General features: G+C 51.1%; 3 protein-coding genes and 2 long non-coding RNA genes across 9 annotated transcripts; 2 read left to right on the top strand and 3 right to left on the bottom strand.

The window, feature by feature from the left end:
- Positions 1-2529: 2529 nt before the first annotated feature.
- ZNF436 (zinc finger protein 436) lies at positions 2530-11594 on the bottom strand. 2 transcript variants are annotated; one of them, XM_008520747.2, is made up of 4 exons: positions 10937-11594; positions 9533-9625; positions 8606-8732; positions 2530-6381 (listed from the first exon to the last, which is right to left on the bottom strand). In XM_008520747.2, the coding sequence occupies exons 2-4, from the start codon at positions 9563-9565 to the stop codon at positions 5129-5131; spliced, it is 1413 nt and encodes a 470-aa protein (XP_008518969.1). In that variant the 5' UTR covers positions 9566-9625; positions 10937-11594; the 3' UTR covers positions 2530-5128. The 2 variants fall into 2 exon arrangements, with proteins under 2 accessions (XP_008518969.1, XP_008518971.1); XM_008520749.2 differs by lacking the exon at positions 9533-9625 and having other exon boundaries at positions 10937-11537.
- A 7703-nt stretch (positions 11595-19297) lies between these two features.
- Positions 19298-51547, bottom strand: TCEA3 (transcription elongation factor A3). Its single transcript, XM_070598278.1, has 11 exons — positions 51188-51547; positions 46229-46291; positions 45328-45433; positions 44715-44856; positions 40009-40071; positions 32219-32382; positions 32014-32069; positions 28957-29112; positions 23681-23827; positions 21933-22004; positions 19298-19410 (listed from the first exon to the last, which is right to left on the bottom strand). The coding sequence occupies exons 1-11, from the start codon at positions 51254-51256 to the stop codon at positions 19402-19404; spliced, it is 1047 nt and encodes a 348-aa protein (XP_070454379.1). The 5' UTR covers positions 51257-51547; the 3' UTR covers positions 19298-19401.
- On the top strand, positions 49260-52121 carry LOC139080045 (uncharacterized). The gene is made up of 3 exons (XR_011534175.1): positions 49260-49369; positions 49934-49975; positions 51998-52121. It is a non-coding gene; the product is annotated as an uncharacterized lncRNA (long non-coding RNA).
- A 2164-nt stretch (positions 52122-54285) lies between these two features.
- ASAP3 (ArfGAP with SH3 domain, ankyrin repeat and PH domain 3) lies at positions 54286-98742 on the bottom strand. Of its 3 annotated transcripts, XM_070598203.1 has the most exons (27): positions 98692-98742; positions 98322-98477; positions 76024-76096; positions 75788-75933; positions 73440-73514; positions 72266-72315; positions 66309-66420; positions 65993-66078; positions 65476-65551; positions 65209-65295; positions 64922-65031; positions 63957-64026; positions 63572-63659; positions 62364-62412; positions 62043-62233; positions 61825-61958; positions 61467-61561; positions 61059-61236; positions 60027-60112; positions 59753-59868; positions 59103-59170; positions 58904-59011; positions 58315-58507; positions 57277-57502; positions 56628-56718; positions 56177-56239; positions 54286-55649 (listed from the first exon to the last, which is right to left on the bottom strand). In XM_070598203.1, the coding sequence occupies exons 2-26, from the start codon at positions 98448-98450 to the stop codon at positions 56219-56221; spliced, it is 2658 nt and encodes an 885-aa protein (XP_070454304.1). In that variant the 5' UTR covers positions 98451-98477; positions 98692-98742; the 3' UTR covers positions 54286-55649; positions 56177-56218. The 3 variants fall into 3 exon arrangements, with proteins under 3 accessions (XP_070454304.1, XP_070454297.1, XP_070454305.1); XM_070598196.1 differs by lacking the exon at positions 98692-98742 and having other exon boundaries at positions 98322-98572; XM_070598204.1 differs by lacking the exons at positions 98322-98477; positions 98692-98742 and adding an exon at positions 87386-87698.
- On the top strand, positions 73641-89713 carry LOC103551298 (uncharacterized). 2 transcript variants are annotated; one of them, XR_011534157.1, is made up of 5 exons: positions 73668-74082; positions 77086-77253; positions 84521-84720; positions 87058-87157; positions 88366-88683. It is a non-coding gene; the product is annotated as an uncharacterized lncRNA (long non-coding RNA). The 2 variants fall into 2 exon arrangements; XR_544978.2 differs by lacking the exon at positions 77086-77253 and having other exon boundaries at positions 73641-74082; positions 88366-89713.
- Positions 98743-117715: the final 18973 nt, after the last annotated feature.

Here is a 117715-nt window from a genome sequence, read left to right as displayed (position 1 = left end):
AAGTACAGGAGCTGTGAGGGTGTCTTTATCCCAGCTTCACCTGGGGCGGGGGTGGGGGCAGTGTCTTAGATGGGTCACATTGACTCTGGGAGCCTTCTTCCTCTTGCATAAGGCCCCACAGATACACAATGACAGAATTTCTACAGTTCTTTTATGAGTAGCTTGTGTGGTGACAAATAAGAAATGAATTCACCAGCCCTGCTGAAGAGAATGAAGTTTATACATATCCTTCTCTCATTTATCCAAGAAATATGTGTTGCTTGCCTACTCTAAGTCAAATTGTGCCAAGGGTTGAAGATACAAGGGTGAGCAAGACACAGTGACTTCTTCAAGGATAACAAAGTCTAATGGAGGAGATGAAAAAGGAAACAAGCAATTACAAAACAGGGATAAAGCACTTTAATTGGGCTGAACCCAAGGAACCCTGAAAAGGAACACCTGACCCACTCTTGTGGGATCGGGAAAGCTTTCTTAGAACAGGTTAGGTATGAGACCTGAAGGAAGAGCAGGAGTTGACCAGAAGAGTGGAGAGACATGCAGCCTGGAGAGTGCTGCAGGTGCAGAGAACTGAAGCCGAGGAGGGCAGCAGAGGCCAGATGACGACCTCCTCATGAATCACAGTGAAGCAGTTTCACCGTGTGCTGCTGGCAATGGGAAGCATGAGAAGGTTTGACACAGAAGAGCAGCACAAAGGGATTTGCCCTTCAGAAAGATCATTCTAGCTGCGGCAAGGGAGAACAGACCAAAAGGAGTTGAAAATAGAACCGAGGAGATTCCTTAGGAGGTTGTTTCACGAGCCGAGGTGTGGCTTGCTGATGGCCTGAATAATTGCAGCTAATGTTTTGAGCCTCATTAACTCATTTAATCTTTGCAAATCGGTGAGGCAGATACAATTATCCCCATTTTATGGATGGGAAATCCAAGGAACAGAAAAGCAAAGTAACTTGCCCAAAGTCTCAGGGTAAGTGATGGTAATAGAAAGAGAGCTAAGCAGATTGGAGAAATATTTAGGAGGTGGTATGATCATGACTGAATCACTAATTATTCAATTAATTTTCATTATTTTTACTTATATTGTTGATTTTGGGAGCTTGGCCAAAGGAGCAGTTGTTGTCCAGTACGATAGGCAATTTTCTAGCTTGGATACCTAGGCAATGACGGAGTTAGGAAATGCAGGAGAAGCAGGCGGGCAGTAGTGGAAAAAAGTGGTCAGGTCAATTCAGCGTGGGGTTGGATTTCAAGGTGCCTGGGGGTAATTTCCAAGTGGAGACGTTCACAAGGCAGCTGGAGGGGATGGTGTGAAACTCAAAGTGAGATTCTGATGTCATCGGCCTCAATCTCTCCCAGAAGGAAACACAAAACCACTTTTGGAGAAGCTGAAAATGACACAAGCATTCAGGAAAACAGATAATACAACAGGATTAGCTACAAAACAATTTTAGGTCATTACAGGGTAGTTTTCTTCTATTAATTTTACTCCCCAATTGTTTTCCACTAACGACCTTTTATCTTGAAGTCTCCTGTAGATAAGAGGCCAAGCCTGCTACTCCTCGGCAGAGATGGGCATCTAACCAAGGCTTCAAAGAGTCCCTTTCTCCCAGGGCACAGGAACTCCTTTTCGAACAACACTAACTTTTGAAACACTAGGGAACCATTTAACAAATTATCATTTCACTGCGCTCAGTGGTGTCCTAATGGCCTGGAAGCACAGCGCTACCAACTGTTAGCCTCCTAGAGAACAGCTCACACAGAAGGAAACCTGCTACCCTTATAACAATGGCGAAATATTAACATATCAAATACCCTTAGAGGGGAGGCTGCAGGTGAATTTCTCCAGATGAACCAGCATTTTCCTTGAACTTTCCTTCTCAAGAAATAAAAAATGCTGAACATGTAGAAAGGAGAAAAAGAGTTTTAAAAAATGTTTTGATAATATCTTTTTCTTTTCCAAGTCTTGGCTATTGGGTTAATGAAATTTTTTCTTTGCTATTTGCATTTTTTCCCAATTTAAAGCTCTTTCACTACCCACCTCTGCCTAGACTGGCTCTCCATTTAAAAAAAGGGCTTCATAAGAGAAAATTACTTGTAAGTAATTTGAAAATTGTGGCCACACCCTGGTAGCACAGAATCAAATCACTGCCTTAGGCAGACTGTGCAATTATGTCATGAATAGAGAGCTTTTGACTGTTTCTAAGAGTATCTCTGTTCTGGGATCCCAATACCAGCTCCGTAGAAATTGTTTTAGTACTCTTAACAGATACTCAAAAGTAATCTCCTTAAAGCAACAAGGCCTCCTCTCATTTTTCTTCTTGGATGTGGTTGTTTTCTGTTGTCTTTTTTTTTCATTCTCCAAAGCCAATGAATCACCCATACCAAATATTTCCACATTGCTTTGCCTCCAGCCTAATATTCATAGGAAACTGTCCAGTTTTTGCATCTCCCCAAAATATGGCAATATCCAGAGAGCCCACTAATGTGTGAAGACACACTGTACTTCCAAATTTCCACAAGAACATCTGTACAAATGCATCCGTGTAAAGACAATTGTGCCCAATTTTAATGAATCTGATGAAAAGACATTTTATGAACCAGTGCTGGATTACTAAAATAATTCTCAGTTTTTTGATTTTAAAAATTATACTTTTAATTATAGAATATTATTAGAATAATACAGATGTAGATAGACACTAGGATAACTGTGACCAATACCATAAGGAAAACTGCTCTACATACTTACTTGTTCACTCACTCTCCACAACCATAGAAAACAGGCACAAAGTGTTCAGGGGATGTGCAGAAGCAGCAGCGACTTGGGAGCAGAAGGCATGCAAAAAGCATTAGCAAAGAGAGTCCAATGCCTGACTTCTACACAAAGTTCAGCACAGCAAATGGGCAGCAACTGGCAGAAAGAGAGGAGACTGAGCTGGTCTGGCCCTAGCCCTCTTAACTTCTCAGCTGGAGTGTAGATGTATGGAGAGATGGCTGGGGCATTTAGAAGCCAAAAGCAGCAGCAGGAACAGGCTAGGGTGGGGCAGGAGAGTAGGGAAGGAAAAGGGGATGAAATACAGTTGGGTCATGGAGACGGTGTCTCCCACGGCCACTCCAAAGCTCATGCCTGTAGTGGCATCCAGAAACAACAGGAGAACTCTGATATTCACTGCAACCATCAGCAACACTGATACGAGAAGACATATTTGAGTTTAGTCATCAAGAACATGTAAGTCACTCAACAATTAAAATAGGAATACCCACAGTCAGCTAGATTTTGTATAGAACAGAAAACATGCTCCCTGCCCAAGTTTGTCTTTAAATAGGAGTGGCAACATAAAGAAACCTCCTTGGTGGAGTGGTTTTTTATTTTGTTACTTTCGGGGTTGTGTTATTTGCAAGGGATGCAGTCCCACATAGCCGTGGGTCCTAATAACTCACTAGAGTACACCACCCAAGAGAGACCACTGGTTCCTTTAACACCAAGTACCAAAGAGCTATGGCAAAAGTATTCTTCAAATGTTACAACACTCACAATAAAGCACAGTAGAAATAACGTGGGGCACGCGCAAAAAAAAAAATCCTTACTCCAGTCCCATCTCCTGGGCATCAATTCTTTCCTTCTCCCATCTCCTTGGATGCTTGGATAACCATCAACATTTGGGATATTTCTTAATTTCTATTTGGGCTGTGATAAGGAAAACTGACACTACTGGGTTTAAATTGGTTCAACTCTTACTTTAACCACTTATATGTGTAGGCTGGAAGGATCGAAATACATTCCTATCTAGGTTTATTAAGTCCTTGTGACTAGGCCGAAGAGAAGATAATTCAGTTTGAGAACAGGACAATCAGCCTATTTGGTCATATCTCCCACAATCGACTGATACATATAAACAAGTGCTTAGTTCAGTACAAACACAGATCTTACAGGAGAGTGCACACTAGAGCACTACTGTTGAAATTTTTTTTCATAAAGAATGAAAACAAAGGACACTTCTCATATTGGAGTTACGTGTGTAGTTCTGTCACATGATCAACATCACCCAAGAACATGCTAATTCTGTGTGAATTCAGTTTCTGCTATTGGAAAAACCACAGGAACACACATTTTACTGTACATACACATGCCCTTACGCAAGCTAAGATAAACACTGGGATGTGGCCCTTATCAAATTCGAGAGTTAGCAGTATAGGGAGAATTGATCTTAAAGGGTAGAGGGGAAAGAACACAGAAATGGCCTGTGTTCCTTGGGAAGGGACTCTGTGCCTCCTTCCCTGAAGTGGTCAATTCCACTTACACTCCATCATCACTTATGGTCCTATCTTTCCTTGAAGATATTTTCCCTACAATGTTCCCTACAGTGATCCCCAAAGAAAATTAATAAATTATGATTAATGGCAATAACAGTGGACATCTCTTGCTAAAGTCACCACCGCTGATGAGTCCTTGGTCCCCAAACCTGTATCTCATTTTTTGTTTCAATCTGTATCTTCAGTTAGCTTTCACAAAGATGCAAGCTTTAAAAAAGTTAATTAGAAACAATGAGGAGAAAAGTTATGATCATTGCCTTCATTGTGCAGAAGAATCCTGCTCTCAGGAAGACAGGAAGATACAAACGCATGAGCAACTCAAGGAAACAGCCCTTTGAAGGGGAAGATGTGTGTACCAAACTACCATGGTGAGTGAATAGGTGTGGCAATTCAGGCCAAGTCTCTGGCTTCTTTTTCCAAAGCAGCTGTGACCACCCTATCACAGTCCAATATTTCCCCTAGCGTAGTTCTCTGGGCCAAGGATAGGAGAAAGAACTTTTAAAGATTTACTCCATTTCCAGGCCTGAGAATTTATCATCATTCATCTCCTGGTCTTCAGATTTCCAGTTACCCGTGGGGCTGATTTTGAGGAAGTAATTCGAGTGAATAAAAATCACTATTTTGGAGGAGCGGATAACATTCCCAAAGCTGTGGGTCAGAATTTCAAGTGGCTTGTCTTCTTTGACGTTTTAAACTGTGGCCCACAACAAGGAAACTCAGTATGGTAAAAGCAGCTCCAAGAGAGAGCTGTCTTGAGAGAGCTCTTTGATATCAATAAAATTGTACCTTCAAATGAATCATTTCTCAGTCATCATAATTACAGGACTTAGTCGGTGTGAACTCTCTTATGTTTAATAAGAGCTGAGCTCCGGCTGAAACTCTTCTCACATTCGGTACATTCATAAGGCTTCTCTCCTGTGTGAACCCTTTGATGAGTGATGAGGTTGGAGCTCTGGGTGAAACCTTTTCCACACTGCACACACTCATAGGGCTTCTCTCCTGTGTGGGTTCTCTGGTGTTTAATTAGATCTGACCTTTCACCAAAGCTTCGCCAACACTCATTGCACTCGTAGGGCTTCTCTCCAGTGTGAATCTTCTGGTGTGTGATGAGATGAGAGCTTCGGCTGAAGCTTTTCCCACAAGCATTACATTCATATGGCTTTTCCCCCGTGTGGGTTCTCTGGTGCTGAACCAAGTGTGAGATGCGGCTGAAATTCTCCCCACATTCATTACAGTGGTACGGCTTTTCTCCCGTGTGGGCTCTGCGATGGCGCACGAGGTCAGAGTTCTGACTGAAATTCTTCCCACACTCGTCACACTTGTAGGGCCTCTCCCCCGTGTGGACTCGATAGTGTTTGATGAGATCAGATCTCTCACTGAAGCCTCGCCCACATTCGTTACACTCGTAAGGCTTCTCGCCTGTGTGGGTCCTCTGGTGCTGAGCTAGGTGAGAGCTCCGGCTGAAGCTTTTCCCACACTCCTCACACTCATAGGGTTTCTCCCCACTGTGGGTCCTTTGGTGCTGGATTAGGTGAGACAGCCGGCAGAAACTTTTCCCACACTCGTTACATTTGTGGGGCTTTTCTCCAGTGTGGATTGTCTGATGCTGAATGAGGTGGGAGCTTCTTCCAAAACTTTTCCCACACTCATTACAGTCATAGGGCCTCTCCCCAGTGTGTGTTCTTTGATGCTGAATAAGGTGTGAACTCCGACTGAAGCCCTTTCCACATTCATAACACTTATAGGGTCTGTCTCCAGTGTGGGTTTTCTGATGTCGATTAAGGTCTGAGATCTGACTGAAAGCCTTTCCACAATGAGAACATATGTGATATCGGATGCCTGTGTGGACTTCTTTGTGGACAAGCAGATCGGTGACTTGTTGGAGAGGATAGCTTACCCACTCTTCTGCTGTTAGATCTCCCCATTGTCTTTCTGCTCTATCCCTGCTTTCAAAGGCCTCTTCACTTTCGGGATTTTCCTCAGTATTCTCAACAGGTCTTTCAGATGTGGTCCCAAATTCCACATCTTCACTAATCTCTTGTTTTGGATTCACTTCATTCTCACTCCTGATCTCAAAATCTGTAACAAAGGGTAAATAATAATACTGGTAAATACACACAAAAAATTACCTACTGTGTGCCAGGCACTGTGCTAAGTTCTTTACATGAATTACTTCAACCACCCTGAGAGTGAGGCATTATGATGATTTCCACTTTATGAATGAGAAATCCAAGACCCAAGGAGTGACTTGCAAAAGGTCATTTAGTGGTAATGGTGGAACTAGGATTCAAATCCAGGCAGGTCTAATAAAAGTTCATGCTCTGTATCATTACAGTTAAAATGGTTCTTTATGAAAATTGTATATCTTCCTGGTTTTGAAAGAAGAAGACAACCAGAGATAGAAAATAGAAGAGACTCTAAGTTAGAATCTCTAAAAGCCAAGAGCCTAGATATTTTTTGTGTGAATGCATGTGAGTGTATGTATATGTTCTTGTCAAGCCTTCATCATTACTATTATATGATATTTACTAAGAACCTACTGGGTTAGCACAGAGAAAAATGAATCTTTATCGATCTATACTAAGTCTTTTTTTTTTTTTTAAAGATTGGCACCTGAGCTAACAACTATTGCCAATCTTTTTTTTTTTCCCTGCTCTTTCTCCCCAAATCCCCCCAGTTCATAGTTGTATATTTTAGTTGTGAGTCCTTCCAGTTGTGGCATGTGGGACATCGCCTCAGCGTGGCCTGATGAGCGGTGTCATCTCCGTGCCCAGGATCCGAACCAGCAAAACCTGGGGCTGCCGAAGCAGAGCACATGAACCCAACCACTCAGCCAAGGGGCTGGCCCCTATACCAAGTCTTAGTTGACAGGTAAAGTGACTGCCAAATGTTACTTGCTACTTTCCAGTGGCTTTTTATTGAAAATAGAGGTGGCAAGGCTGGAGAAGGCAAAAAAGATACCTGGCTCAGAACATTCTTGGCATTGACTAAGTACAGTCTTTAAATGAAAATCAAAATACACAACCACTGTCTACAAGAGACTTTCTACCAGACACTGCATTTTACAAGCTGTGTTTCTTGGTACACTCTTCAGAAAGAGGTTACTAGGTATGCTGGGAGAAAAGGGTCCCTCTTCTTAGAAATTCACAATGCCTCATAACACATTAAAGAGTCTGAAGACTCTTGAAGTAAAGGAACTTTGTAAACATTATTTAACCCATTCCTGAATTTATCTGGGCAAGAAACTTTTTTTTCTCTTTTTTCTTTTTGGTGCTTCCATGCTTCCATCCTTCTAACAAATGCTCCTTGGGCTGGACCATACACATATAAATTCACATTTCTTTAAGAGTCTCATTTCTTGTTTTTGTTGGATTGAAGGGAATATTTGGGTTACAGACTGCAATAGATCTAGGTAGATAACTTCATTTCTAGTTGCTTTTCTAAAGGAAGGATCCAAGAAAGTTGGGACATCAGAGAGCGCTCAAGTTAAAAAGAAAATCCTTCACAGTCACCTTTTGTCCTGGAAAAGGCTATAGGAATAAAGATCTCAGAAAAAGGATTAGTCCTAATGAGTGACAGATGACCCAGTGAACATCCATGGTTGCTAACTTCTGTCAAGTCCTAACAGGAGATAAAGTGAGTCAAAGACTGTTCAGCTCAAGAAGTTAACTGTCTATTCTAGTTACACCCAGATGAAAGGATAGGCAAAAGACAAGTTTGCAGATGATCAAAAAAATTAGCTTCCCTCTCTAATAGAATTTGTGATCTCATTTAGTTCAAGATTCTCCTGGAACAACATCTGACACACTCAAAATGTATGATCAACTCTGAAACATCTCTAGACAAGTACCTACTCCACGTAAATAAAGGACCTCAGGCAAAGCTGGGGCTCTGAAGCCAAAACAAACACAAAGAGGTGGCTTTTGCCCTCCCATGAACCTGGGTCTGAACCCCCTCATCTTCTAGTAAAAGCGCTGTTTACAGGGGCATTTATATCCTGGCAAGCACCATTATGTCAGACCTGTTTGGTCAGTGATCTGTACAAACAGGCTGGAGAACGGCAAATGACTCAGGGCCCAAGAAATCTGAACGTTTCTAACATGTGCAGAAACATTCTTTCCTTTTAGACAACATGACCTTGATGTTTCCACACTCAAAGATTTGCCTGAGGACTCCACTCAGGCCAATATCCAAGTAAGTGCTTTAAAAAAATCAAACTACTAAGTTGTGTTGAAAGAACTAAGCCATTTTTGACACAGTCTCAAAAACGTGGGTTGAAGAAAGGTGGAGAATCTTTACTTACCTAAAGAGACAACGTTTCCATAATTCTCCTGCATAACATCCCTGTAAAGGTCCCTTTGTGTAGGGTCCAGAGGTCTCCACTCCTCCCGGGTGAGGTACATGGCCATGTCTTCAAATGTCACAGGTGCCTGAAATCACACAATGCTTCCTCATTACCTGGTATCTAGGAGGCTCGTACCAGCTTTTCTTCTTGAAATTAGACACATGGCTAGAAGTGTCGAGGAAGCAAAAGGTATTAAATCTGATCTGGGGAGTCCAAAGAAGAAATAAACAAGCAAAAAAGAGATGGGGTAAAGAAGGGAGCAATTTACAAGCTGACTGCTCTGGCCTCATAACCTGATATCCCTGCCCTACTCTGGAACCTTCTCCTCGTCATATATTTCTCAGAACACATTTAGCAGCTACATCACTCCATACCTTTACTCACAATGTTCCTCTTTACCTGGAATATCTTTCTCAGACTAGTGAAATCCTGCTATTCTTTAAGGCCCTGTTCCAGTACCAACTGTTCTTCAATGCCCCACATCCCTCTGCTTTGCTCCACTCCTCCCTTGGACCCCTCAGATAGAATTAATCACTCCCACTTCTTGGTTCCCACACCACCACAACTTTGCTCCATGGCAAATGTTGTTATCACGTTGTATCACGGCTTACTAGATGCGTCTGTCTCCCTACAGATTATAGCAGGCGGGGAAAGCCCGGGCCAGTTTCATCCATCTTTTGTCTCCCCATTATTTAAAGGCATACAGCAGGTGTTCAATAAATGTCTGTGGCTGTACTGGCCTGGTACTGGGTCCCTGGAGGCAGAATACCGAAGCGAGCGAATTACTAACTCCAGGGAATTTCCCATCGGGATTTGGAGAGCAAAGAAACGCCGGGACGAGATGGGTAAGCAGAGGCAGGGTCCGAGAAGCCACCCCCGGCTTACCTGGGACCCAGCCATGAGCAGGGTGGCTGCCATCTCGGGCTCAAGGATCCGCCTCCCGGGAGAGAGAGCAGGAAAAGCAGCTAGCAGACAGCGCTAGAGGAGGCGAAAAGCAGGGCGTGAGGCACAGAAAACAGGCCCTGCCCACTCCCCAGGGCTGGAGTTCTGGCCGCCAGGCGGGTGGGGAGGGCCCTGGACCCGGGCTGGGTCACTCTCCTCCCTGACCCTCGAGCGCGACCCGCCCTCTGTGTCTCCGCCACCATGGGGTGGAGGCAATGCCGGAGTTTACTGAGACAGCCCCCTGGCTCGGTCCCTCCCAGGCCCGGGGTCAAGCAGATGCTGTCTCAGGGAGGAGGCTCTCAACCCAGCCCACAGAACGCCTCCGCTCTTCAGAACGCCTCAGCTCGAGGCTGGGCCCTTTCCGGCAGCTGCGTCAGCCAATCAGCGAGCAAAGCTCGGAAAACGCTCTGCCAATTAGATGCCGAACACTAGGCCCGCCTCTTGTAGCACGGCTGAGCCCCTTTACCACGCTTGCGCCCGCCCCCATGGCCTGCCGGGAGTTGGAGTTCCGTACCGGCGTACAAAGGCCAGTCGGAGGCCAAAAGCCAAAGAGGGAAAAGAACAAAAGGGTGAAGAAAGCAGCGCGTCCTCCTAGCTAGGACAGAGTATCTGCTGCTTTCTTCTCTTGGAGACCACAGCCCGATTAAGCCAGGGCGGTTGCCCTGCTTCTCCTCTCCTCACTAGAAGCTTATCTTGAGTCGGACCTAAACTGCGACGTCGGGCCTAATTTAGGCGCTGGCCTGTGTTGGGTTCCGCTAGGATTAGCTCTCATTTGGCAGCCCAGGCCTGAGAGGAAAGCGGCAGCCGCCCACTCCCCAGGGGAGACTCAGCGGCCGCGCTGGAACTTTGAGCTCCGCCCATGCACTACATCTCCCGGCGGCGCCTGCGGCGTTGGCTCCCCGCTACGCAGACTACAACTCCCAGGAGGCCCCGCAAGGCCCGCTGCGAGCGAGTGCGGTCAGCGGCTGGGCCAGGCTGTGTCCGGGCTCCATCGCTGTTAACCCTATAGGCGCGTCCGACTGCGTCCTTCTAAAGAGGGCGCCCCTTGAGGAGTGGGCTGAGTTGCACCCAGCGTGGGGCAGGGGGAGGGGGGACCCTAAGGGCAATCAGAAGCGAGGGTGGGGGATAGGGCGCGTAAGGAGGAGCGCGCCAGCCCCTGCGCTGGGACGGGCTGTCCTTATCATCCCTGGAGGGGTTGTCTGCTAAAAGGGTTCTTGGTGGCCTCCCGCACCGCTGGGATAGTGCGCCTCTGAGGGCCTGAGCCGGGCGGGCCCTTGGGATGTTAGCAGTTCCTGACCGGCTGGAGGTAGGAAGCCGAAAACCCGAGTTGGGAACCAACAGACTTACCACCTGGCCCGCAAAAAATCCGCTGGATCAGCGGCTCCAAGATCCGAGAGGCCTCGAACAGATTCCAAATCCGCAGGCAGAGTTCTCTGAGACTTAAGGCGTTCGGAAAGGTTCTAGAGATCTCTGGCAGATCCCGGATAGACCTGCGGGTAGCTCTCCAATCCGTAGACTTGCAGGCAAAGCCCAGAGATCGTAGGCAGATCCCAAAGACTCGCAGATTCCCGAGAGCTCAGACTCTTAGGCAACTCAGAGAAACCACAGGCTCATAGGCAGATCCCTGAGAGCACAGCAGCTAGCCAAGAAACACCACCAGCAGCTAAGCTGCATTCAATTGGAGTTCCTCCGAACGGAAGGACTTGCAGCCTTTCCTCTCCCCAGCCAGGATGAGAAAATTAGACAATGGAAGCCGAGGACTGGGGAAAGCAGGCATTCTGCGTGGGGAAGAGCTCTGAGCTCGCTGTAGCCTTGGAGAGGGAAGTGATGGAAAAAGAATATAGCAGCTTATTAGGGACTCCCACCCTCTTCAAGTTATAAATATCCCCAGAACCTTGGCTACGTGCCCAGAAGCCTGTTGTCTCTTAACTGTACAGGAGACTTCTCTGCTTGGGCTGGGAAAGGGGCTTTTCTTTTGTTTTGCAGATACATCCACCCACTCAGTGACTTGAATTTTTTTTTATCGAACATGACTCCAGGCTATGCTTTTATTAGTTAGTGTCCTGTTCCCAGTGCCCAGTTATTTATGGTTAAATTACTCAAGTGTCTAAAAAGAACTAGGACCCTACCCAGCCATGAGGCAAACTCTCCCACTCCTCACGCCCAACTGTGAGGCTAGGAATTCTTTAGATAGCACAGAATTGTACCGTCCTACCCCATCTAAAATTGATGCGGGTACCACAAAAAATGGAATCGTAGAGGGTTCCCAAGAGGCAGTGTCCCTAATGGGGAGAGTGTGGGCAGCAAGGGCAGACAGACTTGGTTGGAATCTAGGCTGTGTATCCTTTGGAAAGCCATTTAACCTCTCCAGGCCCATTTCTTTTTCTGTAAAATGGGGTAACCATACCCAAGGCGATGGTGAGCACTAAGTGAGATGACTCAAAGCACTCCACACGGGGTAGGCACTCAGATAACTGTTATTATTATCAATCCTGCCTTTCGCAGCAGGGGAGACTTCCAGAGAGGCCTGTGGGTGTTTTCACTGGCTCTGAAAGGCTGGGAAGTCAGAGCGGCGCCATAGCTGTGAGGGTCTGCTGGTGACCTTTTCCTCACATAGTGCTTCGGCTGGAAATTCAGAGGGATCTGGGAGTTGGGCCAGTTTGGTGGGTTCAAGCGAATGGTGTTTTGAGCCGAGTAGAGCAGAGGTATTTGGGGCTGCCAGAGACCCAGCGAACTGAGGCTTCACGCTCAGGGAAATCTGGGACGAGGAGGAGGGGGATTGGTTCAGACTTCGGCTAAGTAATTGCAGGTTTCCAAGCGCGCCTAAGGTGAGGCGAGTGCCCCAGCCCGTCAGCCCAGCGGGCCTCCCTTTTCAGTCCTTCTCTGACAGATTGCTTTGTAAACTTTCTCGGGCCTTTTCTCCCCCTTGTTCCAGTGCTTTAAGCCCTCCTTTGTCCTCTCGCTGTTTCTTTTCTTCCTCAGGCCTGCCTGGGGGCAGGACGCCTCTCTAAGCCCAGCTTGGCTGCTTGCCTCCTTCTCTAAGTGCTTTTCTCTCTCTTCACCTGGGACCCTCCCGAGAGTGGAGGAGAAGAGAGGCAGAGAGTGGATGGGAAGCGGACTGCGTTTGGTGCCCCTGGCTGGGGGTGGGGGGAGGGTAGTAGGGAAGAGGCGGAGGAAAGACCGTGGGTGAGGGGCTTCCTGTTGCAGCCTTCAGCTGGACCCTGAGGGCTGGGGTCACTGGAGGAGGAGGTGGCTTCCTGCCCCATTGTTCAGGACTTCATAGTTTCTCAGGAATACTTATTGTGCATGAGTTTTCAATAACCAACTGGGAAAGCTGTATTTGTTCCTATCGTTCAGCAAACAGTGAGCACCTACTGAGTGCAGAGGCAGCAACACAGCCTATCACTGGGGAGAGGGGCCGGGAGAACCATTCGGCCATGGTCTCCAGTCTAGGCTTCTGACATCATCTCCAAATAGCGTTATATGTTATGTCGGATCTACTGACCAATTTGACCCAAGACCCTCCTTGCTGATGCGTGAACTTGTTTCTTATTAACCGACCACTGTGCCTGTGGAGCACTATAAATTATATTTTAATAAATCCTATAATTACCTTGTGAGCAGCACAATTATGTTGTAATTTTTGGTATTAGGAGCATTAATTTGTTCACATTGAAAAACATGCCTCAATGTTTGTGATCTTGCTTTGTCATCGCTTCATTTTCAAATATACCAGGAACATCAAAAAGATCGGAGTGACTCAGGCTTTTCACCCCTGCTAGGAGCAGAGATGAAGCCTCCTCACAGCACAGGGAGTTGGGGACATGGGGGACACACTGACTTGTGAACAGTCATTGCAGTCCAGCTGCTCTGCTATACGGGTGAGCTAGCTTGTCTACACCGAGCAGGGGGCGAGCTCAGCTGGGGGCAGGGGAGGAGGCTTCACCGAGGAGGTGACATCTGAGCTGACTTGCAAAGCCTGTAGGAGTCTTGGAGGTGGAGAACGGAGGGGAGGGAAAGCATTCCAGTCTTCAAGAACAGCATGTGCGAAGTCACGGAGGCGTGAAAGACAGAGCATGTTCCAGAATGGTCAGGATTGGGTATGACTAGAGGGAAGAGTGTGGGGGTGGAGTGGCAGGGGGAGGAAGCAGAGCAGGGACAGTCTCTTAGGTCCCCTTGCCTGCCTGCCTGTTTGTCTCTGCCTTGGGCTGTGGATCAGCAAAGCTGATGATGAGGTGCAGCTGGGGGGCGGCCTGGGGGCTGCCTGGTGTGAGCACAGCAGGCTGACTCTGCAGGAGGGGCAGGGAGCAGAGAGGACTGGGCCACTCTTTATGATCTCGTGCATTTCAGCTGGTTTTCTCCAGAGAGAATCAACATTTTCAAAAATGTAAACAGTTGCATTAAAAATGTACAACAAACTTAACTAGTATTGTCTAGCCTTCTAAAAGGCACCAAATAAGCCCATATTCTCTGAACGTGTTTACTGTGTCTCTATTCTGTACAAGACACTGTGCTGAGAGAGAGGACACCACGCCTCACAATGACTGCAAGGCCGTTGTGAGGATTAAATGTGAGAATGGCTGCAAAATGCATGGGCACAGAGGAGGGCCTTGGCACACAGCGGCCATCACCGTTATGGGGGAGGTAAAACGCATCACAGATGCTCTGTAAGGTGAAGCCATATTTCAGAGTGGCTCAGAGTACCAATGGGGGCCTGGTTTCAAGTCCAGATTCTGTCTCCTAGAAGCAAATTACTCTCTGAACCTTGGTTGTCTCCGTCTGTAAGAAGAGTTTAGCAATACAATTCATAGAGACAGAAAGTAGACTGGTGCTTGCCAGGGGCGGGGGAGGAGGACGGGGAGGTGTTTAATAGGTACAGAGGTTCAGTTTTGCAAGACGGAAGAGTTCTGGAGATTAGCCGCACAACAATGTGAATGTGCTTGACATTACTGAACTGTGTACACTTGAACATGGTTAAGATGGGGCCGGCCTGGTGGCATAGTGGTTAAGTTTGCATGCTCCACGTCGGCAGCACAGGTTTCACAGGTTTGGATCCCAGGCACAGACCTAGCACCACTCATCAAGCCATGCTGTGGTGGCATCCCACATAAAATAGAGGAAGATGGGCACAGATGTTAGCTCAGCGACAATCTTCCTCAAGCAAAAAGAAGATTGGCAACAGATGTTAGCTCAGGGCCAGTCTTCCTCACAAAAAAAGGAAAAAAAATGGTTACGATGTCAAATTTTATGTTTATTTTACCATGATTTTTTTAAAAAGATTATATTAATAGTATCCTAGTTCATGGGGTCTGAGGGTTAGTTGAGACAATATAAAGTACTCCCCTATACTCATAGTAATAACAATAGCTGATGTTTACTAATCAGGTACTTTGTGCCAGGCATGATTCCAATGAATTCTCACAACAACCCTTTGAGCTAGGTGCTGTCACCACCAGTTTACAGATGAAAAACGGAGGCATGGAGAAGTTACATAATGTGCCCAAGATGCCTAGCTAGTAAATGCTCAATAATTAGTAGCTATATTGGCACTATCACACAAAGAAGTCGTCATCGTTCTCATCATCATGGCAGAATGCAGTATAGTTATCAGTTTCACAGCACTGTGGGAGTTCTGAGAACTGTCTCTATGTCCAGGGGATCGGAGAAGACGTCATGGAAGACGTGCATCTGAGGTGAGCCTTGAAGAAGGGGTGAGATTTGGACCGAGGTCGGGGAGGGGGAATCAGAACAGGTGACCACAGTTGGGAAGGACCATCAGGTGTTCAAGAACAGGGCAGATACCATCCTTAGGCTGGAGTGAAGGGGCAGCGGGGTGGAAGACAAGCCACCAAAGACAGGCAGGAGGCAGAGGGAGGGGAGCTTTCAAAGCCGAGCCAAGGAGCTTGAAACTTATTTGACAGCTGCTGGACGTCCACTGAAGGTGCTCGGGGGGAAAGCAAAGAGCCCTGCAGGGCAGATGCATGAAAGGGAGGCAGTGCTCTGAGTTGGGAGACCAGTAGAAGGTCTTTGCAGCAGTTCAAGAAAAAAGAAAACCTGAAAGACAGTGTTGCTGGTAAGGGCAACAGAGAAAAGGGTTGGATGAGGGAAAGGCTGTAGAATTGGTAACTGATAAGGTGAAGACGGTAAGGGGAAAGGGTCAAAGATGGTTCTAAGTAATGAACTAGTTGGCAAATAAAAAAGAAGAGAGCATTTAATGTTTGTTTTTGTTTTTGTTTTTGAGGAAGATTAGCCCTGAGCTAACTACTGCCAGTCCTCCTCTTTTTGCTGAGGAAGCCTGGCCCTGAGCTAAGATCTGTGCCCATCTTCCTCTACTTTATATGTGGGATGCCTACCACAGCATGGCATGCCAAGCGGTGCCATGTCCACACCCGGGATCCGAACTGGTGAACCCCGGGCCGCCAAGAAGCAGAATGTGCGAACTTATCCGCTGTGCCACCGGGCCGGCCCCAAAGAGAGGATTTAAGAAAGAGAAGATGTGAGTTAAGTTTCAGATTCTTTGGATTGAGAGGGCCGGTGGGGTACTTAGAGGAGATATCCACATAGGCACTTGGTGATGAAAGTCTTGAGCTCAAGAAATCTCAGGGTGGGGGGCCAGCCCAGTGGCCTAGTGGTTAAGTTTGCCACACTCTGCTTCGGCGGCATGGGTTTGGTTGCTGGGTGCAGACCAACACTGCTCAGCGGTGGCCATGCTGTGGCGGCGACCCACATACAAGATAGAGGAAGAGGGCTGGCCCTGTGGCCGAGTGGTCAAGTTCATGCGCTCTGCTGCAGGCGGCCCAGTGTTTCGTCAGTTTGAATCCTGGGTGCGGACATGGCACTGCTCATCAAACCACACTGAGGCGGCATCCCACATGCAACAACTAGAAGGACTCACAACTAAGAATATACAACTATGTACCAGGGGACTTTGGAGAGAAAAAGGAAAAAAATAAAATCTTAAAAAAAAAAAAAGAGGAAGACTGGCACAGATTTTAGCTCAGGATGAATCTTCCTCAGCAAAAAAAGAAAAGAAAAGAAATCTCAGAGCTAAAGACAGATTTGGTAGTCTGAATGAGACTACTAGGACTTCTCATTCCATATGGTATTTTAGGTTCCTGTAACTTTTTGAAAACATCTTCTTCATTGGTCATAGGATCTTGAATGTACTTTTGTTTTCAAGGTCTTTTGGCCATGACATTCCTGGAGAGACGTTCTCTCCTCCATCCCAAGCAGGTTGCCTCTCTGTTTCACTTCACCTAACCTTGAGTTTTTCCTCCTGTAAGGTAGCACTCTCCCCTCCCCTGGGAAGCATTTCTGGGTGGCAAAAGTTGATGCTAGCTGCCTGGCGGCTCACACCCTCTTCCCCTTTGATATGAAGGAGGAGATGGGGTTAAACCGTGTGTTCCAGTCAACAGCGTATGCAAAGGCTCTGTGACACACAGCACACAGCGTGGCCAGCGTGGCTGGAGCACCAAGTGAGGGGGTGTGGCAGAGGCTAGCTCTGCAGGGCCTTGTAGGTCCCGCCAAGAGCAGTGGGAAAAAATGGAAGGTTTTAAATGGGGGTGGTAGAATGGGGTGGGGGGGGGGCGCTGTAACACGATCATATCGGCAATTTTGAAAAGTGTATTTTGGTCAGCGCAATGGAGAGCATGAATTGGAGTGGGTCCAAAGTGGACACAGGAAGACCAGTTGGAAGGGTCCTGACACCTGCTGATGAACACAGTCTGAGGCCTGTTCGCGCTTTTCCGTGTCCTTTGGTGAATGTAGATGTGCCCTGTATAGATGTGTGGACTGGAGCCAGCTTCTTCTTTTGCTGTTTACTCTGACTCATCTCCTTTGTAAACAGCGAGGTTGTTGAGGGCGGAGATTCAGTTTTGTACTTTTTCCTATGCTGTAAATCCCTATGACACTGGGAACACAAAGGATATTTAGACCGTGACTATTGAAAGTCACCCCAGGGTGCCACCTTTAAAAGGCCCCAAGGTAACGTTTATTGACATTATTATATGGCAGTGGTTGCTGTTTTGTTCTGCTTTTGTTTTCTAGACATTTGGATGGAGGATTAGATAGTGCAGAGAAAAATCTGGATATCTAAACCCTCCAAGTGTGGTCTGTGGACCAGCATCACTGGCATCTCCTGGGAGCTCGTTAGAAATGAAAAATCTCAGGCCCCGCCCCAGACCCACTGAATCAGAATCTGCATTTTAACACAATCCCCAGTGGATTCCCACCCCTATTAAAGCTTCAGAAGCACCTGGGTATCTAAGCAGGATTGCTCCATACTCCTGTGGTTAATATTCGTCCCTCAGGCGTTTATCACATCCCACCTGGTGTGGAAGCCTGTGCCTAGGATGTCTTCCCTGCCAGGCCGGGAATTCCTGGAAGGTAGGGGTTGAGCACTGTGTGTCGTGCTGGACCTCTGATGGCATTGAGCACACTGACGTGAGGCAGAGGACCTGGGTTTCAGTCCTGGTTTGCCATTTATGAGCTATGTGTGTTGTATCTTCTGTGAGAGGAATTTTTGTCCTTCCAAAGGACCCGCCCCAAATCTGACTGTTGAAGAGCTGAAGATGGTGGCAGATTTCTGCACACAGTTTCCTCGCCGGCTTCCTCTCTAGGAGGAGGCGTTGGAAGGCGGAAGGAGGAAGGCAATAACCAATTTCAGAGTGGATGATATCCGGGGCCTACAAGTAACTTGGGCTGAAGTTACCCCGAACAGCTGCCTTAAGGGTGAACCGAGGCAGATGGGTACCCCGCGGCCTTTGCACAATCACCCTGTGAGATAGGCACTAGGACCACTCCCATTTTTACAGGTGAAAAAAATGGCTTAGAGAGGTTAAGTGACGTGCCCAGGCTCCCAGGGGTGCACAGGCTCCTGTGCTTCAGCCATTTTAGGAAACAAAGAATCCAGAGGCTGCTGGAAGGCTGGGAAAGTCAGAGACAGAGACCCAGGACAGGCCCACCAGACCTGCTCCCAAGGCTTTTGCAGAAGGTTCCAGTTTTGCCTAAAGTTCCTATCAGCTCAAAATGCAAGTTTATGTCATCAGGGGAGAAGCACAACAAGGCCCTTTGTGCCCTGCAGGCTTCCTCTGCAGCTCAGGCCACAGATGGGGCCATAAGGAATGCGCTGCCAGCGCCTGGGCAGGTGCTGAGGCTCAGGACCTCCCAGGGGCCGTGGAACTCGGGGGCACCACTGTACTCATCACTCAGAAAGGCTCGGCTCAAGACGATCAGTTCCCTGCCAAAAGGGACCGCGTCTGAAGTCATCAGAGGCCCCCAAAGCCAGCTGGGAACAGGGAAGAGCACAGAGAGTTTGGGAAGAGATGAGGAGCAGGGAAGAAATCTTTCTACATGGCGTGGAAGTCATACCTGCCTGAGCCAAGCCGTGTGTCACCTGTTCTGCACCTGTGACTGCAGTGGGGTGGGGTGAGATCTGTGTGGCCTAGTAGTTTTCAATTCAGAGAAGACTGAGAGGTTCGGATGTGAGGGAAGGGACGCAAAGGTCTGCCAGGCCACTGTCAAAGATCACGACACCTCAGCTATGAGGCTCTGCAGTCTCTGAGTTGCTACAAGAGGTTTGTCAACACAGATTCTTAGCGTCATACCCCAACTAGGCTCCCCCATTTAACCCAGCATTATTAATATCTGATTATTAATTTGCAAAAGAATTCTCCCTCTGGTCCCTAATACCCCATGCAGAGTTCAGCATTTTTCTTCATTTTGATTTTTATTTTTTCTCCAGTTACAACGGCTTAGTGCTTTCTCTTTATTCTTCCTCACCTTGTTCACTGAAATCCTGGCTGGCGGTTCTGTCAGCAGAACTACAAAACCAAAAAGGCGACAACATTTTAGAACTTTCCCTGTATCACCCAAGGAGGCTAGGGGAAGGGCACAGGAAAAAGAAGGTAGAGTCTGGAGCCACACAGACTGGAGTCTAGGTCCCACCTCTGCCATTATTGGCTGTGTGACCTTGAGCAAATCACTCATCTGTAAGATGGGATCATAATGCTGGCCAGGGCAAGGAGATCTGGTAATAAATGAATGAAAATTCGGTGCTGGGCACGTGGTGGGCTCTCAGTTCATGGTCAAAAATATCACTGTGGGGGCCGGCCCGGTGGCGCAGCGGTTAAGTGTGCATGTTCCGCTTCGGCGGCCCAGGGTTCACCAGTTCGGATCCCGGGTGTGGACGTGGCACTGCTTGGCAAAAGCCATGCTGTGGTAGGCATCCCACATAGAAAGTAGAGGAAGATGGGCACGGATGTTAGCTCAGGGCCAGTCTTCCTCAGCAAGAAGAGGAGGATTGGCAGCAGATGTTAGCTCAGGGCTAATCTTCCTCAAAAAAAAAAAAAAAATTCACTGTCATTATTACTAATGACTTGGTGGACTTTAGACCTCCCAACGTGGCAATGGACGCTACCTGAAAATGTTGTCAGAAGCTGTGCAGCTGCCACCTCCAGTGGGCCCTGCCTCTCTCACTAATAGGAATCAGGGAGGAGGAGCTGGGTTGGGAACATGCAGACTGTCCTTGTGCCCCAATCACAAGAGCCACCATTTACTGAGCACTTCTAGGCTAGGCAGCATTAGTGTGTATTAACTCATTTCATCCTCGCAGTCACCTGATGAGACAGGCACTGTATCACTCCCATTTTCACTGGTAAAGAAGCAACTTAGGTTAAGTGACTTGCCCAAGCTCCCATAATACTAGTAGGTGACAAACTCAGAATAGTAAGAACAGTAGTTTCTACGTATATACGTGCTCAGGGCTTTTTTGTATAGTTGACAGGTTGTTCACTGCACAAGAGAGCCTGGCCAAAGGGGCAAGTTGAGGCTGAAACTTAGCCCCTGCTCTGTGTGCCAACCTCTGTACCCTGGTGCAAGGCGGTGTCTACCTGGAGGCTGGGAAACCTTTTTCTAATTTGACAAAGATGCCATATGAGCGATCAGAGGCCCCGTTAATGCTTTGTGTATATTGCCTGCTCTAATCCTCGAAACAGCTCTGTGGGCTAGATATTAATCCTCCCATTTTATAGATGAGGAAATCAGGTCTAGAGGGTTCAGATCACTTAGCTAAGTCACTCTGTAAGTGACAAAGTTAGGATTTGGACCTGATGCCAAAGTCCATGCTCCAAACCACTACATCACTATGCTGGCCCCATCTCTAAGTGCTCAATGAGTGAATAAAGGAAAAATACATAATCATCTGACTTTTACCTTAAAAAGTACGGCAGTTCTAATGAGGCCCCAGGTGTATCAAGGCTCTTAGTAAGGTTGTAAAAAACTCAGATTGATCAGGAATTTGGCGCACTGTCTTTCAAACTATAAAGTCCAAACTATGTGACTTTATGCTCGTTAAGTATTTCGGTAGCCCAGCGTCCTTGTGTGACAAGTGAGAGTAATACTGTAAGGAATGCTTCTCATAGATGTCTGCAAAGTGTGTGTGCATTTGTAATAATGTTCACGTCAACCACAGGGGAAAGGCATTATCACCGTTTTGCTCAGGGAGGTGAGTGACATGCTCCGGGTCACACAACGAACGAGTAGGGCAGAGCGGAGACATGAAACCAGGGCTCCTGACGCCCCGTCCCATGCTCAGTCTTGGGCTCCTTGCTAAGTACCTTGGAACTTTTGGAGCACCTGCAGCCTGCTTGGTGGCTCAGACATCACACGGTGCGTGCACATGCAGGCCAGATGGCACTGGCAACTGACAGTAATCACATGACCACACTCAGTTTTTTCAGAAGACGTGGCAGGAAGGAGCCCCCTGGGAGGAGTCTTTGCGTGGCTCCCATGCCTGAAAACAAAACCTCGGCCTTTGCAGGAGCTGGGGCAGCCTGGGTTACAGCCTTGGGTAATGTAAGGCTTTTCCAGAACTGGCTTGGGAGGGGAGGACGACCTGGGAGCATTTAGGGGCCACGCCCCTCTGATGGGGCTCAGCCTTCCTCCCATCCCAGTTGTGGCCAGGTTTAAAGGAAATATCATCTGTGAAAGTGCTTTGCAAAGGGGTGTGGTCCAGATGCCGAGTGCCGTTGTTTTTCTTCCCCTCTGTGGATCTCGGGCGGGCGGCTGATTGCATCTGTGCTCAAATGACAGACCTGCCCATCCTGTGATAAAATGTGGGCTGCTGCCCCCACCCTTGCTGGGTGCCTTCCAAAACAAAACACACACACATGCACTCTCTCCCCGCCTCCTCAACAGCAACCCACCACTCTCTCCAGCTCTGCAGACCCACTCTGCACAGGCTGGCGCAGCCCCCCATGTATGAGGCCCCTTCTGGGCCGTGGATATGCTCCTCCTTATGTGAGGCAGCATCTGTGAATGACAGGAGAGGGAGAAAGATACAGACCTTCCAGCGATTGCCACATTCATTGCATAAGACGAAGGTAGTCATGGGCTCATCAGCACTTCGTGTCTGCACCTGAGAGACAGAGAGAGCACGAGAATCGCTCATGATGTCACTCCCCTGCTCTAGGACCTGCCATGGCTCCCACTGTCTGTGGTAGTAGGTCCAAATCCCAGAGCTTGGCATTGTTATTCCCACCCCCTTTGGCAATACCCTTATCACTGAGAACTCCATCAGGTGTACTTTCCCCTCCTCTCACAGGTCCATCAGCGCACTTCCAGGATCTCACTGGCCCCGCCTGACCTTTGCATTCTCACTCTTGTTGATCCTCTGACCCATCTCTCTTCTCTTGCCTCAAGATTCATCTCCTGCAGGAGGTTCCTGACCCTGCTCTGAACACACCCTGTTGGATGTGCCTCACTGATCAGAACTTGTGAGCTGGAAACCCCCTTAGAGATCATCTAGTTTGTTTCTTATTTTGCAGCTGGAAGAATTGAGGCCCAGGGAGGAAAAGGGATCTGAAGATCATTGGGACTAGTTAACGTTACGTTTTCCAGTTTCTCATGCCCGTCACCAAACCATTCAGGTGCAGGAAACCCCTGGCACTTCCAGATTTAACCATGGCTGTTCTGATTTTCTACAGCCAACCCTGGATGGCCATGACATGTAGCGAGTTGTTACTTTGCTGACACACAGCCATGAGGGATGTCACCCGGGATTCCGTGGAGTGGGAGGGAGTCCCCCAGCTGAGTGAGCCCAGCGGTCAGACAGGAGGACACAGCTTAGCACAGCCTTGTCACTGGGGAGCAAGGACACCTGAGGAGGGGTAATATTGGGGTTTCTCTGTGCAGAGAAAACTCTGCTAATGGACAGTTTACTCCTGGTGGGAGACGATGTGCGGGAAACACATCACTCCACGTGAAAACGTGCTTGGAAGGGAGCAGGAGCTTGTGCAAACATCTCCAAATTCTGGAGTCAGAATTCTCCGAGGGCGTCCCCCTGAATGGCAAGGCTGACTGTATTTCTGCTGGAGCCGCACATCCCCACGGGCAAGGTGCTCTTCATAAATCTCGCTTCCCAGCAGATGGGGGAATGAATAGAGTTCCAGAAAGACTAGGCACTAATTAGAATTCAAGAATATTGGTGCCCCAAGGGCATAATGTGTGCACCTCAGAAACTGGAGTCAGTTCTCTGGTTTAAGCCTTTCAGAGAAGGGACCTCCACAGCCTTCTGTGCCTCCCTACTTTGAGGCAATACTCTTCACCCTTAGAACTGAGGCTAAATACCTCAGGCTTTACCGACCACGTTGGCTGTGCTGCAGGCAGAAAGGTCTGGATCTGCGTTTATTACAATCTCTGCCACTGACCATCCTTGACACCTTGGGCAAAGCTGCAAAGCCTGTCTCTTGTCTGGGCCTCAGCTTCCCAGTGTGTAAAATGTGGGAGCTTTTATATTGCTAGGTTCTCTTCCAACCTTCCGTGGCTCTATGGAGTTCTGCGCCCTGTTACTCTGGTTCCTCTTATTTTTGCTTCAGAGCAGGCCAGCACACCCTTGCCAAGCCTCATAGACACAAATCTGGGTGACCGTACGTGCAGGAGAACATATCCCACAAGCCACAGGGGCACCATGTTGGTGTATCAAGACGCGCCCTCTGTCTGAAGCCTGGCTGTTAGCCCTTCCTCCCCTCTGGCTCTTCCCTCAGCTCTCCCTGGGTCTCCGCATCCAGGCCCCCGTGGCCTCCTCCCTCATACCTGGTTATAGGTACAGTTCTTCTTCTTGCATTTGCTGCACTGGAAGAGGTCAGTGGTGGTGCCGCCTGTCTTGGCCATCTGGTGCTCACGGATGGCCTCCTGGGTCATGGCATTCCTCAACTCCCTCAGCTCATCACTGGCCATTTCCTGGAGAGAAACGAGTCTGCCCTTTAGGGCCAGGGAGCCCCATAACCCTTGCCCTACACCCAGTTTCTAGAGAGGCTGAACAGAGGAGTGGGGAATGTGTTAGATTGAGTACAAGGAGCTGGAGGGAGGACTGGCTATACAAGAGTTCCCCATTCCACCTCCAGGTGAAGGTCAAACCTGGGGGCTCTGACTTGGCCAAGCACGGCAGGGCGTGTACAGGAGAGCAGAAGGCAAACAGCTTCCACCCCAAGATCAACACTCTTGTGTATATTTGCTCAGATCTGGTGCCTGGCCTGCCTGCCAGGACCTGGGTGCCTGCCTGAACCTTCCTGCTTGAGCTGACTTCAATACTGACCACCAGATCTATGATGTTCCCCTATCCTTCCAGCCTGGACTTGACCCAGTGCCTGTCTGAGCTGTGATCACTGCCCAGTCCATTCTGCCTGGTGGGAACCTTGGTCTCAACTCTCCATGACACACTGCTGCTACCCCCAACCCAAGCAGGAGCTGAAGCTCCTGGGTTCGCAGAGCTCACGGCTCACCTGTGAAAGCATCAGAGAGTGTCTTTTTCCATAAGTTCCTACAGAACAGCCTCCTGTCTCCCCTCAGCTCACTGCAGACACTCAGTGTCTGTGTTATCCAGGTCCTTCCCTGCTTTATCCATCTTCCTGGCCATTTGACTCCCCTCAAACCTCTGCAAGAGGACAGCAGAGAGCTGGGACACTCAAAGTGGGGAGAGCTCTAGTTGGGGTTGGTTTGGGGGGAAGGAGGATGGCTAAGGTTAAAATGAGGATTTGGGCCGCTGGCCCCATGGCTGAGTGGTTAAGTTCGTGTGCTCCGCTGCAGGTGGCCCAGTGTTTCGTTGGTTCGAATCCTGGGCGCGGACTTGGCACTGCTCATCAAACCACGCTGAGGCAGCGTCCCACATGCCACAACTAGAAGGACCCACAATGAAGAATATACAACTATGTACCGGGGGGCTTTGGGGAGAAAAAAGGAAAAAATAAAATCTTTAAAAAAAAAAATGAGGATTTGGTACTGGCTAAACATTCTCATTGTTGCTATCTATCCTGACCCCTTAAACCATGGAGAACAGAGTTGGCACAAAGGATAAATGATTTTAGTGTGCTGACCACTGCGTTATAACCACTTGGGCTTCTTGATAAAAGGCAGATTCTTATGAATCTAAAACTCTAAAGGCAGGCCCAGGAATGTGCATTCTTACTAGTGCCCCCAAGTTATTCTGGCACACACTAACGTTTAAGTCCTACACGGGGCCGGCTCCGCACCCGAGTGGTTAACTTCCTGCGCTCCGATTGGCGGCCCAGGGTTTCTCCGGTTCGGATCCTGGGCGCGGACATGGCACCGCTCATCAAACCATGCTGAGGTGGTGTCCCACATGCCACAACTAGAAGGACCCACAACTAAAAATATACAGCTATGTACCGGGGGGCTTTGGGGAGAAAAAGGAAAAAATAAAATCTTAAAAAAAAAAAAAATCCTACTGTGTTAAATTCAAGGACGAGATCCTAACCAATGGCAGGGCTATATAGAAGGGCCAATCAAGGAGAGGCCACATAAACAAGCAGCTGACTTTAACTTGGGGGGACTTTCTAGAGCATAATGCATCCATTCATTGAAAATGTATCCGATGTCAATTTATTGCATGCCTTTAACTGCATTCGTGTGCTGGTAAACCAACTTTGGTTATAGGGGTACCTGATTTGTAGCATTTACCAATTTCCATGGTGTAAATACTCCAACCATGGCCAATTTCAAGGTACTGATGTGTTGTAACTGAATGCAGAGTTGGCAACAGCTACACAGACTCATCGCTCGAGCTGGCAGGAGCCGGCTGCAGCACACCCCGCCCTCTAAACCCTAAAGATCCAGACATAAAGATTTGGTTCCTCTTCCCGGTAATGCTAATCTGGCAGAGCAGCCAGGCATTTACACAAGATTGCAAGATAAAGTGCTAAAGCAAAAGTTTACAAAGTGCAGGGGGAGCCTAGAGTACCTGGCTAACTGCTTGGGGACAGGGAAGGCTCATGAAAGAAGCTGACACCTTCACTAGTCTTGAAAGATAAGCAGGACTTCCCAAGGGGGATGGCACATTCCAGACAAAGAGAATAGGAGACACAAAGGACCAGAGCAGGGCCGGCTCCTCCGTGGTGTAGTGGTTAAGTTCATACCCTCCGCTTCAGCGGCCCAGAGTTCACGGGTTCAGATCCTGGGCACAGACCTACACACCACTCATCAGCTATGCTGTGGCAGCGTCCCACAAACGAAATAGAGGAAGACTGGCACAGATGTTACCTCAGGGCCAAGCTTCTTCCACACACACACACACACACACACAAAAGATCGGAGGACAAGAATAACATATTTGGGGGTGGGTATTTGGGGTAGTTTCAAGGTGAGGAGTGTGGGAGACATGTGTGGGGTAGGATTGTGGAAAGAGAGTCTTGTGTGCCAGCTAAGAAACAGAGAACAGAAAAACCTACCCACTCACTCACCAGTTCATTTACCTATCTTGCCCTGCCTCCTCTGGAAGCAGGCAGTATTAAGACACATAAAGTAAGTGATGTAGAAAATGAGGAAAATAAGGGTAGGAGATGACACTGGCCTCACGTTGTATCCACGGTTAGAGAAGGGCCCCAAATGTGAATCTGATAAATATCTGTTGAGCACTTATGACATGCCAGGCACTGGTCTCAATGCGGGATGAACCGTGAACAGACAAAATCCTCTTCTTGCGGGGCTGACAGTGTGTCCACTCGACAGCTCTAAAGGAAATCTCAGAATCTGTGACATTCTTTGATACATCCAGGTAGAGAGGAAAAAAGAGAAGAATGAGGGAATGAGGTGGACGAGGAAAGAGACACAAGAAGGGAGCCAGGGGGACTGAGGATGCAGAGAGGGATGTCCACCCACACGGGCATCCGCCGTCCCATGCTCTCCTTGCTGGGGGCTCCCTGTCCTCTGAGCCACAGCACAGCAAGTAGCCCAAACCCAAGCTGTTATTTTTCTTATTGGAGGAAAAATGGTCCTACATTTCTTATAGAAACTTGCTGCCTGGGGTAAAAGATGACCCGAGGATGAAGGTCTCGGCATCCGTTGCCTGGGTTGCTGGGGAGGCCGGGTCCCTGAGGGCTGGCCCTGGCAGTCCCTGTGGAGGGCCTGGCAAGTTCCTGGCTTGCTCCCCTTGGCCTGGTCAGCCTCTTCTTGGGCCTGGGTTGGTCACTCAATTCTCTTGTCCTGTCCCAGTGAACAGTCCTCGGATGGGGCCTGACTTCGCCCACGTCTGGCTTTCGCAGTTGCTTTGCTGGGACTTCTGGGGCCTGTCTTTGTCCTAATCCAGACGCCCAGCTCCATTCCGACCTCTAGCTTCTGGGAATGTGCTGTGTTTGGCTCAAACCTCTGTCTACATCTTGCTCTTGCTTCTGCAGGGCCTGGTTTCCCAACGTCTCCGGAATTCCTTGTAAGACAGTCTCTTGATAGCATTGCCGTGACACACACACAAAGAGAAGCAGAGGGACCCCAGAGCCACAGAGTGGGGACAGAGAGAAGGAAACACAAGCCTGGGTTTCCGTAAAAGTCACAGCTTCACCATGCAGGGAAGGAGAATTCCCTGTAAGGCCAGGCTGCAATTTGTAACTCTGGGCATATAACACTAGTTGCCTAAAAATCAGATATTTTAAATTAAGCAGAAAGATAACCCGGGTCCACCTGTGCCAAGTTCCCCATTTTCTCCTAAAGCCAGGGCTCACTCTTGCTTCAGGTGTTTGAGGAAAGCAGTGAACTCTCTCCTCAGAAAAATGTACGTACATACCCTAGATAGCACACCCCCTACACACACTAAATACGCACACATCACACACACTAAACACCACACACACACATATCATACTCCCCCACCACACACACCACAGACACACAGAGGCCCAGCGTGGCCAGCAGTTACAGAGGGTCCCAGGCTCCCTGAGGCACACCCAGATCCCAGGACCCCCTGCGTTTGCCCTCTTTCCCGGGCCTCCAGGTGCGTGCGGGAACCCCTCCGTGAGCTCTGGCAGGAAAGGGCCACTTGCACCTGATGGCGTGCAAAAGGCGTTTTCAAGGTGTGCGCTCTCAAGTAAACAGCTCTGGGTTCAAACTCTCGTCGGCCACTTACTAATTGTGTGTGGCCTCAGTCTTCTCACCCATAAAATGGGGATAATTTTCCCCTTTCATAGCATGGTGCTGAAGGCTGCAGGCAACGGTCAGCAAATGAGCCTATCATGTACCAGTTCTGGGGAGGGCTCCACAGGTATTCACCTTCCAAACACGTCACACGTATTAACTCGTTCAATCCTTCGTGAGATAGCTATTATCATTCCCATTTTACAGATGAGAAACTGAGGCGCAGAGAGGTTAAGGAGCTTGTCTGAGATCACACAGCTAAGTGGCAGGGGCAGAATTCAAACTCAGGCAGTTTGGCACAGCCTCTGAGCTTCTAACCACTGCACTATACCTCCTCAAACGGGCTTGCTCCCTCTTCCTTCCCGTACTGTCCCCTTCGAGCTGGGTCAGTCCTTCCCTCCTGGAAGTTCCACGGTGGCTCCATCATGGCACCACCTCTGATTATACATCTTTGTAAACACGTGTGTCTCCCCCTCACCCTGTGCTCCACGGAGACAGGGACTCCTATCCTGGCTCGGCCACAGAACTGGGCGACAAGGCAGAAGAGAAAGGCAGATCACAAAGCAGGGGAGAGTGGGGCTCTGGGGCAGACAGCTTGTTTCCTGGTCTCGACATTTTCTAGCTGTGGGCAGGGGCAAACCAGCTCCCCCGTCTGAGCCTCTGTATTCCCATCTGTAAAGGGGGGATAATAAACATTTCTACCTCAGCTGGTGTGAAGATAGAACCGGCAATGTCCCTGTAGCACTCAGCCCAGTGCCCAATACAGATCGGCTGTGCTCACTCTCCAGATGGGCCAGAAGCCCGAGGGATGGGGAGTTGCGATGGTCTGGCTGAAAGAGCCCTCTGGCTTATCTGCACTGAGTCACAAGCCACTGGCTCTCAGACTGGGACAAAGCTGGAAGGGCCTGGCCTCTTGTCCGCCCATGCAGAGGTCATGCCCTGGCCCTCACCTCTGCCGTCATCTTGGCAATGAGCCCAGCGGAGATGGCCCCGCTGAGCACGTTCCGCCTCAGGCCGGGGTTCCTGGGGTCCTTGAGGTTGCTGATTCGGCTGCGTACGCGATTCCGGTACTTCATGTCTGTGCTCTTGAGCTCCTGATAGATATGTGACATGGTCAAGGGCCAGCCAGCCATGCGCAGAGGGGCAGAGAAGGATGGGGAGCCTCTCCCAGAAGCCCAAGGAGCCCCAGGGCCATCTATTCCTCTCCTTGGACTTGCACAGGGGCCGGGCACCTTTGTGACCTCTGATTCCCCAAGTGGGGAATCTCATTTGGACATTTGGGGTCAGCCATGTATCAGGGACAGGAAACAGCCTCCATGGTGAGCTCAGGTGGTAGCAAGCACTGTGGTGTCAGGGACCCCACGAATGGGCATCCTGGGTTTGTCTGTGCCTCTTGTGTGATCTCACATGGGTCACATGACCTCTTTGTGCCTCAGTTTCCTTATGTATAAAATATAGGGCTGTAATGAGGTTCAGTGAGCTAAGCCACATGATGCACGAGGGTGGTGTCTGGGACATATCAAGTGCTCAAAATCAAGGGCTGCTAAGATGATGACAATGAGGAAGATGACGACAATGACAAAGATGACCTCTAGTTTGGAAGGGCCTCTGGAGGTTATGAGTCCAGTCATCAGAAGAAAGCATAAGATTAGGAACCACATGTTTAAGGCTCTAAGAAGTATTGCAATAAAGAAATGGTTGAGTTTTGTTTAATCTGGTGTTCCCAATATATCAGAGCATAGAACCTGCCGCCCCGTTTCCCTACTACCTACTACCATCCCATGGAACCCACTTTGGGAATGGCTGGTCAGGTACTTCTCTCATTACCAGATGAGGAAGCTGAGGCTTAAAAAGGGTGCAGGCCCTCACTCAAGGTCACAGGGCAAATTCCCGGCAGAGACGGGGCTGGAAGCCAGATGCCCTCCTAACAGTAATGCTCTCTTCACTCCCCCAGCAGGAAGTCACCCCTGGCCACCAACCACAGTGAGTCCTCTGTGCAGACACTGCATCCCAGACAGGCCTCCCACCCCCGCCTCCCTTCTCCATCCTCTGGAGGAGCTCAGGGCACACAGCCGCGATTTCTTGGGCTCCTGAGCCAAACAGAATCAGGAAGACAAAGCCTTTGCTGGGAAAAACCATATTCGAGAAAGAGACTGCAGGGAATACAAAAACTGGAAATAGCTGACTGGCTAGAAGTGGTGGGAGGGAATACGGTGTTATTTATTTTTTCTGTTATTGTTGTTTTAACGTTTGTACAACAAAAATGTGAAAAGAAGGAATATGCCATAATGTATTTGAAAGTCAAAAAGTTTGTTTAAAAATCTGTATTTGGGATTCTGGGTGGCGTGTATCCGCTTGGCAGGTGGGGACAGGGGGCTGCAGTGCGTCCATCCGCCTCTTCCTGACTCTGTCTCCATTTCCTGAGATCACAGGGGAGGACTGGGCGGAGCGAGGACCCGGGGTCACCGACCCCTCAGAGGGGCGCATGCGAGCCCCACGGCTGCCGTGTTAGTCCAGGGTCGCTCCAAAGAGGACAGACCTTTTCTGGACACAGAGCATTCGAGCCCCCAAACTTACCCTCCCCGTGACCTCCCACCACGTCAGAACAAAGAGCGAAAGGGTTGATGCAGCTTTGATCTCCTCTCCTCCAGGGGAGGGGGAAGGAAGGAAGGCTGAGAGTGGACTGCGAGTGGAACTGAGCACCGGATCATCCACCTTTGTTTCATACTTGAAGGTGGAACGGACTCCTTGGAGGGACAACTGTTCTGGAGAAAACAAAGATGAAGCTCGTGATAGTTCTGACACCTTGTGCTCTGTGTTCCTGAATTAATTGGAAATTATGAAAATGTACCTGGTGAGGAGTTGGACAGCTCAAGACACGCTGGTTAATAATTTAATGACGGCGGAGGGAAACTCCCAGGAGATGTGCTGGAGGATATTAGGGTGAGCCTCAGGCAGGCAAGTTTGCTGTCTGCAGAGGGGGCCCCACCCCTCCCCAGCAGATCCAGTTGAGCTCCCCAGACAGAGCCCAGAGGCCTCCAAAGGGTCACTCACACCTTGCTGTGACATCAGACCCCCTCTCCCTTGGGGATTCTGTCCCCGTCCCTTCACGTCACTCTGACATGCAAAGCTTTGCCTCCGGTAAAAGAAATTCCATGCCTTCATCCAGTGGGCACTGTGCGGAGGGAGTATTTTCCCCAAGACAAAAATCTTTTGGTGCAATGGGCCCATATCACACAGGTGGTCACCCTCCCACCCCGCCGTCTATAAGGCCCCTTTCAGATAGTGGGAGAAGGGGGCACATGGAAAGAGCTCAGGGCACGGAATCCAAGGACCAAGGTTTCAGGCCAGCTCTGACAACCAGTGGTTCCTGAGCCTCAGTTTCCTCATCCGCAACATGGGAACACCAGCCCCTGCCTCACAGAGACTGTTGTGAGAGCTAACAGAGGTAGGAAGTGTCATTTGCCCATCACAGTGCCTGGTACATATTCAGGGGTCAAAAAGGGGAGCTGTTATCTTCAGAGGATGGAAGAGAGGGAAAGGCTGTGCAGGAGAAATGCTGTCCTCTCTGTCTGCTCTGACACTTGATGTCACAACCCAGGCACGTTGTGACACCGCCTGTCTGGCACAGCAGTTGGGCCTTCAGGTTCCGGAGTCACATTTTCTGGGTTCAGATGCCAACTCTGCCACTATTATTTGCTGTACGAGCTTTGGCAAGTGACTTAACCTCTCGGAGCCTCAGTTACCTCACCTGTACATCGGGGGACCTACGATGTGGGACCGTCTGCAACACTGAATGAGGCGCTGCTCGTAAAGAGCTGAGCTAGAGGCCGGCAGGTGCGAGACTTAATAAATGTTAGCTAGAATGCAGAATTCCGGTTCGGGGGCACAGCAGGGGGCCGGCCCCAGCCTCTCCCCTCCTCCCTCATTGTCCTGGGTCCCTGGCACCAGGGGGACTTGCTGCTGACAGCCCAGCACCCGCAGCCCCAGCACAACTCAAGGATATGATCTTCAATTTCTGATGCCATCTTGTCACAGTTGACTCCATAGTCCTTGTAATCATCTGAAAGAGATTCGGCAAACAGAGACATGACCTTGGCAGTGAAGCCTGCTTGTACCGGGCACTGCAGCACTCCCACTGCTGAGCAAGACCGCAGCTCCTCTGCCCTTGGGAAGCCCTTCCCTCCCCACCCCTGACCCAGGCCCTCTCACCCTCCGCCTTCAGGGCCGCTGAGAGCATCTCCACACACTTGTCCCGGACAGAATCCCCCGTGAGATAGCAAGGCGCCAGGAGGCAGACGGAGGGGGCAAAGGTGGGGCTCGAGGGGCTGCTGGGTGTTCTGGGGGTCTCCGCTTTTGATTTGCTGCTGTTTGATCTGAGGATGACAATCAGTAATGGTCATTTTGACATTAAGCGAATAAAGCATTTATTGAGCACCATTCTAGATGCTTCTATGGATGATCTCCTTTAAGCCTCATAACAAACCTGTGAGGTAGGTACTATTTGAGACACCTGACATGGATCATCTCATTTAATCCTCATAACAACCCCATGAGGTTGACACTATTCTTACCCTCATTTTAGAGTTGCGTTTTAAAGTGAATTTTAGAGAAAGATACATGTAAAATACTTTGACTCAGGTCACACCTCTGGAAACGAGTAGAAGCAGAAGTGAAACCCAGGTGGCTGAGCTGCGATACCAGGCCCTTAACCAACCACCACACCCTGCTGGTTATAGAACAGGGAAACGACGACGCCAGTAACCAGATGACAGTCCCTTCATCATGCACCGCGCTAGCTGCTCTCTCCCCAGGCTCTCCCTGAACCATTCATTTGCTCATTCAATAAATATTGATGGGCACCTGTTCTCCAGGTACTTTGCTAAAGACAAGGGAGAAAGCAGACAGGTGAGAAAAGCTCCCTCTCTCAAGGACGTCACAGTCTGGTGGGCAGTGAATTTATCACCATTCAAACGATTACCACCATTACGGAATGGGGAGCGGGCTCTTGCCATGTCCAGGCACTGTGCCACACTTCAGCAGCTTTTTCTAATTTAATCCTACAGCAGTTCTCGGAGGGAGAGGCTCTCCTTGTCCCCATTTCCAGCTGAGGGAACAGAGAGTTACACTGCTGAGATCTGCTTAAAGTTCCCCTGCTAAGATCCAAACCCAGGTCTGTCTGATTCCAACGCCTATGCTCTTAATTCCTATGAAACACTTCCTAAGAATAATCCCATTTTGGTTTTGGCTTAAAAAACCACAAATATACATATGCATAGATGCACAGATGACTGCAAGGATAACCACGTGTCTTGGCTTGGGCCGCCAGAACATAGACTTAAACAACAGAAACTTAGTTCTCATACTTCTAGACACTCACAGGTCCAAGATCAAGGTGGTGGGCAATTTGGTTTCTGGTGGGAGCTCTCTTCCGGGCTTGCAGACGGCCACGTTCTTGAGAGCAAGCGAGCTCTCAGGTGTCTCTTCTTCTAAGGACACTAATCCTATCAGATCAGGGCTCCACTCTTATGACCGCATTTAACCTTAATTTCTTCCATAAAGGCCCTGTCTCCAAATACAGTCACATTGGGGTTTGGGGCTGCAACACATGAACTTGCGGGGGGGGGGGGGGAGTCACAAACATTCGGACCACAACACCACGTTCATAATAATTCTCTCTCCAAGATGGGATTATAGGAGATTTAAATCTTTTTCTTTTGCTTATACATATTTTCTAAATCTTCTATGAAGAATATATCAACTTGTATAATGAGAAACTCTTTTCTTGTTTTTTGTTTTTTAACACTGACGAGCATGAGTGGTCATTCGGTGTTGATGGCTCAGACAGGCTTCCTGTCCTCCTGTTCTCAAGGAAGTGCCAGCAAAAGGTAGAAGCAACCCAAGTATCCATTGAGAGATGAATGGATAAACAAAACGTGGTATATAATACAGTGGAATATTATTCAGCCATTAAAAGGAATGAAATTCCGAAACATGCTACAACATGTATGGACTTTGAAGACATTATAAGTGAAATAAGCCAGATACAAAAGGACAAAAACTGTACAATTCTACTTATATGAAGTACGTACAGTAGTCAGATTCATAGACAGAAAGCAGAATGGCAGCTGCCAGGGGCTGGGGAGAGGGGAACGGAGTTAGTGTTTAATGGGGACAGAATTTCAGTTTGGATGATGAAGGACTTCTGGAGATGGGTGGTGGTGACCGTTGTACAACAATGTGAATGTCCTTAATACTACTCCTTAATACTACTGAACTGTGCACTTAAAAATGGCTAAAGTGGGTAAATTTTATGTTACATCTATTTTACCGCAATAGAAAAATCTATATAATAAGTGTAATGAATGAGAGCAGCCATCAAACCTGAAATATGCAATGACAACTAATCTGTTTTATATATTTGGTAAATCTTAATCCATTTGAAATGATAAAATATCTTTTTTCTCAGACTGAAAAAAAAAGATTAAAATGGAAAACTTTGTTATTTGTATTTGACCACAATAAAAAAAGTAAAAAAAAAAGAATGAAGTACTGATGCATGCAACCACAAAAAATCGGGTCAAGGCTCAGACTCCAACTGGCGGTGGTCCCTTTCAGGTCCTCATGAAGAGAGTGCTGGGCGATGTCACAAGAGGCGTCGTCCTCCCGCATCCCGAGGCGGCCCATGCCAACAAGCATCACGATGCCAGGGCTTAAGAAAGGTCAAACAGGTCACACACTACAGTGCAATTCAGTCCAAGAAATTCAGCAAGGGATGGGGAGTAGGAGTTGCGCACTAGAGGAGCGGGCATTCTTGGCAGAAATGCCTGGAAGCGTGGAAGTCCATGGTTTGTATGTGCAATGTTGGGGGGCTCAGGGCAGCTGGAGCGTGAGCGTGAGGGAGCTGGAGAGAGAGGATGTGGACAGACTCTGGGGCTTGTGAAGGATGGTAATAACAAAGGCCACCACTCACTGTTTGCTATGCGTTCCTCTCTCTAACCCTGAGACTCACACATGACTAGCCCCATTTTACAGATGAGGGGATGGAGCCCTGGGAAGTGAAGTGACTTTGTGAGAGTCTCACACCTCCCTCCCTTCCAGAGCTGCCTCTGCACTACTCTTGGGGACAGGGCCCAGTACTCAAGATGTCACTGCCTTCATCTCTTGGCTGTTCCCCAGTCTCATCTTTCAGTAACCCATCAGGATCTGCCAGCCAACCCTCATGCCTCCTAGGAAAAACCGACTCATCGGAGCTGAAGAAATGAGGGTCCTTCCTTCACTCCAGGGTCTTCCCACACTGAGCCCTCGTGGAAGGGCCCAAAAGGCTGACGCATTTCCTAACTCCAGGGGGCACCATTCGCATTGTCACCTGTGTACCCCTTGGAGTTGCACAGTGGACAACCTGGGCAGCCACACCAGGCAGCTCTGGAGCTATGGTTGTAGAGGACGCTGGGCTTCTGACAGTCTTTCAGCCCCAAGGAATTGTGTCTGAGAGTGAAGCTGACTGAAGAGCCCAGGCTTCTCAATGCTACAAACCTGAGGTTATAAGAGAATCCCATTCAACAGCCCCCCGAGCACCCCTCAGTGTGGATTCTGCCAGTGACCTCTTTGTCCTCCAACCCCTGCTGTTTCACCTGACCTTGGATGCCCTCTCTCACCACAGATACCCTTGGACTGCCGGGATTCTTGTGTTCTCTGGAGCTCTGAGGCTCCTCAAAGCTGTCTCAGTGCTGCCACGGGGGCGGGAGGGGGGCGGGGGTGGTCTGGGGAGGGAAGGCTCTCATAAGGTTGACATTTTGAATCCCCAAAAACTCATCCAGAGGGATTCCCTAGCTTTTATTTAATTGTTAATGCAGTTTGAACCTTACTGTTCTAGATGAACTTACCCTGGATTCTACCCAACCCTGACAACTGGGTGGCCTGGCAGCCAGGGCACAGGGACAGCGAAGCTGAGCTCCAACCAACTCTCCCTGGAGTCAGATTTCAGCGGGAGGGAAAGCTGGGGTGAGAGGCTGGGATGGTATAAACTCTGATCTAAGGGGCTGCCTGCGACCAGAACCAACGTCTCTGCACAGCCCGTCCCTGCCCCAGGCTCTCAGCCACAACAGCCACAACAGCCCAGAAGCTGCTCGCCCTGCATCCTCTTGCCCCCTTACCGTCAATTTCCTTTTCAAAAACTCACAGCTGATCCCAGCATTCTCCTGCTTCTGACCTGCTAATGGCTTCCAGCTGTTTTCAGCATAAACTCCAACTTCTCACATGGCCTTCCAGCCCCTGCACATCTGGCCCTGCCTCGCCCCTGACCTCATCTCACGCCAAGTCCCCTAGGGCAGGGTTCACTGAAGCCCCCTCCCCCTCGCTGCTCCTGTCTGTTCCTCAAACACCCCAGTCACTCCCGGCATAGTGCCTTTGTGCTGGCTGGTCCCTCCTCCCGGAAGGCTCGTTCTCCTCCAGATTCCCCTGTGACGGGTGCTTTCCTGCCAGGCAGGCCTCGGCTCCAATACCACATCCTCAGGGAGGCCTTCCCTGACCACCCGGCCAAGTGCACTGTTCCTGCTTGTAACTCTCTAGCACGTGACCTGATTTCTTTCATTCATAGCACTGATCCAAGTCTATAATTAACTTGTTTATGTGTTTATAAACATTGTCTGCCTCCATCTCCAGATTACAGCTTCCAGCGTATAGGGACCCCGTTGGCTTCCGGCACCTGCAACAGTTCTAGGTGGGCACCTGATGACTCCTCGTTGAATGAATGAATACAGGATGAGTTGAGGGAGCTGGCCACAAAGAGGTGAAAGGCACGTCCAGGGGGTCTAGGCAGAGCTGAATTGGGCAGGGGACAGGTCCTCTTTGGAAGACCAGTGGCTCCATTCCCTGAGTTTAAGAGAAGGATCTCCCTCTGAGCCAGCATCTGTCAACTCCCATGACCTGGGCCATCCCATCTCCCACACCTGGGATGGAGTCCCAGATTCTTCCAGGCACCGCCCCTCACTGACCCGTGGGCCCCATCACCACACTCTCAAGGTCTAGGACCCAGCTGTGGGGAACCACCAGGGGGAGCTTGGAGCAAGCTGCTAGGAAGGAGTCATAATAACAAACAACAACGAGAACTGGTCCTTTGGGGAATGCCTACCCTGAGGTGGCATATTAATTAAGAACCCAGGCTCCAGAGCCAAACTCCCAGGTTTAAAGCCTGACGCCACCACCTTGTAGCTATGTGACCTTAGGAAAGTTCCTTAACCTATAGCTGCCTCAGTTTTCTCATGTGTAAGATGGGGATAACCATAGTACCCATCTTATAGAGTTGTTGAGAAATTGAAGCACCTAAGAGAATTCCAGTAACGAAGGATTAGGAAACTTACAGAGATTACCACGTTAAGTGCGAGTATTGTTACCAAGCACTAGGCATTTATTGAGCACTCACACGGGTTACAAACAGTGCTAAGCATTTCATTACCTCATTGGAGCCCCACAGTGACCTTGAGAGGAGGTCATAATTATACCCACCTTCCAGATCAACAGACTGAGGCTCAGAGAGTTGAACTTACTTGTTCAAGGTTATCGAACTTGCAAATGGCAGAGTCAGACCACAAGCGTAGGTCCGCCTGCCTCCCAAATTCTTTTCAACACATCTCACCGCGTCTCTAAAAGGCAGAGGGTTTTCCAGAGTCCCCTTATGCGGCCTAGGCTAGGCTGCTTGCTTCATTTTCCCCCCACCTCCTTGGCAGGGCACTCCTAGTCCGGGTCCCTCCTCCTGGCTAGGAGCTGGCTGGCTGGCTGGCTGGCTGGCTGGCTGGCTGGAATTCGTGTCTGGGTGGCATATCCGGCAGCCATGCTCATTCTGCTTTCAATGCACACGATTGGGAACTGTGCCAAACTGCAGAGAGGGCATCACTGGAGTGGGGGCGGGGGTCTGGATTGATCAACAGCTTCCTTCTGTTCCCTGAATGTGCCAGCGCCAGCACCAGCCTGTGGTCTGACACCGCCAAGCCCTCAGAAGACGCTCCCGCCCCAGGTCAGAGCAGAAGCACCTGGAGGCTCGCTGCTCCTGCGCGCCACCTCGAGGGCATTTCGGTTACTGCACCGCCAAGCAAGCATAACTGCTCGGTGAGAAAAAAAAGTGCACCAATTCGGACAGCTGGGTCCTAAGGGCAGCTGATAAAAGCAGCCTTCTTCCCTGTCACAGGGATGCCCCTCATGGTCTGCTCCCCGGGACTCCAGCTACAGTTCCCAGAGCACCAAGCTCGCTCATCCTGCCACACGTCTGCACGCGTATTCCCTCTGTCCTCTCTTGGCTTGTCTACCGGCAAACTCCTATTCAGCTTTCAGTGCTCAGCACACACTCTCTTCCATGAAATCTCCTGTGACTTCTCAAGTCATACTGAGACACTCTTCCTATGTTCCCATTGTTTTACAGCTTCAAAAAACAAGCATTTTCACTTCTGCTTCTACACTAGTGGTTAGCTGTACCAAGGAAGAGATCTGAGTCTAAAATCTCTGCCTGGCCTTAGGGGTCACAAACTGGCTAGCTACAAATGTGCTTTGTTTGCTCTACTGTGTCTCAGAAAAATAGGAATGTGCTGCCAACATTTAAAGTTGGGAGTGTCCTCTGACAATCTAAATGTCCAGCTTTCCTTAAAAAATTGGAAGACGTGGAGCGCTGGACTTTGGTTTCTACAAAGCAACAAGCCGCTGGGGCTGGGGAGTGGGCGCCCCCTTCAGACGGGCAGGTGCTCTCCAGTTTGCCATGGTCTCCTCTAGTCACCCAGTGTGTGCACAAGCCCTTGACCCCCGGAGGACGTTGAGTTTGCAAGGTGTTGAACAAATGTGCTCACTGAATGAATGCATGGGTGGATGGATGCATGCATGCATGCATGCATGGAAGAGAAAGATGAAATAATAGAGAAGCAGAGAGTGCAGGAGCCAGTCCGGGTAGGGGATAAGGTGAATTTACAGGACTTGCTTCTGTCCCTTTGGGTGGCCCACCCCCAATACTGACCCAGCAGGAAATGGCACAACTGCTGGAAAGACAAACATATTCTGCTCGACTGAGCTTCAGAAAGAGAATGCATTATGGGATGGAGCCAGGAGACGTCAAGGCCACAGTCAAAGTCAGGAGAGGAGCCTGGAGGTATAAATCCTTACACAAATGTCGAATGTTTTCATTACAGCATCAAACCCAGAAATGGATTAGTGGTCAGTGTTTCATTTTGGGACAGAACGATCCTTTGTTATGCAGGGCTGTCCTTCACATCCCAGGACATTCAGCGTCTCTGGCCACTGCCTTCCAAATGCTGTGGCGCTCCTCCCTCACTCCCACTGCAGACTAAATGTCTGTGTCCTCCCCAAATGGAAGCCCTAACTCCCAGTGTGATAGGACCTGGAGGCGGGGCCTTTGAGAAGTAATCAGGTCAGGATGAGGTCACGAGGAGGGGGGCCGGTGATGGGATTAATGTCCTTATAAGAAGAGGAAGAGAGACTGGAGTGCTCCCTCTCTCTGTCTCTCCCTCTCTCTCTCCCGTGCAGACACAGAGAGAAGGCAGCTGTCTGCAAGCCAGGAAGAAAGCTTTCACCAGGAACTGAATTGACTGGAACCTTGATCTTGGACTCTCCAGCCTCCAGAACTGTGAGAAAGAAACATCTGTCGTTTAAGCCACCCAGTCTATGATATTTTGCTATAGCGGTCCAAGCTGACCAAAATAACCCCCAAGTCATAGTGACAACCGAAAATACCTCCACAAATTTCTAAATGAACCTCATTGAGAACCACTGGTCTAGAACCAGGACGACACTGGAGCCTCCATTCCTGGGCCTTACTCATGACACACGCGGCTAATCGACCAGAGAACTCACAGTCTTACTGTGTGGGTCTAGGACTCAGAGGCAACATGATGTATGAGGTTTCCTCCTCTCCTCTGCCTTGGGCTTCCTCCGTTAAAGCAGAGAGAGGGACACACATGGAACAGGACTTTGGGGATGGAGAAGTCCATGGCTTCCTTTACCTTTCCATCGACGGCCTTTTTGGAGAGGAGGTGGCCGAAGACTTGGAGTCCACAGAGTCTCTCCTGAAAGAAGAGAAATTGGAGATGAGACTCTCTCGTAGGCCAGCATCAGCACTGATCTACAGAGTTCAGAGGCTGGGGAGAAAGCATCCCGGAGCCAGGCCTGCTGGAGTGAGGATGGTGGAGCCTACCTGGACCACAGCTGCCCGGGAGAGGAAGCTCCAGGCAGTGCTGGCTGGCCACCCTCACCTGCCCTCCATCCAGTGAAGCAGTACAAGGAAGGAAACCTAATACGCACCAGATACATTACATGTGCTACGTCATGTACTACTGGTTATTAATGACATTCTCAGCAGGCCCCTCTCCTCCTTGCTATCTGGCAGGCTTTGGCTAGTGGGGCCCACGGAGATTAGAATTCCTAGGATTGCCTATTCTCATGAGGACCTGGAGAAGACTGGCTTCAGTCACCCTCACAGGCACCTTAGGAGGAAGAGAGGAGAAGCACGTAGGCCTTGAAGATAGAAGAGCTGGGTTAAAAGAGCAAGTGAAAAAACAGGGTACAAAATTAGATGCGTGCAGGGACCGGCCCGGTAGCGCAGCGGTTAAGTTCACACGTTCCGATTCTCGGTGGCCCGGGGTTCACCGGTTCGGATCCCGGGTGCAGACATGGCACCGCTTGGCATGCCATGCTGTGGTAGGCGTCCCACATATAAAGTAGAGGAAGATGGGGACAGACGTTAGCTCAGGGCCAGCCTTCCTCAGCAAAAAAGAGGAGGACTGGCAGTAGTTAGCTCAGGGCTAATCTTCCTCAAAAAAACCCAAAAAACAAAAAAACAAAATTAGATGTGTGCTGTGCCTACAGTCATGCAAGAAAACCAATGCCTAGATCGAAAGAAAATACACCCAAATGCTAACCATGGTTATATTACAGCAATGGGATTACAAGTGAAATGTTTCCCCCCATTTTCCAAAATGCACGTAGCTCCATTCTTTTTATGATACAGAATGCATTTTTCTTTTATCAGTTTTACAAAATTAATCTGTTTGTAAATTGTTAATTCCCACTCCCCACCTCAGTTACCAGCTCTCCTTTTAATTCCAGTGCATGTGTCACCTGCTAACACACTAGAGAATTTGCTTATTTATTATATGTATTGTCTGACCACTCCCCATGTAAATTCTGCAAGAGCAGAGTTCGGCGGGTTTTGTTCGGTGGGTTTTGTTCGTTGTGGTGGACGCTGTCTGTGCCACACCCATGTTCCCTCGGCACTCACTCTCCCAGCGCTGGGACCCAAGGGCTTCCTTCTACAAGCTCCCTTGGGCCTCTGCACTGGAAGTGCTGGGGAGTTAATGACCCCAGGAGCAGCCCTCAACCAGACACGTGGGAACTGGCGGATCAATACCCCGGCTGCCTTGTCCCTCACGTGGGCCACCTTGAGGTGTGTTCTCCACTGTTCCCCAGTAGGATTTAAGCCCTGGTCACCCACAGCAGTAACCTGCTCACGAACACACCGCGTGCTGGCTTCCTTCCCTTCCGTGTCTCACTTCCTCACTCCTCTGTACATTTTCTGAAATCACGTCCCAAATAAACCCCTTGCACTTGACTCCATGTGTCAGGGTCTGCTTCTGGGGAACCTGATCTAATACATTCACTGATGTATCCCAAGCAAGCAGAATGATGCCTGGCTCAGAGGAGCTGCTCTGTAAAAAGTTGTTGCCAACTGCTGTGAAGTCGAAAAGTACAGAAATATAAAAACTTAAAAAGTGGAAAAAGAAACCTCTTGAGGTAACCGCTATGCGTTTAATGTCTTTCCTTCCAGATCTTTTCCTACATGCACACAAACATATATAACACTTATAATTTAAAAAGAGAGGCACCGGGGGCTGGCCCTGTGGCACAGCAGTTAAGTGTGCATGTTCTGCTTCTCGGCAGCCCGGGGTTCAGTGGCTCGGATCCCGGGTGCAGACATGGCACCGCTTGGCAAAAGACATGCTGTGGCAGGCATCTCACGTATAAAGTAGAGGAAGATGGGCATGGATGTTAGCTCAGGGCCAGTCTTCCTCAGCAAAAAGAGGAGGATTGGCAGTAGCTAGCTCAGGGCTAATCTTCCTAAAGAAAAAAAAAGAGAGGCAATGACATGAGTTGTTATCCCACCCTGCCCCTGGGCAGGTCATCAATTCCCTCACCTGTCAAGCGGGGAGAAGCTGACCTACACCTCGGGGCTGCCTGGGAAGAAGACATTACATCATTTACAACCCTACAGCAGTTCCCAGCAGAACGAAGTCCTCCAGGCTCCATAATCCCAGGCATCTGATTTCCTGTTTTCCAGCTTGTGCGATGCTCCTGCATGGATTTCTAGCTCCCACCTCATCCTCTCCGTGGTCTGGGAGACAGTGGGTGAGGCAGCTTCAGGGGCTGGCCTTAATTATCCTGCGGACCAGACCCATCCAGCTCCAGACTTTCACCCCGGCTTAAACACACGGGGAGGCCGCAGAGGGGGAGAGAGGAAGAGAGACCCTCCTCCACATCCCGCTGCAATCCCACACCAGGCCCTGGGTGCTCCTCTGTCGGGTTCCTCCCCGAGTGCCCCATGGGGATGGCAGGTGCAGGCCAGAGCGGAAAGCCAGAATTCGTGCAGTGAGAGGAAGAAGGGAAGACAGGACCCTCTACCCCGAGACTCAGCCTTTTCTGGCCCTTCCTCATTGCTTTTCTTTTTAGAACAAACCAGAAATATTCCACAGTTACTGAAAATGATCATTATGAAAAATATTCAGGAACATGAAAAACTGCTTAGAATACAACAAGAAGATAAACAAACAGGGACGTAATCGTTTGTACGCTCTGCCTGTAGGAACGGAAAAATTACGTGCGTAAGTAGATCAGGACTGGGAGGGAAGAGGAAAATAAAAGCTGTTTCATTTGTTGGAAGTGGTATACTGAGGACAAATACTTTTCATTTTTATGTCAAATTTCAATAATGTGGTTATAGTGTTTATATAATAAATAACGATAGTGAATTATTAAGAAAACTAAAAAGAAAGGAAGTTCCCTAACTGAGCTGAAATGGGACCCCTGCCGACTCGATCCTCCCAGAAAGGTGGGGAGACAATGTCACGACTCTGCTCAGCCACAGTGACAGCTGCACTTCATAGCTTCACAGCTGTGGGCGGTGAGCTGGCATCAAGAATTCCACATCCCAGGAAAATGGTTTTAGCGTGCAGGACTATTCTGTGCATCGCAGGATACGGAGCATCCTCTCTGCTCTAAGTTATTTTTACAGCGAAAAATGGGAGTAGTGTGGTGGGGGTGCACTTCCCTCCTGGTCAAGAATCACTCCTCCGACAGCGTGTTTTCTGCAGAACACTTATTTTACAGGATTATAATAAGCATTCATTTAAAAAGGAAAAAATGTTTCAGAAACACCTGCAGTGGGGCCGGCCTGGTGGTGCAGTGGTTAACTGCGCGTGTTCCGCTTGGGCGGCCCAGGGTTCACCGGTTCGAATCCTGGGCGCGGAAATGGCACCACTCATCAGGCCATGCTGAGGCAGCGTCCCACATGCCACAACTAGAAGGACCCACAACTAAAATATACAACTATGTACTGGGGGTATTTGGGGAGAAAAAGCAGACAAAAGAAAAGAAAAAAAGATAAAAATGCTGATGTATCACAGATGGTATTGTCCATACTATCTCGTATTATCTAGTACCATCAGATACTGTTCAGTTTTATCTCATACCACTTCCTTATCTATTAGATGAACAAGACTCCCCCCGCCCCGCCAAGAAGTTAAGTGATTTGTCTAGTCACATAGGGAGTAGGTAGGATTTATTTTTATATGCATAAAGGTTGTTATCTACCATGATGGATAAGACATTTGGGCCCTGGAAAGCCATGCAATTTTGGGGACCCTGGTTGGGGTGGGCAAGAGAGAACGGGCACGAAGTTGAGACAAACAACCGCTCTATTTGTCTCAGCAGAGGTCTGGGGTCTGACAGATGAAGACTGGAATCTCACTCTGTCACATAATGGCCGTGTGATCTTGGGAAAGCCCTGGCTCTCAACCTTCAGCTCCCTCATCGCTGACAAAGGTGGAATGTCAGCTGTTACTAGGAAACAACGCTGATGGTGCCAACGACCCCTGATGGGTAACTTACGTCTAGACAGGAAGCGCTATGAGCGAACTATAAATAACTAGCAGAAAACCAAAGCTTCTGAGGCTGCCCCGAGTGCCGTGAATCTTGCAACTGGTCCTCGCCCTTGCTGGGATCCTGGAAGCTTTGTCGCCGGGACTGTTATAGCATCTGGGCCATGGGGCTTCTAAGTCAGGGGGTTCCCATCCATTGCAGTCTCATTCCCTGCAGCTGGGCTGTCATCTGCCTGGGTCAGAGAATAGCTCTGGACACGGTGCCGGCCCCTGTGAGGACTCTGGCTGATGAGAAACACCTGAGGCTGCCCTGCTGGCACAGCACATCTTTGTCTCCTGTCCCTGCCTCCTTCTCGGTGACGCCAGTGCCAAGGAGGCCTTCTGGGGTCTTGTGAGTCTGTCTGGTTGAGCCAAAGAAGACTCCCAGAGGGGGCCCCCTAGGAGATAACAATAACCACCTCCTGGGGGGGGGTGAGGATTAAGCGAAGTTATATGCACAGAGCTGCTGGCAGAGGACGTGACAAGTGTTGGCCCCTTTCTCTCCATCCCAGAAAAAATACCTGTCTTTGGGCTCTTCCCGTTTTTTCCTTGGTGGAGAAAGGCCTGCTTCTGGCTTCCAATCGGAACAGTCAATCGCTTTTTCCTTCTTCTTTGCTTTTTCTCTTTCCTCTCCTCTTTCTCCTTTGGGGGGTCCGGGGGAGTCTGAAAACAAAAGGGTGGCATTGTTCCTCAACTCAGCTTTGTCTCAGCAGGACCCAGCACGGCTTTGGGGAGGAAAAAGCAAAGGGCAGGGTCAGGGACAGCCACACACACAAATATAAATTTATACACAAGATGCATATACAATCTGCACATATGGTGCAAATCCACACTCACACAGAGGACAGAAAGACATGTGCACACACCTAGGCACATACTTGTACAAATGTGTATATACAGACGTGCTACACATACAAGCACACAAGCACACAGAGATCGTGCCTAGGCACATGTACACAAAACTCACACGTCTACAAATCTTGCACTTGCGTACACAAACATGGACTCCCCACCTGAGGCCATCTGTCATTTGTTAAGTCACTCAACAGACATACGCTGAGTGCCTGCCAGGCATAGTTTCAACCCAGATACAGGGAGGAAAACATGGCCCAAGTCGACCTCCCCCCATCTCACCCAGCAGCCGCTTCCAGTTTTTGATGAGGACTTTGGCCAAGGACACCACCTCCTTGTCTGAGCAGTGCTTGCGGACCCCATTAACGGCAACTCCAATCCTGGTCGTCTGCAAAGCGAGAGGGTTAGGAGCTGGCCTGGGAATGGACACACGGAACGGGCTGCCCCCACTGGCAGGACCTGCCCCGGCTCAACCACCCCTTCCCCCAGCCTCAGCCTCTCCAGAGCCCCAGCTCTGACCTGTGGCTGAGGTAATTAACCTGATCCTATAACTGGGGCCCTGACCTGTGCCCTCACTGAGGTCCAGTGCCCAAGGAAGGCCCAGCCCCCTGCACTGAGGGATAACTGCGGCTTTGGAGAAAAGCTGAGGTGATGGTGGTGGGTTTGGCTGGTGACGAGGACCCCGCCCCATCCCCCACCCCCTGGTGTCTCTGAGCTCGAGTTTCAGCTCCAGACACAGCTCTGGCTACAGCTTGGGCCTGTGCCAATTTTTTCAATTTTTTTTTTCTGGGCCAAGAGCTTCTGGTAATGTTTGGGGGCTACATGGGCAACACAGGGCGGGATCTAAAAATGGGGGCCTTTCCCTCTCCGTGGATCACTGGCCTCTTGGATTCCACAGGCCCAGGGCCTTGAGAATTGAGATTTTTGAGGACAGCAAATCAGTCTTTCTCTCAGAGCCAGAGGGTCCCCTTCGAAGGTACCCCGCTCCCATGCAGATGCCTCAGGCCCCACCCTCAGAGCGCCTCAAGGTCTCCCCCTCCCACCGACCCTCCCCTCAGAAATTCCTCCCAGGTCCCACTCTTGGAGGTCTCCCTCCCTCACCCCCAGAGTCTTTCCCTTCCCCAGGTCTCCCCGCCCCCCACCCGCCAGGCACTGCCCCCAGGGCTTCCCACCCCCACCTCACCTGGAGTAGCTGGATGGACATCTGACAGCTGTTCAGCTTCTTCAGAAGATCGAGGGCCCCTTCCTGTGGAAGGCCACAAGGTGAGGACCAAGGGCGGTGGGTTCCGCCCCAGGCCCCTCTCTGACCACTGTGTGGTCTTGGTGGGAGAGAGGCGGGCAGGAGGCATGGGAGAGACTGTTCCAGCTGCAGGATATGGGCAGACAAGTGGTCGAAGGACAGGCAAGGGACAGAGAGGGAGAGAGGAGGAAAAGATTCTGCCCCAGACCAGCTCCCTAACTTCATCTCCCACCACCCTGCTGGGTCCAAGTCCCTCTGAGCCAGTGTCCAGCCCTGAGCCCTCCGGGTGGTTCAGCTGTTCTTTCTACTAGGCATGCTCTCCCCTTCCCCATCTTCTCTAAAATTAATCACTTCACAGTTTATTGTTATCGCTTTTGTGTCTGTATCCTCCTCCCCTCACTTCCCAAGTGGGAGTTTCTACAGGGTGAGGATGGCGGCTTCTTTTTTTTTTTTACAGCTTTATTGAGGCATAATTGACCAATAATAAACTGCCCATATGGAGGCTGGAATTTGATGAGCCTTGACATCCGCATACACCCATAAAACCATCACCAAAATCAAGATAAGAATATAGCCATCATCCTCAAAAGCTTCCTTGTGCCTCTCTCTAATACACCCCTCTTGCACCTCAACCCCAGGCCCAGGCCCCCACCGTTCTGCTTTCTGACACTAGAGAGGAGCTTGCGTTTCTAAGGATTTTCTGTACTGTAACGGACTCTCTTTTGTCTGGCTTCTTTCACTCAGCATGAATTATTTTGAGATTCATCCACGTTGCTGCATAGATCAATAGCTCCTTTTTATTGCCGAGTAGTATTCCTTTGCATGGATATACCATACTTTGTTTATGCATTCATCTGTTGACAGGATTTGTGGGCAGTTTCCAGTTTGGGGCTATTACAGATGAAGCTGCTAGGAAGATTCACGTACAGTCTTTGTGTGGACATATACTTTCATTTCTCTCGCATAAGGAGGACTGTTTTAATCTCTGAGGCCTCGGGGTTCAGCACACAGCCCAGGGGTCCCTCAGTGAATGAATAAAGCAGAAAGCAGAAGGCGGGAGGGGAGAGCAGGGGTGGGGGGGGTGGTTCAGAAAGGGGACTCAGATGTGAAAATCTGCTGGCTGCCAGGCCCCGAACAACCTCTGACTCATTTCAGCCTTGTCGTTTCTCCCACCCGCTTCCTAGAAGCCAACCACAGTCTCCTGTCCTGAGATCAGTTTCCTGGGGAGCACGAGCCGACCGTGCCCTGTATGCCCCTTGCCATGGCCCCACTGTGGGGTTCCAGCTGCCAACCCCGGCCCTGCCAAGCTTCCTGGACCATGTCCCAAGATCTGCCCTCTGTCAGTCCTCAGCCTCCCTTAGCTTGGGCTCACAGTGTGTTTTCAAAAGTGTGACCTGTGTGCATGTACACTTAAGGGCATGACTCTGTGTGTGCCAGTAATTAAAGGCTTACTATATGCTGGGCAGTGTGCTAAGTATTTTACCTACATTATCTTGTTTAACTCTCACAACGACCACCCTATGAGCTAGGTATGACTATTAGGGTGCCGTTTTTTTTTTTTTTTTTCCACACAGAATTATCACCCCATTTTCACAGAAGAGGAATCCAAGAAACAAAGAGGTTAAATCATTTGCCCAAAGTTACAGGAACTGAGCTGGGATTCAAACTCAGGCCTTTTGGGCTGGAACCACTATACAAACTGTGTAGGTATGAACATAGATCTGTGTCCCGTCAAGGAATATCAACATGGCTAAGTGCAGTGGTATGTTGCTCAATGTTTAATAATTCTCAAGGGGGAAAAACCTCTGATCTGTAGTGTTTGCCAATTTCTATGGTGTAAATACTGCTCCCATGGCCAATTTCAAGCAACCAACCAGCTGGCCCCAAAGGAGGTGCTGGGAAGAGATGGGCAGTAGCACACCATTATATAGTATTTCCACCATATCGATGCAATAGATGTAAATCACCTCTAGACCATAGGTGACAGTGAAATGTAGAAAAATAATTGGGAAGTGATGATTTTGGAGTATTTATTACCGTTATTTTTAATATAATTTATTTAATTGTAAGCACATACTTTAGTTTTTAAAACAATGGTTGTATTTAACAACCGGCTTGCAAAATTCCTAAAAATTTAACAATCGGTGTTAAGCCAGTTCCAGCTCACCACTGGGCGTGTGTCTCTGTATGTCACACTATATAACTGGGTGGAGGAAGATTGGCAAGGGATGTTAGCTCAGGGCCAATCATCCTCACCTCACCAAAAAAAAAAGAATTTGTATATAACTGGGTCATGCTGGAGAATAGCCCTGAGCCCTCGTTGTAGCTAGGCTCACAAAGCCATGTGCAAGTGTTGCCAGGTGTGTCTCTCTGCATGCACGTATGGGATGTGTAGCTGATGGTATTTCTGGTCCGGGGTGGAGCTGTATGTAGTGGCTGGAAGCCCAATGGGTCTATTTGTCTTTGTGGGATGATGCCTGTGTTATAACTTCTGAATGCGTAAGTGTGGCTGTTGGCTAAGTCTGTAGCTTTGCCTGGCTGGGTGTAGCTGTGTTGTGTGCAGGCGTGCAGTCGTCCTTGCGTGTCTTTCTGTAAATATAATGGTCAGTGTGTCTGTCATGTCAGAGTCAGTAGCCACGTCTCATATGCAGTTATACTCATAGCTGTGTGTTTAACTTCTGTGTGTGGCTGCGTGTGTGTAGCTGTTTGTTGTGTGTAATTACATGTGCGTGTAGCTGCGATTGCTGGTGGTGGGTACGTTTGAAGCTGTTTCAGTGGGTGCACACTCACAGCCTCTGACAAAGCCCTAAGGGCTGGGACTTCTGTAACAGGCAGTAAACCCTCCGCCTGAGCTGCAACGTGGAGGATCATCTTGTTCCAGGAAGTGTGTCCTCCTCCCCTCACCACCACTGGGCGGGCCCACTTTCACTCCCAGAGTAGGCCCCACCTCTCGGCCACGGGCCCAGAGCTCTCCGTGCCCACCCAGATGCTGCCAAGAGCCCAGGCGCAGACGTGGCTGCACACTGGCTCTGTGTGGCCGCGACACGGCGGCCAGACTTGCATCTTTCCTGGAGAGACCTCTGGGTACTTCCACAAGAACCCATCTCAAAAGGACACCATGTCCTCCTCCCATTTCACAGATGAGGAAATCGAGGCCCAGAGAGGGAAAGTAGAGTGGTGGGCATAGGGGCATAAAAGGAGGGAGAGGAGGCCAGGGCAGGCCCCTTCTTCCTCAGCCAGAGCTCTGCTGGGAACTGAGCCGCATGTCTCAGGTCTCCTAAACTCCCCAGCCTCCCACCCCTCCCAGTCTCCCCCCCTCCCCCAGAGGCCCAGAATCTGCTGGCCCAAAAGTGGGGTCAGCAAGGCGCAGGGCTGGGATAACCTGTCCACTTGGGTGGAACTTAGCTCACAAGACCTGGGCGGGCTCTGCCGCCCCCAGTTGGGAAAGTGTCCCCATGAGGTGAGGCTCAGTTTTGCTGATTTTGGAAGGTCCTGGAATGAGGGCGGGTGGCACCTTAGAGTGTGAGAGTGAGAAGCTTCCAGCATGGCAGGTTTCTGTGCAAATACCGAGCCATCCTCTAACTGAGCACCAGTCAGAGTGCTACCAAGGGGTTTTCAAACCCATCTCACTTCTTTCCCCCTCACCAGCGTCGACCACCACGTCCAGTGCCACTCCTTCCTAGGAGGCAGGTAAGCTCCCCTCCTCCTCACAGAGGAAGAAACTGAGGCTTTGGCCTTTACACAGGCACCAACTCCTCACCGCCCATGTCTGCTCTAGGGCTCCCTGACGCTCCACGACTCCAGCCACTCTTCCCTCTTCTCTGCTCTAAAACCTCCCTTAGGGTCCATCCCTTTTCCAAGTTTCCAGGGTCACAGAATGTGCTGGAAACGCAGGTTCTGCTCCAGCACGTGGCTATGGATGGTGAGAGGAGGAGAGCCCTTTGGGCTACCACCACCCCCCCGCCCCCCGCTCTCTTCCCTCCCGGGGTGTGCCCACCCTCCCTGACCCAAGGCCAAGTTTGCTCTGGCTAGGCACCCAGGCGGCCGCCGACCGGAGGCAAAGATCATGGGGAGGATAAACATTAACTTCAAGTCGCCCTGCGCTCGGAGTTCCCGGCACTGAGTGCCCAGGGACCCGCAGGTAGGACCGCCAGTCCCTACTCCCCCCATCCTCCGGGGCCCAGTCCCCGCACCGCCCAGGCCTGTAGCCCGCCCCCTGCCCCCGCCCGCGGGCCCCGAAGGCGGGCGCTGCGGCGGCCCCGCACCTGTTCGGCCCCCGCCCGCCGGGCCCCACCCCGCGGCCCAGCAAAGGGAAAGTTGCAAACAGCACCGCTCCTGCTGGCGCCCCAGCTGTGGGGTCGTAAGATCCGCGGCCCTTCGCCCCTCTCCCCTAGATCCGTTCCCGGGCTGCGAGATAGACGCTGCACAGCACCCCTCATCAGCTCAAGTTTCTCTGCCCCTTCCCAGGCCGCCCAGGATTTTGTTCCCCCCGTCGCCCCTCCCCCCGCCCGCCGTCGCCGCCGCTCCCCGGGCTTTGCACACAGCTAGTCCCGGGACGCCGAAAGTCCTTTTCCAGGTCCCGGTCTCTTCACTTGCTTTCCCAGGCCCTGCACAAGCCACCCAGCGGTCCCCGAACTCTACAAGTCCAGAGGGACGTGCACCCAGAGGGTCTTCGGGGCCCGCACGATCCCCTCGGCGCCCCGGGCCATGCACACGCCCACCCCGAGGTGCCCAGCAGTCCCCAAGGGGCGCTGAGCCCTGCACCCGCCGCGCCTCCCTCGGGCCCCTGAGTCCTGCACGCGCCTCCCGGGCGCCGGGCCAGCACGCGCCCCCGGGACTCGCCGGCTCGCACGCGCCGCGCCTCCGGGGGCGGGGGCTGTGGCCCGAACTCTGCACCCTCACCGTGTTCTTCCTGGCCACCATCTTCTCTAGCTTTTTGGCGATCCTCAGCAGCTCCTCCTCCTGGCCCATGGTGGCCCGCGACGCCCGGCGGGGCGCGGGGCACGGGGGCAGCAGCTCGGCCTCGGGGGCAGGAGGCGCAGAGGCGGAGGGCGCGCAACCCGCGCGGGCCCCAAACACACACGACACACACGCCTGGCGGGGGCGGGGCCCTCCCCCCACACCCCCCTCGGCCGGCCGGCCTCCGAACGTGGGGGAGGGGTGGCTGCGCTAAATATAGACTTCAAGGACTTGCTCGGGCAAAGATTGCCCGCGCCGGCCAGTCGGGCCTCCCGAGAGGGACGAGGCTGCGAGAGAGGGCCCTGCACCTCGGGCCCTTCCTGGGGGGCCGGGGGCTGACGGAGATTTGGGGAGGAGGGCTCTCTGGCGAGTGGGGAGGCCGTCGTCCCGGGACAGGGGAGGCTGTCGCTGCGCGGAGGGAGCCTGAGGGCGCCCCGGGGGCTGCGGGGAGAGTTCTGGGCTCCCGCGTCTCTGCTCGCGGCAGCTCAAAGCGGCAGATCGAGCTCCGCGCTTCTGCCCCGGTGGAGGCAACTTGGCGCGCTGGGATCGCATTTTTGTGCGCGATCATTAAATCGAACTCGGCCCTACTCTGTGCTCCCGCGTAGATCCAGGCCCTCTGTTGCCGTTTATTTGGTTCCTTACAGTGAAGTTCTGCGTTTCTACCAAGTCCCAGTGCTGCCGTCCGAGTAGTGAGGGCTGGGGAGACTTTGAGAAATACTGACCCCGGGACGTGGGCACCCTTTATTTATTCAGGGTCCAACCGCTGCCTTCCCAGTGGGATCGGGTCTGGAAGGGTCCATCTTGGGCGGAGGGAAGGAAACAGAATTGTGCCCCCACAGCTACACACACATCTCTGTACCCGTGGAAGGACCTTACAAGCGTCCCCAGCGGACCCAGGAAGGGTCCTAAACAAGTGAGTTTAATTGACAGAAAATAATCTTTCGGGGGGTGGAGGGAGTGTGCTTAGGGACCTAGAGGCGAGGCGGGAACACTGGTCCACAGTGTGTGCAGGGCGGGAGCTGGGGGTGGGGCGTACAGTGAAATCTCCAGACCGTCCTGAGGGAACCTTGGAGAACCCCATCCCAGCCCGGGCCACAGAGACAGCGCCGGTGTGGACCCATCTGGCTTCTAACTGCTGCTGTGGGACCTGGGAGGAAAGGAGGAAGGGGTGGGTCTTTTCATTCATTCAACGAATATGTATTGAGTGTCCAGGCAACGAACAAGGCAGACCCAGTCCCAGCAAGCTTGAGATTCGGTCTATGAGCAAGAGAAACTCTAAACGAATTTGGACACGATCAATTCTGTATTATCACAACTGGGGTGAGGGTCGGGAAGAAGGGGGGGATACGTTAAGGACACGTTTGAGGGGACCTGTGTCAGTTAGGGTGTCATCTCCTCTGAAGAAACGAAGTGTAAACTTTGGGCCCGAGTGCAAGGTGGGAGTTGAGGGGAGGGAGGGAGTGTTCACGTGAGAGAGGAAGTAACATTCGTTCAGTCGACATATATTTACTGAGCACCTACTATGTGCCAGGCAGTTCTAGCCCTGAGCATCCAGGAAGGAACAAAATGCTCCTGGAGTTGCAGCAAAGCTTAGGGATGGGACAGTGCTTGGCTGTCAGGAAACCGGTGTGGCTGCAGCACCCAGATGAGAGGAGGGTGGGGAGAGGCGGGGTCTGACCACGCAAAGTATTATCGGCCACTTTGAGGAGGTTAGGCTTTAACGGTTTGGGGTGTGAGGAGGTCTCCTGCCAACCCTGTTACAAGTCCCTCTGGGTTGAAGGGACAGCTGTCAGCAGTTAGTTAGAACTGCCTTTAAAAAAACAAACAAAAAAACATGTGACATCAAAAGAACCCGATGCCCACATCATCAGGGCTGGAAGGACACTATGAAAACATCTAGTGCAACCCTCTCGTCGCACAGATGGGAAGACTGAGGCTCAGAGAGGCCCAGGGTCACACTGCTCAACCATACCAGACACGGTTGGTACCCACCACATCCCTTCTGCCTGCTGTCCTCCCTGGAGGCCTCCAGCGGGCAATTCCTGGACACTCCTCGGACAGCTCCCCACATCTGAGGGCTCCAGGGCAGGCTGGAGGCGCTTGGGAATTGACACCCCCAGGAAGGACCCCTCAACCAAGGAGAGACCAGAGGTGGTGGTAAACATGCCAATCTCTTCACTCTCAGTGGGATAACTTGAAGGCATGTTCTAATCAGTATAGTCTCTCAAAGGTCCCCAACAAGATAAGCAGCCCTAGTGGCACCGGGTGGTAGCCCCTCATGGATACACTGTTGCTTTTTGACCTTCTCTTTCACTTCCCCACCCCCTCATTATGTTTCCTGGGATCATCTCTCAAATAATAAACTACTTGCCTCCAAATCCTGTCTCAGCGGAAATCAAAATGAGACAGGGACGGTGGCAGAGCTAAAACACGTCTCCAGACTCCTCATCCAGTGCTCTTTCCTCCACACCAGAGTTTCTCAACCTCTGCACTATTAACATTTTGGACTGGCTAATTCATTGCTGTGAGGGGCAGAGCTGTGTACTGTAGGATGTTTAGCAGCATCCCTGACCTCTAGCAACTAGATGCCAGTAGCACCTTCCAGTTGGGAGCAATCAAAAATGTCTCCGAGGGGCCGGCCCGGTGGCGCAGCAGTTAAGTTCACACGTTCTGCTTTGGCGGCCTGGGGTTTGCCGGTTCTGACCCCCGGGTGCGGACATGGCACTGCTTGGCAAGCCATGCTGTGGCAGACCTCCCACATATAAAGTGGAGGAAGATGGACATGGATGTTAGCTCAGGGCCAGTCTTCCTTAGCAAAAAGAGGAGAATTGGCAGCAGATGTTAGCTCAGTGCTAATCTTCCTCAAAAAAAAAAAAAAGTCTCTGCATTGCCAAATGTCCCCTGGGACAAAATCGCTGGTGGTCGCAAACCACTGCACTTCACCAGCTGCCTCCCTTACTGAGTCCCGAGAAAATTCCCAGCCCTAAGATTCCCTCCCCTTCCCTGTTACTCTTCCGATCACATAAATGAAACCAGTGGAATTTACTCAAAAAAATCTTTTATTAGAGAGGAGTGAAATAACAAGTCTGAGGCAAACAAAATCAGACACTGAGGGCTCAGAAGACAACCCTGTTCCTGTGGGAACACAGACCAGCCAGGTCTCCAGAGTAAACAGCCCAGCCTCCTGGGACAGACTGCTGCGTTGGCCATTGGCACCCTCTGGCGTCCCGTCTGGCCAGGGCCATCCCTGCCAGGGCCCAGCGCCCAGTGCCCGTAAGGCTGAGGTGTTAGAGACTGAGGATGGCCTGGGTGTATATGTTTTTGATGATGGGGCTGGAAGCCATGGTGGGATTTCTGGCCCTGGCAAGCAGAACCTTCCAGTCTGTGCCCTCCCATTTCTGTCACTCTGCTTTCTCCTTTCTGGGCCCATTCCTCCCCCGAGACTGAAAGGCTCCTGAGCTGACCGAGAGAAAGAGCAGAGAAGTGAGGATCAACGATCCTGGACCATTCCTCTCCTTCCTGCTACATCAAGGCGAGTGGGCACATTCGGGTGAGTCCTACTCTACCTCCTGACTGGGGAATGTAGCAGAGGTCCCCCGGAAGGCTGTGCTGACCCTCCAAGGGGTGATATTTAGAATATTTATGTAACAGCCAGGATAGCATGGGCATTGACCTGCTAGAATGGACACAGGCCACAGACAGCTGCAGGGTCACACAGGTGTAAACCAGCTGATGGTCAGTCTGCCCCTGAGCCCAGCCCCTGGAACCTAGCCCTGCCCACTCCCAAGCCCAACCTTTGGGACCAGCTTCCCAGCAAGGGACCACCTCTGCAGGACTCTTCTTCTATTCATGTGGCATCTGGAACTCAGTAAAGGAATACTAGACTAATAATGGCTGAGAAGACAGTCCCTCGTCTGGCAGAATCCCTGTCTGGACATGGAGAATGACGAAGCAGGCTGGTCCTACTCTTGCGGAGGCCCCAGACTGATGGAAGAAGCACAGTGCTGGTCTGATGAGGGACTGTGGGTTTGGCAGCTGCAGCTAGCTCAGGAGTACTCAGATCCAGCCATACAGCCCCCTGGCCTCTGGCAGGGAATGAGATAGAGGGGAAAGAACCACCATCAGCCCTAACCTGGCAGGGCGCAGTGTCCTCGGCAGGGGCACGGGCCCATGGCAGAGAGGAAGGCCAGCCACAGAAGCACAAGGAACAGAGGAAGCAAGACCTAAGGGAGCGAACACCTCAGCTTTCCAGTCATGCGGCTCAAGTCCTAGCTCTGAATGTTGGGGTCCAGCATAGGGGTGGTCCAGGCACACAACGGCCGGCAAGGAGCTAGTCTTGCAAAAGCTGCACAGAACTTGCTGGGAGAACCCCAGTCCTCGAGCCCTCCCCTTCCGTGAAGCCAACCTGAGGAGAGAGGGATGAAAATGGACATTTACTAAGCACCTACTGAGTCCCAGCTGTTTGTCTCCCTCAGTTTCACAACTGCCCTTTTGTGGGTGGACGAAATTATCCCCATTTTACAGGCGATGAAACTGAGGCTGGAGGCAGCGAAGCCACTTTTCCAATGCCTCCACACTCCAAAGCCCAGGTTCCTGTTATCATACACGTCTCAACAACAAGCATCAACTAAATGCTGGGTGACGGATACCTGGTTGTGAACACAGATTTGTGTCTCGTGCCTGACTGTGATGGACTGAAGACGCCAGCTCCTCAGAGACCCAGCTCCTGCCCCTGCCTGGCCCCACTCCCAACACAGACAACCAACACCAGCCCTGAGGAACCCCGGGGAACAAGGGCCAGAGGAGGCTTCCTTCTCGGCACAACTGGCTCTGTTCTGTGCCCACTCCCAGGTTCCTCAGCTACATATGTCCAACTGTTTGAGACTTCGTGACCCAGCAGGGAGAGGCCCGATGAAGGATGACAGCTCTTGCCTTGTCCCTGTCACATCCCTCTATGCCTGAGAGCTGGCAGGCTCAGCGGATTCCGGGGGACTCCTGCACAAAGGGAGGGTCAGGTAAACCAAGGGCTGGTACGTGGCCACCCTAACCCCGCCTCATCTGCAGGAAAGTGATTCCTTCTCTCAGCGCCCAGCCTGGCGGACACAGCTTTGCTCATCCTCCCCCGGGGAGCAGCCAGAGCTTGGGCCTCAGCACCTCTGCCGTCCCTCAGGAACTGGGCTCTCCCCAGCTCCCCCCACCCTGGGCTGGAGCGGGAAAGGGAAGGAGGAGCACCAGGACAGGGACTGGCCAAACTAGGGCTGCCTGGCCCTAATGTACACCAGTCATGGGGAGAGGTCTCCCAATCTAATACACCCACTCTTGACCAACTCTGCCTCCCGGACACCCTGTACCGGCCCTCAAACCAGGGTCCCAGAGCTCCTACCGGCATGTTTCTTCTGGGCAGAGGCTGCCTGGCCGTGGGACAGTCTTCTGGGCTCCGGGCCCCCCGCCGATAGGAGCGAGTGCTCTCGGAGCTGCAAGGCAGGGAAAGGCCAAGGTGACCTCAAGCCCAGCAAGCCCCTCAGAGTGGGGAGACAGGGCTCAGGTACAGAGCAAGGCTGGGGGCTTAGGATGTGTAGAGAGTCCACGAGGCCCCAGGCGGGGTCCATCACAGGCCCAGAGGCCTGCAACTGACCTCCAGAGGGCTCCAGAGATTTCCCCATGTCTATTCTCAAAACTCCAAACTGCGAGGGTTTGCAAGGAAGGGAGGACTGGACCCTGGGTTGGAGGTGGGGACAGAGTGAAGACCCCACTGAGAGCCCCTGGAATAAGCCACACAGGTGGGACTAAGCCTTCTCTACTCCCACTTCAGCAATCTGGGTCCCCGACTCCTCCCCAGCTCTCTGGCTCACACCCGGGAGCAGGTGTGTGAGGGAAAGGGGTCCAATCTCCCTGAACTTAAGGTCTAGTCATGGGCCTCAGAGCTGGAAGGTTCCCAGTCTTCAGGCAGGCTCACTTAGAGTGGGGAAATAAATAGTGGCTCAGAGAGGTCAGGAGACCTCCCCAGGTTGCACAGCTGGGCTCTCACCAACCTGAACCTGACGGGGGGATACATCTCCGCAGGGGTGGTTCCAGATGTCAGGCTGGGTCGAGAGGCGCCCGAGGGCTCCCAGAGGCCCTCTTCAGAGCCATGTGGGCTTTGGCTGGGACCCCCAGGTTCCACGGGGCTTGTAAGGCTGGAGGAGGAGGAGGCTGGACTGCTCAGGCTCTCAGAGGCCCCAGGGGCTTCCGAGCTCAGGCTGGGGACTTCAGAACGATCTGGAATCAGAAGGGATAAAGCCTGTCTTGATCACTCCTCTGCATTCTTTGGCCTCGGGATCTATCACGGTTCTCTCCCCACTCCCCAACCCCATCTCCTTCTCCAGCATTCTCCTTCCGCTCCTCCCCATCATGCTTCAGCCTCATTCATCCACAGCATCATTCACGACAGCCAGGGCCACACTCTTTGGCTTCTGCTCACACCTTCTCCTCCATCTGGACTCTCCTACTCATCCCTCAGGCTCAGCGCGATGCTACCTCCACCAGGAAGCCTTCCTGAACCACCCCCACTCCCAACGGGACATGCTCCCTCCCTCCCCCGGACTTCCAGAACAAGCCTGTTCATTCATTCAACAAATAGTTCTTGAGACCAGCCAAGCACTGTGCCAGGTGCTGGAGAAATAGTGTCAACAAGACACTCCCAGTCCCCGTCCTTTTGGGGATTGACATTCTAGAGCACACTGGGCCTTATATTACAATGATTGCACTCCAGTTTTTCTCTCTCCCACCAGCGTAGCCCCCGAAGGACTCGAGACATGGTGGGTGCTCAGCAAATGTGTCTCTCTCTTTGTATTTAAGTGAAGCAGTGCACGGACCCGGGTTTCAATCCCATATCAGGGACTTATTAGCTGTGGGACTTTGGGCATCTCACTTAACATCTCCGTTCCTTTGCCTGTAGGGGTCATAAGTCCTACCTGACAGTGGCTGTGAGGATGAGAAGGAGTAACACACGCACTCTTGCTCACTGCCCCCGCACACAGGAGGCCCTCAATGAAGGGTGTGATGAGCCTTGTAAGGACAGCCCACCATACCTCCACTGGCATGTCCCGCGCGTCCCTGGACCACAGTCCGAGAAGGGTTCTTCACTGGCAAGGGTGGGGGGCAGTCCTCACTCTGGCTCTGAGGGGCTGGTCCCAGACTGGCGAAGGTCTCATAAGTCTTGTTGCTGATGTCCAGCCTCCCACTGGCCCAGCGGACCTGGGCTGGGGGCTTCAGAGAGCAGCGCTGCCAGGGCAGAAGTGTGGGAGGGAGGACAGCCTGGTCCTTCAGTTCAGCCCTGCCTTCCCCATGCCAGGTCCCATCTGGTTCTTTCCTTCTTTTTTTTTTTTTTTTTGAGGAAGATTAGTCCCAAGCTAACATCCACTGCCAATCCTCCTCTTTTTTGCTGAGGAAGACTGGCCCTGAGCTAACATCGTGTCTATCTTCCTCTACTTTATATGTGGGATGCCTACCACAGCATGGCTTGCCAAGCAGTGCCATGTCCGCACCCGGGATCCAAACCGGCGAAAACCCTGGGCCACCGAAGTGGAACATGCGAACTTAACTGCTGCGCCACCGGGCCCACCCCTGCCTCTCTCCTTCTGCTGTCTAGAGGCCCAAGAGGCAGGGGCTGGGACCCACCTTCTCCTCCTCGTCCTCCTCACTGTCAGAGCCAGGCTCAGGGGAAATTCCCCAGGGGTAGTCCACGTGCAGAGGGAAGGCGAGGGTCCCAGCCTGGGCCTGCTCCAGCTGCCAGAAACAAAGGCTTGTTAGTTCAGGGGGTTGGGGGCTCAGCGGAGAGAAAGAAAGGGTCGGGGGCTCCCCCTTCCCTAGACCTTACCAGCTCCTCACATTCCTTGTGCTGCTTCTTCCTGGCTATGTCCAGAGCTGTTTCTCCTGCCTCGTTCACTGTGAGGGGTAAAGGCAGGGGTATTATGCTTCGAGGTTAAGATGGGCCTCTGGAGTCAGATTGTCTGAGTTGGAACCCTGGTTCTGCTACTTCCTAGCTGTGTCACCTTGGGCAAGTTACTTCACCTCTCTGGGCCTCAATTTTCGTCATCTATAAAACGAGTATAATACCTGTAATTACCTGATGTGGCTGTTGAGAGGATTAAGTGAGTTCATATGTGCAGAGCACTTAGCACATTATCAGGCACATGTTAAATAGTAAATAGTGGCTAGTATAATCATTATTATTCAGATTCGGCTAATATTTATTCTGTTAGGTACTTTCAGAAACATTATTTTATTTTATCCTTTCAGCATGCCTTCTAGGTCAGCAGGATTATTCCCATTTTACAGATGAGGAAGCTGAGGTTCAAGAGATGAACAGACAAACCCCACAGTCACAGAGGTGGTCCGAGGCAAGCCAGGATTAGAAGGCACGTCTGTCTGCCAAGTCCACGCTTGTGACCCGTGCTCTCCGTCAGGGAAGAAGGAGGAAGTCCCACAGGAGGGGCGGTGGGGAAGGGGAGTCTGACGGAGCCCCACCTGAGCCAGCGGCCGCCCTCCCTTTCAGCAGCAGCTTCAGGCAGTCGGGCTGGTTGTAGAGAGCAGCATAGTGCAGGGCACTGTTCCCATCAGCAGCCTTGGCATCCAGGTGACCACTGTGCGTGGGGGGGTCAGGGAGGGAGGAAGGGAACAGACAGGTGAGGGGGTCAAGGTCAGGGGGAAAAGGAGGGAGAGGAGAGGAGGGCGGAGAGTGGGAGAAGAGGGAGGAGGGGGCAGCGTGAGGAGGTGGACAGGCGGGCAGGGGCGTTCTCACCCATTCTGGATGATGAAATCCACCAGGGGCAGGGAGGCCTGGCTGGCGACTCTGACAGCCAAGTGCAGGGCGAGCTCTCCAGGTGCCTGAATACACGTCCACACCTCTGAGTTTACCCCCAGTTCGTCTGCCCTCAACCCGATACTACCCTTTTGAACCCTTGCTGCCCCTCACTCCTCTGGATAGGCAGCTGCCAGAACTGCGGAGAGCTGAGACAGGCTGGGGGAGCCTCGAGTTAGGGAGGAGGGTGAAAGACCATTCCTTCCTAGCTTCCTTCAGTGGCTCTGCCTCCTGTGCCCGCAGGAGAAGGTGTTTCCCAAACTTGGTTCTTGGCCCTGGGCTTCCTCTCTCCCTGCCCGCTGAGACCTCAGCTAACCTCATGCTCTCAGCCATCACTCAGGTGTAGGCTGTTCCAAATTCTTACCTCCCCTACACGCTGCACCCGCACTGCCCACTGGACAGCCCCACCAAGATGTCAAACAGAAGCTCAAAGACATGACATCCAATTTTTGACGTCTAATCAGTCAGCAACTCCTGTTGACTTAATCTTTCAAATGTCTCTGATCGCCTTTCCCCTCCTCGGCTCACAGATGTTCCTGGAAATCGCAATGCAGTGGCCTTCCCTGATCTAACCTGACCCACCCTTACCCATTTCTAAGGCTATTCAAGGAAAAAAAAATGACACTAACATTCATGGCACACATATTACGCACCAGGCCGTTTACATACATGACTTAATTCCCACTTCAGCACTCTAGGTGTTATCATTAACCTCTTTTACAGATGAGAAAATGAGACTCAGAGAAGTTAAGTAACCTGCTCAGGATCACACAGCTAGGAAAAGACAGAGCCAGGATTCTGGCCCAGGGCTGCCTGACTGAAGCTGTGTTCTCTCCCATTTACCCCTCTGATGGTGGGGTTTGAGCAGCTGTCAGGGGTGGGGCAGAGGGGAGTAGTAGCTGGTTCTGGAGGAGGACTGGGGAGTATGCGAGTTCCGGTGGGTTTTCAGTGGCCCTTCGAGGTGGTTCTCACCTGCCCCTCAGGCCCAGGCAGCAGCTGTCCGAAGTCCTGCCCATTAGCAAAGGCCTCCAGCACCGACAGGAGGTCCCGGTTGCAAATGGCCATCCAGAGTCTCTGGGGCTCGGGTGTGGAGCGCCGGGCAAACCTGTGTTCCACATACTTGGCCACGATGTAGTCCCTGCGGGCGCTCCTGCCAAAACAGACAGGGGATCTCAGAGCAAGGGCCGTCTCCACCCAGCTGACCCGGGGACCCATCCCACAGGAGACAGGATCCCCTCTTCCCAGAACCTGTCCTGGACTCTTCCAGATCTGAGGCTCCCCTCCCCCCCAGAATTCTGGTCCAAGATCTTTCTGAGACCCTAGGAGCTGGGGAAGCAGAATCCCCCAGCCAAGACGCCCGCCATCTGAGAGTCCCCTTACATGTCACTCTCAGCAGACGGTTTAGGGCCGCCGTGTGAGGGCAGCTGGGCCTCCATGACCTCATTGAAGCGTGTGTTTCCGATGTTCAAGGCCAGCTGGGGTTGCGGGAACGCGGTGGTGGTAAGGGCGGGTGGTTGGGACAGCGGCCCCTGGAGGACCGAGCCTCCAGAGGTCCCGCCCCCCAGCTTTCCTCCGGGCCCAGGCCCCGCCCCTGATCAGCCCCTTTCTGGCTCCTCTGGATCCCGCGCCACCTTGGCCCAGCCCCACCCGACCCACAGGCTCTGGCCGAGCCGTCGGGAAGCCCCGCCCCCGATCGAACCACGCCCCGAGCCCCCCTCTGGCCCCGCCCTGCCCTCACCAGCAACTCGGAGGGGCCCAGCAGGTCCAGGGTGAGGGACTGCATGCGCGAGAAGCGCACGCCCAGCTCGCGGTGGACGCCGGAGCACTGGATGCAGGTGAGCACGCCCAGGTTGGTGCTGAGCCACGTGGGGTCTGCAAAGACGAGCAGCTCGTGCCTGGCGGTGCGGCCCTCCCCTCGGCGCCCACCTCCCGCCTCGCCCCGCCCACCGGCCCCACCTGCTGCCCCGCAGTCGCAGCACTGGCCGTTCCCGGGCCTGCTCTTCACCTCGGCGATGAGCAGCTTGGTGAGGTCCTGGGGCTCCCCGTCCAGCCCGGCGCCCCCCCAGGGCCCCGGGCCGCCGCCGGGCTCCCCGAGGAAGGCACTGCTCAAGGCTTCGTCCTTACTGTTCTGCAGCACGGACACCCACCTGCGGAGAGTGTGCGGGCAGGCGTGGGGGTCACACCCGTGGCGGTGGGCTCCTGTTTCAGGCCCAGAGGCTGGGGCTTAGATGAGGCTCCCCTGCCCCCACCCCCAGGCTGGCCGCGGGGGGCACTCACGCCTCACACTCGTGTTCGTCCTCCGCCTGGAAGTGGTACGTCCTGTTGTCTGTGGGGCGAGGGGGGCATGTGTGGCCCACAGACATCCTGCTGGCCTTCCCTGCACCCGGGGAGCCCTCACCCCCACCACTGGATCCGGACGGAGCTTTTGTCCCTGTGGGGCCAAGCTCTGCCAAGCTGGGAGTGGGGAGGGTAATGACAGTGGCCAGCAGAGGGGGCAGTTTCTCAGAAGTTACTGCCAAAGCAGGATCCCAAGGCCTTCTGTGTGCAGCCCAAGTCCCAGGGTCAAGGGGCTCTCCCAGGGCACAGGACCCCACTCAGCTCAGAGGCAGGGTATCCTCTGAACCTACGGCCACCACCACTCTGGGCCCCACAGCCTCCTGTCTGGTCTCCCTGCCCCCCATCTCTCGCCCTCCCCCAGCCTGTTCCAGCTGCCAGGTTGTTGTACCTAAATTTCTGCTCTGATCAAGCCACTCCCTTGCTCCAAGACCCCCTGTGGCTCCCTATTGCCAGGAAAGAAGGGCCAAACTTTTAAGAGGCATTTCCAGGGCTCATGTCTCACTACTCTTGTGTGAACCCTGCACTCTGGCCAAACTGGCCGAACCCACTCTCCTGCTTCCATGCCTTTCCTCATGCCAGTCCTGTCTCCTGAAACGTCCTCCCCCAGACTCTCCGTTCTGTGTCCTTCAAGGCCAAACTCAAATGCTCCTCTGAGCAGCCGTTCCTGACTCCCCACCACAGGGCGGGCCTTCCCTCTCATCTCTGACAGCGTCACATCTGCACCTCCCTTCTGGATGCTCCCCATCAGCTTGCAGTCCTGGTCCCCACATGACACCCCTGTCAGAGCTCCCCGAGGACCAGGCCTCACTCTTTCTCAGCCTGTGCCGGCCCCCATGTAAAGCCTGTCACCAAAGTCTCCAAAGGATAAAAACTGGAAATTTTAAAGTAATAATTTTGAAAGCCAAATTACCCAAATCCATTCAAATATGTCTTACAGAAATAACCAGATTGCATGTGGGATGTGGGTGCGTTTTAATGTTTCAGGTGACATGAGGTGAAGCCTCTAGAAGACTGTGCAGGGGCGTTTCAGGCCTTCAGGAGCAGCCGTTTATAAACATGTGTGGAAGTGGACACAGGCCCTGAGGGAAGCCTCCGGGAGCGGACAGGTCTCTGAGAGAAGAGTTGGGGGAGGGGCAGGGACCACTCACGGGTCACCAGGTCGAAGCACTTCTTCTCCTCGGGGTTGGGCCTCACTTGGCACGTCAGCAGGGTCAGCTTCACTGGGGGCCGGTTTATCTGTGAGAAGTTGTGGGGGAGGATGTACACGTCCCCCTCTGGGCCTGCCAAACTCTGATCGCAATCTGTTTAATGGCATGCTAATCCTGTTCCAGTTTACGTCTCCCCCCTCCCAGGACCTCAAAGATGTGGAGGGTGGGCCAAGACGAGGTTGGGGGCTTTGGGTCCCCTCCTTCCTCCCACCCAGGGGGTCTCCAGCTCCCTGGATCCAGGTCGAGGGCTAATCTTGGAGGGAGGGCTCGACACTGCTCAGGACACAGAGGAGTGGACCGGTCGAGGCCGCACGCCAGGCCTCACCGTGCTGTGTGAGATGGTCAGGCAGCCGTACTTGACTCCGCACTTCCTTTTCTGCCAGACTCTTCGAATTCTAAGGCCAGAGGGATAGAGAGATGGTGATGGGAGCCTCATGCCTAATCCCCCTGAATCAGAGAAGAGAGTCCTGGACCAGGCCCCCAGCCCCACCTGCATGACCTCCTGCCACACCTCTCACCTCTCCTGTGCCCTGACTCGGACACCCCTCACTTTCTGGGGCTGCCTGATGATGGAGGAGACACAGCCCTCTCCTTAGGAAGCTCCTAGTCTGATGGAGGGAACACAGCCCTGCCGGCTGGGAATCCTTATTCTAAAGGAGACCATGTGACCTTGGTCCCCTGAGAGCTTCTGGTCTGATGGAGGAGACAGCTCTCAACCTTAGGGGCCTCCTAGTCTGAGAGGGGAAAGAGGCGCTTGACCGCAACAGATGAATATAGGTAAAAACAAAGCAGGGTAAATATTGAAACCCTGAAAATAAAATTAGCAAATCCATGATCCAAAGCTCTTAGAGGTCCCTATTAACTGGTTAACAAAGTTATTTTTCTGTGATAAAAACGGATATGTAGAAACATGAACGCGTCCATAGGGCCTGTGCATTTCACGGACTGATTTTTTTATACCAGGGAGCAAGGCACAGTCCACGCTTTCATGTCCAGGCATATTCAGCATATTGGAGAGGTTAGGCGCGGGGCGTGGAGACTGGCTGGGGCATGGTGAGTCTGCAGCGAGGGTTAGCTGCTGCTATTCTCCTTCAAGAAGAACCAGTGACTTTCAGCAGAGGTTCATGGGCCCAGGCTTCTGATAATTTTGCATTGCCAGAGTGGACAGTCCTGGAGCCCTCAGGGTCTACACAAATGATAAGAACAGCCCCTTTGGGCAGTTCCCCCAACCCTGTCATTTACTGGCTGTGCGACTTTGGGCAAGTTACTTCAGCTCTCTGAGTCACTTACCCATCACTTTTCTTGTACAGAAAGCCCACCTTCTCCGTCCCAAACTGCTTGTTGCCTTGGTGCTGGTGGATGCTGTAGCCACCTCCTGAATTCTTCCGGCTCAGGTTCTCCTGTTCCTCAGACATGCAAAGGAGACCTCAGGGCGTCTGGGTGGGAAGAACCCCATTCTGCAGGAGTGTCACCCCGGGAGCCTTCTCAAGGGGACGCTGTGGGGTCTTCCTTTTCTCCCTCCCTCCGTGGTGGGCCTCAGGGGAGGGCACTTGCTTTGGGATGACTCAGGGGCTGACCTCTCTGCTCTCCAGCTGCAGCGTCCCCCGGAGGGAGTCCCGGAGCTGGGTCAACTTCTGGAGCTCCTCCTCCTGGGCTTGACGCAGCTATGGGACAGAGGGCAGCACCCCATCATCAGCCAGCAGACGTGCCAGGTGCACAGCCCGGACCCAGAGTTGCAGAGCAGTAGCCTCGCTCTTTGGGCGGGAGCCAACTCTTCGACACCCCAGATTCTCCCGGAAGGACAAGGGACTTGACCCCATGCCCAAGGTTGAGGCCCGACTTACTGCATGCACTGAGGCCGCCAGTTTCTCGATGAAGGGGGACAAGCTCTGAGCAGCCTTCCAGCCATCTTGGAAAAAGCTAAGAGGTGTGAGGCCAAACAAGGGACCAGAAAGAGATGCAAATGAGAGAAGTGTGGGAGAAGGTGCTCTAAGGATCACAGGGCACCTGGGGGCAGTAGAGTCTGACGGTCAAGAGCAGGCACTCGGAGTCAGAGTGTCTGGGTCCAAACTCCACTTACTAGCCGTGTGATCTTAGTAAATCTAAGCCTCAGTTTTCTCATCTGTAAAATGGGGATAATAACAGTACCTGTTCACAGGGGTGTTGGGGGACTAAGATCAAGTGTGTAAGGTACTTAGTGCCTGATAAAGAGGAGCTGTACAACGCATCACCAACAGGGGACAGACACACACAGTCCTTGAAGGTCTGCCAGGCCCTGGCCCTGGGCCTTGTTCTGTGTTGCCTGAGGGTTAAGGGGCGAGGGACGGTGGCGTTGGGGTGGGGACACGGGGAGAGACCTACTTGTGCTGGGCGTGGAAGAACTTGATGAGGCTCTGCAGGAAGTCGGGACCTTGCTTCATCTGGCTCTCCCCAGCTTTGAGCAGATACTGGGGGAAGGGCAGGGCAAGATGTGTGACGTGAGCAGAAGCTGAATCCAGGGACGAGGGGCTGCAGTCCCCATCCTGGGCTCCGCCTCTTGGCCATGACTGAACCTTGGTGACATCTCAAGGGCCATCCGGCCAGGACCTGAGCTGAGTCTGTGCCTGGGCCCCGGGGCTTCAGGAGAGGCAGGCAGGCAGACACATCCCAGCCACCCTCCCCCTGGAGCACTCCTTACCTCACACATGTGCAGCTGGAAAACACGCCGCTCTCTCTGCGTGTCCTGGGCCACCTCCCCAGGGCTCCCTCCTGTCACCCTGGCACGGTCCCTCTCCTTCTCCAGCCTGGCCCTAGGCCCCAAGAAAAGAGAGGGCTGAACAACGCCCACCAGCCCCTTCACGTCCTACCATCCCTATGTGCTCCTCTCTGCACAGCCACACGAGAGTGAGGGGCGCTCCTGGGTGCCAGCCGTGTGGTGGGTTGGCATACAATGGTGAACAAGGAAGATTCAGGGAATCCACAGGCTGGTCGGAGAGAAAGACGTGGATCAAATCACAGCTGTGAAGAGAGCGATGGGAGATTACATGGGGGACCTCATCCGGCTGCTCAGGAAGTGATGTTTGAGTGGGATCTGAAGTCTGAGAAGTTGCCTTGGAGGAAGCTAGGGCTGGGTGGGAGGATCAGAGCATGTGACAGCGGCCAGAGGCAGGAGGGATCAGGGCTCTAGGAGAAATGGAGAGGGAGGGGTTCCAGGTGAGGTAAAGAGGGGCCAGACCATGCAGGGCCTAATTCAGACCATGCTGAGGTTCTTGGTCTTCATCCCAACAGTGATGGGAAGGAGTGAAGGTTTTTATGGGGGGAGGGGATGCGCTCACATAAGGGTCAGCTGGGATTTGGGGTGACAATTCTGATTTTGCTGGAAGGGATTTAGGACCCTGTGGGTTAGAAGACCACAAAGTGCCTTCACTCTTCTGAGCCATGGAACTCCCCATTTAAAGCTTACAAAACCTTTGTTCTTTTCTTTTAAATGAAAACAGAAACTGCTTCCCATCCTTGTAGCTGAGAGAAACCTGGGCCTTCCCCCTGCGGATCTCAAGGGTTGGCTGTTTTCCCTCTTTAGGGATGGGTGGAACTGTGTGAATGGTTTCCTGGAAATCCCACGCCCATCAGATCACCCACTCCCAGCCAGGAGAGTATTTCCACATCAAGGCTGGGCGCATGTGACCATGAATCCTGTGTAAAGGAGACGTCTTGCTCAATAGCTTTGCTCCCAAATGGGAGCCGGCCCTCAGCAGAGAAGACAGACGTGGGATACATCATGGGCTGCGTTACTTCCCCTCTTTGGGTCTCCCCATCTGGAAAAGGGGGCTCTTTATCTGTTCCCAGATGAGAGAAAGTATGCAAAAGACTTAGCACGGAGAAGACACTACAGCTATTATTACAGCCCCTCGAGGCCTCAGCCTTCCCACCTGTAAACTGAGGACGCAGTGGCCTAGACTGAGTTCTCAGGCCCCTTCTGCCTCTAAAGTCTCGGGTCCCACTGAGGTCAGACGTCTGGGACAGAGTTTACCCACAGCATCTGTCCCTGGAGACCTGTGGAGCAGTTTCTCGACCTTGGAACTACAGATAATTGACCAGATGATTCTTTAATGTGGGGGCCGCTCTGTGGATAGAGGATGTTTGGCAGCATCCCTGACCTCTACCCGCTAGATGCCAGTAGCATCTCCCCGGTCGTGACAACCAGAAATGTCTCCTGGGGGGAGGGTGGAGTGCAAAACGGCCCCTGCGTGAGAACTACTGCTCTAGAGCAGGGCACTGCAGGCTTTTGTTTTTCTTTTCTCAGAAGCTATTTTTCAATTCCCTAAAGCTTTATGATACCCCAGGAGGGAGTCTGTGGCAGGGTGGTGGAGTTAGGGTGGGGACTGACCCTGTGAACCGGGCCTGGGAGTCAGCACTGATGCTTTTTCTGGGATCTGAAGATGAGCAGCAGGGTGAGAGGCAGTGGCTAGGCTGGGTGTTAGCAACAACGAGCCTGGCAGCTTGCAAAGGAGGGCAGGAGACTGAGTGGGCAGAGCAGCTGGGAGCGGGCGGGGAATCTTCCGTACACATTGTTACCATATCTTTCAATAGTGAAAAATGAAAAATAAGCTACATGTCTATCCATAGGAAGCAGTTTAATAAATTATGCTATGTCCATATATAGGAATACTATACAGCTGTTAAAAAGGATGAGGAAGATCTCTCTCTATATTGACATGGAAAGATGTCTGCTTCAGAATAAATGGACAGAAAGGAAGCCACAATGTAGTACAGTGGCTAGAAATGTGGATTCTGAATTTGAATGGCAGCTCCCTCACTTAACCTTTCTAAATCTAAGCTTCAGTTTCCCCGTTTCAAAATGAGACTTGATACTGCCTAGTTCTCAGATGACATAATGCATGGGAAACATTTAATATAGTCCATGGCATATGGTAAGCCCTCAATAAATGGCAGGATTATGATGATAATAATGATACTGATGATTATAGTAAGAACGGTTGGTGATCCCTTTAGATAATTTTTTTTTAGCATACAGTACTTCTTTATTTATTTAATATTTTTTATACAGGGTCTAGTGGAGATTAAAGGACAGAAGCTATTTAGCTCAGGATGAAGATAAGCTTGGAAGCTATCCATGGCTTTGTGAATTACCCTATTTCTGTCCCTCAGCCTCGGCTATGGTAATTTACAGAGATTTACCCTACAAAGTCTGACACAGTCACCTGATGTGACACCCCTCAAACTAATAGCTGGGGAGTGCTTTTTATTCCACCACGCACCCCAGCCCAGAAAACAGCAAGTCCCATTCCCTCCCTGTCTCCAAGGATCACCGACGTTTTGTAAACATTTCATATGTTAGGAATATTCTGATTTCCTTTGAATGGAGTTGCAGCAGAAGGAGCGAAATGAAATAGGGGGTGAAAAGCGCTGAAATGCTGGTTACTAAGAAGACTGAGCTGAGCGGAGAAAGGGCTACAGCAGCAGTCTGATGCTATTCAGGAGACGGAACAGGGACTCCGGGGCAGTGAGGAGGCGAGGGAGGGGGGAGACGGGAGAGGAAAGGAAGCAAAGCCAATCTCGCACCTGCCAACCTGACACCATGGCATCCTGCGATGCCTGTTCTGACCACCCCTCCTGCCTTTCCTGCCAACTACCTGCCTTTTCTGCCAGCTCCGTGCTGACACTTCCATTAGGGCACAATTACTTTGCATTTTCATTATTTCTTGACCCACCTCTCTTCTTGCTTACAAACCAGTGGGACCCACTAAGGCAGGGGTTATGGTGGTCTTTTCCTCACTACTTACCTATAAATTTGGGATCTTAACAGTGCCTTCCCCTGCCTAGGGGAATAAATCTGATAACAGATGTAAAGAACTTATCAGAGTGCCTGGAGAAAGGAAGGTCTCAAGTAAGTACAAGTACTAGCTGCTATTATTACTAATTATTGTTTTGAAGCACTAATTTTGTGCTGGGTGCTCTCCTAGACCTGTCACACGCTAAAGGGATAACCCGTGAGGCAGGATCATTCCCGACTTTACAAGAAGGAGCCATTTGTCCAAGGCACACAGCTAGTTAGTGCTGGAGGCAGGATCTGAACCCAGATCTGTCTGAGGCTAGCGCCCTGGGGACGGAGGGCACTGGTAACTAACCCCACCGCTCAGATTTGTTCCATCCCTCCTCCCCTGCCTGGTTCCCCCAGCTGGGGACGCTCACAGTGTCTTTTCTGATGGATCACAGTCAAGGACTATTTTACAGAAGAGGAAAGTGAGACCCAGAGAAAGGACATGACGGCCTAAGATCCCAAGCTGGTCCGGGGAAACGCTAGGAGCAGAGGTCTCAGGGCCTGCCTCTCAGCCCCTTGCTGAGTTATTCTGGTCCCAGTTTTGGCTCAGAAAGATGGCCAATAAATACCTGCTGAACTGCCCTGCCAGGCGCTTTATATGCTGTACTGTTTCATCCCCACATCAACGCTACGAGGTATCACTGGCCCCATTTTCCATTAGAGGAAACAGACCTGCACATGGAACAGCCTAGATAAACCAGGCCTCTGCACAGGTTCTGGGATGCCGTTCTCAGCAGCCCCAGGTAGAGAGGGGAGCCCTCCTCCTATATGAATGACTAGTGGGTGCAACTCCTGGTGGTATCCCACAGATGCTATCAGGGCCCTGGGCCCTTCCAGCTGCTGCCCAGACCAGTTTGGTAAGAATGAGGCAGAATCACACAGCCATTCATGGCTCACCAATAGCTAGCTATACCTGGAGCCCTCACAAAAAGAATGTACAGACACCTATGCCAGGACATGTAGCTCAACCTATGTAACATGCACGGCTGGAGCAAGGAGACCATGTAGCATGGCAGGAAAAGCACTGGACCCAGAAGCCCTGGGTTCTAGCTCCAGGCCCTGTCGATAACTCCTGAATAACCTCAGCCAAGCCCCTTTCCCCATCAATTACACAGAGTTCTTGTCTTTAAATGAAACCTGACAGGGAAGATCAATACGTAGATCTGGGAAAAGCAGAGCTGCTTGGGGAAGGTCAGCAGGGTGGGGCTGAGTCTTTCCACATGGTAGATGATGATCTGAAAGGCTAAGGGCTTAGTCTGGGTAACTCAGGGGGAGGAAGGCCATGGGACCCCACATCAAATCAGAAGAGAGAGCTAGCCTGCCGGTCCACACCTTGCCACAGGCCTCTGAGAGCAGAGGCCACGCCCATCACAGCTCCCACTGCCTCCACGGCAGGATCTAGATCCCCAGCTGGAGAATGGATGGAGATGCTGGTGGGGGGAGAGATCATGGCTTTCCTCTAGACTCGGGGAGGGGGGTCCCCGTGGCTCTCGGAGCTTGAGGAACAATAAAGCTCCAGGATCTACTTCTTGGGATGGATCCTACAGAAACAGTTATGGATGGGAGCAAAGATTCAGTTCCAAGGATGCTTCCCCAGAGAGAGGGGTGGACTCAATACATTACGGCTTCTGCATACGCTGGCACACGGTGCACCCATTTAAGTGACATTGTAGAAGAATATGTAATGATGTAGAGATGGTCACGATGTATTTGTAGGTAAAAAAACCCAAGTATGATTATTACTTGAGTTTTGTAAAAATATTTCTTTCTGTATAGAAAAATAACTAGAAAGGTGTTAATACTTTAGGCTTGGAAATGAAAGATTTTCCTCCTAGTTTTTGGTGGTTTCCCCTCCCCCCACTTTTTACAGTGCTACCCACACTACGTGAAAAACTTCCAACGACACAGAAGTACTAGCTTTTCCCCACAAGACCCCCCCCCCGGCTAAGGATAATAGAATTGTTTCTTCTTTTACGTCTCCATATTTTCTAAGTTATTCATAATGAACACATAGTGCTTTTGCAAAACGTAAGAGAAAATAAAGTTTTACGAAGAATAGCAAGCAGTGCTCCGAGATACGGTTGGCCGGGCTGGGCCCTGGCAGAGGGCTGGGGCTGGGACCTGAACAGAGTCTAGAGGACAGAGGCAAGGAGGCTCTGCTCAGGCGCAGTTGGTCACTGGGTGCCCGAGGCTCCTTCTGTCCCTGTGAAGTCCCAGTAGCTGGTGGGAGATCTGGAGTATCCTGTGCACACAAGAGGCCTGGGTAGGACATCCACTCCCTTTCCTCATCTATGTCCCTCTCAATGTTTAGAGATATCACCTGGTACTGCAGAAAGAGGATCAAGGAACGTGAACCCCAGCTCTGCCTCTGCCTAGCTGTGTGGCCTGGGGCAAATGAGTTAACCTCTCTGAGCCTCCAATTCCTGCTCTGATAATTGGGATACTAATACTTCCCTCACAGGGCTGGGTGTTTGTGAGGATTAAGTGACCAGCACATGGAGGTGTCCAGTAAATTGTAGCTCCTGTCTGTCTCTCTACCCATGTCTGGCACCACCAAGCAGATGGGTCTCTGAGAGCAGCATCCTGAGGTCCCTTCACGAGTGCTCCCCTTTGATGGTCTCGTGGTCCAGCCCCCAGATTCCCATCAGGCCTGGGCAGAAACCACCCCCCGTAGGTGCCTCTAGAGATCGAGATGTGCCATGCACTTAGGGGCAACGCGTCCTGGCAGCATTTAGATTCTTCCCGACATCCCGCCTCTTGCTGCAACACAAGCACCGTTCTCCTGGACAAACCACCTGGCCGCAGCCACTTACATTTTGGCTTCGTAGTCCTTCCATGCCTTCTCCAGCTGCTTTTTGGAATCCTGTGGTTTAAAAAGAACAATTTGCCCAAAGGGGCGCTTGGAGCCTGAAATCAACAGCGCACTTTGCACAGTTACCCTGTACCCTGTGCTTGCATGCTCCCCTCTGCTGCTCAGAGCCATACTCCAGCCAACCCCTGCCCCAACAGCCCTGCCTGCAAACCTGACCCCAACAATAGACCCAACTGACCCCATTTCTCAGGGCTGAGCCCCTCCTCCCACCTGACCCTCTCCCACAGTTGCCAAGAATCAGTCAGACTGGTGGGCCCGGGACTGGGGTGTGGGGAGATTTTTGGGATCTGCCCTGAATTCCCTCCCTCAGAAGATGGAGATCACCATGAGGATGAGGATGGGAGGATGAAGGTCCTCCCTAACTTTACCCCACCGTTCTCCTGCCTGGCACTAGACCGTCCTCTCAATAGGAAGGGTGCACAGAGAGACTAAGAAGTCTGCCGAAGGCTGCACAGCAAGCCAGTGAGACCCAGCTGGTCCCTGGCCTCATTCGCCTGGGCCTCATTCAGCTGGGCTGCGCACACCCTTCAGAACAGCCCCGACTTCCAAGGTGCCCCAGTCAGCTGGGTGGGAGAGCTGCTGGTCTGGTTTGGGTGGTTCCCCGCCTGGGGCAAGGAGGGAAGCCTCTGTGGGGAGGACAGCTCCTCCCCTGGGCATTCTGGGGTGGACTTCCCAGGGAGATTACTCTGTCGTCTTCTTTGAGCTCTGTCTGCCTCGAGCCAGGCTGCCAGGTGCAGAGGGAGCAGCCAGGTGTGGGAGTCCCGGAGCCCACACTGGCTTCTCTGCCGACCGGCTGTGTAAACTGAGAGCAGGTTACCCTCTGAGCCTCAGTTTCCTCAGCTGCAAGATGGGCACGAGAGTACCTACAGAACCCGCCTCACAGGGGTGTTGTCAGAAGTACCTACGGGCCCTGGCCGACAGTAGTTCAGCTACCCTAAGGCTGACCCCAGAGCCAGGTGGTCCTGTGCTTCCAAGGGTCAGAAGTATGGGGTCAGCACTCCCACTGTACCAGCCATTCTCAGCCCAGCCCTGCCTCCCCTCTGGTCTCCTGCCCGCCCCCTTCTCGCTCCATCCTACCACCTCTGGGCACCCCTGCTTCCCGCATGGAGACTCACCTGTCGCCCATCCCTCAGCTGCCCCTTCAACAGACTGTCCAGGGGGAAAGAGACAATGTTGTTCAAGTTCTGAACCTGGAAAAAGCAGAGACCCCCATACCCCACCTTGGGTGACTATCTGTCCAGCCCCAAGGGGCTCAGGGTACTGTGACGCGTCACAAAGCAAAGGACAGCAACGGGACAATGAGGCAGGGGGAGGACAGCAGCGGGGTAAGGGAGGCGGGCGGAGAGATGCAGAGGCCGGAAGGTAGAAGGGGGCGGCAGAGTCAGCCTGCCATAGAGCTGTTACCCCCTCCCCAGCTAATCCGGCCTTACGGCCTCACTGCCCAGGAACATCCGCAGTCAGTCCCATCTCTGTTCCTTTGCCAGGAGCACCCTGTCCTCTCCTCTCTGACTCTCTGGAGTCCACCTGTGGTGCCCATCTGTCGTTTTTGTCTGGCTAGTTCCTCGTCTCCACTTATAATGTGGGGAACCCTTTCCCTGTGGCCGTGGGGTCAACACAGGAGTCGGAGCTGACCAGAGTACTCCATCCTGGAGCTACAGCGACTGGATCGGGAACAGGCACACCACCCAAGCCAGCCAATCAGGATCCTTCCTGGGGCTTCTCTGCCAAAGTCACGGGAGAAAGACTGTCTTTCTTCTGGTAAGATGCGAAGCTGGGCCTACTGGGCCATCCTGCCCTCTGAGTAGAGGCAGAGAGAAACTATCTCAGAGAACAAGATGGGGCCTAAAGCCGGTTGCGTACCTGGACTTCCCATTGCAGGGGCCAGTGACTTCCCTTGTTAAAAATTAACCTAGTTCAAGTTGAGTTTGTCATTTGGCAACCCCAAACGGCCTGTCTGATATTTCAGCCTACCTTTCAAGGTACAGCTCAGGTCTCCCTTCCTGACCACTCCTGCCTGCGGCCTGTGCTGACCTCCCTTTTTCTGAATGATGGCAGCACTAGGCCTCTGGCCCGACTCCTGGGTCCTTGAGTCCGTGCTATGCTGCAGGCACTGCTTGGTGTTGTCCTACATCTCAGTTCCCACCTCCCTCACTAGACTGTGGCTCCCTGAGGCAGCGCCTGACTCTTCCCGTGTCCCCAGCCCCTGGTACAATGGCCACCACAGCAAACACTAGTTTCACCGAAACAGGAGGAGGAGAGGTAAAGACCAAAGTGGTCACTAACTCAGTTGAACTCAAGCGCCATTCACGGCCCCCCGTGCAGGACAGCGTGTGAGGCAGTGCTGTGCAGACGTAGTAAGGACGGATGGCAGTCTTAGCGAACATTTACGGGGCACTTACTCTGGAGCAGGCGCTTAACTCACGTAACCCTCACTATGACTCTGTGAGGTGGGTACCATCAGCATCCGAATTTTACAGACGCAGCTCAGGCAGATTGAGTGACTTGCCCAGGGTCACACACCTAGTGAGCAGCAGAGCGGGAATTCGAGGCCTGACTCTAAGCCCGAGGTCTGGGTGCTTAACCACTAAGCAAACTGCCTCTCAGAGATGAGGGTCCCTGCCAGCCAGGGAGGGCACTGCGTGGGACTCAGGCCACGAGAGCCGGTCCAAAAGCTACGGAGCCTGGAGAGAGAGGGGCTTTGCTGGGCGACGGTGCAGCCAGGCTTGTGCTCAGAAGCTGGAGCCAGGCAACCTGGGTTCAAATCCAGTCGTGAGACCTGGGGCAAGCTGCTTAACCTCGTGTCCTGGTTTCCTAGTCTGCAAAGCAAGGGCAGTGGTGAACCACCCCACAGAGCTGTGCTCCCGGCTTGAATGAGTTCACAGCAGTGCAGCGCTGAGAGCCGCGCCTGCGCACGGAAGAGCTGGTACCTCGGGTGGTCTCGAGGTGGGGACTCAGAGGACAGGGGAGGAGGCAATCTCAGGAAGGAACCTGAGGCCACGGGGCCACGTGCAGGAGCTGGGGGTTTGGGGAGGAGAGGCAGGTTCTAGGCTTTGAAGACAAAGCAGATGCAGCTGGGAAAGCAGAGGACAAAGCGGGTAAAGGAGAGGCGCAAAGACAGGAACCCCAAAGTCTGCCCTCCCTTCTCCCAGACCTCCTCCAGGGAGCCCTCTGTCGCGTGGGACTCTTCCCCACTGTGAGACCCCTCTGCTCCTGGGGACTCGCCACAGGAGAGAAAGAGGAGGGCAGAGAGGGAAGGGAGAGGAGACGTGGGTGGGAAGTCAGAGAGGAAGAAGGATGCAAATGGTGGCTCAGAACTGGAAAGGGACCTCAGGTCATGGGTCAGAGGTCAAGGGCAGCCCAGGAGAAGGGTGGAAACCAGCCCTTTCCAGGTCAGGTTCTCAAGCCCACTTGATTTACCCTGAGCCTGGGCTAACGGCTGGGTGAGAAGGATCAGGGGCCTCACCAGGTTCTTGAAGAGCGCGGCCACCTCGCGGGTGAACACAGCCAAGTTCAGGAAGCCGGTGGACAGCTCATGACTGTTTTGGGACAGGTGGCTGTTGCCTAAGGACTCCACAGCCTCTCGGTACTGCTCCTCGTTCTCCACGTGGCCTGGGGAGGTAGGGAAGGGCAGCGTCAGCTCCAGGCGGGGGCTGGGCAGGGGCTGGCCGGCCAGGCTGGGCATCAGGCAGGCTTGCTCACCAAGGCCGGAGCTGTGGATCGCCCGCACGGCCTTCTTCACTCTCTGCAGGAGGGCCTGGTCTCCTTCCAGGACCTGGAAGCACACGGGGCAGAGGTTCAGAGACGCTCCGCTGGGAGGGGTGCCTGACTCCACATCCCACCCTCCAAACACACACAAACAGTTTCCTCCCGCGGGGCCCCCTGAAACCCCACCACCCAGAAACAGACCACCAGATGCGTGGACACCACAGACCAGTCACACTCCTCCAGGAAGTCCACAGACTTGTCTCCCGAACGCCAGTGCAGGCCAAGTAAACGCAGCGATGCCAAGGCGTGTGGCACGGGGGGATATGCCAGAGTGGGTTTGAATTTCGGCTCTGACACGAACTAGTGTGTCAATCCAGACAAACTGTTAACTTCTCTGAGCCTTGGGTGCCTTGTCTGCACAGTGGGGATGATACTAAGGACTCACAGAGTTGCTGAGAGAATGAATGATTTGACGATTATGTACAAAATGCTTAGCAAAGACCAGAAGAGAGAATGTAGACGTCTCTATATGGGGGAACTCTGTTCACCAAATCCCAGGCTCGAGGAGCAGGCACGTGAGGATGAGGAAGATACCAGATACTATGGGTGGTGGGGAGATGAGAGAGGGTAGAGGGGGCACTCAACTCCACTGGGAAGACTTGGTGGGATGACAACATGCAACCCCAAAGTCCGGGGGTGCAGACTGGGGAAGGCCAGGAGATGTGATGGCAAGAGGCCGAACTCACCTGCCCCAGGTAGGCTCAGCCTGCATGGAAACCTCCCAGATGTGCTCCTCTTTCAGTGGGTATAAAGCTGCCAACCTCATGAAACCCTTATGAAGTGCAGGGTTAAGCTGGAAGTCACAGAATGTTAGGGCTACAAAGGGCCCACAGAGCCACAGATGAAGAAACCGAGGCCAACACAGGGGAGAGTCTTGCCCAGAGTCAAATGGCAGGGTCACAGCAGAGCTGGGCTCCCAGGGTGCCCCAGTCAGCACACTGCTCCATCCAGACACCACGGCCCTTCTCTGACCCCAGCCCCACCTATTTTGTCCAGTGACTAAAGTGGGATCAGAGTTGGAGCTCCAAAGAGTTGCTTCAATATGACAAGAGTTAGCGAACACGTTTGGAATGGCACCTCCGAAGATTCTACACCATACTCACAGGATATGCCACAGGGCAGAGCTCGGAGGCGATGTGGGGTGTTCGCGGAAGCCTTTGGCAGGTAGGAAGCCTCTGGAGGGAGGAGGGTCTGGTTTTGAAGCCTAGCTCCACTGCCCAGGTGCTGTGTGACCTTGGGCAAGTTGCCTGTTCTCTCTGAGCTTCCTGATTAGCTATCTGTAAAATGGGGGAAATAATGCCTACCCCTCAGGGTTGTTAGGAGGGTTATATGTATGAGATGATGGGCTTAGCCTGGTGTGGAGCACAGAGCGCATCTTCAATGAACAGTACCTATGGTCATCACCAGCTGCTGTTGCTGACACTAGAAAGGTCCATCAGATTCTGGGTACTTTTCCTACGGGGACTAGAAACCTAACGTTCTCCTCCCTGAGTATGAACTTGAGATACTTGCACATTTGGGACCAGTGGAGGCCCATCTCAGGGCTGAAGAAAGAAAGTCAAGCAGTCAGGGAGATCAGGGAGTGGGGGCCATATCTGAATCAGCTGAAGAACTGAGACACTTCTACCAGCGAGACAAAGGCAAGAGGAGAGAACATGGACATCTCCCTAGTTCCCAAAGGCCCGGGTGAAGAAACACATGTTCGCAAAGGCCTCATCCCCATACCTTGAAACTTGAAAAGGGAAAGCTAAGAGGGGATTAATTGAAGGAGCCATGACTTGACGCCAAAAGATAGCGCAGGTTAAAGATATGAACAAATTCCACAGAGATTTAGAAAACTCCCTAGAAGGCCATCTGTGTGCCTGACATACATAAGGTGCTCAATAATTGTTTATCTAAATGAAAGGTTTGCAAAGGCCTGGGACATGGACCTGAGAGGTCTATGTCTGCGCTCTAGACACCTTGGGGAGTCTCCCATCCCATGACACCCAGTCTCTGGAAACTGCTCTCCTCCCCTCTAGAGGGGGGTCCTGGGCGCCTTGTTTGTTCTAGCCAGCATTGACTGGACCAGGGTGGACACTCTCTCCAAGGAATCTGGAAACAGGCTCTAGGAAGCCAGCTAATTGACTGCAAGCGCTTGAGCTGGGGCGCCTTTCCCACTATGTGCAAAGAGAAGAGAACAAGCAGGTGTGGAGAGAAGCACATGAAACCCATATCCTGCCCCGAGGCCCTTCCACCTTCTAGTCCTGGGGCCTCCACGAAATACCCCTGAACCGGCCAACAAAGTCCCTGTAGTGCTTGAGCTGGCTTGAACGGCCATCTCTCCCCGGCACTGTGGCAGAGACTGCTGTTGGCCCCCACGTCCATTCTCTCTTCTTCCTCAGCAGTAAGAACCCTGACTTTTCAGATGGCCACCTGGCCACTCAGATTAAAGATCACATTCCCAGCCTACGTTGTAGCTAAGTGTGGTCGTACACCCAAGTTCTAACCAATGGGGTGTAATGGATATTTCACTTGTTAGCTTCCAGAAAGCATCCTTAACAGGAAGAGAGGGACTGCACGCCTATTAGAATGGCCAAAATCCAGAACACTGATGACACCAAATGCTGGCGAGGATGTGGAGCAACACAAACTGTCACACGTTCCTCGTGGGAACACAAAATGGCACAGCCACTTTGGAAGACAGTTTGGCAGTTTCTTACAAAACTAAACGTACTCTTACGATAGAACCCAGCAGCTGTGCTCCTTGATATTTACCCAAATGAGCTGAAAACTTATTTCCACTGAAAATGTGCACACAGATGCTTATAGCAGCTTTATTCTTAACCGCCAAAGCTCGGAAGACAATGGAATATTATTTAGCACTAAAAAGAAATGAGCTGGGGCTGGCCCGGTGGTCGAGTGGTTAAGTTTGCGTGCTCCGCTTCAGCAGCCCAGGGTTTCGCCGGTTCGGATCCTGGGTGCAGACACGGCACCGCTCCTCAGGTCATGTTGAGGTGGCGTCCCACATGCCACAACTAGAAGGACTCACAACTAAGAATACACAACTATGTACCAGGGGGGGCTTTGGGGAGAAAAAGGAAAAATAAAATCTTAAAAAAAAAAAAAGAAATGAGCTATCAAGCCACAAAAGACATGGAGGAAACTTAAATGCATATTACTAAGTGAAAGAAGCCAGTCTGAAAAGGCTGGGTAGTGTGTGACTCCAGCTATACAAGATTCTGGAAAAGACAAAGCTGTGGAGACAAAAGACCAGTGGTTGCCGGGGGGTGAGGGGAGGGAGGGAAGAACAGGTGGAGCACAGAGGACTTTTAGGGCAGAGAAACTACTCTCTATGATCCTATGATAGTGGACACTTGTCACTATACATTTGTCAAAACTCATAGAATAGGGGCCGGCCCCGTGGCCGAGTGGTTAAGTTCGCGCGCTCTGCTTCGGCGGCCCCGGGTTTCGCCGGTTCGGATCCCCGGCGTGGACACGGCACCGCTCGTCAGGCCACGCTGAGGAAGGAGGCCACATGCCACAACTAGAGGGACCCACAGCTAGAATGTACAACTGTGTACCGGGGGCTTTGGGGAGAAGAAGAAGGGGAAAAAAAGAAGAAGACTGGTCACAGATGTTAGCTCAGGTGCCAATCTTAAAAAAAATACAAAAAAGTTCACAGAATGTACGACACCAGAGTGAACCCTAATGTAACCCATGGACTTTGGGTGATAATGATGTGTCAGTGTAGGCCCACTGATTATAACAAATGTTCCATTCTGGCATGGGATGGTGATAGTGAGAGAGGTTGCGTGTATGTGGAGCAAGGGGATATATGGGAACTCTGTACTTTCCACTCAATTGTGCTGTGAAACTAAAACTGCTCTAAAAAATGAAGTCTATTTTTTTAAATGTTTTTTTTTCTTTTGAGGAAGATTAGCCCTGAGCTAACTACTGCCAATCCTCCTCTTTTTGCTGAGGAAGACTGGCCCTGAGCTAACATCTGTGCCCATCTTCCTGTACTTTATACATGGGACGCCTACCACAGCATGGCTTGCCAAGTGGTGCCATGTCTGCACCCGGGATCTGAGAAGCAGAACGTGTGAACTTAACCACTGCACCACCGGGCCATCCCCTATTTTTTTAGTGAAGAAAAGGAAAGGAAGAAAACAAAGAGAAGGGTGTCCTCTGTCACACCTTTCTCCTGGCTAGAAGGCATTAGTGATGTCTGGAGCTGAGGCAGCCATCTTGGACCATGAGGTAGAAGCCATGTGTTGTGGATGGTGGTACAACAAGGTAGTAGCCTTGTCTCTGATGACTGGGGAGCCACCCTATCAGCCCTGGACTACTTATCTGCAGACTTATTTTATATGAAAGAGAAATACATATCTTATTTGAGCCACTGTTATGCTGGGTATTCTGACACTTGTAGCTGAACTAGCTCTAACTGGTACAGGCAGGCAGGTCACTCTAATCATCCAAAAACTGTCCCTGATGCCCTTGTCAGACATATATCAGGAAATGGCTTCCCAGCAAGATACCATCCTGGCCCATACTGCTCTTAGCAACCAAGGTTCACAAAGCTATTCACTCATTCAGCTCGTTATTGAGAGCCTGCTATGTGTTCACTCCCTGAGATAATAAAAGACAATCTCAGCTCTCAGGGACATCACCATGGAAGGGAAGAAAGAGCCAAGCAGATACTTGTAACGCAATGTGATTAGGGCTTTAATAGAAGAGAGACAAGGCCTGGGAGCCCAGGGGAGGCAGAGCCGTGTCTGTTAGGAGGAAGAGGGACAGCTTTAAGCTGTGATGCTTGACTGTGGGCAGTGGGCCGGCAGAAAAGAGACTGAGAGACTGCACTGTGGGCGGGGGCGGCGGTGGGGGAGCACGTGGTCTGAGTGGCAGGGTTGCTAGAGGAGGGAGGCAATGGGCAAGGAGAGGAATACCGTTTACTCCTCCTTTCATTCCTTCATTTCAACAAGCATCTCGAGGTGCCTAGGTTAGCTGGGCACGGCCCCTTCCTTCAAGAGGCTCACAGACATATAAACACGCAACCCGAAGGGGGCACAAAGAGGGGAGAATTCTGAGCACCCTTTTCTCAAGAAAATATCTGAAAATCATTCACACTGGGGTATAAATGACTGATAACATCTGTGATATAATGGGGCAAAGAGTTAAGCTAACGAAATGTAGTTTAAGGAGGAAGTTCCGATCATAGCCTGGGGAGGGGAGGCATCTGGGGAAAGGCAGAGAGGTTCCCAGAGTTCCTGCAACGATGCTAGCATAGCACAATGAGTCACAAGCTGAGATTCTAAACCCCGTCTCCCCCAAACGATCTCCCCGGGGGACCCCAGCCCAGCCAGTTCTCCAAACTGCCTCTTCTTTAAAATGAGAGAAAAATAGTAGAACATGGGGGGAAAAAAATTCTCCACTTAACTCAGAGGTACTGTGAGGCTGACCTGGGAGCGCAGCCACCGCGGCCTGTGCCAAGGCTTGAGGCATTTGGAAAATCTGAATGTGATTCTCCCTGTGCTTTGTTTTCTGCCTGTGGATGAGATCAGCCCTCGTCCCCTGAGCCCGAGACAGGACAGGTGAGAAAAAACAAGTCCGCCTCTGGCTTCAGGTGGTCCATTTAATCCCGAGTGGTCAGGGATTCTCAAAGCGGGGCGCCTGAGCCAGCAGCATCAGCATCACCCGGAAGCTTGTTAGAAACGCAAATTCTTCAGCTGGATCAGAAACTCTGGGCGGGGCCAGCAGCCTGTGTTTTAACAAGCCCTCCAGGTGATTCTGACGCAGCTAAGGTCCCGGAATGGCTGGTCTAATTCTACCTTCAGAGACGCAGTAAGTCATCTTTGCTAAAAGTATGGGGCTGGCTCCAAACTACCTAGCTTTGAATTCCAGCTCCATTAGGTACTTGCTATGTGACCTCTCTGTGTCTCAATTTCCCCATTCATGAAATGAAGATGATAATAGTTTCCACCACATAGGGTTGTTGGGGAGATGAAATGAATTCACATAGGTAAAGTGCTTAGAACACTATTATTTGGTAGCTAATAATGTCATCTATTTCAAAATTGAACTGAATTTGGTTTAGGAATTTTTTGACTTCCCTTGAGCTAATTAAAGATAGCCCTCCCCCACCCCCACCGCCACCCCGCTGTGATCCTGCTTGGCAAGCTGTGGGAACCATAGGTGTGGAGGGACCACAGTGAAACTTCAGCCCCGGCAGTCTCAGAGTACAGACATTCCATGTCCTGGGTGGCCGCTCTGTGCCGGGCACGTTACTCGTCACCCCCCGCCACTGTATGAGGTAAGCATCACCATTTGCCTTCTACAGATGTGTGCCAGGGACAAAGCAACACGTCCAGGTATGTACAGGTCACATAATGCTGAACAGCGGCAGAGTCGTAATTTAAACCCAGGTCTGGCCAGATCCGGGGCCAATGTGCTTTCCTTCCACCGAGCTGTCCCACAAAGGCTAAGGGACACGGCTTCTTTGATCCTGATCTGCCTCTGAACTGAATCCCAACGCGGCCACCTCTGCCTCCACCTTCTCCCCTCACCATCCCCTCAGACGGGGAAGCCACAGAGGAAGAGCTGCCCAAAGAAACAAGGTTGACAGCAGTGGTAGAGCCCCAATTCCAAATACTCCAAGCCTACTGAAGAGAAAGTAGATTTGTATGAGTTGTTGGCCTGAAGAGGAGTCCCAGGACTGAGAGGTGGAAGTTAGGCAGACAGAAACAGATGTCAGCTCAAACCGAGGAAGGAGTTCTTCCTCTTCCTCAAACAGAGGAAGAATAAGTGACCCCTATAGGGAGTGAGCTCCCCATCACTAGAAGTATTCAAGGACATCAGGGGGTAGAGCATGATTCAGGCACTGGATTTTGGATCAGTAGTGATGGCCATTTAGATTTATCTCAAAGCTAAGAGTCAGTGGCTCCATGCAAGAGCCTGGGCGGGCACAGGGCAAAGGCAGGTGAAACATGAGGGCATCAGGGACATGTCTGAACTTGGAAAACCAACTGAAGTCCTTCAGGCAGCCTTGCCTGGCTAGTTCCAGCTGGCGGCACTGCCTTTTATGTCCTCTACCCGACCCCAAACACACACACACACACAGCGTGCTGGCTCCCTGGTTCGTGTTCTCTGCAGGCAGAAGACCACAGATGGCAGCACTAGAGCCATGCCCAGCTGCCCTGCTTGGAAGGGCCTTCTGCATGCCCCTCTCCTGGGTCAAGATTCATCAATAGGACCCATTCTTCATTCCTGTGAGTCCTCAGAGCCAGCTGTGGTAACCATGGCAACTCAGCCAAGAGGGCAGAGCAGCTAAAGCTAAGGCCTTGGGAGCTGCAGATTAAATTATACCATTAGACATTCACTCCTTTGGATGAATATGCGGCATACGCACTGCTTTTGTGGCATCCCATGACCACTGCAGCCATCGTTAATCAATCACAGTATTTTCCCCACTAACCCTGGGTTGGTTCATCATTCTGCTAAGACAGCTCTTCAGGTAGCCTCTACCAACTAAACTAGACTTGGCACAGAGATGAAAACCATTTTCTATCTTTGCTTTGGACCGTGATGTTGACCCCTGAGAGGGTAAATCACAGAATATTGAAGATAATCTAACACTCCCTCCTCATTTTACAGGTTGCAAAGAAGGCTCAGCTGAGTTTCTTGCCCTGGGTCTCATTGGAAACGCAAACAAACTAGGGAAAGAATACAAACCCAAACATGTACAGGGCTTTACAGTTTGTAAAGCAGTTGGCATCCACCCTTTAAGACCCACAGCATCCTAATGAGGCAGTCATTGCTTTTGCTCCCATCTGACTGATGAATCAATGAGGCTCAGAGAGGTAAAGAAAGTTGCCTGAGCTCACACAGCCAGCAAGTGGTGGAGATAGACCTGGGACTCAGACTTTAGACTCTGACTCCCTTGTTCATTCCAGTCCATGGGCCCCAGATCCTGGGGGCCCATGGAGTTACTACCAGGCCCCTATGAAGCCACACTTACAGTACACACTAAAGACCAATAAGAAACGTCTCACAAATTAGCCTGACCACATCCCAAACATGTATGCAGCTCTCATGATCAATAAGACACTGAAATCTTTAAAAGCATTCTTGAATTCTTGATAGTATTTTGTCCTTTTTCATATTTCTCAATCAATCAATCAATCAATCAATATGAAAAGTACAGCTGTTGAGGGAAGGTCAGTGAAACTCTGACACTGAAAAGGGGTCCTCCGGTGAGCTGGCGGGGTCCTGGCTCCTTTGCTCTTGGACTCTGATGTCCACACGAAGATTAGATTATCTGCACTACATTTAAACACGAAAATTAAAATACAATACTTTAATGAGCAAATTAAGTTATCCTTAAAACATTTCATGAAATGATATATAAAATGCTAAAACCCCCCGAAAACCTGGGACTTCTCATTTCTAGATCCAACTACCAATTTAAGGAAAGCGCAGAAGATGGAGAATCTTGTTAAACCACACCTGGGGATGCGGCAATGGGCTGTCAGACGGTGTGAAACTACAGAACAAGCCTCATGGTTTCGCTAACAAGGGGACCGCAAAAAAACAAAACCACAAACGATGGCAGGGGAATCTTACGAGACTCAAAATGCACATCAACAAATGGTAATGTGTGGACTTTTCTTGAATCCTGCTTTTTAAAAAAATAAACTATAAAAGAGGTTAGACAATTATCAGACAACTAGAAATCTGAAAACTAGATAATTGATGATTCAGGGATTATTGTTGATGTTTTGGGGTACAATAATGGTATCATAGTTATGCAAACAAGAAAGGGGTCCTTACTATTTAGAGATCCATATAGAAATATTTAAAGATGAAATGTCTTGATGTTTAGAATTTGCTTCAAAATAAGATGAGACTCAAGAAAGTAGGTGGGGGTGTGGACAGGACAGGACTGGGTTATGAGTAAATGGGGGTTCATCATTCTGTTCCGGCGACTATTATAAATTCTCCATAATGAGACAAAAGGGAGGGCTAATAGATGAGAAAATAAGATTGGCAAAATATGAATAGCTGCTGAAGCTGAGTAAGGCTACTTTTGTGTATGTTTGAAAATTTCTATAATACAAAGTTAATAAAAGAAAACAAGAAGTTCTCATATTCAGCAAAGTTGGAGCCACTGCCCCAAGGTACCTGGAACTAGTCCTTGACACCTTAGGACACTGAGCTGGCCCCTTTCAACAGACGGTGCACGGCTTTCAACAAGAGGGATAGATGGGAGAGAGTGGGGTCTGGGAAAAGTGGGCCTGAGGGCCAGGGGCTCAGGAGCAATGGAGGGCAAGGCCCAGGCGGGAAGGGGTTAAGGTTGATCTGCTGGCTAAAGGCGGCCACCAAGCTCCAGGCCTAATTACGAAGAGGGCACATGGTGGAAAGAACAAGACGCAGAATGAGGAGACCTGGGTTCTATTCTGGACTCAGTCCTTACCAGCTCTGAGACCCTGAGCAAGTCCCCAGCATCTCTAGCGGAATTTGGACCTGCAAAATGGGAATGACAGTCACTGCTGCTCAGCCACCTCCCACTGAGAATCGAATCACAGAAAGATGGAGGTTTGTAGCTGTGCAAAGGAGAGCTGTCCTGTTCATGTCATGTTCGAAGTTCGCCTTTTCTCACCCACCTGCCCAACTGCCAGATCCAGAGAAAGGCAGGGAGCCCCCCAGGGCCCCTCCTGGGTGTCCAGCAAGGAAGAGGAAAGGGTGGGACCGAGAAGTATTCTCTGGCATCACACTTTAGGGCAATCCCAGCTCGCTCCACTCCCTTAATAGCGCCTGCTCGGAATCTCAGATCTGCAAACCTGCCCCTCTCCACCCTGATGCGCAGAGGGAGGGGCTGGGGAAGGTCTCTAACAGGGTCACTGGCACGCAGCAGGAGCTCATTCGCACACACTGAGTGCCCGGCTGTACCCAGGCCCGGTGCAGGTGCTGGGGAGAGAGGGATGCCAGGATCTACCCTCAAGGTGCTCACAGCCCAGTCGGGGAGCCAGAAGGTAGACAAGGACATTGTCTAAGGGCTCAGGCGGCCTTGCTGAGCCTGGAGCCGAAGAGAAGCCCGTGTGGGGGCACAGAGGAGGAGCACCCACCCCACCCTGGGATGAAGTGATGCTTCATCAGAAAGTCGAAAAATGAAGACATTGGTGGAGGAAAGTAGGACAGGGGAAGAAGATTCTAAGCGAGGAGAGGTGCCCCTGCAAAGCCCCTGGTAGGAGCGCTCGGCACATTTGGGGAACAGCCAGGAGTCTCCCGGAGCAGGCAGGTTCCAGGGCCAGTGGGGAAGTGGCGAGCAGTGAGCCTCGGGCCAAGCAGGGCTGGGAAGGGGCCGCTGGGAGACCATGCTCACGATAACGAGAGCCGGCTGGGTGCTCCTCTATCAGTACCACGTACCAGGCTTTATTCTAAGCACCTGACATACTATGTATTAGTTCATGTATTCCTTCCAACAACCCCAGGAGGTTCTACAGATGAGGAAACTGAGGCCCAGGGAACTTATGCCGTATGCCTAGGCTCACACAACTAGTAAGTGGTGGAACCAAGACTCAAACCCAGGGTGTCAGGCTCCAGAGTCCATGCCTTTAACCAAAACCTCTAGGTTTTATCCCACAAGTATGGGGAGATCCTGCAGGGTTCTGCACAAGAGCCGAGTGGCCTGATAAATTCTCCTGGTAGAAAGACCGACTCTGGGGCTCGGCTGCAGGCCCACGCCCAAGCGGGAGAAAGGGGGTGTAGCCTCGTCCCCCAGGCACGACAGGGTGACTGGGGAGCACAGCCCGGCCCAAAGCTGATCACACTACAGGAAGGACTCGGATTCCCAGCTCCCGGGAGGAGTGTCCAGGATGAATCCAGACACCACTTCCTGAGTGCCTGCTTTGGGGCAGACGTGTTATTTAAATCATTTACTCCTCCCAACAACCCTGTGAGGTAGTTATTATCTTCCCCATTTTACAGACGAGGAAACTGAGGCAACTGGCTCAAGGTCACTCCAGGAAGCGCGGAGCCCTCTGCCTCCAGAGACTTCGCTCTCTAGCACACGACAGCAGGCCACGAGGTGAGTCCCGCCTCACTGAGCCCCAGGTGGCTCTGGAAGGACTGCTGTGAAGATGAAATCAGGTCGCTTCTTTCCTAATGGTGGATGTCAGCCTCTAGAGAGGCCACACAGAAATGTTTTGGGGGAAGGAAGGGTGCTGAATTTTAGGCCTGCCTCTGCCATTAGCCCCTCTGTGTCCCTCTGAGCAAACTCCTTCCTCCCTCTGTGCCTCAGTTTCCTCATCCATACCATTTAGAGCTGATGGACAGGACCTCCAAATCCCCTCCCAGGTCGATGCTCTGGGACTCAGAGTCGAGATGAACGGTACCCTGCAAGGCTGCTCCAACCTCGGCCGCCAGCAGGAGCAAAATTCTCCAGTGGTTTTCATCTGGATCAGCCCCACGCCTGTTCCAGGCTGGGGCAGTCAGAAGGAGGTGTCTGCGGACGGCAGGGTTCTTCCCAGCCCCGCTCTGCATCGCCCATGTGGAAGGGGCCCCCAGCCCTGCCTGCTCGCTCGCAGCCCCTGCAGTGGCTGCACTGCAAGGCCTGGGGGCCAGGGCCCAGGGCCAGCCCCTGTTCTGCCCAGCCCCCTTCTCTGCCTGGGCTGAATCCTCATCTGGAATGAAGGGGTTGGGCGGTGACATGGAAGGCTCCTGCCAGCTCTGACATTTATTATTTCAGGATCCCTCAGCCTCTTGTTGTTTTCCTTCCTGTGCTGCTGGAGCCTGTGACTGGCCATGCGCCCCCTTGGTTGGGCCCCCGCAGACATCTCCCCAGCCCGGGAGCCTGTCCAGCCTTGCCAGCTTGGCCTCACCAGCTGCCCCTTGCAGGGTGCTGGGAAGCGGGGAAGAAAAGGGGTTGCAGGAAGGGAGCCGCACCCTTGACGTACGCTGAGGCCTCTGCAAACCCCAAGTTTCCTGGCTGGGATTTTTCTCGGGAGACTGCTCGGCAGGGATGAGCTAAGAGAGCAAGAACTCTGCCGGCCTGACTGCCGAAGATTCCCGTCCGACTCCTGGCCCCAAGCCCTGAATTCCGCCCAACCCTGGGGAGAGCCCGGCCTGCCCTCCGGGACAGACAGCAGAGGGTCCCACGCCTCCCATCCTCTGGGTTCCTTGTTGGCCTGGACAAACCCCTCCCTGCCCCCAACTTGGGCTTGATATCCATCACTAATCCTTTAAACCCCAGCCCTAACCGATGCTTTGCAATTTCCTTACTATGCCTGTTTCCAGCCGCCAGACCTCTGCGCGCACTGCTCACGCTGCCTGGAGAGCCCTTCCCCCATTCTGCCTGTGAACACTTCATCTTTCCAGACTCAGCCTACAGGTCACCCCTCCCTGCACAACAGAACTCATCCCTCCTGCCTTCATGCCGCCCTGCGCCCATTCCAGGCTTTCTCAGGGCACTCATGGCCCTTACTGACCATGCATCTGACTTCTCTACGAGGCTGAAAACTCTAGAAGGGCAGGGATTGGTTCCTTTGCCTTTGTATCCACAGCACCCAGCTCAGGGCCTGGTCCCTATGTAGCAATAAACGTTTGTGGGATGAATGAATGAGTAAATGAATGAATGGATATCAGCAGGGCCCTATGGGAACACAGAAAAGGCAGGAGGGGTTAAGAACTCTGGCTTTTACATCACATTGTTCTGAGGTCCAAATTCTGGTTCCAATACTCTTAGCTGTGTGACCTGGGGCAAGTGATTTAGTTTCTCTGAGCCTCCATTTCCCTATCTGTCAAATGGGATACTATCTCATGGCATCTATCTCATAGCACTGAATGCGATCAGGCATTTAAGCACCTAGCCCAGTGCCTGGCATACATGGAGGGCTGCGTGGTAGTTATCCCACCAGCAAACATCTTCTCGGTATTCCTAGGCCCTGAGAAACACATCCCCAGGCTGCCCAGGGTGATCAACTGGAGCGCTAAAAAAAAAATAAGGGTGCCAGAGCGACTTCAGACCTGTTCAATCAGAGTCCCTGGAGAGGGCAGGGGAGAGTCAGGCACCGCCCAGGGTGTGACAGGTGAGGCACCCCCCAAGTGCTTGGAACCGTCCGAGTCCAAACCCTCGCTCTGCTAGCAGAGTTGCCAGATTTGGCAAAAATAAATACAGGACAGCAGTAACATTTGAATTTCAGGTAATCAATGAACAGTGTTTTAGTATCAGTGTGCCCCAAATATTGCACAGGCATCCTGTGTGCTATTTGGCAGCCCTGCTTACGAAGCTGTTTCATCTCCCTGTGCCTTCACTTCCTTGTGGGGATTACATGAGTTAATATATGGAGAATGCTTACAGCACTGCCTGGTGTGTTTGCTATTCCTATTTATTTTGCTTTTAAAGCAACCCAGACGACACGGGCGAACCTTGAAAACATTCTGCTCACTGAGAGAAGCCAGACACAAAAGGCCACATATTGTAGGATTCCACCGATATGAAATGTCTGGAATAGGCAGATCCATAGAGACAGAAAGTTGCCAGGGGAGTAATGAGCACAGGGTTTCTTTCTGGGGTGAGAGGAATGTTCTGGAATTAGAAATGGTGACAATTGCACAACACTGTGAATAAAGACCACTTGAACTGTACATGTTAAAATGGTTAAATGGTGAATTTTATGTTATATGAATTTTATCTCAATTAAAGAAAAATCTACCTAAAAGCAACCCAGGGGATTGTAACATGCAGCCAGGACTGAGAACTGCATAGGCTTCTCAACAAGTGTTTGATGAAGAAATAAATGGCTGGGAGAGAGCAAAGGGCAGAGCTGAGGGCAGAACCTGCCTCGTCCAGATCTAGGCTGAGCTATTCATCCCCGGACACCTGCCAGGTACACAGATTCCCGTTCTGCTCTGGTGCCGGGACTGCACAGACAATTTCAGGGCTCACTCATAGTCATTACTTCATCCCTGTTGCCAATATCTCCCCCTTTTCTCTGTGTGTTTCCTGATCGCTTTAACTGTCCCATGTGCAGGTGTAGTTGTGTTTTTAGTGAAAGGGAATTTTTAAAAATCATTAAGTATGTTATGTGCCAGGTACATGCTACATGCTTTATACGTAATCCCCTTGTACAACCCCAGAAGATAGTTATCATCACCCCTGATTTACAGATGGGGAAGCTGAGATTCAGAAAGGGTAAGTCATTTGCCCGAGGTCACACAGCCAATAGAAATTCAAACCCAGGTCTGTCTGACTTCACTTACTAGACTCTCTCCACAGACCTCAGCCATGTCCTGTGTGCTGTGGGTTGTCAATCATCTTTTCATGGGCATGAGTCCTCCTTTCCAGATGGAGGCCTTGCCTTGTCATCTTCATGCCCTCAGAACCTGCCATCCTGCCTTTGCACACAGCAGGTGTTCAATAAATGGAGTTGAAGGGATTACTAACCTAAGTGGGCATGTAAGAGCTCACCACCATAGTTCTCACCTTCACTGCACATCAGAGTCACCCCGGGGAGCTTCTGAAGCACGCTTGCCCAGGCCTCACCCCTGGGAGATTCTGATTCAGTGAGTCTGGGTGGAGCCCGCAGCATGTGAAGTTCTTGAAAGCTCAGTCAAGGTCAAAACCCAGCTGAGCTAGAGAACCTTTAGCAGCTGTTCCCGCTCGGCCGCCCGCACCCTCCACGGTGACGCCCAATCACAACGTTCCCAGGACAAAGGGAGCCCAGGGCCCGGCCCCAGAGTCTGGGGAACTCACTGTCCCTCACCGTCTCCTGTGCTCTGGCTGCAACCAGGTCCACCAAAGGGACCTTCCAGCAATAACGTCTGTCTGAGGACTACACCTCCAAACTGCCTTCGGGGAAAGCATTTTCCTTCTGCTCTGACCTAAAGTTCCAGTTTCTCTCCCCAAACCTGCCTGTGTCACCTCGGTGGCTAGAAACAGCAGAAGCCAGGCAAGGAAGTGAGCAAGAAAGACTGAAATTTGGAGAGGGGAGGAGACTCCGAGAGACTGGGCTGGAGACTGACGAGCCCAGGAAGGCCCTCGGCCCCGTGCAGAGTCAGCCTGCTCTGGGAAGAGGCCGGGCCCAGGCCGGGCGGGTTCTAAGCTGGAAAACCCTCTTGGCCCAGGTCCCTAGCCACCATCCCTCGTCTCTGCTCCCCATCTCAGGAGAACTTCTCATCTGACCCCTCCTCTACCAGTCCAGGCCGGTGTGGAGGGGAAAACAGCACTAAACCTATTCTTAAGGTCATCAATGACCTCCAGGCTGCCAACGCCAGGGTCTCATCTCACTCATTTCTCACTTTACCTCTGAACAGCTAGGCAGCGTCTGACGAGCTGAGCACTGCTCCCTCCTCAAAACATCCCTCTCCTGGCTTCTGAGGCGCTGTACTCTCTTGATTTCCCTCCTTCCTCATGGGTGGCTCCTTCTCAGTCTCCTTTATTAACTACTCTTCCATCCTACTCTCTCAATCCTGAAGCTCCCCAAAGCTTGGGCCCCGGCCCTCTCCACTCCTCTCCCTGGGTGACCTTTTCCGTTCCCACAGCTTTAAACAGCAGCTAATGCAGTGAATACACATGTGGTTCATGGGCCACCTGCATGAGCATCTCCTGGGCTGCTGGTTCGAATGAAGATTCCCAGACACCTTCTGCACGCTAGCAAACCTGCTGTCAAGGACGTCCGTCATCTTTCGCCAGTCTGGCATCTGAACTTCCTTCGTCTGGGAAATTACTTGCTGCACAAGGCTTGGCAGAGCTTGCTTCCTATAAAAGCTAAGAAAACCAAGTTCTTACTTTTCAGCCTCCCTTGCAGCTAGGGTACAGTTGTACGAGCTAGGCTCGACCAATCAGAGGCACTCATTGCAGACTTGGAACCAGGAGCAGAGAGAGTGGAAGATCCGTCCTTATGCTGGTGGCAACAGCAGTGAAGGGGCCCAGTCTCCAGGGGACAGTGGCATTTAGTGCAGGGCAGCAGTGTCCTCGCCAAACTGGCTCAGCAGAATGATTCTGGCTGAGATCCTGCCTGCTGCCTCGCTCCAGGTCTCCAGCTTCCCAGACATTCTGTGCACTACTGAATATTCCCTTTCAATGAACTCCTTTTCTGTTTAAATCAGCTCAGGTTGGTTTCTGTTACTTGCAATAAGAAGCCTAAAGAAGACACAGCTACTGAATCAGACTCTCTGGGAATGATGCCAGGTGATTCTCACACAGAGGCAACTTTGAAACCCACTATCTCGACGTTGACGGCTCTCCACTGTGTATCTCCAGCTCCTTTGATTTCCAGACTCACATATCCAACTGCCTTCTTGACATCTCCACTTGGATGTCTCAAAGACCCATAAGATATACAAACAGAATTCTCTTTTTTTGAGGAAGATTAACCCTGAGCTAACATCTGCTGCTAATCCTCCTCTTTTTGCTGAGGAAGACTGGCCCTGAGCCAACCTCTGTGCCCATCTTCCTCTACTTTATATGTGGGATGCCCACCACAGCATGGCTTGCCAAGCACTGTCATGTCCGCACCCGGGATCCAAACCAGCGAACCCCAGGCCGCCAAAGCGGAATGTGTGCACTTAACTGCTGCACCCCCAGGCCGGCCCCACAAACAGAATTCTTGACTTTCCCCAAACCTGTTCCTCTCCCAGATTTCCCCTTCTTAGGAAGGGTCAATGGCACTTTTCCATTAGAACTTGGGAACCACTCCTCACACGCACTCCATCAACAAATCTTGATGTTACTACTTATAAAATACTTCTAGAATCTGCCCACTTCTCTCCTCCCCCAGTCACGGCCCTGTCCACACCACCATCATCTCTTCCATGAACAACTACAACAGCCTCCTTGGGTCCCCTCCCACTCCCCTCCAAAGGAGTCTCCACCCAGCAGTTGATATGATCTTTCTAAAATATAAACTGAATCACGTTGCTTGACTGGAAACTAAGTAAAATCCAAACTTGCTGCTAGGGCCTCGAAGCTTGAATATGATCTAGCCCCTGCCTACCTCCCCAAACTTCCTCAGTGGAAGGCATCACTCTTCCATTTGTCCATTGCTGTCTATCCCCTGGCCTCCCTTCAGTGTCACAAATACTTTAGGTTCTTTACTGCCACAGGGCCTTTGCCCAAGCTGTTCCCTCCATCTGGAGCACCCTCACACCATTATTTTCTATTAATGCTTCTTTTTAGTTTTCTTTTATTTATTTGTTATTCAACAAATATTTCTGAGCGCCTACTATGGTGCTATGGTAAATACTAGGCATACAAGATGAGATAGATTCTGTTCTCATGGAAGTCAAAAGCTATTGAGAAATCAGATTTTAATAAAATAATTATACAAATAAATGTAAAATTTTTCTATGGTGTGCACTGCAAAGGAGAGAGATACCGTGCTGTTAGGGAGAAATGAGCTGGATTGAAAGTGGAGAGGCACGTCAGGAGGCCACTGCGGTGTTCCCGGGCAGTGGTGATGGTGGCTTGGACTGGAGACGAAGGGAAGTGGGTAGACTGCAGAGACGCTGGGAAGGTAAAGCTCATGACCCTTGGTGATGCAGCGTGCACGCGGAGGTGTGAGACCTCTGGCTTATGTAACAGAAGAGAGGGAGGTACCCCTCACTGAGAAGGGAACAGTGGAGGGGCCAGCCTCATCCGTTCCTTAGGTGACAGGATTGGGTCCACTGGTCCCCCTTGCTCAGCAAAAAGCTCAAAAGCCCAAAGGCCCTCCAAGTCCTGTTGCACCCCCTTAGCTCTCCAATCCATCTTTTTAATTCCCCTGCACCTGAGCTTTCCAAACTGGGATTCATCCGCGCCTGGATAATCAGGGAGGCACAGTGCCTCTCCCTGGAGCCGAGATTGTGCCAAATGAAGAGAAATTGGTGTGGACATGGTGGGGGGGGGGGTCGCTTTCCAGGCCCTGCCCCTCTTCTCGAGAAGTACCCCCTCCCACAGTGTAGGTCTCTGTGGCCATGTTTACCCTGCCTGCGTCTATCGCTCCACGACCTCTGCTGATGAAACCAGGGGTGGAGACCCAGCTTCTGGAACCAATCCAGAAGCTGGGCTGGGCCAGCAGCCTCTCTGCCAGGAACTTGGAAGTGGGACACAAGACTGGCTTGGTCACCTTCAGAGGCTGGACCAGTGGGGTCACGTGAATGTGGGGGCTGAAGCTGCCTGTCTTCCCCAGAAGACTCTGTGATGCCCTTTGGGGCCTGTGTGATGACAAGGGAGCAAAAGCACTTTTCAGATGTGCAAAGAGGAAGGCAAAAGGTGGTGAGAAGGACGAAGCAGCTGCTTTTGTCCCTGACGACTTCCCAGCCTCCAGTGAGGCCCTGGTGAGGTCTACTACTTACTGCTCTTCAGTCCCCTCAGGCACCTCTAATTCCTTAAAGCAAATTTCCCTTCAACATAAACAAGCTTGAGAGGGTTTATCTTTCTTGCAAACAAATAAGCCCTAAGATGACATAATTTTTATCATTTTTTGTAAAACAAAAATTTTATTATTTTTTGTAAAACAATTATAGATATAGGACGAAGCAGAATGTAAAATTGACAAGAATATTAAGGATTAAGAATGAAATTCTTGGGGCCGGCCCGGTGGCGTAGTGGTTAAGTTTGGCGTGCTCTGGCTCAGCGGCCCAGGGTTCACAGGTTCAGACATACACCGCTCATCAAGCCATGCTGTGGCAGCGACCCACATACCAAATAGAGGAAAGATCGGCACAGATGTTAGCTCAGGGACTTGCAAGTCCCTCAGATCACCAGAAACAAACAAACAAACAAACAAAAGAACGAAATTCTTCTTCTAAAACAAGATTCAAAAAGGAAAAGTCACAAAGGAAAAGATAAATTTGATTCCCATAAAACTTCAAAGCATGCATTATAAGACATGATACGAATTGAGGTAAGCATTCTCCTAACCACTCCCCCTTGCTGATAGTAGACTTTCTCTGAGGACCCACAGTGGGAAGCACACACATTGCCACAGCAGTTACCTCTGGGGAGAACACAGGGTTTGTGAGACACAGTCACAGGTGGCTTTAGCCTTTTCTGTTATATTTTTAAATTGTTAATTAAAAATTATGATGTCCTACGTGTAAGTAAAACTTCATTAAATTTCAAAAAAATATATATAATACACAAGCCTTTGAAGATCCCCTCCTTGTGGAGGACTGCTTCATCCAAGATTCATCAGGAGACAGAAGTTCACTAGTAGTTTGAGACACACGATACAGCAGGAATTCTCAGCACTGGTCAAGATGGCTTACTTGGTTCCTGAATATGTTCTCTTCCCACCCGTCTCCAAATTCACTCACTTGTCCTCTCCACTTAACGGAGTTCTTTCCCCCTTCAAGACCCATCTGGAAGTGTCACTTCCTCCAGGAAGCTCTCCCTGACTGCATTCGTCTTCACTGCGCCCTCCCTCCCCTGCTCCACTGGCCTCTTATGGCACTGATCTCACCTTTCTCTACCTTTCTCTGGGTACTCGAGACAGACTCCTGGGGTTCCTACTCATCTCCCTAAGATAGGCTACCTCTCCCCAACCAGCCTGCAAACCAGAGCAGCATCTTTCTGTGCTTGGTGCCTAGGACAGAGATGGCATGGAGAACTGGACAGATCACAGGCTAGAGTTAGACTGACCCACTCTGTGACACAAAGCAACTGCCTTAACCTCCCTGGACCCATTTTCACCTGTGTTATTGTGAATATCAATGAGATGATGGATGCAAAGGGGCCCAGGGAGGAGGAAGGCTGAGAGAATGATTATCTGTCTTAATACCCCCTTATATTTGTACAGTGTTTCACAACCAAAAAGAAAGAACTTAACGACCCAGAGAGGAAAGCAAGGAGGGATTATTAGACCCATTTTATGGGTGAAATAACTGAGGTTCAGAGAAGTTACACAGGGAGACAGGCAGCTGGACTGTAGAAAGAAAGGGAATAGGACCAGGGGTTAGAACCTGTGGGTGGAAATGCCAATTCTTCCCCTTCCCAGCTACGGGAGCGTGGACAAGCCCCCTGCACTCTCTGGACAAGAGTTTCCCCATCTTAAAGGAGGGAGTTCCTAGGTGAGCTCTCTCTTAAAGGGTCCCTCAGCACTGACACTCAAGTTTCCCGTGACTTGCCCCGGGTCCTTCCTAGCAGGACTGCAAAAAAGGGCTGCAAGTCCCAGGACAGAGTCCCTAGCTACTCCCAGGAAACCAGCTGGGACTGGAAGACGTGCCTTAAGAACAGTTGCATTTTGATTCAGCCAAATGGAGCTTCAGGCCCGGGAGTGGGTTAGTCATGCCCAGAACTGTGGGGGTGGGGGTGTCAGCATGAAACTACATGTAAATATAAACATGAATGCAAAACCAAACAGGAAACTCAGGAAAGTCCAATCCAAAGGTCAGATTCTAACTTCTGGGGCAGTGAATTCAATGCTGAGGAGAAAAGCTGTGTTTGGGTCCTACAGCATTCCTGCTGCAAAACTGAACTCCTGCATGCATCAAACCAAAGTCCCAAAGGCAAAGGAGGCCCAGTTTTGTCTGGCCTCAACTGGGGCAAAGCTGAGCCCTGACCAGAGCCGGCCACGGCCTCCAGACCCCTTCCAAGGGCACCCCCAGCCCTGCCGGCACACACAAGCGCTTACACACAGCAAGCCAGGCAAGGCCAGATGCACGGGCACAGATGGGCATTTCTGTCCCTGGAGAGGGGTTCAGAGCACAGCCCCTTCTGCTCCTGCTCTGATTTCACATTTTAATGAACACACAGAGAAGGGTGAACACTGGAAGCCCTAAAGATGCTGATGGCACTGAACTCTTCCAGGTCACGAAACTTGAGGCCACGAAGACAAACCTCAGGAAGCTCTCGTTCCTCAGGATGAGTCTGCGGCAGCTTCCCTGGGAGCCTCCACCTGCATGGGTGGTGGCCTCCAAGCTACTAGTGCTGCCCAAGGAAGAAAGCCAAAGGTCATCGGCAGCTTATTTTAATCAAAGCATGCACTTCTACGAGGTGCAAAGCACCAGGCTAGGCTCTGTGAGTGAAATGAGAACCAGAGAGACCTCATCTCTGTCTAAAGAGGTCCGTCAATGAACCTGGTAGTCATTCTATTTACCAAGATGCATGCTTTACACACGTTGCCTCACGTAATACCACAGCCCTGTGAGGTAAAGATTAGCATCCCCATTTTACAGATGCCAAAAGCGGGGCTCCAACAGATCAGGTCACATGCCCAAGCTCACACAGCTGGCAAACTGCAGAGCCAGCATCTGAATACAGGGAGGCCTGCTGCACTGTCCACACTCTTTCCACAGTCCTCTATCACTCCTACAAAGCGATACACACACACTCTCTGGGATGGGAGTTCAGCCTGCCAGAGGAGAGGAGGAGAAGGAGAGATCTCGCACGACAGTGGCCCAGGGTATTATATCTGCCACCCAGTAGGTGGTCAATACTCTTACAGTGAAGAATGGAAGGCGAGAGCCGCTGCTGAGGTCCAAAATGCCACCCCAATTCAGGGCATCCTCCAAAAGGGAACTACAAAAACACAGATTCTCTCTTGCCCCAAAGCCGCACAGTGTCTGCCCCAGAAGATTCCCTGCAGAGGAGGCCCGGGAACATGCGGCAGGTCCGGGGAAGAGGAACAAACTCCAGCAAGCAGGGGAATGGGGTGGGGCGGCCTGCAAGGGCGAAAGAAAAGGCCTGGGACGCTTGCTGGGAAAGACAAAGAGGGGAGGGGAGGGTAGAGGAGACGGTAAACTTGCCAACAGCCTGGCCAAGGTGAACCCCGGCTCCTGGCGCCTTCTCGGTCGCATTCATTCCACAAACGCCGGCCAAATCTCAGAACCAGCAGCCAGGGGGAGGGGGCCTCCCTGCAGCCAGGCAGAAGTAAGTTCAGGACCGAGGCGGGAAGGCCTGCTTCCCAGAAGGGGAGTGACGTGGGGGGTAAGCTTGTGGGGCTCTGAAGACGAAAATCCAGACAGATGCAGCGAGGCGCTGAGCAAACACATGAGACGGGGCAGGTCACCAAGAGCACTGGGGGTGTGTCCCCCGACCTGTGAAGCCTGTCATCGAGGTGACCTCGAGGTCCCCCCAAACGGTCCCTCCGGCCCTCACCCTGCCTCGACGGCGAGAATGCTGATGTTCGCGATGCACTCGGTTCTCCCAGATCTCGGGAGGGGGCAGGTTTCTAGGTAGCGGTGAGGGCCATCGCAGCTCCGGTTACGCCTGTTAAGGTCCAGGCGAGGCCCTGCCGGGACCCCGAACCCTCCCGCCCCAGCCCCCTCACCTCCTCCCGCGCCAGCGCCGCCCCCCGGCACCGGGGCATCTTGGCGGCGAAGGCAGCGGCCCCGGCCGGGGAGCTGAGGTCCTCCGCGGTGACGGCCAGGAACTCGGCGACGCTGAGCTGCTCGGGCATTGCGGGCGCGGGGCGGGGGCGCCTGGGCTGCCGGAGAGGGGCGCGGGGGGCGCTCGCTGCACCGCGCTGGGCCGACCTCACCGCCGGCCGCGCGCGCCGTCCGGGCCTCCGCACGCCCCGCCCCGCCGCCCCGCCGCCCCGCCGCCCCGCCCCTGCCTGCGCCCGCCGCAGCCCTGTGCCCTCGCGGCCGGGAGCCCCGAGCGTCCCCACCCCGCCTCGGCCTTCCAGCCACTCTCCGCACCTTAGCCTGGACCGCCCGCCTCAGCCCCTACTCTGGGCCCCACGGCCCCGCCCCGCGGCTTCCAGCCCCTGAGAGCTCCGCCCCGCCCCCTGCTCTGGGCTCCTCGGCCCCGCCCCCGGCTCCCAGCCCCTCAGAGCTCCGCCCCGGCCCCTTCTCTGGGCCCTCGGCCCCGCCCCGCGGCTTCCAACCCCTGAGAGCTCCGCCCCGCCCCCTGCTCTGGGCTCCTCGGCCCCGCCCCCCCGGCTCCCAGCCCCTGAGAGCTCCGCCCCGCCCCCTGCGCTGGGCTCCTCGGCCCCGCCCCCGGCTCCGAGCCCCTGAGAGCTCCGCCCCGGCCCCTTCTCTGGGCTCCTCGGCCCCGCCCCCGGCTCCCAGCCCCTCAGAGCTCCGCCCCGGCCCCTTCTCTGGGCTCCTCGGCCCCGCCCCCGGCTCCCAGCCCCTCAGAGCTCCGCCCCGGCCCCTTCTCTGGGCCCCACCTCGGCCCCGCCCCTCGGCTCCGAGCCCCTGAGAGCTCCGCCCCGGCCCCTTCTCTGGGCTCCTCGGCCCCGCCCCCGGCTCCCAGCCCCTGAGAGCTCCGCCCCGCCCCCTTCTCTGGGCTCCTCGGCCCCACCCCCGGCTCCCAGACCCTCAGAGCTCCGCCCCGGCCCCTTCTCTGGGCTCCTCGGCCCCGCCCCCCGGCTCCCAGCCCCTGAGAGCTCCGCCCCGCCCCCTGCGCTGGGCTCCTCGGCCCCGCCCCCGGCTGCCAGCCCCTCAGAGCTCCGCCCCGGCCCCTTCTCTGGGCTCCTCGGCCCCGCCCCCGGCTCCCAGCCCCTCAGAGCTCCGCCCCGGCCCCTTCTCTGGGCTCCTCGGCCCCGCCCCCGGCTCCCAGCCCCTGAGAGCTCCGCCCCGCCCCCTTCTCTGGGCTCCTCGGCCCCGCCCCCGGCTCCCAGACCCTCAGAGCTCCGCCCTGGCCCCTTCTCTGGGCTCCTCGGCCCCGCCCCCGGCTGCCAGCCCCTCAGAGCTCCGCCCCCGGCCCGCTTCTCTGGGCTCCTCGGCCCCGCGCCCGGCTCCCAGCCCCTGAGAGCCCCGCCCCTGGCCCACCTCCCGATCTCCGGCCTCCCTCGAAGCTTCCTCGCCCCGCCCCGCTCTCGGCCCCCCCACGGCTCCACCCCCTTTCATCCCGCTCCCTCGTCTCCCACGGCCCGGGTGCCACACCCCTGCGCCCCACCTCAGTGCGCCTTGCCTCTTCCTCTCCTACCGATTCGTTCCCAGCCGCATGACCTCTCCCCTTCAGCCTGACCCCCACCCCGCCCGCAGCCCTGCCAGTCTCCGTGCCCCGCTCCGCCCTCATCGCCCCAGTCTCCCTGGCTCCGCACACCCGGCTCTCAGCCTCGGCTTTGCGCGCGGCCAGGGCCGCCCACCGCCCTTTGGGTCCGCCCTCAGCCGCGTGTCCGTCTCCGAGGACTTTGTGGCTCCGCGCTTTTGGGTAGCTGTGTGATTTTGGGAAAATTACATCCCTTCTTGGAACCTGAGTTTCCTTATGTGTAAAATGGGAAGTGGAAGTGTGTTGCCCACTTGGTTGTGATGTTGCGAGGAAAGAACCTCACACGTGCGTGTACCTGATAGGCTCTCAGTAACCCGCTCCACCTTACCCGGCCCTCTCACCCATGTCTTCGTTCTTCCTGGGCCCACTCTGGGGTCTTTCAACCCCGCTCACCATCCCCACCAGGCTAAAGACTGCCACTCCTCCCCACCCCCTAACCTCTGCCTCTTGGGAACCACTTGTATCCTTGGGTGGATGAGGGATGGGGTTCAGGATAGAAACTCACTTAAGCTTAGTTCTGGAGCCTGAGATTCTCTGGAAAAGACTCGTTCAGGTGAAGCAATCAGGGGAGCACAGCGGTGAAGAACACTGGCTTTGGGTCAGACACACCGAAGTTCCAATCTCGGTGCTGCTGTGTGCAGCTGGGTAAATGGCTTGCTTCTCTAAGCCTGAATGTCGTCCTCTTAAAATGGCCCGATGGTATTCTACCCCATAGGGTGATTGAGAGGATTATGTAGTTTGCATAGAAAGAAAAACAAACCTGAAAAGATGTATATTAAAATACTACCAACTGAGGACATTATGAGTAAAATTTTTTTCTTTTGGCTAATCCGTATATACTCACTTTTCTGTAACAAGCATATACTACTTGTGTGTCAGAATTGAAAGTTGAAAAAAATGTGTATAATCTGGTGGAGAAGGCAAGACAAATATGCTGTGAAACACAACCCTGGTATTTTAAGTGCTGGAGGCATTGGGAGCTCTCTGCTGGACCTGCTCTCCTCACTCTACTCAGGCTTCCTGGACACCTTCATCCAACCCGCCAGCTTCTTTTATGCCATTAATGTTGATGTCTTCTGTGTTAGTTTTCTATTGCTGCTCTGACAAGTTACTTTAAATTTGATGTTTTAATTCGACACGTGTATTCTCTTACAGTTCTGGAGGTACTGCTTCCTTACATTCTTTGGCAACCGACTTCCTCCATCTTCAAGAGCATCTTGTTTCTGTGTTCTATTGTCTTCTTTTCTGTGGTCAAATCTCCCTTGGCCTCCCTCCCTCCTTGGCCACCCACATTTGTGATTACATTTAGGGCACACCCAGATAATCCAGGCTAATCTCCCCATCCTTAACTTAATCACTTCTGCAAAATTCCTTTTGCCATATAAAATAACATTTATGGGTTCCAGGGACCAGGGCCTAGATATCTTTGAGGGCCGTTATTCAACCAGCCACATCTTCCAAGGCTCTGTCTCCAGCCTGGACCCTTCTCCAGCTTCACAGCCTTCATGAGGTTATCTCACAGACAGACACCTCAGACTCTACTTGTCCAAAACTGAACTCGCTATCTTGTACCCCGTCCCTGGCCCCAGCTCCTTCTCTGTCCCTGTCTTGGTGGAAGGCACCACCATGCACCCTGTGGGGATCATCCTGCCATCTCCTTCCACCAACCTCCACTCAATCAAGCCTTATCACTGCTTCCTAAATGGCTCACAGATGTGCCCATCTTCCCCATCTCCAGGCCAATGCCTCCACTCTCACCTCCTCCCCCGTCTCCCTGTCCCCAGTCTTGCATTTCTGATCTGTTGCTCCCCTGCTTAGAACTCTTCCATGGCCTCCATTGCTCTCTGGGTGAAAGACAAACTTTTTTTCCTGGCTGCCTGGTTCTACGTGGTCTCATTGCTCCTGCCATCATCAGCCATAATTATCTCTCACCATTGCCTCCCCTCCGTGATCTCAGCCCTCTCACTATTCTTCTCTTTGCCTGTAAGACTCCTCCACCCCCCTTCAACTGGCCAAATTAGTTGTCACTTCCTCCAGGAAGCCTTCCTTGATGTCCCAGGGGTTCCTACAGGACTGGGTACCCTCTATCACAGCACTTCTCACTGTGGATTGTGATCACCTGTTTGCTGGTCTGAGTCTCTGGCCCCCTTATTTATTTATTGAGCACTTACTATGTGCAGTCACAGTGCCAAGGGCTATAGCTCACTCAGTACCCACAACAGGAGGTACCCAAGGATGCAGGCGATATTATTCTTCCCATCTCCATATTATAGGTGGGAGACTAGAGCCTCGAGAGTTTACTTCATATAAAGTCAGAATGAACAAGACATATAACCGAGATTCCAACCCAGGCCTGCATGCCTCCAAAGCCCTTTCTTTTGTTTTATTATTAATCATCAAATTATGCCACCCAACTAGAAAATATTGCCCCTTGTAAATTAAGTAGATATGAATGTTCCATATATTCTCTCCTACAATTAAAACATTCCACCATCAGAGGCAGAATACTGTCATAATATCTTCAGGCTCACAAATCCCTCACTATTTTGTAAAGCAACTACTTCAGTGTCAAATCCTATATCAGATCCTCAAACTGAGACACACAAACTGCTGGTGTGCCCCTTGCTGGAGTGTAAGTTTTATTTCAAGACTTTTGGCAGAAAATTGAATAACAAATGATAAACAAAAATTACAGTATTATATGGAAATAAGCAAAACCCAGGGTTTTATCAGAGTAGGTTATAAGATTTTTAGGAATTTTCAGAGAAAACATGTGCCTTCGAGGAAATTTCCAGGTGATTCAAGCTATTTCCCCAGACCACCCTGTGTAAACGTTCACCTTACTAGGGCTACTTCAAGGGAAGAGTTCGAGACACACTACTTATAAAATAGCTGTTTCTAGGTCCCTGGACCAACCTGTACAAATCTGGCTGCCTGCAGTTCACTTGGTCATTCAACAAACATTGATCAAGCCATTCTAGGTGTATTCCCATGTGGAAAATGAGGAGTAGGGAGGCTGTGGGTTCCAAGATGGGCCGGATATGGAGCAGCTCTCAGGGAGCTTGTACTCATAATCATAAGACTCAAATTGTAAATACCCTTACAGGGTGCTGTGGGAGTTAGGGATGGGGAGGAGAAAAGAGAGTCCTTCCGGCTTCTGACTCAGAGAAGTTCAGGAGGCTTCAGGAAAGAAGGGGAACCTGAGCTGAGCCCTGAAGGATTTCAGGGATCTGGGGATAGAAGGAGCAAAGACAGGGAAGAAAGACGGTGTAGATGAGCCCGTTTCCATCAGTGTAGACACATGCTGTGACATCTCCCATAATAAAATGGTTCTTCTTGACCCAACTTCTCCCTCCAGCTGCTGCCCCGTTTCTCTGCTCCTTTTTGCAGCAGAAGTCACTGAAAAGTTGCCACTATGTTCACAGCATCTGCTTCCTCTCCTCCAATATTTTTCTTTTCAGTAAAATAACTTTTTGCTTTTGTTTAAATGTGATGTGAATAATTCAATTCCGTTGAAATTTTCCCTAGATTTCCAGGCTTGGGGTAATCTCTAAGTAATCTCTAGGGGTGTGATGTCATGGCATGCTCACGATTAGGTTTATATTGGATCAAAATAGACAGAGGAGAAAATCTAAGGATCCCAGTGTTTGATGTACCGAATGTAAATACTCTCTTTCAGTGTCATAACTTTCTAAATAGAACCTCTTAAGATGATGAGAAGAGAAGAGAACCTCTTCTCTTCATTTCTGCATACAACCCGTAGTGTAGAGTCAGGAGCAGCTGCCTGGACAATCCTCTACCAGCATCACTGGATTATTGTGCTGGATTCTGGGTCATAGGCAAGCTGCCATCTGTCAAGGGGAGACACCAGGATGTTGCTGGGGTTGAGCAGTGGGGAGGGTGAGCAATGCACTCAGAGAGGCCCTGGAGGCGTGCTCTGTGGGGCCACTGGAGACAGCAGGAGGAGTTCAGGAAGGAAGCCAATGCCTGCACTCCAATATTCTCTTTAACTCCCTCTGATCAGACTTTTTTTGTGTGTGTGGTGTTTTCTTTCTTTCTTTCTTTCTTTTTTTGGTGAGGAGGATTGGCCCTGAGCTAACATCCGTTGCCACTCTTCCTCTTTTTGCTTGAGGAAGATTGTCCCTGAGCTAACATCTGTGCCAATATTTATTTTATATGTGGGACACTGCCACAGCATGGCTTGATGAGCAGTGTGTAGGTCAGTGCCTGAGATCCAAACCATCAAACCCTGGGCCACCGAAGCAGGGCACGTGAACTTAACTGCTACACCACCAGGTAGACTTTTGCTCCCACAAGCCACTGAAACAGCTCTCATCAAGGTGCCCCCCACATTGTTGAACCCAATGGTCACCAAGCTTGGCCTCCCAGCAGCTTCCTGTGCCTTCCTCCATGCTACATTTTCTTCACTGGGCCTCCAGGACGCCACACTGTCCTGATTTTCTTTCTCCCTCCTTGGCGGCTCCTTCTTGACCTCCTTTGTTGGTTCTCTCTGTTCTTCCTGACACTGTCTTAACACTGAGGACCCGAGTCCTTGGTCTTTACTCTCCTCTCTCTGCTCACTCCCTTGACGATCTCATCCAGGCCCATGACTTTAAATACCACTTAGATCCTGATGATTCCCGAACTTATAACTCTAGCCTGGACCTCTTCCCTGAATTCCACACTCCCATGTTCAACCGGTTCCTTGACACTCCCACTTGGGAGTCTAATAGGGCATCTTGAATTAACAAGTCCAGAGCTGAACTTCTGATTTCCCTCCCCGAATCTCTTTCCCCACATCAGGAAGTCTGTTGGCTCTACCCCCGAAAGAGATCCAGAATCCGCCACTCCTCATCACTTCACTACCAGCCTGATCCAAGCCACCGCCATCTCTTGCCTGGATTACTTCAGGAGCCTTCTGATTGGTCTCTGTGCTTCCACCCTTGCTCCTCTGCAGTCTACTCTCAACAGAGCAGCAAGTGACCCTTAAAGTATCATGTCAGATCACGTAATTTCACTCCTCAAGACCCTCCAATGGCTCCTCATTGCACTCAGACTAATAGCCAAGTCCTTGCATGGCCCACAAGGCCCTACATGACCTGCCTCCTTCTGACATCATCTACTATCACTCTTCCCCTTGCTCCTCACCTCTGCTCCAATCACGCTGACTTCCTTGTTCCTTGAAGGCACTAGGCACATTCCTGCCTCAGGACCTTTGCACTGGCTGCTCCTCCTGCCTAGATTGCTCTTCCTCTAGATAGCCACATGACCAACTCCTTCGATTTTTTTCAAGTCTTAGCTCAACTGTCACCACCTTAATGATGCTTATCCTGACCATCTCATTTAAAACTGCAAGCACCTGCGCCTGCCCCGCACTCTTAGTCTCCCTCACCTCACTCTATTTTCTCCTGTTTAGGACTTATACCTTTTAACATGCTGCTTTTCTTCTTTGTCTGTTGTTTACCATTTGCTCCCTCCATTAGAATGTAAGTTCTATGAGAGCAGAGGCTTCTTTGTCCTGATTAGGGCTTTGCCGGAAACCAGGTTGTGTGCCCAGACTTTGGAGCCAGACCACCTGGGTGTGCATCCTGGCTTTGCTAGCTACCTTGGGTAAACAGCTTAATCTCTGGGGGTCTCCGTTTCCTCATCTGTAAAATGGGGGAATAATGGTGCCTCCCTCATAGGGTTGTAGAAATGATTAAATGAGGTGATAGATGAAAAGGATTTGGTAATCGTGCCTGGCACATAGTATGTCGTAGCTTGGTAAGTGTTAACTATTGTCCCCACATCTGGTCCATATTAGGCACACAATAAATATTTGCTGGACCAAGTAGATGTCTTTCCCCCTTTTCGCTGATGCCCAATGTTACACGACCAGTGAGTGGCAGGGGCAGAATTAGAATCCACATTTATCTGTGGTCAAAACCCCTGCTTCTTCCACTGCTCTATGATGTACCTATTGGAGATCAATTCTAGGCTCACTTCCAGGGACTGGAGAATTCATGTTTCATGTCACGGGGCAAGATGAGACCAGCGACCGGAAGAAGTGGAAATGAGGATAGCCAAAGAAAATGGATGCAAAGAGGGGCTCCTTCTCCCCTTTGGGATCAAGTCCACACTCCTTTGCATGGCCACAGGCCCCTCCTATCTAGCGCCAGCTGCCTCTTCATCCTGCTCAGGAATCCTGTCTCTCAGCCTCCGCCAGTTCCTGAGGCCACCCGACCGCCGCCTTTCTGCTGTTCCTTCTGCCTGCGTGAGTCCCCCAGCCTCTTTGCCTGGCCGTCTCCTAGTCATCCTCATGACTCTGGTGCCCTTCCCATAGGCCCCGGGGCTTCCCCAGTACGTGTCACTTTGTTTCCTTGTTTTTCCCTCATCATTGTCCGTGCACGTGTGTATAAAGACCCATCCCACCCTTTGCTGGACCATGAGCTCCATGAGCCTGTGGCCTCAAGTTGTGTAAGATGTTCCCTACCCAAGGACCTGGAAAGTATCCAAGAACAAAGGGCAGCTACTCTGCAGGGCCAAATGGTCTTTGTGTGTCCTCAGTTCAAGCCACCAGCAGAGACTAATCTTAGAACCTCAATTATTAAATTCCCTTGAGAGAGAGTTGCATAGCCCCAGCCTGGCTCAGAAGCTTGCAAGGCTCCATGTTACTCAACTCCAGGACTATGAATTGAGGTCGATATCACGGCGCCCCCTAGAGTTGGGCAGTGCACAGCCTGCACAGCTGGAAGGCTGGGCAAAGTAGCTGTGAGTGCCCACTAGCGTGGGCCAGGCTTCCTGTGAGCTGAGGGGGCCTGCCAACACCCACAGAGTCCAAGCATAGCTGCGGGGACCTGCCCCTGTGTGCCCAGGGGCAATTTTCAGAGAAGAGAGTGGACTGATCAGATACACAAAGTCGACAGTTGTCATCAGATTCCCAAAGGGTCCACAAACCCATAAAAGGTTAAAAACTCCTAAAGGAGTATTTGGTGAACACATGAAAACGTTCATGTTAAAAGGGTATGTAAGGGCCAGCCTAGTAGTGTAGTTGTTAAACTCATGTGCTCTGCTTTGGTGGCCTGGAGTTTGCTGGTTAGGATCTGGCTGCGGACCTAGGACTGCTTATCAAGCCATGCTGTGGCAGGTATCCCACATATGAAATAAAGGAAGATGGGCACAGATGTTAGCTCAGGTCCAATCTTCCTCAGCAAAAAAGAGGAGGATTGGCGGTGGATGTTAGCTCAGGGTTAATCTTCCTCCAAAAAAACAAAAAAAAAAACAAACGAAGAGTATGTATGTGAACCCATCTGCATAGCTGATCGTCACCATTGTTCCTGAGAAGGGGGCTTGGGGTGGGCTAGCTCTCCTATGACATGAAGTAATAATATCAGTCATCAGCCTTACTTTCTGTAGGTTCTCTTCTAAGCCCGTTATATATGATCACTCATAGAATGCTCTCAAAGGTGGGTACTATCATTATCCCCATTTTATAGAATGGAAAACTAAGACAGGGAGCAGTACGGAATTTGCTTAAGGTTACTGGTAAACAAGTGATGGAATCAGGCAAGTGACAAACGCAGGCCATCTTCTGTGAACCAGCAGCCAGTGCCTGGGCTTCTGTCTCCCTTGGCCTAGATGAGAGCAGACCCAAGTCAGGGTGGAACACTGAGGAGTTCAAGTTTGTCTTCACCAACTTCCTCCTTAGAGGGAGAGGATGTCCAGGGTCCTCCAACCCTCTGCCCCTGCTCCAGCCGGGGAAGGCCCCTAGCACCTTGGTCTGACACCCATCCAGGCAAGCTCAAGCGGAGGCTGTCCTGAAGTCCTCAAGCGGAGGCTGTCCTGAAGTCTTTTCTCGAGCCTAGTGGGGACGAGCTTGGGAGACAGGCCTGGGTTTCAATGCTGGTTGCGCTCCTTATTAGCTCAGGCAAGCCTCAGTTTCCCCATATGAAAAATGGAGATAATAATGCCTGTCTCATGGGGTGATAGGGAGGATTAAAGGGAGCACGTGTATAAAGTACACGACACCGGAAGTATTCGGAAAATGGTGACTCGTTATTATTTGTCTTTGGTTGAAGAAAGGAAAACTCACAGTTTTCTAGAGGTCTGTCGTACAGCTCTGGAGGTCAGAAGACTGAAGTGGGTCTTAATGGGCTGAAATCAAGGTGTTGGCGGGGCTGTGTTCCTTCTGGGGCTTTAGGGAAGAATTTCCCTTGCTTTCCCAGCTCCTGGGGGCCGCCTGCATGGCTGGCTCGTGGCCCCTTCCTCCATCTTCAAAGCCAGCAGTGCAGCATCTTGAAATCTTTCACTGACTCTGACACTGACTCGCCTCCCTCTGTACTTAGAAGACCCCTTGCGATTATACTGGGTCCACCTGGATAACCCAGGATACTCGCCCCATCTCAAGGCCAGCTGATTAGCAGCCTTAATTCCATCTACAATCTTAATTTCCCCTTGCCATGTAACATGACATATTCACTGGATCTGGGCATTAGAACACGGCCATCTTCGGGGGGGGAGGGGCGTTATTCTGCCATCCACAGTGAGTAAGTAAGAAAACGCTCTTGTTGGGCAGTGACATACTGGGAATTTGAGCTATGAGCATACCCGTGCTCAAAAAACAAACCTCCCATGGCTCCCCAGCGCCTCCAGGATAAGGGCCAGACCTCTCAGCCTGGCAGGCAAGGTCTTCATGAGCTAAGCTCTATCCCGTTTATGAACAGGCACTCTCTGGCCTCCTTGCCTGTGTTCTACCTGAAAGCCTTTTTCTTCCGTTTGTGATCTTTAAAGTCCCTCCACTCGTCATGGCCAAGTTCAAACGTCATCTCTTCCGTGAAACCTGTTCCGAAGCCCCAGAATGACTCTCCCCCCTCTGGCGCTGTTATAGAGTATTATTGACTGGAGTTATTTGCATTTGTCTCAGTCTGGGTTGGTCCCCATCTGACCGTGGGCCGTTGAAGCTTGGGGACCACTGTAGCAATGGTCTGTGGTTCTCACACTTGAGAATCCACGGTATCCCCTGGAGAGTGTGTTAAAACACAGACTGCTGGGCCCTATGTCCAGAATTTCAGACTCAGTAGATCCGTGGTGGAACCGGGGAATCTGCATCTCTAACAAGTGCCCAGGTGGTCCTGATGCTACTGGGCTGGGGGATACTTCAAGAACCACAGGCACAGGCGTTGAGGTGTTGGCCTGAGGCTCGAACCTCAGCTCTGCCTCTGGCTGCGGGACCGTGGATGCGTCCCTTGCCCTCTCCAAGCTGCTTTCTCATCTCTAAAAGGTCTCGCCATTCCCCCCACTCTGGGTTGACTGAAGGAGTAACAGGCTTAGGCCAGTGCCATGCATCTCAGTGGTGCTGGAGAAATGGCACAGAGCTCCACCTCTATAATTTCCCTCTCCCTGTGTTTTGAGTTCCTTTGGGTGCTCAGTAAGAACTTGTGAATTGGTTTTAGGGAACCTACTGACTTGGGCCCTGATGAACAATGCGGGCAAAATGAGCAAAGCTGGGGATGTCTGAGCCAAACAATGCTAATTACCTTCACACTGGTGAGTGTTTTCCTTCTATGCCTCACGACCGCACAGCACAATGACAACCATGTGCGTGGTGGCGATGGACAGCAGATCAACTGTGTTGCAAGTTCATAGTCATTTATCCAACAGACACTTCCCTTGCACCTCCAACTGGCTTGCCTCAGAGGATGCACGGCCTGGGGAGGAAGTCTCCTTGTGGCTGGGACACTGCCTTTAGGCGTCCCTGAGGACCTGTTTCCTTAGGACACCAAACGCACACACACAGGCCCACACACACAGACACAAAAGGCTTCCTTTGCTGTTCCTGGAGCAAGGTGTCTTCTCACAGCTTCCATTTGCAGGACATGAATCATGCTCTCCATGAGCCTTTGAAGGGCTGTGTCTTTCCCCCCTCAGAATCTAGCATTGTACACACAGAGCAAACGTCCAAGTTCAGAATGGAACCCCTAAAATACCAGTTAGGAGGCTGGACCGCATAGTGGTTAAGACCATGAGCCTTGGAGCTGACTGACTCGACTCTAGTCCTAGTCCATCAGTAGGGCTGGGACTAGGGTGAGGCAAGCGAGGCGCTTCTCTTCCCTCATCTGCTGCCTTGCCCTAGGCATGGGCCTGTCCATCATTTCCAGCTGTGTGACCTCAGGCAAGTAACTTCACCTCTCTGAGCCTCATTGGGGATAATAATATCTATTCTATAAGGTTTCTGGGAGATTAAATAAAATAAAACCGGGTCCTTATTGGTCTTCAATAGTCTCAAAAAAGGGTAGTTCTTTCCCCAATTTTGGCATTTGGCAGAGTGGCCACTAGAGGGCAGTGGTCCCCAGGCTGGGAAAATAACCTGTCTGGTGGTCAGTCATCCCTTTGAAGGAACACGCACACGCACACGCACACACACATGCGTGCACAAGTGTGCCAGGAGGGTATGTGGCCTTTATTGGGTTAACACAGCCACCGGCCAACAGATACACTGGGCATCCTGCTGGTGACTCTCCACATGGTCACTTGAGGATTGGCGCGAGCCTGAGACCAGTGAATTGGGATTTGTTGAGATGCTCTACTGCATATACCATAACCATTGGGCATCCCGGCCTCTTCCAGAGCAGTTCCTTCTACTTGCTGTGCAGCCTTCTCCTCTCTTCCCTTGGGCAAGTGTCTCCTTCAGGTCCCTCCTGAGGTGACCTCCCTGAGTTCATTCTTCCCCAACTGGAGTCCATCTGGGCTCCCAAAGCCCTCTGTTCTTTCCTTAGCGGAAGCATGTATAACACATCATTAAATTACTTATTTGTGTGCAGTTTAACTAGAGGTTAAGAGTAGGGACTGTTGGACCCCAGCCTGGGCTCTGTCACTTACTGTGTAACCGTGGGCACATTACCTAAACTCTCTGAGTCTCAGTTTCCTGATTCATAAAAATAGGGCTAATAACAATATCCAGCTCATAGGGTTTTCCTCAAAACTAAATGTTATTATGTGTTCAAGGCGCTGGTTTGTTGAACAAATGAGTGAGTAAGTGAATGTCTCTCAAACTCCACTGAGCTGTAAGTGCCTCAGGGCTAGGGACTGTCTTCTTTCTTTCTACGCTGTGTAACGCACGAATCCCAGTGTGGGCACATTGCTAGTGCAGCGGTCCTCAAAGTAGGGTTCCCCTGGGCAGGAGCCGCAGCATTTCCTTGAGCCTGTCAGAAACGCACATGTCCAGGCCCCACCCCTGACCTACTGAATCAGAGCTCTGGGGATGGGGCCCAGCAATCTGTGCTTTAACAAGCCCTCCAGGTGACTCTGATGAGAGCTGAAATTTGAGATCCACCGGCCTAGAACAGAGAGGCTCAAAAGTATTTATTTAAATGAATGTACAGATCTGTAAAATATGTGATTTGAATTAGAAAAGGCAGTGAGCTCCAGGAAGGCAGCAGAGGCTGTAGTTTCCCCAGCACCTGGCAGATGCAAGTGCATAGAAGATGCTCGAAACGTGTTTGTAAAATAAATGAGCGAAGGTTGCTTCCAGTTCTTTTTGTGGCTCTAAGTGTCCTAAACTTTCCAAACTTCACTTTCATTGCCTGTCATCTCTTCCAGGATTGATTGAAGGATCAAGAGGCAAACGAAATATATGGATATTCATAACAAAATGGTATTGTCACACTGCTGAGGCCTGTTAGAAAATCTCGTTTAGAAGCCCCAGAGAGAGGCCGGCCCAGTGGTGCAGTGGTTAAGTTCGCGCATTCTGCTTCTCGGCGGCCCAGGGTTCACCGGTTCAGATCCTGGGTGTGGACATGGCACCACTTGGCAAAAGCCATGCTGTGGGAGGCATCACACCTATAAAGTAGAGGAAGATGGGCATGGATGTTAGCTCAGGGCCAGTCTTCCTCAGCAAAAAGAGGAGGATTGGCAGTAGTTAGCTCAGGGCTAATCTTCCTCAAAAGAAGCCCCAGAGAGGTCTGGCTCTTCTGCTCCTGCTGTAATCTAGAACTTCAGGGACCTCAAGAGATGTGCTGCAGGTGTGCACCTGCCAGGCCTTGTCCATCCATGGAAAGAGGAAGCCAAGCCTTAAAGCAGGTCAATACCCTTGACAAGGAAGGAGCAGTAGTTATGACCCGACCCTGGCACAGGGTAGACAAGGAAGGAGCAGTAGTTATGACCCCACCCTGGCACAGGGTAGATGCTCAATAAATGTCTGATAAATACATGACCTTTGTCCAGCAGAGTGGAGTAGTCAATTGCATAGGTTTGGTGAAGTCAGATGTGGGCGTTTTTCTTGCCCTTATCTTACTGCTTTGTCCAGGATCACTAGGACGGTGTTGATTTGTAGGAGTGTCAGTAAGGTGTCCTGTCTTGTTTCTGTTGTCAGTATGAAATTTGCTGTAGAGTAGTAATTCCTATATATTCTCATTTATCTATCAGGTGTCTAAAAATCATAAAGGAATGTTGAATTTTTCACGTGTCTCTCCCGTATTTATGGAGATGGTCACATCAGTTTTTCCTTTAATTTGTCAATGTGGGTGACGCATAGATTGCTTTCTTTCCATTTTTGAGGGCAGGAATTCATGTTATGCACTGGTGTCTGAACAGCACCCAGCACTCAATAGGCACCCAAATATTTGCTCAATGAGTAAATGAGGAACAGATTCCTGGGCAAACTTGCAAAAAGTAGCATTTCTATCTCACATTCTACACATGAGAAAACCTTGGAGTTTTGTAGTAAATATGCTGATAACGTGCTTGCATTCCTGGGATGGATCTAACTTGACTGTGATTTATTTTTATTTTGCAAGGTTATATTTAATTGGCTAATTATTATTTACAATTTGTGTCTCTACATTTAAGAAAATTCCTCGGTAATTTTCTTTTCTTGCATTGTCCTTGTCTGGTTTGGAGATCAAAGTTGTCCTAGCCTCATAAAATGAATTGGATCACTTCCCTTTCTTTCCCATTCTCTGAAAAATGTGTACATTCAAGATTAAGGTTTAATAAAACTCCCTTGTAAGTCCATCTGGCTCTGGCATCATCTGGAGTCAGAAACTCTCGAATGCCAAGTGAAGTTAGTTAATGATTCCTGTTTCTTCTTGAGTCAATTTGGGTAAATTTATTATTTTCTAGAAAACTGTCCCTTTCAAATACATTTTCAGCTCTGTCTTTCATTGGCTACATTACCTGGGAACTCTTTTTTTTTAAACAACTTTATTGAGGTACATTTTATTTCATTTCATTTTAGTTTTTAGTTTTTTGTGTGTGAGGAAGATTGGCCCTGAGCTAACATCTGTTGCCAATCTTCCTCTTTTTGCTTGAGGAAGATTGTCGCTGAGCTAACTAACATCTGTGCCCAACTTCCTCTGTTTTATGTGGCATGCTGCCGCAGTGTGGCTTGATGAGTGGTGCTAGGTCTGTGCCCGGGATCCAAACCCATGAAACCCGGACCACCAAAGCAGAGTACACAAACTCAACCACTACTACACCACCAGGTCGGCCCTGAGATACATTTTACATAATATTAAGTTCGCTTATTTCAGGTATACAATGCAATGATTTCTAGAAATTTCATCAAGTAACTACAACTATTACCGTAAATCAGTTTTAGAACACTTTCATGCCTCCCATAAGATCCCTACGTCCATTTGTAAAATAATAGGTTTATGTGAGGTATAATTCACATACCATTCAATTCAGCTAAAGTATACAATTCAGTAGTTCTTAGGATATTCATAGAGTTGTGTAACCGTCACCATGTCAGTTTTAGAACATTTCCATCACCCCCTTCCAGGAAGACCCTGTACCCATTAGCAGTCACTCCTCTTCCCTCTTCCTCCAAAGCCTTAAGCAACCACTTTCAATCTAAGCAATCAATTTAAGCAATCTACTTTCAGTCTCTATGGATTTGCCCATTCTGGACATTTCATACAAATGAAATCATAGAACATGTGCTATTTGTCTTTAGCTTCTTTCACTTAGCATGTTTTCAAGGTTCATCCGTTGTAGCATGGATCAGTACCTCATGTCTTTTCATTGCTAAATAATATTCCATTGTATGGACATACTGTATTTTCTTTAACCATTCATCAATTGACGGACATTTGGGTTGTTCCACTCTTGGGCTATTATGAATAACGCTGCTATGAAGATTCATGTACAAGCTTTCGTGTGGATGTGTTTTCGATTCTCTTGGGTAGACACCTAGGGGAGGAATTTCTTGGGCTGCACGGTGGTTCTATGTTTAACCTTTTGAGGAACTGTCAAACGTTTTTCCAGAGTGGCTGTACTATTTTACATTCCCTCCAACAGTGTACAAGAGTTCCAACTTCTCCACATCCTTGTCAGCACTTGTTATTATCTGTCCCTTTGGTTATTGCCATCCTAGTAGGTATGAGGTGGTGTCTCGCAGTTTGGATTGGCATTTCCCTAATGGGTGGCTCATGATGTTGAGCATTTTTTCATGTGCTTATTGGCCATTTGTATATCTGCTTTGGAGAAATATCTGTTCACATCCTTTGTCTATTTTTTAATCGGGTTATTTATATTTTTATTATTGAGTTGTAAGTGTTCATTTTATATTCTGGATGCAAGTCCCTGATTAGATATATGGTTTGCAAGTATTTCCACCCATTCTGTAAGTTGTCTTTTTACTTTCTTGATGAAGTCCTTTGCAACAAAGAATTTTCCAATTTTGATGAAGTCCTATTTATCTATTTTTTTCTTTTGTTGCTTGTACTTCTGGTGTCATACCTAAGAAACTATTGCCTAATCCAAGGTCATGAAAATTTATGCATGTGCTTTTTTCTAAGAGTTTTATAGTTTTAGCACTTATATTTAGATCTTTGATTCATTTTGAGTTAAATTTTGTATATGGTGTGTGTTAGGGGTCCAACTTCATTTTTTCACATGTGGATATCCAATTGTCCCAGAACGATTTGTTGAAAAAATTATTCTTTCTGCATTGAACTGTCTTGGCACCCTTGTCAAAAACCAATTGGTTGTAGAAGCCAGCCCTGTGGCGTAGTGGTTAAGTTCACGCGCTCTGCTTTGGTGGCCTGGGGTTCATGCATTCAGATCCCAGGCGTAGCCCTACACGCCACTCATCAAGCCGTGCTGTGGTGACATCCTACATACAGAATATGGGAAGATTGGCACAGATGTTCGCTCAGGGCCAATCTTCCTCACCAAATAAGTAAATAAGAATGACAATTTATTTTTTTAAAAAATCAATTGACTGTAAATGTGGGGGCTTATTTCTGCACACTCAATTCTATTCCATTGATCTATATGTCTATCCTTATGCGTGTCTTGACTTCTGTAGCTTTGTAATAAGTTTTGAAATTGGGAAGTGTGAGTCCTCCAACTTTTTCTTTTTTGAGACTCTTTCGACTATTCTTGGTCACTTATATTTCCATATGAATTTTAGGATCAACTTGTCGATTTCTGCAAAGAAGCCAGCTAGAATTTTGATGGAGACTGCATTGAATCCATAAATCAATTTGCGAAATATTGCCATCCTTTCATTTATTTAGATATTAATTTCTTTCAACAATGCTTTGTAGTTTTCAGAATATAAGTTCTGCACTTCTTTGGTTAAATTTATTCCTAAATATTTAATTTTTGAAGCTATTGCAGATGAAGCTGTGTTCTTAATTTCATTTTTTTGAGTTGTTCATTGCTAGCGTATAGAAATACAACTAATTTTGTGTGTTTATCCTGTATCTTACCACCTTACTGAACTCATTTACTAGGTTTATATTTTTTAATGGATTCCTTAGGATTTTCTATATACAAGATCATGTTATGTGCAAATAGAACTAGTTTTTCTTCCATCCAATCCAGATATCTTTTATTTCATTTTCTTGCCTAATTGCCTCAGCTGGAAACTTCAGAATAATGCTGAATAGAAATGGGGGGAGTAAGCATCCTTGTTTTGTTTCTGATCTAGGGGGAAAGCATTCAGTATTTCACAATTAAGTATGATGCTATCTGTGGGTTTTTCACAGATGCTCTTTAACTGGTTGAAGAAGTTCCCCTCTATTCCTACTCCATTGTTTTTTGTTGAATCACGAAGGGGTGTTGAATTTTGTTAAATGTTTTTTCTGCATCTACTGAGACGATCATGTGGTTTTGGTTCTTTATTCTACTGATAATGGTGTATTACATGAATTGATTTTCAGGTTTTTAAACCAACATTGCACTCCTGGGATAAATTCCCAGTGTATAATCCTTTTTATTTATACGTTGCTGGATTTGGTTTGCTAGTATTTTGTTCAGGCCACTCAACAAAAATTCAACTCCAATCTCAGGCAACCACTAATTTACTTTTTGTCTCTATAGCTTCGCCTGTTCTGGACAGTTCATAAAAATGGAATCAACAACACGTGATCTTTTGTGATTAGCTTCTTTCACTCAACCTATTGTGTTTGAGAGTCCATATTGTGTCAGTACTTCCTTCCTTTTTATGGCTGAATAGCATTCCAGTGTATGCATCTAATATTTTGTCTCTGTTTACAGTTGATGGATATTAGATGTTTCCAGTTTGGGGCTATTATGAATAATGCTGCTACGAACATTCATGTGCAAATCTTGTCTTTGCATGAACATGTTTTCATTTCTCTTGAGTAGACACCTAGGAGTGGAATTACTGGGTCCAAACGCTTATCTTTCCAAGGAACTGCCAAAGTGGCTGCATCATCTTACTTTCCCACCCGCAAAGTACGTGGGTTAGCTGGGAACTTATTTAAACTGAATGTTTCCTCATCTATAAAGTGGTGATAACAACACTGACCTCATAAAGTGAGCGTTAAATGAGACTATGATGTGTGCAGGACTTAGCACAGTGCTGGGCCCAGCCAGACACACAGAAAGGCTTAATAAATGGCATCTTTTTAATGTTGCCTTGTCATTGCTAACGTCTCAAACCTCAGACCCTGCTTTGCTCACCTGGGCGATATTGTCTTCATGCCTTCCACGGAAACTGACTTCGGGGTATCAAGTTACAGACACTTCTCATTAGTCAGTCCCCTGTCGTCTAACAGGACCCCCAGGCCTAGTCCCCTTATCCCACTGCCCTCAGGGCTGTCAACCTCTTTGGCTCAGTGGGCTTTCCTAGGGCAAGGGCTCCAAATTGGCAGCGTTGGGGCAGCAGGCAGTGCTCCGCGTGCCTGTCATTGTCTGCTGGATGACAGGACAGAAGGTATTGATTGCTCTGCTTGGAAGGGAGGTCTCCCGTCCCCCATATGCCTGAACTCCAGGCTACTCCTATTCATCCTGTAAGACATAGTTTGGGTACCTCCTCCTCCAGGAAGCCTTCCCAATGACCAATTCCCTCTCCCCGCAACTCCTATAATGTATATTACTGCAACTGTCACATCATTCATAACTATATTTCTGTGTCTGTGTCTTGTGAGCATCCTGAGGGTGGGGACTATTCTTATTCACTTCTATCTCCCCAGTGCCTAGCACATAGCAGGTATTCAATAACCCATAAGTAACCATATCCATGTACAAAGTATTAATGGTTACAAGTTAGTGTCAAGGAAAACTGCAGAAAATTTCCTTGAACTGGGCCTAGAAGAATAAGCAGAAGGCTGCTCAGCTGAAATGGAGAGAGGGCACACCAGGTGGAGTGAACAGCATGAAAAAAGAAAAACCCAGAAGAGGGAAAGGATGTTGTTCTGAGGAACTGACACAGAAGCCAGTGTGGCTATGGGTGGTGGGAAGGAGTGGCCAGTGAGGCTGGAAAGGTAGGGG

Source organism: Equus przewalskii, chromosome 2, assembly GCF_037783145.1.
Source record: "Equus przewalskii isolate Varuska chromosome 2, EquPr2, whole genome shotgun sequence".
NCBI classification, from domain to species: Eukaryota; Metazoa; Chordata; class Mammalia; order Perissodactyla; family Equidae; genus Equus; species Equus przewalskii.
This window is presented reverse-complemented; position numbering and strand designations above follow the sequence as displayed.

Bases quoted from the DNA above. Each gene is read 5' to 3' on its own strand.
- ZNF436 (XM_008520747.2), bottom strand. From the start codon at position 9,565: ATGGCAGCCACCCTGCTCATGGCTGGGTCCCAG. The intron at 8,733-9,532 runs GTAAGCCGGGGG...GTGTGATTTCAG, and splicing joins TGCTCATGGCTGGGTCCCAG to GCACCTGTGACATTTGAAGA. The intron at 6,382-8,605 runs GTAAGTAAAGAT...CCTTTGTTACAG, and splicing joins TGGAAACGTTGTCTCTTTAG to ATTTTGAGATCAGGAGTGAG.
- TCEA3 (XM_070598278.1), bottom strand. From the start codon at position 51,256: ATGGGCCAGGAGGAGGAGCTGCTGAGGATCGCCAAAAAGCTAGAGAAG. The intron at 29,113-32,013 runs CATATCCTTGAG...TTGACCATGTCA, and splicing joins TGGCATCAGAAATTGAAGAT to CATATCTATCAGGAGCTCAA. The intron at 23,828-28,956 runs GTGAGGGCCAGG...GTTTCTCTCCAG, and splicing joins TTGCCAAGATGACGGCAGAG to GAAATGGCCAGTGATGAGCT.
- ASAP3 (XM_070598203.1), bottom strand. From the start codon at position 98,450: ATGCCCGAGCAGCTCAGCGTCGCCGAGTTCCTGGCCGTCACCGCGGAG. The intron at 66,079-66,308 runs GTAAGGAGTGCT...CCCTTCCCCCAG, and splicing joins TCCAGCTGCACATGTGTGAG to TATCTGCTCAAAGCTGGGGA. The intron at 61,237-61,466 runs GTAAGGGGACTC...CTGTTTTGGCAG, and splicing joins CCGTCTGCTGAGAGTGACAT to GAGCGCCCGCAGGGACTACA.